Source organism: Mirounga angustirostris, unplaced genomic scaffold (genome assembly GCF_029215605.1).
Source record: "Mirounga angustirostris isolate CCGP_5_RB_7025 unplaced genomic scaffold, mMirAng1.0.hap1 SCAF_4, whole genome shotgun sequence".
NCBI lineage: Eukaryota > Metazoa > Chordata > Mammalia > Carnivora > Phocidae > Mirounga > Mirounga angustirostris.
The window spans coordinates 176,531,624-176,637,265 of record NW_026991712.1 but is presented as its reverse complement, the minus strand read 5'-3'; the positions used below and the strand labels follow the sequence as shown (position 1 = coordinate 176,637,265).

Here is a 105,642-nt window from a genome sequence, read left to right as displayed (position 1 = left end):
TGATCAGATTAAAATAGCCCACCAACAAAGTCCATAAAACCCCTAGATCGAAATGCCAGATCGGCAACCCTCTCAGGTCCCCTCCCTCTTTGAAAGCTTTGTATTCTATCATTCAATAAACTTTACTGTGGCTCAATAAACCTTGCTTTGCTGCCCACCACTCTGTCTGGTCTACGTCTTCATTCTTCCAAGCAGCCTGACCTAGAACCAGGGGCACCGAAGGAAAAGAAATCCTGTAACACTCAGAATCGGTTGTCTGGCGCTCCACCTCACCCACTCCCCATCCTGTTAAAATTTTGGTTTTCTGTTGGAGAAGTTGTTTGCTTGAACACTTTAAAATTCAGATTCTGGGGCACCTGGGTGGCTCAGTCGTTAAGCGTCTGCCTTCGGCTCAGGTCATGATCCCAGGGTCCTGGGATCGAGCCCCACATCGGGCTCCCTGCTCTGCAGGAAGCCTGCTTCTCCCTCTCCCACTCCCCCTGCTTGTGTTCCCTCTCTCAATGTGTATCTCTCTGTCAAATAAATAAATAAAATCTTTAAAAAATAAAATAAAATAAAATTCAGATTCTGGGGGTGGCCTGGGTGACTCAGTGGGTTAAGCGACCTACTCGTGATCTCAGCTCAGGTCATGATCTCAGGGTTGTGAAATGGAGCACCCAGATCAGGCTCCACACTCAGCCGGGAGTCTGCTTGAGACTCTTTCCCTCCGCCCCTCCCCACCCAACCACACCCCACCCCCCTGCTGGTGCTCGCTCTCAGTCTCACAAATAAATAAATCTTTTATTTTTTTTAAAGATTTTATTTATTTAATTGACAGAGAGACACAGCGAGAGAGGGAACACAAGCAGGGGGAGTGGGAGAGGGAGAAGCAGGCTTCCTGCGGAGCAGGGAGCCCAATGGGGGGCTCGATCCCAGGACCCCGGGATCATGACCTGAGCCAAAGGCAGACACTTAACGACTGAGCCACCCAGGCGCCCCATAAATAAATCTTTTAAAGTATCGGATTCTGAAGCCTTCCTGATGGCGGGCTCTTCAGGATTCATTCCATTCCTAAACTAGTTGAAGCTTTTAGAACACTCTTCAGATTTACCTGTTAATACTTTCTCCAAGGGCAACGGAGAACCTGTTGAGGAGTGAGAGTGCGGACGCTGATCGTGGTTCCTCCTTAGGACGTTGGCAAAATACCTCGTTTCCCTGGGCCTCAGTTTCCATTTCTATAGAAGGGGGGTATCGCCCGCATTATTTCATGCTACTCCTCTTTCTCCAAGTCACACCCTTTAAGACACTTTGGGGAATTTAAAGAGTGGGGAGAAAAGGAAGTTCCATCAAGTACAGGTCTTAAAGATGGTAAAAAATAGACTGGAATTGGCGGCTCTCTGAATCCTTACAGAAGACCCTAGTGGGGAGCAGGGCTGCTCACAGGAGGCAGTTCTCCCCGAATTTGGCCATTAACGAGAAGAAACTAGAACACTGGACAGTGTCAAATCCAGAGTCCCAGAAGGTGGCCCCTCGAGGGCACCATAAAAGGAGGTTAAACAAATGGGGGCCTTTATGATTAGTAGGACCTCAACTGCAAACCAGTTACTCAGCCTGTGATCTCTCTGGCTCGCTCTTCCCCTTCCATAAAGTGAATATGATAATATGATAATAAATCCCGCTCTGTCGCCTTCCAAAGATTTCATCGTCAGGTGCCCATATAACAGGGGATGTGAAATTTCCCTATTTTATCACCAACTGGCTAATGACTTTGTTTTGGGGTTTATGCGGCCCTCAGTCCTCCTGCCCCTCCCCCATCACCACTTTATCCTCAATTAAAAAAAAAAGCAGCACCCTCAATTCTAAGACATTTCACTTTATTTAAAAGAAGCCAATATACAGGATATAAAGGGCATGATATTTACAACAGTACAGTAAACAGGTTGGTTTCCGGTAGGATCAGTAGTCTTTCAGTGAGTATAAACCCCCCTTCCCCCTTGACAATAGACCCAACTGGCAGACAAACAGCAACAGTGGGGTGGGATGGAACTGCAGGATATAAAGTCTCCCTGGATGGGGCTAAAAATCAGGTAGATGCTAAAATGTCCACGAAGGGGTCTTGCCGGGGGTGGGGATGGTGCCTTACCTCGTTTCTTTGAGGGCCCGGCAGTGGGAATGGTGAGGGATTTGCCCAAGACCAACACACAGTCCACCCTGAACCTGGAAATCCTCCAGCCAAGGAAAATTCCCTTTCAGAGAGAATTTGCCTTTACCCATACCCACCCAGCTGCCTCCGGACTCCCCACGTCAGGAGAATGCCCTTCTAGAACAAGAGCTCGGTGTCTCAAGATGGTGAACCCAGGTCTGAGGAAGTCCCAGCACCCCGGTTCCTGCCCCAGGCCCTGGAGGAGCACATCAAGGACTGTAGCCCAGGCCGAGGCCTGGAGTAGGCACAGCTGGGGCTGGGTGACGGGCATCTTCTGGCCCTTCCATTCCTGCTCCAACTGCCTGACCACCTGGGACCCACCAGGGCCCAGGCCCCAAGGAAGCTAAGTGCTCCCTGAACCAACAGTCCCATGGCCACCCACGGTCTGCTGCTTCTCAACTTCTCCCAAACACAGCTGACTTGGAAATGGACCTTGGCAGACCAGAGCGTGAGTCACCGATCAGAGCCCACCCTCAGAAGCCGAGCTTGTCCCCTACCTGGTGCCCCCTTTCCCCTCCTCCCCACCCACCTCAATTCTGAATTCTCCACTGCCCACCCACTTCCACAAGTGCCCCCCGCCAGAGACTTTCAAGGACCAAGGAGCTGGGGGGTCAAGGAACAGGGAAATGGGGTGAAGTGGGACCTAGGCTCTGCTGAAGCCGCTCACGGGTACAGGTGAGTGGGTGGTGAGACCAGGGAGGTGGAGGGGCACTGATTATATTCAGTCCAGCAGCAACATGCATTTCTTGTTCACAGGACAACGCTGGGCTACCATAACTGCCTACCCTAAATTTAAAAACCCTTTCCTCTCATAAAAATAGATGAGAATCTCTTACTTTATAAATACATTACATTTAGCTTAAGTTACACCTTATATTACCCCCTACCCCACACCCTCTCCCCCATTCCAAGCCAAAATGGTTTGCTTCTCTGTAGGTCAGAGCTAAGTCCGCCCTTCAAAGCCCTCAAGATATATTGCTACAAGAAAACAAAGTGTATTCACTTGCCAATGATGTTTTTCCCCGTTTGGAGTCTCAGAGGAGTGTGTGTGTGTGTATGTGCGTGCGTGCGCGCGCATGTGTCTTCCACAACCAGGGAGCCAAAAGGAAGCTACTCTCCCTGCCCCTCCCCAATCCTCTCTTTTTATAAAACCCCCAAAAATAGGAGAGTGAGAGAGGGCAGCACAGGAGAGCCCATCTGAGAACAACCTTAAAATACCAATGTCAATATGACACTGGGCTTAGAAATAGAAATTTTAGTATTTACAGCTTTACAAAGGACGGACCAGTTCATCCCAACTGGATCCGGTGCTGCCCCAGCAAGCGTTGGGGTCTTTCTTGGCAAGCTGTGGGCTCATGGCGGGGGCACGAGCAAGGGCCCACTGGCAACAAACTCAAAAAAGAACTTGGTGGGGAGAGCGAGAGGCAGCCGGGCTCAGACCCAGGAGACCGGTCTGCCACACCCTTGCCGTCCCCCAGCCCCATCCACCTGCCCCAATCCTTGCTCCCCAGGGGAGAGCAGCTATGGAAAACCAGCAGGAAGGAGCCGCTCGGCCAGCGTCTATCTCGGGCTCCTGCCATTTCCATACTCCCTGGACAAACTTCGAGCACCCCAGTCCCAGAGGCAAACGTCCTATGTACATGAGGGGGAAAGCATACATAATACCATCGAACGCTGACTGCCGAGGCCCCCTTAATCTCAAATACTTACACTGCTGCCTTATGTCTTAACACTAAAGATAGGTCTGCCACCCTCCCCACCACCTTGAGAAACAACCGGGACTGACCTCTGCTCTGCCTCCCAAACCACGCCATTCCCTTACCCCCCTCAGCCCTGGACAGAGGAGGCCGGGGTTGGGAGGCGGGGGGTGTCCTCCCGGAAACGGAAAATCTTTCCAGCAGCTGAGGTCCAAGCCTGACTGGCTCTGACAAACTTTGGTTACAATAAGACTAAAACTAAGACAACAATAACACTAATGACAATAATAATCAGGTATGTTTGAACCCTGTAACCTTTAGAACAAGGGTCAGTGAGGAGGAGGGGAAGGGGCTGACTCTCCTCTGAACCCATGGTCCCTCCGCGTACCTACCCAGGGACTGTTTGGGAATGGAAGCCTCTCGGCCAGACTGCCACGGGGAACCAGCAGGTTCCTGCGACAACCACAACACAAAAAAAAAAAGGGGGGGGGGGGGGAGACTCACAATAAAGGCCACCAAGTTCTGATAAATAAAAATTACATACAGTCACTAACATACACTCTCTCTCTCCATATATATATATATGTGTGTGTGTGTATATATATATATATCCTATGAGTATTATGTACAATGGTTTTAAGACTGCAAAACAGGCGGGGAAACGGAAGACAGAGAAGGCCCTTACAGGTCGCTGGTACCCTGAGGAAGAAAGACAGGGGGCTGCAATCCCATTTAAAGCCAGAGTCCCTCCTCCGCCTCCACAGGAGAGCAGGAGGTGGGAAGTTCTGGGCCCCGGGCACATTTTGCCCCTTGGACCTCCCGGGAGAGCTCCTGGGCCAATAAAAAACCAAAAATCGGCAATCGCACCCACAAGAGTGGGTACGAAAAGACATTCTTTTAAAAAAGCAAAACCTGCTTGGCTGGCTCCAAGCTGCGATCTGGCAGCTGGCCTCAACACAGTGCCTTCCGACACAGGCCCACCCAGGCCTTGGGGAGATACTGGCTCACATTAGCTCCCCACTGGTCGGTCAATCGAGTGAAGTACGGAACAGGCCTGCGTATGTCCATGAGCAGAACAGAGGATGGTTCTCACTCCAGCTCCGCTCCTGCCTCCTCTGATTAGCCAGCAGCCCTCACTACCTCCCTCCCCCTCCCTTTCCAGTGCCTGCCGGTGGCCAAACAGCGGCAACTGGGGCAGTGGAGAACCAACCAAGATGGTTGCAGGCCGTACGAACCCAGCTCCACTGTGGAGGGGGTGGATACCAGGCCTGGCCCCCTTCAGGCTTTCTCACAGAGAAATTACAGATCTGTAGTCCCTTATCATTGGCTGGGAAGGGAGAGAAAAACATCAAGTCATCAGGGCAATAAAAGACCCCTCCCACCCCACAAAGGTCCCAAGAAAGCAAGCAGTCAGGTGGGCCCATGGCCTTGCAGGCCCCCGGCCTCACTACCGACCTTGACAGAACCGCCCCCTCCCAAGTCAGTGCTCACCCTCAGAGGCTGCAAGAGAGATCGCCCTAGCATTGGCCTCCCTCCCAGCTCCAGGGGAAAACGGGGAGTCTGGGCGAGGGCCTACCTTCCACAATGATATAAGGCAAGCTGCTTTTTTTTTTGTTTTCTTTTGTTTTGTTTGCATAGTAGTTTAAACACAGTGAGACTCCACTTTCCCCCACAGTGCCTTGTCCCTCCGCTTCGCCACTCGATTCAGAAAGAAAGTAAAATTTTGTCTTCCCTCCCTCCTTCCATCTTTTCTCTCTTGTCAGTAAGTAAAAACACTTGGGAGGCCCCCACCCAGGCCTGGAAAGGTTGCAAAGGCAAACAGCTCCTTCCTGGCGGGTGGGAAGGTGGACCGCCCCAAGGCCAACTGGCACTGGCCAGGCAGAGGAGGGGAGGGCAGAGCTCATGGCCAATCAGAGGAGCAGGTGGGAGGATAGAAATCCACATTATACCACGCCAGGGGCCCCGCCCTCACCTTAGAGTTTTGTATAAAAACACCTGCTAGGAAGAATTCTTTGGAGCTCAAAGTGGCTCAGCTTAAGGGAAAAGGCACAGTTAACACTGCATCGTCCGGACAGAAGTCTGCATTTGTAATGTGGAGAACAATAGAAATTGACAGCACCATTCCTTGGGTGGGTGGATGGAGAAGGGGCACTGGTTGGTGGTGGGGTGGAAGGAAGGAAGCAGCGGTCCCTCGGGGCCTCCAGAGAAGGGAGGGCAGAGGGAGTCTGTGTGGTGAGGACTGGAGCCCCACTCCGAGGAGCCTTCCTGGACCCACGGGGAGTGGGGGCAGAGGCCCCATCACCAAGACCAGCAGGCACAGGGGGCCTCCGTCATCAGCTGACCATGGGTTCCACATCTGCCTCCCGCTCAAACTCATCCTGGATCTCATCTGTACTTCCTGAGTCACTGCTGGCCACGGAGCTGGGGGACGGTGAATTCCTGGAAGGCGTGAGAAAACGGGGGTCATGCAGAGGGCAGCCTGGGGACTCCTGAAGGGATGCGAGGGCCGGGAAAGACTGAGCGGCCCCTTGTATAAAATCTACTCATCCATGATCCTGCCCTGAGACCCCGCCCTCGCTCTGCTTTCCTTAGAACCTTCTAAGCTCATGAGTTGAATGTGGCCCTCAAGACCTCTCGGGACCCCCTGCGCCGCCTCTGATTGCTCGGGTGCCGAGAGCTCCCCAGGGGCAGGAGCCATGGATCAGGCTCCAGTCCTACTCTCCAACCACCTAACGCAGGTCTGCGCACATGGTAGGTGCTCAGTAAACCCCAATTAACTCAGAGCTCAACGAGAGGCCATACAGGAGAGTGGCTAGTAGTGCTGGGTTCGGATTCTGGCCCTCTCCCTGATGAGCCGGGGGGCCGTGGGCAAGCTGTTTAACCTGCTCCTCCATCTGAACGTGGACGTGATGACAATGGGTTCCGGGGGCAACAGTGAGCTAAAGGGACGACATGCTAAGCCCAGGGCCCCCCACGCAGCTTCCCACTGAGCTGCCCCTCCCTCTTTTATAGCCTGAACCACAGTCATAAAAGAGGAACGATTACAATGAACATATTTGTGCTTTATGCCCAGCATTTTTCATGTATCATCTCATTTTATTATTGGCATATCTTTCTCCCTGCAAAAGGCTGCGCGTTCCTAGAAGGCAGGGGCTCTGTCTTTGTTTTGGCGTTCCCCGGCAAATACAAGGGGCCTGAGGCATGTCAGTCTCCTGGGGACAGACCCAGTGGCCCTTGGTCGGAGGATGGGAAAGGAAGGGAAATTGCTTCCCACGGACCCTAGGAGCCCCACCAGCAGCTGCATTCCTCCTCCGCCCGACAACTGGGCAGAAAGTGGGGCACGAGCCCCAACAGGGCAGGGACTTGACTGTTCTGTGCATCACTGTCCCCGCGGCCTGGCACAGAGCAGGCCTTGGACATGACAAGTAGCTGCCAAGAGATCTACGTGAGATCAGACACGTAAGTCATCCAGCACACAGCAGGTGGCTAATACTAGATGTACATGAGGGAGGGGTGGACAGGTGCACAGGTGGGCTGGGCAGATGCAATGGTCCAGGCTGTAAGTTGCAGCCCCACAAATACCCCCCAAGGACGCAATCGCTGAACCCGCAGGGAGGACGGGACTAGGTACCTGTCTGCAGAGCCTTTGATGAGCCGGCGGCAGGTCTCCATCTGCACGTCCAGCCCGCGCTTCATGCTGCACATCTCCATGTACTCATGCAAGTGTCGGTTCATGTCGCTCTTGGCCGTGGCCAGCTCCAGCTGAAAGGCCCCAGGTGGGAGAGAGGTGAGGCCAAGTCACTCTCATTCCAGAACCCTCGGCCACTTCCTCCACACGTCCTCGGTGGTGACTATGCCAAGCCCCCCCCACCCCGAGGATGCCATGCCCTCCGCTCCCTGCATGCCAGCCCCCAACCCCCAGAACTGCTTCCAGTGAAAGGGGAATGGCTGCTTAGCGACCCTAGGGGCTGCCTTCGCCAGGTCTACCAACTCCACCCCGCTCAGCATCCCGCACTGCTTTCTATGGACTTGCGTAGGAATGTTCTCAGGTCTCCGTTATGTTTCTGACCCTTGTCCTCTACCAATGACACAGCCCCCAGGGAAGGAGCCGGCCTTCTCTTTCTCCAGCAGTCACTCTCCCTGAAACATGGCCACATGTGCAGACAGCAGGCTTGAAGGCTGCTTCCCAGCTGGAGGCCTTGGGGCAGCCACTTGGGTCTCTGTCAATCTCATCTCCTCCTCTGCATAATGGGGTGCATGGTACCCACTGCACAGTCTGGAGGCACCTATGTACCTCTAGGCATGTACAGAGGGCATGTGGGTACCAGGGAGGCTTACTGAGTGCCTAGCGTCACTCGATGTCACTCAAATGTCTTCTCTCATTGTTTGGGATCACTATCTCCATGGAGTAACTTAAAAAACTCTCTGGGACAGACAGGGATCACCACCCCCATGTGATCTATTTTACACCCGAGAAAACCAAGGCCCTAGGAGGGGCAGGACCCGCCTGGTGCCAGGCAGGGAACTGCAGGCCTCCAACTCACGACCTTGTGCCCGCTGCACCCCTCCAGCACCCCATTCCCCTTGACTAACAATCGAGACCCCAGAGCCTCACCAGAGGGCTTTAGAGCCCAAGCCCTCACCTCGATCTGGCCAATCGTTTCCTGGTACTCCTTGTCTCTCGTCTTGAAGAAGGATTCTGTCTCGTGGATCAAGTTGCCCAAGTTTTCTTCTTGCTGGGGACACAGAGCACAGGGGACAATGAGCCGGGTGGCACGGGTTGCCGGAATGAGCAGGGACAGGGGAGGGCAGCCGGGCCAGGGGCTCACCTCGCCCTGCAGGTCAATGGTTGGGTTGCAGTTGGTGAAGTCCTCCCAGAGCAGCAGTGTGTCTTCGTTCTCTTCCCACGTCAGGCTGTCACAGTCATCGTCAAAATCAAAGGTCTCCCGCCTGTGGGATGACAGCGGAGGATAGGGCTGACCCAAAGCCTGGCTCCAGAGGCTGGGCTGGTGGGGGGTGGGGTGGGGGGAGAAAGGGGCACCGCCCCGATGGGTACTCTCCTGCCAGGCAGCTGTCCCACACAGACGGAGTGCCGGCCAAAGAGGGCATATGCCTTATCCGGGGGAGGGGGCGGTCAGCTCTTTTAAAATGCAGAAAGTGGGGCACCTGGGTGGCTCAGTTGTTAAGCATCTGCCTTGGGCTCGGGCAATGATCCCAGGGTCCTGGGATCGAGCCCCCCATCGGGCTCCCTGCTCAGCAGGAAGCCTGCTTCTCCCTCTCCCACTCCCCCTGCTTGTGTTCCCTCTCTCGCTGCATCTCTCTCTGTCAAATAAATAAAATCTAAAAAAAAAAAAAAAATGCAGAAAGTATTGATATATTACTTATACCGTTTAAAATGTCTCTTTGTAAAGATGCCAGTCTTTAATCAGTGGAGACTAAAGATATTTTCCTCCCAACTCCAATCTGGTGACTGTTTTCATTCACGTAATAGCTCATTTCTGGAGCCCCTACTTTGCAAGAGGCGATTTCTATAGTCTTCTCCACAACTCGGAAAGGTTGCTATCATGCCCATTTTACAGATGAGGTAACTGCAGCTCAGAAAGAATAACCCACTTGTCCAAAGTCACACTGCTAGCCTGTCAAAGAAACTGGGGCAGAAAACCAGATGTCTCCTACGGCATTTTCCTCCCCCAGTAAAATACACCAAGCACCCATTACGTGCTGGGTGCGGGACTGGCCGCTAAGCATACAGATGAGAAAACTGAAGGGCGCAGGGATTAGGTAGACTTCTGAACCAATACATGCTTGAAATCGGGCTTGGATTCAAAGCCTGAGCAAATTCAGGGCTTCCCTATTCATTGGAACTGGAAGTAGGGTAACGGACCATAGGGACTTGCCTGGGACTGAGGGGTTTCTGGAGATGCCTTGGCTCCCTCAGCTGAAGGGGAACTTGATCAGATGGGATGGCTGATATCGACAGGGCTTAAATCAATTGATGGATCAAATGAGCCACAGAGGAGAATGTAGGTCCCAGGGCTCTCTGTCAACACCCCCGATCCTCCAGGGCACTGCTCCCTACCGTCCCATGACGGATCAGGCTGGGGGGCCACCGGGCAGGGCCCAAGAAGAATTTCTGGTTAAAAGCTGCCTAGAGCACCCCCTGGAGCCAGGTCCCCCACCAAAAAGCAGTCTCTGCCAGAGCCTGTAGGTGGCTCCATGAGCCCAAGGACCAGAGTGGGGCGGCGGGGAGGGGCGCGCAGAGCAGCATAGGAAGGCACTGCTGCCCTGGACTAGCTCCAGATTAGCCCCTGGGGTCCACCGTCACCGCAACACATACTCGACCGCTGACTTCACTTCCTTTCTAGCGTCTGGGATCTGAAGGAAACCCAGCTGAAGAATGGGGAGCCAGAAAGGACAGGAAGATGGGCAAGAGAAAAGGGTCGGGAGATTGGGAGGGCAGGGCTGAGGAGCTGGCCATGGTGCAGGGAAAGTAGCAAATTCCTCCCCTTCTCCTTGGTCTGAAGCCCAAGCAACAGATTTTGATCAAAACAAATAGCCCTGACATGGGGCACAATATTCAAACACTTCAGTGGAACTGGCGGGGGGCAGCCTCTGGCTTGGGTCTCGGCCCAGCCCATAGCCGGTGGAGATATGGGGGGGGGGCGGTCAGGGCCCTGCCCAGGGTGGGGTCAGCATGGCCTTGGCTAGAACTGCAAGGGTGGAGGGGATGATCAAAGAATATATATATATACATATATATATATATATATAAAAAACAACAAAAAAAAATACATATATATTGTTTTGTTTTGTTTTGTTTTTTTTAACCAGACAACTTTACAACCCAATAAATCTACTTGGATACTGAGCCTAGTTCAGACCTGTCGACCCCAGGCACCTGATTTAGCATCAGACCTCTTTTGTACCATAGTAGTGCTGCCAGGGAGTCCCCAGACCCAGCTCTTGGAACTGTTCCTTTCAGCCCACCCCATCCCCAGGCAGCCTAACTATCCCTTGGGGGCTTTCTGCAAACGGGGACAATTTCTTCAGAGAAGCCCTTTAATTCACCCAAATGAACCCAGCCTGGGTGTGTGGGGTGGACAATCCCACCTCAGGCTCAGGAATGCCCAGCGCCACATTCAGAAAACCTGGATCCAGTCAAGGGTCCCTTCCACAGCCCCTGTCATCACCAAAAGATGAGAATACGACATTTGGAGGGGATGTCGGAAGATGGAATCAGGAGTCCAGGAGTCTCCTTGTCCCGCTCCAACAGCAAGCCCCCAAAACACAGCACCACCTCAGTTCTCTTCCCAGGGAATGACAAGTACAAGGAAGTGTCACACAAACCCATCCCCGCCTGGGTCTGACTCCTGCCTCCCTAAGAGTCACCTGGCTCAGCGGCAAAGGGACCAGGCCAGAAATGGTGTTGCAGAGAAGGCAGAGGGGGACTCTCTTCTGAGTGCAAAGACAGCTAGCTGGGGACAAAGGACTCAACCGCGTGCCAGGGGCCCAGCTCTGTTCCACCTCCTGGCACACTCCTCTGAACCTCAGTTTCCCCATCTGAATGTGAAAGGGCTGGGCTGAGTGGCCTCTGGACTCTGTAATGCTAAGCCAGACCCAGGGCTCTGCAGGAAGCAGGCTGGGGAGACCTGTGCCCCGGCTTCTGAACCGAGTACGATGTCAGAGGCCACTGCCTAAAAGACACGAGCCCCTGGGGAGGGGTTCTATGGGGTTTTGTGACGGCTCCTTAGAGCCAAGAGCTCAAACGTTGAAAACCCAGAGTCCTGGGGGAAAGCGGAGTTCTCAGGGCTCGGGCGCCCAACTGCAAGGGGCTCCAGAGACAGAACAGGCAAGAGCCACCAGAGGGGCAGGAGGAAATAAATGTGGGCCCCAGAGACCCTGTCGCAGCCCAACCCTCCGACTCCAGGCCCTCAGGCAAGTCACCTAATGCCCGCAGGGGCACCCTCCTCCCCCCTCCCCCACCCCACCGCAGGGCTCTGTGTGGACTAGAGTCAAAGACGGATTCGGATGGAGAATATGGCCCTGGACAGACCAAGGCCACAGTGTCTCCCTGCCCCAGGTGACTCCACCCAATGAGGTTCGAGTAAACCAGCTTTTGGCAGCAGAGGGGAGGGTAGTCCCGAGGGTAAGTATCTGCCAGTGTCCCACTGGGGCAAATGTTCAGCTACTTCTGTGCCATGGCTGAAGCCGGAGCGGGTGGCCGCGTGCACGATTGGCTTTTGTGAGCCGCTGCAGGCCGGCTCCAGCCCACCACGGACCAGAGCTAGCCCCGGACTCCGCCCCTAGCCCCCAGCATCTCCGGGACAGAACTCAGGCGGCAGACGGGCCTGGCTCTGAACCCCAGCTCCTCCCCACACAAGTGGAGCAGTCGTGGCCAAGGGCCTCCGGTCTGTGCGTCTCCGTGTCCTCGTGTACCAAGGGGTGTGGCAATCCAACCTCCTCGGCTCACTGTCTGGAGTCACCGAAGCCTCATTTGTAAAGCCGCCCGCCCACGGAGGATGCTCAGTGGCTGTCAGGAGCCCGCCCTCGGCCAGCATGGTGGGCCCCAGTGCGGCGAGCGGCCCAGCGATCCCACCCCGGGGGAAAACCGGTGGGAGTGTAAGGCTCGAGCCCACAGGACCCACCGCTTACCATTTAGCCTCTTCTGAACATGTGGAACTCCCCAAATTATGAACGCTGAGACTAAATCCAGATTCTTTCGGAACCCCATGCTGGCTGGACAAGGCACTGTCAGAGCAGGCCACCGGTTTGCAGCCCTGCCCCCGGCAGCCTGGACAAGTGGAGCGGAGCCCCGGGGGCCAGGGCAGCGGAGATACTCACAGCTGGTTGAACATGCGTTTCATCTCGTCTGTGATGTTCATGGAGCCGACCTCGTCGTCCGAGAACCGGTTCACCTCCCCGTCCTGCTCGGAGATGTCGTCATCCGAAGCCACCTTACGCTCTTTCTTTTTGGGGACCACCTGGCCCGGGAGGGAAGAGATGGAGGTTAAGTGGGAGGCTCTGCCAGGAGGGAGGGTGGGCCGGGAAGGGAGTCGGCACCCCATGGGATGGATGGAGCGTGGCTGGGGCGGCCACTGCCGGGAAAGATGTGGAGCTCCTCTGAGAAGCAGGCGGCATTAGCAGGAAGCGTGAGGTGGGACGCATGCAGGAGGGAGGACAGACGGCCCGGACCCTTCCCTCCCGTAGTGGGTGGGCCGGCTCAGCTGGGCCCTTCACCAGAGCAGCACCTGCAGGATCTGGGGAGAGCAGCGGGCCAGACCGGGGTGCAGAGTCCCCTGGGATGTCTCAGAGCCAGCCAGAGAAAGAGAGAGAACCCCTCACAGAGGCCCAGAGGGCTCCATGCCTCAGAGCCCTCCTGCTCACATGCAAAGGCAATGGGCAGGCAGCCCGAGGGTCACCAAGTTTCCTCCACTCCAAGCAGACAAGACAAGAGCAAACCGAACAAAGCCTGGAATGGTCACCCGTGCTTCCCAGCAGAGGGGCAGCAAAAAGGCACGGAGGCAGACGTGCCCAGATCTCTCCTGCTACACCCAAAGTCACACACTTAAAGCGACAAGACGCTGTATTGCCCTGGGCTCAAGCAAAAGCCAAACCATGACCCAGAATTCAAGAAGCAGCCTTTGGAGAATGACATGTGCCCTCCCCAGAGGACAGCCCACCAGTGCAAACTGCCCCATCGCCTTCTCTTGGGACACACACTTGTTCCTTGAGGGCTGGGGGTGGGCCCTGAGAGACTCTTCAGTGGGAACAAAAAACAGAGGCCACCAGCTCCTCTCGGGAATTCTGAGGCTCATCTACCAGGGCTGAGCCAGTTCACCCGGCGCTCCCACAGCCTGGCCAGGGCTCTCAACCTTGGCGACGGCGCCCAGCAGGCCTGTGGACCAAGCCCCCGAGGGTCAGGAGACCTGAGTGCCAGTCCCAGCTGGGCCTGTCCCTCCCTGAGCCCGTCACGTCCCCCCGCTGGGCGAGTGGCCTCCTCAGCCACAGGATGAAGCATTCAGCCCAAAGAGCCTACGAGTCACCAAGTCCCTGACTCTATGTCGTCCTGGGGAGGCCAGAGTGGGGGCCGAAGCTAGCTCTGGGGGAAGGGGAGTGGGCGGGACTGGAGGGGAAGAGGGCCTGGCCATGCAGGGTAGAGGCCGGGCACTCTGGGACGGGGCAGTGGCGGGGGGGCAGTGGCGGGGGGGGAGTGGCGGCTGGTGAGCAGGGTGACCCTATTCACCTGGAAGATCTTGGACACGTCTTCCGAGTTCCGTTGCTGTGCAACATCGCACAGCTTGGCCGTGATATCGATCCGGCGACAGATGTCCATGTCCACCTTCATGGCCTTTTCTTGGATCTTTGTGTCCAGGTCTGTCATGGGCTGCAGGGAGGACAGCAGGGGGGTTACGTGAGCGAGCATGGGGGGGCAGGGCGGGGCCGTCGCTCCCAGGCTCCTGCTGGGCAGAGGGGTGTGCAACCCTGAGTCCGAGTCCAAGGGGGGCGCCTGGAGCTTCTGGGGAGGAGGGTGGGGCCAGCGCTGCTCAGGTTGGGGGAGGGAGTGGAGAGGTCGTGGGAGCTAAAGGCTTTGGCGCCAAGTGGACAATGTGAGGCCATGTTTGCCGGCCTCCCTAAGGGCTGAAAGGCGTCCTCTCAACAGACACAGTGCCAGTGTTTATTTTGTCAGAGCAAAGAAGAAAGACACCTCCCACTCTTGAAAGACTTCCCTTCTCTCCCATCCCTTGTGCCCCACCTGTCCCCCCCGCCCCAACAGAGGGGCCTGCCAAGGTGGCGCACTCTCCCCAGGCTTCTTCCCATGGCCGCGGGGTCTCACCAAAGATGAGGGGGGTCTCCCAGGACCCCAGTGAGGGGAAGCCATGTGGGCTCCCCCAGCAGCCCCGTGGGCTCCCTCAGCAGCCCCCTCCCCCGGAGGCTTCTGCCAGCCACACCCAGGTCCACAACCCTCAGGACCAGAAGCCACACCAGGCTGAGTCACCCGCCATCGGGCTCCTTCTCCTTTCTGGCGGCCCTCCCTACATGCTGCCCGCTGCCTGAAGGGGGCAGGAAACCTGGGTCCCCAGCAGGAAGGAGGCTTTGGGTGCCAACAGCTCCCGGCACCCACAGTCACTCAGAGAGGTTCCAGTCTTCAAAAGGATGCAGACGCTGGCCTTCCCCCACTTTACAAAGCAACCCTGCTGCAGGCTGCTGGCCTAGGGAGCCTCCTCGGCTGACACAGACAGGACCCAGGGGCCTTCCTGCAACCTGCCACTGGGCCCTCCACTGTGCCCAGACATCGAGGCCCACGGCCGCCACTCGCCCTCAATGTGGCGAGCTGGGACGAGTCGGAGCAAACACAAACAGACCGTCAGAGGAGCCCAGGGGAGGGCGGGATGGGTTAAGCAGCAGATTAATGCATCTCTACTCAGACCAAGGGAAGCGGAAGTGGGGTGAGGGGGGCTGGTCTCGATGCATCCGTCATCCTCACGGGGCAAACGCAGCCAGCCAGGACTCTAACTAGAAGCCGAGCTCTGGAGCCTCGGAGTGAATGAAGCATTTTGCATGATGGGTGTTCGGGGGTGGGGGGTGTCATGACGCTTGGGGCGGCAGCCAGTGGTACTTACATCGCTCATGAGCCCCTTAAACACCACCAGCTCGGCCTTGAGCCGCTCAATCTTCTCGTTCATCTCCTCCTGGATAGCTTCAGCCTCCTGCGCCGCCTACACAGGACAGAGTTGGGGGCGGGTTTAGGGGACCAGCCACCCAGAGGGGTGCGAGGGGCTGGACACCGGAGTCCACAGCCCTGGACACCTGATGTCCAAGCAGGCCAGGCACCTGCATGCCAAGAAAGGGGTGCCGAGCACCTCCCCCCTGCCCGGCTTCCCACCAAGCCCAGTTCACTGCAGGGCACCACTCAGCTTAAAACACCTCTCCAAGGAATATCTATCACGTGGAAAAATCCCCAGCAGACATTAAGAAGAAAAAGAGCCAGGTTAGTGGAACAAGTGATTCCAATAGGTCAAAATGTGAGCTCGGTCCATGTGAAATTGCCAATAGTTGACCATCTCCCACCTCAAAAATGGCAACACCACGTGTGTCCATGTAACCAAACAAACACATGTACACATGTAGAGTACATGTGTGTTTGCACAGAAAAGACAGAAGGTCTCCCGGTAATTTATCAAGTGTGCAGGGAGGAGGGCAGGTAGAACTGGAGGAGAGTTTTATTTTCTTCTTTCTCTGTTTCTGAATTTTCCAAATATTTGACCGTGAACATGTCATGTTTGTAAATAAGACTTCTGTTATAAAACAAAGGGGAGGAACAGGCATTCATCCTTTTCCTTCTACGTATTGACATTACTTTATTCTATCTCTTAGATCAGTGCTTTAAATATCGGAAAGCAATTTCTAAAAATGTTTGAAATAACTTGTCCTTGCCTTCTCATGGGGTCGTTATTCAGAGGCCGAGAAAGTGAAGTTTGCCATCCAGGGTACACGGCAGGTGGGTGAGAAGCAGAGCCCAGACCCAGAGCTACTGAGCCAGAACCGCAACAGAATATTCTCACTGGGAGCCCACCCACTGACATGCCACCCACCCTCTCTAAGGCATTCAGCCCCAAGTCAGTTCCTGCAAGTTGGGGTAGGACAGCTCAAGAGACCATCCAGTCCTGAACTCAGGTGGGGAGCAGAGGGTCGGAAAGAGTCACTGGACCAACATCACCCAGCAAGCTGGGGTCAGCACTGGGACTTGGACCCAGGCTTCCCTACTCCCGTCCCCAAGCTTTTCTGCAACACTGTGCCGGTCCCTTCCTAGGTCCAAAGCAGAGGACAAGGAAGAGGCCTTGTGGCTCCCTCAAGGAGTGACTGAGGCAGCAGGAGTGCCGGGGCTGAGCTGGGAACGGCCTCTGACTTTGTCCCATGGTGACTGCATCCCTAGGCCACACAGCTCCCGCAAGCCTCTCGTGGTCGGGACCTCCGGGGATGCTCACCTCCTGCAGCGTGTCCACCATGGTCTGCAGATTCATGCGCTTGGCCAGTTCCTCCTCCCACCTGCAAGAGCCAAGAAGGACAGGTGGTCAGACGGTGGTCTCCCCGTGCCAGTCCAGCCCTCAGACACCAAGCCAGCACCCACCCTGGGCCTGTCCCCAGGCTGGGCAAGCAAGGTGCAGCCGTGAATCCCTCCCTGCCTGCCCTCCAGGAGCTCTCGCTGTAGGGAAGGGGGACAGCCAGGTCGACACATACCCATAACATCAGGCGGGGGTGACAAGTGCCAGGTTCCCAGCATGAGCACTGCACCCCGGGGAGACAAAGGCAGGAGGGACCACCATGTCCCCTTCACGCAAACTGTAAAGTGCCGTGCAAATACCACTGCTCCTGCCATTGGTGTATCACACCGTATAGAGGCTGGCACTCAGGAGCCTGGCTGAAGCCAGCACCACAAGAAAGAAACTTTTATTGTGCTGATCATCATGCTCCGCGGGAGTCTTTCTGTCCAGGGGCAACCCTCATCAGTAAAAAAATCTCCTACACAGCTGTTATCCCTGTCTCATGGACAAGGAAACTGAGGCTCAGAGAGGTTACGTGTCTTCCCCAAAGACACTCAGCTAGCTAGTGGATGGGGCTGGAATCCAAACTCAGGCCTGTTTTATTACATTAAAACAAAAACAGTAAATACAGCTCTCACTTAGTCAGCGCTTAAGATGTGCCAGGCCCCGTTCCAGGGCTTTCTCTGTATTGTCTCATTCGAGTACATGTTGGTTAAAGCCCCACAGGAAAGAATAAAGGGCAGGAGGCACACAGGGGCTCACGGTGTAACCCCAACATTAATTGGAGATGGAATGGGATGTTAATAATCATAATCACTGGGGGCGGCTGGGTGGCTCAGTCAGTTAAGTGTCCGAGTGTTGATTTTGGCTCAGGTCATGCTCTCAGGGTCATGAGATCGAGCCCCACATAGGGCTCTGTGCACAGCAGGGAGTCTGCTTGAGATTCTCTCTCCCTCTGCCCCTTCCCCCTCCCCCATGGCCTTGCTGTCTCTCTCAAATAAATAAGTCTTAAAAAAATAATAATCCTAATCACCATTCCAATACCAGCTCACCTTAACTGAGTGCTTACTTTACACCAGGCACCGTTCCACGTGACATAATTCAATCCTCCTAACAACCCCCCAGCACAGCTGTACTGTTAGCCCGTGTTACAGTGAAGAAAGGAAAGCCAGGCAGACAGTCAGGGGCCCAAGGTCAGGGTGAGGACGGGTGGAGGCAGGACTCAAAACCCAGCTTGAGGCTCCAACTGAGCACTGGTAACCAGGATCCATCAGAGCCCTCACCGGGCTCCCCCCCCAGCTCCCTTCCTTCCCCAGACGAAGCCTGGGGCAGGTTCTTTCCCTCCCTGCATCCTGGGACAGACAGATGAGCTCCTCTCTCTCCTCACCCTAGGGCCGTCTCCCTGCATGGCCTCAGAGCAGGCAAGTCTGGAAGCCTTTTAGGATGCTTGTCGGGGCCAGCTAAAAATAGGCCAGAAGGGAGGAATGGATGAAGGGTGCGTTACGTCACTGGCTTTTGGAAACAAGAGAAGACGGACACTGCTTGCACACACAGAGGAAAATTCCTCCTCTCCCCCGCACGCTCCCCTTCTCCCTCATTCCCTCTGGTCTTTACCAGCCCCCTGGCGTTGCAGCCAGGCCTAGATCTGCCACAGGCTCCAGGGTCCAGCACCTGGGGGGCAGGGGGGCTGGGGCTCCTACCAGGGATGAAGGACACAGAGGAAGCTGAGGAGGGGCAGTGAGAGAACCTAAGGGTCAAACCCAGGTGAGACCATCTCACGGAGTACCCCCACTGTACAAATAAGGAAGCTGAGATCCAGAGTGTACAGGCAATTTGCCCGAGGTCACCCGGTACGTCAGGGGCAAGGCCAGGAGTCCAGTGGGAGACAGGGATCCCTGAGGTGTGGGGGGAGACACCGCACCTTGGGAGACAGGGATCCCAGGTGGGGAGAAGTTCACAGTCCGCCCTCCACCTGCCCGGCAGCACGGGGCTTCTGGGGCCTCTGTTGAGGGAGGCCAAGGCCCAGAACACGGGTCCGAGTTGAATCATCTCTCCTGGCCCTGCTGCTCGGGGGGGGGGGGGGGGGGGGCAGGGGACTCAGCTCCAAGCCGCTGAGCTGAGCAGGTGCAGGGAAGGGTTGTGGCCTGCCTTCAGCAACAGCAGGAGCCGCAGAGAAGGGGGCAGCGAGGGGCGGAGGTGAGGGCACCCAGGGGGCCTCTCACGCCCACATACCCGCTTCCCAGACATGAGACCCGGCCCCTCTCACTTTTCCTTCGAGCAACCTTTTGATGAGGTGCCGCAGGGCTCCACAGACCCATGGTACAGACAGGGAAAAGGAGGCCCAGAGAAGGAAAGCGACTTGCCCCGAGTCCAGGCCGGAGCGAAAACACGAGCCAGGCCTTTGGATCTCCAGACAGTAGCAAGAGCAAGAACCCCTGACGGGCCAGCTCAGTCTGCATCCCATGCTCCGAGCTCAGGGCCTCACACGCATCTCACTGGCTTTCATGTGAAGTATTATTAACCTGCTCGGGTGGAGAATTCTTCCCCAAATCCATCCTGCGGGTGCAAGAGCTGAAGTTCAGAGAGGTGAGGTAACTTGTCTAAGGTCGCACAGCTAGTAAGCCGGGACGGGACTCAAGCGCTGCCCGCGCCCTAACGCAGCAGCAAGGCCCAAGCTGTGATGGGCACAGCAATCCCCTGGGGATCTTGTCCGGGTTGGGGAGGTCTGGGGTGGGGCGGACACACTGCATTCCTAATGAGCACCCCCCGCCCACCCGCCACCACACACCGCACTTGGAGAGGCCCCACATCTCACTGGTGTTTCTAAGCCGCATCCCGACAGATGAGCTTCGCACCAATGACTGCACGGGCCTTTGTGACTTCCAAAGCCGGGATGGGTAGGCAGCCAGCAGGCCTGCTCCTGGACGACCTAGGACAGAGCCCCGCGTGCCCGCGGCAGCCGGCCTGACAGACCCAATCCGCGGCCCACACCGCGGTGAGAAGGGCTGGCTCTGCTCGCGCCAGCGTTGACGGTGCAGAAAAGCTGTGCCCTTCAGCTGCTCTGGCTGACTGGGGTGGAAGGACAGCAGCGATGGGCTTCTTAAGGGGCCACAGACGTCCCCGCATTCGCTGCAGCCCAGCCCCGGAGGGAGCAGGCAGCTTAACCGCAAACTGGTCAACCAAGTTGCAGCCGCTTCAGTTGCAACACCTGTGTCCCAGGGACAGTCCCCTCCCCTGCCCTGGATCTGCCTGCAGGAATAAGGTTTCAGTAAGGATGGGTGTTTCGGGCAGAGGCACCCACAGAAGCAAAGATGGGCAGCAGGGAGGCCAGGGAGGAGCCATTCAGAAGGAGACACACCTGCTAGGGGCCAGGGCTTGGTCGACAGCGTGTCCCATAAGCCGGCTCTCCCACCTGGCCCCCGCTGAGCAAAGGCACGCACACTGTAGGCTGTGACGCTACAGAGAACCCCACCCCCCCCCGCCCCATTTTACAGGTGGGGAGATGAAGGCCCCAGAGCACAGAGGTAACTCCAGCCAGGGCTGAGGCGGCCTGAATCCCTTGGGAGCCACCCCTGCCCGCCCTGACCCACTGGCTCATGAAACTTCCAACTTTTCTTCCTTAAAGTGCTGGATACGAGAACGGAGAAGAGGCACACTGCTTGGTCACCTTCTGGGTGGCGTTCACCATGTCGGGCGTTCATATACACGTAAAATAGAAAGCACCACTTAACCTTCCCCCAAGGATTGTCCCCATCGTGCAGATGAGGACGCAGAGGCTCGGACCGAAGCCAGTCGCCCTCCCCCGCTCCTCCTCAGCCTCCTGAATCCTATTCATTCCCTCGCTGTCTCCAATGCCATCTCTTCCCCAGACGTCACTTGCGTTCCCTCCTTGAGCTCTGGTTCCAGGCAGCCGGGCCTCGGGATCCCCGCCTCCTGGGCCGCTTGGCCATGGGACCTCATCCCGCAAGGCTCTCACCCAAAGAGCCAGCTGCGATGTGGGGGACAGGGATGGACTGCCCTCCATCTTTCATTTTCTCCACCTCCAGAAAGTGCTCAGGGCCCCGCCCCAGCACCAGCTGTGCCCCCACCACACCACGGGGACCTGCTCTCGCCCCCCGCAGCCTCTCCCTCCCCACCCTGCAGACGCCCTCGGATGGCAGTGTCCGAGGGCTCTCTGTCCACGGCCACGCAGCAGCAGGGCAGACAATGATGGAGGAGGAGGAGGGTAAGAACACTAAGAGAGCAGTTAATATGGACCGAGCGTGCACCATGTGCCAGGCACCCTTCCTAGGAGCATCACGTGCACAACCTCACTTAAACAAGCCTCACGGTCACCTCCAGGTACAATTATTATCTCCATGTTACTGATGAAGAAGCTGAAGGCCAAGACCATTACCCAAGATCACACAGCTAGGAAGGTGGGGTCATGTCTATGTCACACCTTTACTCAGAGACTCTATCTCCAAAACTGAAGGCTGGAAGGGGCCAGAGTTCACCCAGTCCACACCTCTGAGGGTACAGATAGGGAAACTGTGGCCCGGGGTCCCACAGGGAGTGAATGGCAGAGTGCCCTCCACTCCCTTAGCCCAGGCCACAGCTCACGAGGAGGGAGGCGGAGGAATGTGAGTCTGAACCCAGGCTCGGCCTCCCTGAGCACCTGCCTCCATCTTTCAGAGCCTGGGTCTCTCCACCTACCCAGCCCCAGCACACACCAGGGACACTTAAGAAGAACCCATCCTGTTCCCACACTCTCTGAAGGTCATGCGACCAGCCCTCAGCTCTGGCTGGACTGGACCTCAGGGTGCATCTCCTGGCCCCAGCCCAGCCTCCTGCCCTCTGCGACTCATCGCCCCAATCCCTCCAGTGGCCTGTGCTCAAACCTTCCCACTGCCTGGAGCCTTAAACTGAACAGGAAATCAAGATCCCAGTGAGGAAGGGGCTGACGCATGGCACCCCCAGAGCTCCCGGAGTGCAGCCCAGCATGACCCACAGCTTGGCGGCCAGATGGAGTAGCGGGCAAGGGCAAGGGCCATCCTGGAGAGCCTCTGCACCAGTTTAGAGGGTGAGCAGGGGCTCAGACTTGGGAGTCCACAAATCGGGAACTTGGGACTTGTGTGCGGGCAGCATGGAGAAGCCCTCCAACACCCATCTCATAAGTCTTAGGCCCCCTGTGACCTGGCCTGACGGGGCATGAAGGAAACATGAGAGAGAGGCCTGTTCTAGTGGGAGAAGAGGCACAGAGGAGGGCTCCTCATACAACTCCTCAGAGGAGTCGCATCTAAGGCCGGAGGTCCGGCCCTTCCAGCAGGGCTGAGAAGTGGTTATAATTACCATTCCTGCACTCACTGCCGTACTCCTGCACCTAAAACCCACCTGCACTTGGTGAGGAGTCTAACAGTTGTATGGATTTGTTGAATGAATGAATGAATGAATGAATGAATGAATGAATGAATGAATGAATCCGAACCACAATCACTCCTCAGCCCTCCTGCTCACCTCTTCTGCCTGGAACATTCTCCGCCTACACCACCCCGGGCCAGGGGCTCCCAGGAGCCAAGTTCCGAGCACTAGCCTTCTGCTCAGCTCTGTCCACTCCAGGGCAGGAAGGGGGCAGGGAGAAGGAGAAAGCTTCCCTCCCCCACTTCCCACTGCCCTAGGGGCTGAAGAGGGGGGGCAGAGACGTCAGGACAAAGAGGGCCGGGAGAGGAAATGACCCTACAAAGTGACTCGGCAGCTGAGGTCTGGGGCTGAACCACTACCTTAGCAGAAGGAGAACACATGTAGGCCAGGGGCTGGGACAGGGGGGTGGCAGCACAGCCCCAGCCAGATGTGGTCTCCCCGCATGCCAGAAGAACCACTGCCACAACCACAGGATGGACGAGAAGTCTGGCAGGCCACTGGGGGGGAGGGGGGAGGGGAGAGGCAGCTTCACCGCCAGCCTCCCCTCCACCCCCAACCCCCACCCCCCAGCCAGGGTCTCCTCCCCCTGACCCCTATCAGCTCCCGATGACACACACAGCCTCAGGAAAGGGACTGACAAAGCCTGGCCTGCAGGGGGGCAGAAAGCCAGGCTGAAGTCACTGGCAGAGGGGCTGACTCACAGAGTTTTCACTTCCTGTGCCGTCAGAGAAAGGAGGTCTGGGGCTCCAGCTCCAGAGGGAAGTGGGTACAGCCCCAGAAAAACAATTAAGGCTTCAGGGACAGCCATGGGGCTGCTAGGGAGAAACTCCTGAAGATGCCTAGGCAGCAAAGGACTAGGTTTGAATCCTGCCCCCGGCCACTTCCCAGCTGTGTGATCTTGGGCAAAACAATCACCCTCCCTGGGCCTCAGTTTCCTTATCTCTGAGATGAGAAGCACTCCACCCCTTTGGAGGGTGGTTGTGAGGATGACATAAGGTGGGCAGTATGGACGAAGACACCCAGTCCCGCCCCCGGCGCAGAGCAGACAATAGATGCTTGGCAGCTCCGTGTGAGCCATGGAACGCCACAGCTGGCTCCAGAGCCCAGACCTCAGAGAGCTGGGAGCGTGGCCCAGGAATGGTCCACACCTTTTCAGAGAAGGTAAGTCGCTGGCACACCCTGGCTGACTCACTCAGATGATGGGAAGTGAGCTCAGGTGAGGGTAGGCCGGAGCCGCAGTGGAAAACTTCATTCTGGGGCAAGCATGGGCCTGGCCTCCAGTGGAGGGCAGGTGGCAGACAATAATTTCCACCCAGAAGGACGAGGAGCTCACCCCCTTGCAGCAACAGCTGGGTGCAGGCTGCCGCCAAGGCCAGGAGCGTGCCAGGGCCAACCTGCCCACCCCCCTGGGCTCCCCCTGGGCTTCTGTGTATGCCCCGCCCACAGATGCACAAGGCACTGCTCCCCTTCCCACGCGGATGGACCGTGTCCTGCCCCTGGCCTCACTGCAGAGCCAGGGTCCAGACTAACATCCGAGCTGGGGGACAAGGCGGCCCGGCCCATATGCAGACCAGGGGGCCTTTTCTTCAAATGCAGTCTCACCGAAGCCCATGGGCAGGAGATCAGAGCGGGCGCGTCAAAGGAGCCCCAGTTACAGATGAAGATCCAGAGCCGCCCACCCTCTTAGTTTCCGCTGAGCCCCGCTAGAGAGCTTCAGTGTCACAACTGAGTCAACTTCCCATGCCCCAGCACCCCCTTGGCCCATATCACAAACAATTCCCACTTGTGGCAGAAAAGAAACACAGATGAGCGGAAAAGGCAGTGGGGGTGGTGGGGCTGGGAAGACAGCCCTCCTCCCAGGCAGCTAACTGCTCAAACTCCCCTCTCCATCCTGACTTCCTCCTCACACGTGGTTTACCGTGAGCACCTTCTCCCTCTAGCAGAAGGAGGGCTGGGTGGCCCTGCCTGCGAGCAGAGAGGCCCTCCGCGCCCCCGAGCCCGGCTCTCACAGGGGCCTCCTGACACTGCCCTGCTGAGGCTCACCGCCCTCCTCCCGTCTGCGCTCAGCCCCTGATCCCAGGGAAGTGACCCCGCGCGGACGTGCCCATCAGCAGCCTGGCTGCCCAGCTGTAGTCCGCTGCTCAGAAGGAAACACAAATTAAATGCCAACTGATTGTCTCCACGGAGGAGATATTAAATTAATGTGCACACTTAACCAGGGCAGCCGATTCCATTACAGGCGGGCAGTAATGGCCCGCAGAAGGCCGCCTCATGGGCTGTGAGCAGCCACCGCTCCGCGTGTGCACCCCTACCCGCCATGCTGCCCCCCCACACACACACACGCACGCACGCACACACAGGTGCATGCGAGCACAGGCCTGCTTTCAACCTGAAAGGGCAGCCTGGTCCAGGGAGCAGAGCAGACAAGGCTTGCCATGAGCGACCCGGGCCTTCCGGAATCAAAGATAAGAGGAGTCTCCACGGACTCCACTAAGAAGGGCAGGCAAACTGCGAAAGCCAACTGCTACTCTGTGATTCCTGGGGGCCCACTTACCACTACCTAGGAGCCTCAGTTTCCTCCTCTGTGAAATGGGGGTGGCAGTCCCACCTTGTGCGGTACATGGGCAGACTCGGTAAGCTCAAAAGAAGGGACACAGGCACACCTGACGGACGATGGCCATTCTTACAACTGTTGTCACCCTGCCTGTGCTTGCCTGGGGGAGGGAGACCCAGGGTGGCACAGCCCAGACCGCTGGAGCAGGGCTACTTCTCCATCCCGCCCCGACTCTGGGGACCTGGAAGCCCTGCAATTCAGCTGCCCATAGTTTTCCCAGCACGGAGGTGAAAGTTTGCCCTGCCCATGGACTGTCACAGCCCCCGATCCCAGGGAACGGACCCCGCGCAGACGTGCCCATCAGTGGCGAGGTGGGAGGCAAGCTGCATGGAGTTGCCCATGCTCTCCCTCCCTGTTCCCAGTGGCCACGGGCACCCTGTGGAGGCAGCTGGCTGGCCTCTGGGGCTTTCCACGGGAGCCACCAGGCCTTGAGACAGCTGGGAGGGGCTGGCAAGCCCTTGACTGGACCTCATGCCCCAGGCCCACACGTCCTCAGGTGAGCATTGTGCAGGAAGCCCTGAATCTGGTCCTGTCTCTGTCCCTAACTTGCTGTGTGACCTTGGGCAAGTTCCTTCCCTCCTCAAGCATCACTTTCCCATTCTTAACACAATGATGTCCAGCTGAATAAATTCTAAGAGCCCAAGCAGCCAGGCCAGAAACAATTTCCGTGGTCCCTGGGCAAAAACGCCACGCTGACCACAAAGCGATCTGATAAACCACAAAGTCTCAAGCCAGCTGGGATATCAGTCTTTGAGTTCAAACCAATGTGTGTAGTAAAGAGAAGGACAGGGGCTTTGGAGTGTCCTGGGATCAAACCCCAGCCATACATCCTAGAGCAAGCTACCAACCCTCCCCGAGCCTTGGTAAGACTGCCCACCTCGTGGGGCTTTCCCAACTCTTCAGTGGACTCATGTATGACAGGTACCTAGAACAGTGCCTGGCACCCCATGAGCATGCACTCAGTGTCCTCGTCCTCATCCTCCTGGCCTCCCAATGACAGACGGTCAGAGAGGTCCAGAGACTGACAGATTGGTCCTGGACCGCAGTGCAGGCGCCACACCTGAACCCAGGACTGGCTGACTCCAGAGCCACTATGCTGCCATATTAATCATGATAATGATGATGGCGGTGGTGATGATGAGCTAGATGCCACCATCAGCTGGCTGGGTGACGGGGGCACCTGGGGGTAGGGGTGGCAGAAGAAAAGGAGCCAGATGCTGGTACTACCAAGTCCACTGCCGGCAAGCAAGACCCAGCCGGTGTCCCGCCTCTGCCTTCCATGCCCCCAGACGCTCCCCAAGAATGAACGGGCATGTGCCAGCCCTTTGTCTGTCCCGACAAGGGTCCCCTGACGGCAAGAGAGACCAAGGCAGGAGAGGTCCCGCCCGCCAGAGCCAGCTAGTCTCACAACACCACCCCAGCAGGCACAAGGCATTCTCGTGGGCTCAGAGAAGCCCCCGTCACCTGTCCCAGGGCCAATCTGAGGTTTCAGCCATTTCTATGGGTCCCCTGTTCTAGTCACCCAGTGTCCATCTTCGCCCAGATTCCTAGCACCACTCCCACTTTGGTGCCATGTATGGAAACACCTACAGAGAGACCTGACAGCTCTGCATGCCCGTAATCCAGAGCTGTGCGCTGGGCAGCACCCTCCTTCCAGTGCCGCTGTCTAGAAACCACACTTGAGGGGGCTCTACCCCACACACACAAGCCAGACCGCTTCTAAGAAGGAAAGTAACTCAAAGGGTATCTCATGGTGAGGAGGAATCTGCACCCCAAATTGTAGGCCACCGTGAGGTTTCTGGGGCACCATTTCCAACCTCTTCCAGGCTTGCTACGCCTTCATCACCTCCTCCAGGGAGCCCTTCATGACTTCCCCAGGGTGAGTCACTATGTCCATCAGGGGTTTCCAGTCCTGGCACATGCCTTCCTCATGGCATCCAGGGAGCTGTAAACAGTCACTTCTCTGCCTCTCCCATCCCACTCGCTCTCCTAGGAGAAGGGGAAGCACTTACATTGACTGGAAAATGCTTATTACGTGCTGGTCTAGTCACTGTTTTCCCACCTTAGCTCTGTGAGCCTGGTGTTCACATGCCCACTTCACCGATGAGCAAATAGAGGTCCAGATGTAGTGCCTGGCTCCAGGTCAAGCCCAGTCCGTCTGACTTTCCAGGCTGAACAGCCTCTCAGGGGTAAAACTGTCTTACCAGCTCCATAAACCCCTCTCCCCATCATGCCCACAGCACACCCCAGATTACCACCCCAGGGTCAGATGCACAGCTGTGGACTCATGGGGTCTCGATCACTGACTTGGAAAGAGCTGCTTAGCCAGGGTATCTGCTTTGCCCGTTTACTCACTTCTGAGACCCTAGAACCCAGGTGGAGAAAGGCCTTAGCATTCCGCCTCCAGTGGCCAAGTCTGATCTGCGGGCAGCCCCACCAACCCCCCCACCCCCACCCCGACCACCAGCACGTGACCAGCAGAAGAGGCACCGGCTTTGGAGTCAGATGGAAATGGGCTCAAATCCCAACACGACCGGCCACACAGGCTTCTGGGCAAATGATTTCCTGCCCTGAGCCTCCCTATTTGGACACTGTGACATGGAGATCATGAAGGACCCTCCTCAGGGCTGCTCCAGTCTGTGAAAGAGGTGATATATGCAGGCTCTGAATAAATGGAGGCTCTGCTTCCCTGCCCTGTCCTGCTGCCACAAGCTAGCTCTGAGCTCTCCCTGGGTCTCAGTCTCTTCATCTGTAAAATGGTCTGTTTCCTCTCGCTCTGCTGCTCTATGGAAACCATAGTCGGGGGGAGGCTGCAGTGTGTCATCAGACCCGCAGGCACTTTCCTTCACGAGCCTGGGATGCTGGGAAGGGCAGATGCGCGCCTCTGGGCAAAGCACCTAACCTGCGCTCCAGGTTCCCCACCTCTAAGGTGGGTGCTAATGGAAGCCCCTACCTCGCAGGGCTGGTGTATCGAGTCTATATGCATTAAGCGCTTAGTACAGAGCCCAGCTCCTAAGTAAACGCTCAATTGATGGAAGCTATGATTAGTCATGGGATGGGGTCTTCCCGCCACTGAGAAGGGGTGGCTCACCTTGGGGTGGCAGTCCACTATGTGAACTGGCCAGGGCCCCAGGGCACCAGACAGGATACCTGGATGCCCAACCGAACCCCTGCTATCAATGCCTGGTAATACACGGATGTTATCAATGCCAAAGACACAGGAGGACTTTGTCATCACTCTGGCATCCAACCCAGCGCCACCCGCAGCCCAGCACCGACAGAAGACCCAGCACCGACAGAAGACCCAGCACAAGGACGCCCCAGGGAATGAATGTTGGGGGTCACAGAGCCATACAGCCTCACAGCATCCACTGCAGCCCAGCTCTGCCTGGCTGTTGGCTTGGATACCATCTTCTTCCCCACCATGACAGTTTCAACAAACATTTCCCAAGTACCTGCTCAGGGAGCCAAGGGCTGGGGGGTGGGGGCAAAGAAGTGGATTCAGAGTATCCCCCTCCCACCGGGACAGGGAGGCCAATTCCAGAGCTCTCTCCAGCTGGCACCTCTGGCTCCCTTAGCCTCAGGTCCTCAATCCCTCAGCCCACAGGCAGGACAGTCTGGGCACCAGCTGCCTCATGCCCTGGAAGCGGGGACAGAAGGGCCTGCTGCTCCTGCTGTCGGGGCCAGGCGGCATCTTTGCTCTGCCCACGAGCAGAGGGGAGTCGCCCCTGCCCCGTCGAACCCAGGGGCAGGAGGGAGGAAAGCAGGAATCTACCACCACACTGGAAACAGAGGGAACCACGTGGCTGGGGGACAGGGCTGGGAGGGAGACTGGTCACGCTGTTCCCTGCTGTATCCTTTTTCTAAGTCATGGTAAAATGCAAATATAAAATTTCCCACCATAACCATTTTTAAGTGTCCAACCCACTGGCATTCAGTACACCCACCGTCTTCACCTTGCGAAACGGAAACTCTGCACCCATTAAACAATAACTCCCCACGCCCTCTGGTGCCCAGCTTTCTACTTTCTGTCTCTGTGAAATGGACTACTCCTAGGGACCTCGCAGAAGTGGAACCATATGGTATTTGTCCTTTTGTGACTTAGCGTAAGGTCCTCGGGGTTTACCCATGTTGTAGCGTATATGAGAATTTCCTCTCCTGGATCTTTTCCATTTTGAATGATATAATGTGTCCGTTGGTCAAAAAATCAAAACCGTTTAAACCTTAAAAAGACAAAAACACCTGCTCCCTCTCCCTCTGGTTTAGGTTGCATGTGTATTTCACAATGATTACACCAGAAATAGAACAGGTAAGTGAAACAAAACAAGAGACCCCACCCAGTCCCCCCTCCCTGAGAGAATCGCCTTCACACTGGCTGCACGTCCTTCCCAGTGCCTTCTTAGGAAAGCTTATCTTTTACAAGTGAATCCAGGATCAGACAGGACGTGGCGTTTAAGCGTGCTTTCTACACTTAATATACAGCAAGCATCCTTCTGGGCTTCTGGGCGGGTCACGCGGCAGGTGGCTGTGGCCCCGCTGATCTAACAGGTCATGTGCTGTCATTCCCAAGTCCTAACAGTCTAAACAACGCCTCGAAGAGCTTCCTGGTATACACACATCTGTGTATCTGTCCAGTTACCTGGGTGGAGTGAGTGCTGGGTCAAGGGGGTGGATGTGTGCCCCTCTAAAGCACCGTGCGTGACAAGGCTGAATTCTTGCGGGGCTTGGCCACTGCTGGAGCCTGCTCCGGGAACCAAGGAAGAGCAGGGTCCTGGGTCCCCCATCCTAGTGCCTGCAGCAACGCTGGTTTGTGCCTCAGTTTCCCCATTAATCAAAAGACTGGTGGGAGAAGACCCTGCTATAAATACTGCCCTTCCTCACCCTCACTGGGGCGGCATTCTGCCCCCTGCCCCCAAGGAGCAACGTGTTGGGAGATCAGGTCCATCTGGGAAATGGGCCCGACACCTCTCTTCCCAAAGGGTAGAGGTTTTCCCACCTAGTGTGTGATGAGCCCTGGAGCAAGCAGCCTCATGCTAGCCCGGGGCAAGATAAAACAGCATCCCCCATGGCACCTCCAGCTCCCGGTGTGCCAAGCCGCCTCACACCTGCAATGCTTTTGCATGTGTTATACACTCTGCCCAGAAGGCTCTGTTCTACATGCCTCCTTTGTCATCTCTCTCTCTCTCCTCTTCATCCTATACCAACGTCAGGACCTAGTTTATATGCCCCCTCCTCCCGGAAGTCTTCCCTGACTCTTTGGTCAAGGTCAAGTGCCCTCCTTCTGTACTCCAAAAGTCCCAGTCACTTGCTACTCAGGTGGTCTCCCTATTTAACTCTCGTAAGATCAGGCCAGTCTCTGGCTCCCAACTGCAACTCCAGAGCCCAGCAAGGGCCCTGGAACAGTAGGCACCAAAAAATGTTTCCTGGATAAAGGGTGCATTGAGTGTCACCTCCAGGGCCTTTCTTGGGACACCCAATCTGGAGTCAGTGCAGCACTGATTCACTGTGTGGCCTTGGGCATGACCTCCCTGCCTGCCCCTTACCAGCCTCAGTTTCCCAACCTCCACAGTCCCTGCCACCTCTCCTCCCCCAATGCTCTTCTCTCACCTGGTCACCTGGGCCTACCTCCCGCAGGACAAACGACAGGACGGTGAGCTCACAGCTCTCTACCCCCAGGACTTTGCCCTTCTGCTCAGGCCCAGCCAAGCCCCCAAAGATGCTCCACCCCACTCCCCTCCCCAGCATCAGGCACTCTTAGCAGCTCTCAGATGCTGGGGTTCCAGCTGTTGCTCAAGCCCAGAAGCCAGCAGGGGTTCTGAGCACCCAGGCCAAAAAGCAGGAGGCTGGGGGGGGGGGCAGTTCTGAGCCCAGGAGGCTGGGGAGGCCCCACTCAGAGTTATGTTTACAGCTTGGAGGAAAAAACAGCAACTCCCAAGGCTATTTTAGAAACCTAATGTGCACTTTGGGTCTCCAGTTGTTTATTTCAAGTGACTGTGCCGCCCCCCAGGTAAGTGCAAAGCACTGTGGGTCTGCAGCTCCGTGTAACCCCCCCCAAAGCCACATCACTCACTGGGAGCGCTGTGCACCCCGAGCAGCCCTGGGCCCGCGGCCTCAGAGTCCAAGTTACCCTTAACATCTGCAGCCTGCACAAGTAAGGGGCTGAAGCCAAGGAGAGCCCACCGGACAGGAGTTGGCATTTATACCAAGGCTCTGCAGCCTTGAGCAAGTCCCCTCTCCAGGCCTTGGTCTCCTCATCCATGAAATGGGGGACAATGACCCCCACCAGGGTTATATGAGGACGAGCAAGCACAGCAGATTCCATGTGTGCAAAAAAGAAAGAAATCTCCAAACGTGGGATCCCAGGATGTCAGAAAGGGATGCTCTGAAGTCCAGGTCATTCATCAATGGGAAGTCTGAAGCTCAGATGGTTAAATGACATGTCCAAGGTCACACAGCCAGACAGCAGCAGAGCAGGGACCGGAACCCAGAACCTGGATGCTTCCTTGCCACGCTGCGGTAAGGGGAGGAAGACATTCCTAAGCAATCGCCAGGGAGGAAGGAGGGAAGAGTGACACGGACCTAGGAAGCCAATTACACGTGGGGCTTGTGCCACTGAGGCTGGGTTGGGGCAGACACTGCCTGTGTGTACAGCATCCTAATTGTTCCAACTGGCCGGACAGGTGATTAGTCTGCCACCGTCTGCACCACAAGGGATTAGTGACTAAACGCAGCTCGAGGGGACAGACTCATTGCTTAATACCAGCCCCCTGTCGTCATGCGGGCCCAGCCAGTGAGGAGGGCACTGGGACAAGCGTACGCGCACACGCACACACACACACACACACACACAATGTCCCTCTTGCCCATCCGTGGGGCTGGGCAACCCCTCTCAGAGGACAGAGAGGTCAGCTCCCCCAAGGACAGAGGGGAAAGAAATGGAGCAGACACCCGGAGAAGCTGCTATGACAGTAAAGCCTCTGGGGAGCTCCTTACTGGAGCCTCTAGTTTCTGCTGATAGGGAAACTGAGGCTCACAGAGAGGAGGTGACTTGTCCAAGGTCACATAATCAAAATAGCTCACATCATGAAGTGGTAGTTTGTGATGGGCACTATTAACTCATTCAGTCCTCACGACAGGCTTAGGAGGTGGGTGCTTATTACTCTGCCCATTTTACAGATGACGAAACTGAGGCCCAGAGAGGGGAAGTGACTTGTGCAAGATCAGAGTTCGAAAGTGGTAGAGAGCCAGGACTCGAATCCAGGCAGTCTGGCTCCAGCGCCCAAGCGCACGATGCCAGACTCCCCTACTGACCCTTATGGAGTGGCAAATGCTGGATTAGAACATAGTCTCTCCCATCCCAAAACCTGGGCTCCTGTCTCTGTGCCAGCTGGCTTCATTAATAGGAGGGAGAAGGTCAGAAAGAATGTATCTCAGTCTCCCAGGGGTCGGAATGGAGCCTGAGTTGCATCACCTCCAAACCGCAAGGGCAAAGTGCTGAGGCTTCCATGCCGACCTGCAGGGCTGGGCCCAGCTTGGCCCTGACCATGTGGCCCCCGAAGTAAGGCTCCCACAGCCCTGGCTTAGCCTCCAGAGCCAACCGATGGGCAGGGAATCCTTTAGAGACCAGAGATCCTCCAAAGGGGGTCCCCCAAGCATTGCTCAGATCCTGCCAGGTGCCCAGCCAAGGAGGAAGCAGACGGTCACCATCCCCAGCCCTGCCAAGGAACCAGCAGGCTTCTCTTCGCAGCTCAAAGCCTCTCTGCTCCCTGAGACTTGCCCCCGCCCCCCCAGCCACACAACTCCTGGCCCAAACCGAGCAAGAAGCCGAAAAAAGAGACGGTCCAAGACAGAGGGACAAGAAGGAGCAGGATGGGAAGGGATGAGGCCCTTCACACAGCTCCCTTGCCCCTCACCTCAAAACACTTGGACATCAGACAGACAGACTCGGCCACCTCCAAGCTGATGACCTAGTAGAAGTGGCTTTACCTCTCTGAGCCCTGGTTTCCTCGTCTGGGAAATGCGGGCAGCCACAGTTCCTACCTCCCAGGTTGCGGGAATGGCACAAGATGGTGAACACCAAGTGTCATCTTAGTGAGGGGGCCCCCCTTCCGGCTGCTGGGGGTTGGTTCGAGGTCCAGCGTCCGAGGCTTGGCTGGGACGTGCCATTCTTCCCTGCAGACAGTACATCCTCTGGGCTCCCCACCCCCGCCCTGGGAGGGGGGCGCTGTCCGGTATCCAGACTCTCTAAGTGCCTGGCAGATAGTAGGTCCTCAACTGGTATTTACTAGATGAATCACCTTGGGAGCTGGAGCCATGGGGTAGAGCAGCGAGAGGGCCTGGGTGCGAGTCCTGCCCCTCCACCTGCACTGACTCACTGTGTGACCCTGGGCCCGTCCCAGCACCTCTCTGGACCTCACTGCCCGAGGAAGCTCTGACCGCCCCCCCAGGAGCTCCGGCTCTCCCTCCTCTTGCCTCTGGGAAACCCGTAGGCCAGTCACCCCCGGGGCAGCCTGCCCAGAGGTGAGCCCTTTCCCAGCAGGCCTGGCTTCCTAGGGACAGACAGCTGAGTGCACGTCCCCTGTAAGCCAACAAAGGCAGCAGGCAGGCTTCCTCCTGGTGACTTTGCCTGGGGACAGATGGAGCACGGTGTGGCGTCTGTCAAGCCAGATGGCCTGGTCGGCCTGAGGGGCCCGGACACCAGCTGGGTGTCCAGCCCCAGCAGGCAGAGCTGCTTAACCCCTTCTTGTCCCAGGCACAGGACTTAGCATCCCCTTGGTAACTCAGTCACTGCGGTACACTCGGGCTTCATGCCCTCCACCCCTGGAGGTGAGTGGCCTCCCTGAGGCCAAAAGGGAGTCAGGGAGGCAGTGGGGTGAGAGGGAGCCATGGGACAGGGGGGAGTGGAGGAGGTGCCGCCACTGGGCCCAGAGGGCAGTCCCAGACCGCCAGGAATGTGCCAACCCAAAGGGCAAGCAGGGGAGGGCACTGATTCCTGGCCGGGGAGCTGAGAGGAGCTGAGGGGAGCTGCGCAGAGCCAGCCGCTTTGCTTCCAGGACACCCATATGGGGCAGGGACTGCCAGGCCAGAAGGCCACCAGCCACTTTATCGGGCCGGAAAACCCACTCCCCGGCCCAAGCCCCAGAATCAGCACTGCCCTGGGAAAGAGGAGACCCAACTCCACCAGGCTGGCTCAGTGGCCCTCGACATGTTGCTCAACCTCTCTGGGCCTCAGTTTCCCCATCAGGAAAGGTGGAGCCAGAGTGATCCCTGGGCTCCAGGGCCACGTCCAGCTCCAAGGGTTCCATGACTCCGGGAGAAGGCATGTGCCACCCTCCCAGCAATTGGTGGGATCCCAAAGGAACCAGCCAGATCCTTCCTAAACCAAGAGAATGCCCTAACAAGTGTGCATTGAGTCAGGAGGGCCTTTAGGAGGGAAGAGGGTAAGCTTAGGGGCTCAGAGGGGAGTGGTGCTGTCTTCCCCAGGAGGTTGATGCCCACCCCATTCCCCTACTCCATGGAAGGCTACACAGGGGAATGCAGCAAATGGGATTATGGCTAGAGACCAGGAAGCATTTTCCAATGGAAAAAGCTACAAGGCACTTCCAGGGGAAGACCCTGGAATGCCCTCCCTAAGCAGTAAGATCTCTAGTAGGATCTGCAAAGGTCCCAACCTCAAGGCGAGGGAGGACCAGATGACTTCTGGAGACCCCTGGGGGAGAGCAAGCTGGTGTCCACAAGAAGTAAAGCAGGGCCTCAGAGTCTCTGCACTCAGGTGCCCGGCCAATCTGGTGTTCCAGACGGGCTGTCATCTTGGGGCAGAGCATGGCCAAGCTCAGCTCCAGCCCGAGACTGGCACACTGATCCAACAGGCATCTTTGGGTGTCTTTCAGGACAGAGGCTGCAGAAAAATCCAGAAAATCCCCAAGACCACATCAAAATAGGCGAGGAGGCAGGGCTGGGCAAGAGGACTGCCAGCCAGGAGTGGAGCCTCAGCATGGCAGAGGCGAGAACACAGGGCCGGGGGGCCACAGACCTGGCCCTGAGACCTAGCTCTGCCAGCAAGTTGCTGTGCAACCTGGGGCAAGTCACTGCCCGTCTCTGAAGTGTGTGTTGGGGGAGAAACAAAACATCTGTCAGGACTCTTGCAGCGCTGATTTAACAGTCATTTGGCAAGCTGGCTAGGAACAGGAGTCTGCCTTTCTGGCCCATGCAGCATCATTGTCGGGGCCCAAGCACAGGGCCTGCAAACGGATGGATGGGTAGATGGATGGATGATCAAGTGGGGTAATTCCTAAAAAAGAAGAGCAGAAGGTCCTAGGCGTCCCCTGGGATGATTCCTTACACTTGCCCACAAGACCTCCTTGGATCGCTTTCCCACAACTACAGACCCTCCAGCAACCAATCCCCTTCTCTATTTTAAACATACATGTGCACATATCTACCTGTGCATACTTGAATTCGCAACACATGCTCCAAGCACAGTGGCCCAGCTCTGAGCCCTGAGGACAGAAGCTCTGGACCCCCAAAGCCATGAGACTCAACTGCTCCAGCCATCCCCCAGGCCATCGTGGCTTTCTGAAGTGCACGCCCGAAGCTGGGTTTGAAATGACATGCAACAGCAGTGGACCCCAGTGGTGATCTTTAAAGCCAGAGAGACCCACGTTCCCACACCAGCTCTGCCCACTTTCTAGCTGTTACAAACAGCAGGTCACTCCACCTGCCAAGACTCTGTGTCCTCATCTGTGCGATGGGCATGACTACAGTCACCCTTCAAGAGAACACGTCCATGAAGTTTTGAACCGCACTGGGCATAAGAGATGCTCTTGGGAAACCAAGCGCTGAGCGTTCTGGGATAATGAGATCCCGGCTTCCTTCTTGGAGGAGCTGAGGGTGAGCCACGCCTCCCAGGGCTTCTCTGCCTGAGCCCTGCAATCCCTTCCATCTCCTTTCCCACCTTGGGGGGGTGATGTGCCTGGGCTCAAAGGCAGAAGCTACAAAGCAGCCTTTGTCTCGAATGAAACTCTAAACCAGCTGCCCTGACGTCACCCCTGGAAAAACAATGCTAACATGGCCTTCAACGTCACCTCTCTGCCAAGGTCTGGGAGCGCGCGCTTCCCCCCAAGGCCCCACAGAGGCAATCTGTGGGCCGGACCAGAATCCAGAAACCATCCTCCCGTGGCATTACAGAGTTCCAGAAGGAAGAGTAGCTGCCCCCCTCCCCCACTACTGAGAGGCCGGGGGGCGGGGGGTGACAGACTCGAATCCCTGTCTACCAGCTCCTCCATCTCAGCCCAGGGACTGGGGCTGGGAATGTGCGGCCCATTGCCCAGCCTGGAAGACTGAGCCTGTGAGTGTGGCAGGAAGTAGTCTGGAAGAATCTGCCAGACTCCGATTAAAATCCCAGCTCTGGGGCGCCTGGGTGGCTCAGTTGGTTAAGCTACTGCCTTCGGCTCAGGTCATGATCCTGGAGTCCTGGGATCGAGTCCCGCATCGGGCTCCCGGCTCGGCGGGGAGCCTGCTTCTCCCTCTGACCCTATCCCCTCTCATGCTGTTTCTCTCTCTCTCTCTCAAATAAATAAATAAATAAAACCTTTAAAAAAAAAAAAAAAAATCCCAGCTCTGCCCTTGCTTCACGGTGAGAACTCAGGCCAGGGATGTGACCTCCTGAGGCTGCCTCCACATCCATACAAGGAGTCTGGGACTGAGACGACCCTTCCTCCAGGCAGCAGGAACAGGGACACACTCCCCCGTCCAACAAGGCCACTGAGAGCCAAAGGCTCTAGGCAACACACTGTGCTGGATGGCCTTGAATGCTAGGTCCTGCCCTACCAATGACCCTGCGTTGACAATCTGCTGGGGAGGAGACGGGATGTGACCTCCTCCTTGCTGGTCAGGCAGGCGGCTTTGCTGGGGAAAGAAGTGCCCTGAACACAAAAGGCCAGTCTGTAGCCAGAAGGGGGAGGGGGTAGGCAGTTCTTACTTATGGGGCCTGGGACAGAAGGGACAGAACCATAACAGCTAGGGGGTCAGCACCCCACTCAGGACCTGGCATGCCCTATTTTGCTGAACCTTCATTACAACCTTGTGAGTTCAGGGTGTCATCCCCATTTTACAGATGAGAGACCTGAGGCTCAGGGTGGTCTCAATTCAGAGTCAGAGCTCCCACCCAAGTGAAAGCCGATGGGCTTATTATGCCTTAAGGCACAGAAAGGAACAGCCTATGAATTGGGGGTCCCCTGAACTTACCAGTAGCCTGCTGAGCTAGGGCCTCAATTTTCCCAGCTTGGAAAAGTCCTGATGTTTTAAACGTCAGTATTTTCTTTGAAGACAAGTGTAGAGCCAAGCACAAACTATTAAGACTCTCCCAATAAACCGGTACAAACGCAAAAAGGACTATTTGTCAGCCACATCCCCAGAGCGGGGATCTCCATGGGGCTGGGGGACCCGGCTTTCCAGTTCACACAACTCCAGCTCTGAAGGCAAAATTCTCCGACCTTCCCACTCCAGGGCTCACCCCAGAGAAAAGAGGGATGGGAACGGCCCTGCCTGGGCAAGGCTTTTCGATAGCACTGGGGGAATCTTGTCATCCTGTTTACACAAGGGGAAACTGAGGCACAGAGAAATGACACAGTGGAGCACACGGTGGCAGACAGGGACTGTTAGGCAGTCAGTCAACACCCTAAGACCGCCAGGCTGAGGCCAGAGAAGTGCCTTTTGTTGTAAGCAGACAAGCCTAAGGCACCCTCCGATGTGTCCTCCGCAGGCCGACAGAGGCTCATCTGCACCGGGACCTGGAAACTGGCTCAGGGGCAGGGCTCAGTCTCTGTGGATGCCACCTCACAGGCTCTGAGGCTTCTTCATCCCAAGAGCCCCAGCCTTCGGGAGTTTTCAAAACCCCTCCTTAAATGACTGTCAGACCTGGGAAGGATCCCTTAGAGCTCAGGGTTTCAAAGGAAACCCAACTCTACTCTGTGACCTCAAGGGAGCTGCTCTCCTTCTCTGGGCCTCAGTTTTCTCATCTGAAAATGGTCATAGGTATGTGCATGGGGGTGGAGAGAAAAATATAAAACACTGAGGGATGAACTCTCAGAAGGTCTTTTTCAAAGACAAAGGCACATCTCATCTGCCGCGACAGGGGAATGATGCTGCCTGGAAGCAGGGGGATGGACCGGCTAACCTCGGAGAGCCCCTCACTGGGGGGTAAGATGAAGTCACAGGTCTGAGGGAGCAGGGACAGGCAGGGCGGGCAGGCCCGGGAGGTAAGGCAAGCAGCCTAGCCTCCCGGGCCCCAAGCCCCTCTCCGTGTCTAATCCTAGGCTCATCTTTGATGGGGGCTGGGAGCTGGGGGCTGAGGTCTCCCTTGACCAGTGTTGACCTCCAAGACCCAACAGCTATCCCTTTCAGCAGGGAGCCTCTCCTGCCCCCCACAATGATATACAAGGGGTAGTACAAAGGGGTCTGGGGTGGCCGAAGGCAGGGTCCTGACCCCAAGGGCTCCAAGTCTGCACGGTGCAGACCAAGGCTCCCAGACACACGTGTGCACATACAGACTCACAAAGCCCCAGCAGCAGACAAAAGAGCCCCCCACAGAGGCCTGGCATCAGGAGGGCAGAGGGACAGGAACAGGAACCCCCTCACAGCCCTCCCCTGCCTCACACAGGGGACAGGGAGGTGAGAACCAGCCATAGCAAGTGAAGACCAAAACAAGAAAGAAGGGAAGGGGGGAGAGAAGAGAGGATGAGAGGCAGCAAAACAGAACAAAGAGCGCCAAGAAGGGCAGGAGGAGGGAGGGAGGACGAGAAAGGGAAGAAGAATGGGCAGGCAGGCTAGGTCCTGCCTGAGCAGCAGGCTCTGGACTGCGCGCTGGCACGGCAACCTCACCTCCAGGCCTTTGCACAAGCTGTTCTCTCTACCTGGAGCACCCTTCCCTTCTCTTCCACTCTTACTAGACCTCCGAAACACAATGCAGGTGACACCTCCTCCAGGAAGCCTTCCTTGACTGGCCCTAAGCTGGCTCAGGCATCTTTCACAACTCCTGGGTTTCGAGCACTGCAGGGTCCCACCCAGAGCTCCAAGGCTCTCTGGTCCTGTGGTCTGACTTTGCAACGAGCTTTCCCCAAAGCTATTCCAGTCAGTCTCCCCCCACCGCCCAGCATGGCCTTCTGCCCATTATCATAGCAGGCCAGGGGCAAAGAGGAGGAGCGGACAGGGGGCCTGGGAAGATATACCAACCCTGCCCTGAGAGGAGTCTGTCTGCCGGGGAATTTCACAAGGTCCACTTAGACCAGTGGCTCTTCCCCTCCCCCAAGACGGCAAACAGGCGGCAGCGAGCCAAGTACCGTCTTAAATAACCCAAGTAATAAAAATGGCCAGTTAAGAGGGCGGAAGGCAGTGTCTCCACTGTGGGGGCGTCTCTCCATCGAGCAGCAGATGAGCGGGGGGCTGTGTGAATGGGAACATCCCGAAGTCAGAGCACGCAGGCCGGAGTGCGCTGAGCCAGCGTCTCAGAGAGAGCTCCGAGACAGCCCCCACCCAGTGCAGCCTTGGGGGGGGGGGGGGGGACTCCTGTCCAAGCCAGGTTCCAAAGGCCATTCGACCCAAATCCCACCCCTGCTCTCTCCCCAGAGCCCCCAGCCTCACTTAATAACTGCGATGGCAGCTGCTAACCTCTGAGCCCTGCCATCCCGTTCACCCTCCCTGCCACCCACGCACAGGACCGTCCCCCTTTCTCAGAGAAGTAAACGACGCTCTCAAGTTCACGCAGCCGAGAAGCGGCAGACACACTCTTCAACTTCCTCCCTTCCCAGCTTCCAACTTGCACACAAACGCTCCACTCCAAGCTGTCGAGTTTTGCAGGTTTCTGTCCAACATCCCAGCAGAGCTTGTCCCGGGACCCAGGGGCCGCATGAATGTAAAAGCAAGGGAGGACGGGATATCTCCTGGGGCTTCGAGGAGCCCCAGGCTGCAAGGGAAGCCGGGGGCGGGGGGGGGGGGGAGGAGGAAACAGCCTCCTGCGTAGGCAGGACCCAGGCTTCTAATCATTTCGACCCCAAGGGCAAACACTTGACAGTTTATAAAGTGCTTCCACAGACATCGATCGCTTCATTTCATCTCGCAAACAGCTCAGTGAGGTCAGAAGTACTATCCCCATTTCACAGAAGCGAAAACTGAGGCTCAGAGCACAGAAGCTACGTGCAGTGGGCATGCCCCTTCCTGGGTACAGCAATAAAAGGCTCAATCTGGAGCCTGACTTCCTGGATGAAACCTTCGCTTCCCACCTGCTAGCGGCATCTGGGCTCAGTTCTGTCAATGTCTCTGTGGCTCCGTTTCATTCTCTAAAACGGGGTTAATGACAGTATCCAACACACAGGGTTATTATGAGGTCACATGAATCAAACGTCCCTAAACTGCTTTGAATGCAGCCTGACAAAGAGTAAATGCTACATAAATATTTGTTTCATTAATTAGTTAATATTTATTGTGCCCTTACTGTGCACAGGTACTGAGCAGGTACCTGCCACACGGCTTTGTCACATGTGCCTGTGTCCCCAGACTCTGCGCTCCTGAGGGCAGGGGCTATGTCTGCTCTACCCCAGTGCCCAGCACAGGACCTGGCTCACGGCCCAGGCCCAGCCACTGTCGGGAGAAGAGAACCTCAGCTTCTCAGACATCCACACCCAGCAGGCTCAGCTTCCCCAACAAGAGGCACGGAACGACTGTAACAAGTTCCCTGCACCCAGGCAAGGTTCACGGACCCAAACAAAAGCACCAGTTCAGGAGACCCAACCCCAGGGTGGAGGGCAGTTTCCCTCCAGGCACCAGATGCCTGTTGCTCTCTCCTGCTTGTTATCAGCTCCTGAGAAATCCCTGGCTGCTGCCCTGGGCACGCGTTAGGTGCCAGGCATGATCAAAAGAGCCTTAACTGAGAATCTGAGACCCACATCCAGCCCCGGCTTTGCTGTGTGACTGGGAGCAAGTTACTTTTCTGCTCTGAGCCTGGGTTTCCATCTACAGAGTTGGCACAAGATTTGAAGCTGATCATGTGGAAAGTGCCAGCCAGGTGATAACCCATGCTCCCTGCCCCGCCCCCATTCCTCCCCCTGCCAGGCCCACCAGCCTCGGTGTGCCACCCTCTGTGGCTGACCAGGAACTCCCCCCAACCCAGGGTCCGGTCCCCCACTAGGATCACCTCCAGACAGCAGGGGGGCTGGACTGCCCTCTATGGTGGCCCGGGAGGCTCATCTGCCTGCCATTGCCAGTGACTCACTGGTTTCTCAAGAAATCATTACTGTCAAGTGACAGCAGGAGGTCTTCCCGGCATAGCAGCTGCCTCCTGTTCTGCCACCTGTGGTCGTCATATTGTGACAGGCGCTGGGGAGACCCCATGCCTCAGCCTGCCTCCTCACCCTGGACCCGCCTTCGGCAGCCCTCCGGTGGCATGGAACCTGGCCAGCCTGTCCCCGCTAGGAAGAACACTGAACCTGGGGTCTAGAGACCCAGACCACGCTTGCCGCAAGATCTGGGGCAGAGGTCTTCCACCTCTCAGAACCTGTCACCTTGGCTCAGTGGGTTGAGCTTCCAGTTTTTGGTTTCAGCTCAGGTCATGATCTCAGCGTCCTGAGATCGAGCACCACATCAGGCTCTATACTGAGCATGGAGTCTGCTTGTCCCTCTCCCTCTGTTCCTTCCCCCTCTCTCTCTCTCTCTCTTTCTCTCTCTCTCAAATAAATAAAAAATCTTTTAAAGAGAAAACAAATAACCTCTCACCTGTAAGATGGGCATAATTGATTCCCACCTCTTGGGGTTGTCTGATAATTAAATCTCACCACTTACTTAAAGAAGTCATCACAGAGCCCAGCACATAGTAGTTGCTCAGTCAATGGTGGCTATTAAGTCACTATGATTTATTTTTAAACCTTTTTCAAAATGCTTTCTCCATTACTTCAGGTGATTTTTACAGCAACCCTGGGAAGCAGAACTCATGAGGAAACGTATCCCCATTTTATAGAGTGACAAACTGAGGTACAAAAGATTATATGGTGTGCAGATTCCAGACCACTCCGACAAAGTTACAGAGAGAACAGGATTCACAGGGCACTGGGCAGGCCCATCTTCCCACCACCCCCATTCCCAGGTGGGCAACCAGAAGCTAAGGTCACACCGCAGGCAAGCCAGGACCATGGCCTCACAGGGCTCTAGCTGCCCCGTGCCACCAGCCAGGGGCTCAGTCAGGCCATAGACCCTCAAGGGGACCAGAGGCATTCACCAGGTTTACTGCTGGGTGACAACTACCGTCTCTTGTACCAGGAACTAGGGTAAGTAACCACATCCTGCCCAGGAAGCCAAATGCCCCGTGCCCACTGGAGGTAGGAAATCCTCACCAGCATCCCCCCCACCCCCGCCAATCTGGCCCAGAATCCTCTAAGCACCACACAACCAGCAATGCCCAGAGGCTACATGACACCCTGATGCTGCTGGCAAAGGCATGGGCCACCCTCCCTCTAGCTTCCAGCCTGGTTCTTGACTTCTGCCCACTTCACGAAGCCAGCCCCACTCACCCCTGAGGACACCCGCACATCTGCCCTGTGAAATCTTGTCATGTAACTCTTGTAGAACTTCCCCATTTATAAAGTGCCATAGCTGCGTGAGCCCATTTACCCTGTCCACAACTTTGGGACACAGATGAGGAAACGGAGACCCAGAGAGGCAAAGTGACTAACCCAACATGGCTCAGCTTTTAACTCCTATGCCAGCAGCCCAGCATCTGGCACCAGGTGATGGGTATTGTTCAAATTTGTTAAAACTGATGTGTGGGGGGACCGGAGGGTGGGTCTCCTGACTCCAAATCCAGACCCTTCCCTCCAGGAGCTGTGAGCGCCTGGATGTACAGCCTGTGTCGACCATCTGTGTCGTGTGGGCCTTACATTCCCCCAGCTACACTGGGGGCCTACCAGCACGCAGCAGCCCGGCACAGCGCCCTCCCTCACTGCAAGATGCTTGCTCAGCATGGACTCGGGCCAGGCCCGGGCTGGGCTCTGCCAGTACACAGACCGGGAGCCGGCCCCCACAAGCTTACAGTCGGTGGGGGAGCCGACCTCCCAGGCCACGGGGGATCAGGGTGTGGCCTGCTGTGATGGCGAAGGCAGTGGGCGCTCAGAACACCTGATGGAAGAAGGTCAAGGAAGACCAACGCATCCTGATGCTGAGCAGAGGGGACAGCAGCACCTCCTTCCCTGCACCAGGCCTCCAGGCATCCATGACACGGGAAATCAAGAGAACACCAGCCCGGCGTCGCCTCCCCGATGTGATCAAAAGCCAGGACTCCCAAGGCAAAGTCCACAGCCTGCGGTGTCCCTGACACACGGTACAGTTTAAATCGATTCCCCTAGAAGTCAACGCATCTCCTTGCGGCAAAGAGCGTGTTCACATTCTGGGTCTCCCCTTCTATGTCCTTCAAATACTGACACGTGTGCGGAGGCGGGCCACGGGCCGAGAGAGGCTGAGAGCGTGTGAGCCCGGGTGTGCGTGTGCACGTATGTGTGTGTGTGTGTGTGTCTGTGTGCTGTGCTGGGGGGGCCCAGGGGCCTCGCATCCGGTGGCCAAGGCAAAAGCCCCGCCTCACATTCCTCAGGGAAGGAATCTTCAGCGTCAGCTGTCTCCCGGCTTCCTGCTTCCCTTTCTTTTCTGGGACCTCATTCCCCTGCCTTTGGCTTGAGGCTCTGAAAATCCCTCCCAAATATGTCCCCAAAGAGAATGCCAGCACAGCCAAGAGACTCTGGGGCACTGAGGAGCTGGATGGAGGGGGTTTGTGTGTTTCTTTCAACGGAGGTTGGAAGAAAGGGCGGGGGGTGGGGGGTTGGCCAGAGATTTCCGGAGGCACAAATCAACTGCTAAGAGTAGGAAGAACACCCTCCTTAGATGCTGGACAAAGAAGTAGCCCTTTTTCTCTCCACCCTCAACACTATGTCTGGCGCCTTCCACGGGACAGAGAGAGCTGCGACGTGTCCTGAAATGGATGTGCTGGGCAGTCCAGCACGGTGCCGGGAAATCCCTATAAAATGAAGGGAACAGACATTGCGGGGAGCCAGGAGAGGGGACCTACCCGGAGCCTACCAAGCCCCAGGTGCCTTATCACAGGACCTCATTCGTTCTTCCCTGATTCCTAGGGGAGCAAAGTTCTTCCCCTTCTTTTACAGAAAGTGATGGCTCCAGCGGCTCAGAGAGGTTAAGCAATTGCCCGAAGTCACACGGAGAGCGGCAGAGCCAAGATTTGAACCCTTCTCCCACCATCCCACGCTGCCTCCCAGGAAAATCAGAAATAAAGAATCCGTATCGGTGACAGCTTCAGGAATAACAGAAGTGGCAGGAAACGATGCCTTGCAACCAGCTTTCCGGGGCAGTCTTCTGGCTTTGGGGCACTCAGGGGCCAGCACGCACCTGCTGAAGGGCCTCCCAGGGCGTGATGGGGAAAGGCAGGGGACACTCCAGCTGGCTCACCCACCAGCCCTTTTTGGAGCTCTTCATTCAGGCCGCCAGCCCAGCCCCTTCCGGCTCGTGATCAGAAATAGCTGTGACAAAAGTCCCTCCCATCCCTGAAAGTAGCTTTTTAAAAAATGCTTAAAGGCAGACACACAAAAAGGTGGAGCAAACTCTACCAAACCCCAGCCGAGGGCAGATGATGGGAGCATCACCTCAGAGTAGTGGGAAAGCTTTCAACGGCAGGCAAGGTCTTCCCAACTTGGCTTTGTGGGTCAGCTCCCTCTGGGCCTCAGTTTCCCCACCTCAAAAATGAAAGTAACTCAACTAAATCAGCAATTTCTCTCTCTCTCTCTCTCTTTCTTTTTCTAAGCTGTAGAACCCTGTTTTCCAATGGAACCTTCCTCAGAAAACCAGTCTGGCAGTCGGGGAAATAGAGCTGCTATGGTTGATGGGGGCCAAATCCCAAGTGCTCAGCACCACCACTCACTGTCTCTAGAATTGCCCCGAGGCACCCAGCTCTGGATCCCCGGATTCCAAAGGGCCCCTCTGGGAACCATCAGGCTAAATGATCACTGTGGTCCCTCCTGGCTCTCAAGCAAAGTTCCGGATCACCCAACCACCAAGGAAAAACAAACCAAGCCCTTCATGCTGACTTGAGTCAGGGGTGCAGACACTTGGCAACCTGCACGGGGGGGAGGGAAACCCAGACAGTTCCAAACCATACTGGGCCTGGGGCAGGAGTGGGGGGAAGACTGCCAGTCCGTGAGGCAGGAAGAACAGCCCTGCCCCAGACCCCTTTGAGTCACAGACCAAAGTATAGGGCGAGTTGGGAGGGATCACCAAAAGGAACCCCCTCCTGTAAAGGTGGAGGACCTAAGGCTCAGAGAGGGCAGCAATTGGCCTGAGGTCACACAGCACCTAGTACCAGAGCCTGACCTGGAGTCTGGGTCTCTGAGAAACGATGCAGAGAAATCCCCACTTGTTTAAAGTTCAGACAGACTCAGCAGGAATCTCCAGGGAAAAGCCCCCGGCTTGCAAACTCAGAATAGGACATTTTGGTGGCACTGGGTGGTGACAGGACAGAGATGTTTGTTTTGGTTTCCAAATCAACGCTTGACAACCTTGTCGACGGTACAGTTTGGGCAACCACATTTCCCTCATGGTAAAGAGCTCAGAGCTGGTCGGCCCAAGGGAAAACCAGAGCCGTAGTGAACAGGGCCCAGGGCCCAGGGCCCAGGCCAGCGGCTCTGGTTTGGGTTGGTGGTGTTTCCAAAGCACTGTTCTCATACCACTAATGGCACCCGAGATGATGTGAGGGGGTATAGGAGTGACTCCTCACATTTAAATTCTCCTGACGGCATAGGTGGACCAATAAACAAACTGTCCTGTCTGCAGAGCGGAAAATTATTCACCAGTCTAAAGGAATGTAGTAGTGAAACATGCTACAACGTGGATGAACCTCCAAAACATTATCTAAGTGAAAGAAGCCAGACACAAAAGTGTAATTGCATTGATATGAAGTGTCCAGAAAAGGCAAATCTAGAGAAACTTCTCTCATGGACAGGGGACCAGAAGTGGGCTGGGAGCTCAAACTCAAGACTGTATTTTGTCAAAGCTGGGAAGACCTTTTGAGATCATCTAGCCCAGCGGTTTTTAAATTTTTTTCTTTTCAGTTGTTGAGATGCCTGCCCTCCTCCTGAAAGCAAATTCTCACAAGAAACCCAAATACAGAAACAAGTAAAAACAGAATGTCACTGGTATACATTTATACTGTAAGTTCACATACAGAACAGTGACCTATTCTGAACTCCATCAGTAAAGTTGATGAGGCTATTTTGATTCATTAACATTTAAAACTGGACCCACGGATGACAGCACCATATTGCGTTTAATTCTATCTCCAGTTTTGGCTGCAGCGTTTCACGAAAATCCTGACTCACACAGATAAGTGGCTACAAATGGGAATGGTTTTTAGCGGTTTGCTCTGCAATCTCAGAGTACTCTTCAGACAAATAGAGAAGGCAGGCGGGGTGGCTTTAACTTGAGGCCAACTACTAACAAGTTAGCAATTAACAATGAGTTGACATTAAGAACTTAAAAGTGAGCACGTTTTTATAACCCTATTAACACTGTAACATAATTTAAAATATTAAGTCTTACAGAATAGTCAAGGAACCCCAAGACCATCTCCAAGGAAGCCTGGGGTTTCAAGGAGCACAGTGCTAGCCCACTCACCCCTCACTTTACAGACAGGGAAACGGAGTCCCAAAGAAGGGAGTACACTTGCTTTGGAAAAACCAACTTGAGCCCTGAACTGACTTCGGAAAAGATGCACCTCCCCAGTTCACCAAAAAATGGAGGAAGAGAAGGAGTTCACACAGCCCAGGGGACGGGAGGAGGGGCACCCACACTCCACCTGCCCCAGCAGTGCCCGTCTCATTCCAGGCCAGCGCCAGAAGCTGACATCACACCCCACACCCTGGGTGCAACTTGAACAGAGCGTTGCTCAACACCAACCTATCTCCCTCTGAGATTGGGCACGGTTTTTCCATCTCCTGAGTAGCCAGGTCCAAAAAGAACACACAATAAAATAAACACAGCAGAAGCCTGAGGCCTGACGACACAATCAACAGTGGGAGACAGAAGGGCCCATCCCTCTGTGTTTCACCATTGAGAGCAAGTGCCTGCTCCCCTACCCCACCCCAGCGAAGCTTCCCTCAGAGACAGGTAGCCTCCCCCTGGCCACGGCGGGGCACCAGGCCATTCTCAAGTCCTCACGAGAAGACGGGCCCAGGAGAGTGGCTCGTCCCCAGCGGGGTGTAAGACCTCCCCACAGAGAGCCAGGCCCTGTGTGAGAGAGACCCAAGACTCTCCTCTCGGGACCTCAGCTCCATGCTGGCCTGACAGAGCCTATCATCTTTAATAACATCAACTGATTACTCTATCCCTTCCAAAAAGCACCACCGACCTACTCTCCCCTTCTGCAACTGGGGATAGATTTTATTATTCTTATCTGTCTAATGAGCAAATAGGTTTCCAAATGGTCCAACAATCTCCCTGGCAGGTGATGGAGGAGACCCATGCCCCGCTCCCTGAGCAGACCTCTGTGCTCATGTGAGCACCAGGACTCAAGGGCCTTCTCACAACACCCTCCAAGCCCTAGAGTTTGGAGCCGAGGCTCCCAATGCAGAGTTGCCCATGCCTGGGACAGCAGAGGGTCCTGCCCCCACCCAGGCCTGCAAGGCTACAGACAGACCCCTCTCCTCTTATTGGAAGCTAGCCATCAGTCCTGTCAGCCAGGATGCGGGCAGGAAGCAGCGTCAGTTTCCCAGCTGGGGAATAGGGACCTGGCAAGAATGTTCAGGCCAGTCCTGCAGGCAGTCTGCCCTGCACACTAGCCAGAGATGGTGGTCTGGGTCCAATCAACATCCAGTCTTCAGCCCAAGGTTCTCTCCTCCTGTGCGCCTTTAGGGCTGCGTCTGTTGGCACTCAATAAGCCATGACGGTAGGGGGTGGGGGGAAGAGGGGTGAAGAGAGGGGTTTTTGAAAGCCTGTGGCCAGTCTGATGGTAGTCTGGTTATCCAGACCTACCAACGGGACCTTGCAGAGCTGGAGCAAGATGGCAGACTCTGGCCCTAGTGGGTAGGGACAGATTTACCCATTTTCAAACACATGATCTCATTTCATTCAAGGGACCAAAAAAAAAGAAAAAAAAAAAGCCAGTGGGTCGGTTAAGAGTTTCTTCTTTTCACCCATGGAGGGAGGGGAGCCCACCTCCTACATCCTTGGGGAAATACCTATGGGAGACAAACTAGCCAAAAGTCGTTCAATTCACTAGTTTGAATCCTGGTTTCGCCACTATCGGCCAAGCCCCCTTTGGCAAGCCCCTTCCATCGCTGTGCCTCAGTTTTCTCATCTACAAAATGGGGATAAGAATGCCTTACACTCTGCGTTGGTGTGAGGATAAATGACATCCCATAAAACACCAGCGGTCATTATGTCACCTAGAAAACAACCGGCCCCGACCAATGACAGCACCGACGTGTCCCCTATGGTAGTAAGCACCCGCCCCCATTCTTGGAACTAGTAAGTGAGTTTTCCAAGCGTGTGTAGGGCGCTATGCAAACACAGCTTCCAGCACACCTGCTAGGACCAGCTGGCCGCCCCCAGCCCCTCCCGAACGCACGCATTCCGCGGCCTCCCGGACCTGGACGCCCCCTCCCCAGGAGCCGCTGGGTGGGGGGAAGGGCAGGTCCCCACTCACCTCCGCTTGTACTCGTCGCGCTCGCGCTTCACCTTGGCCAGCACGTTGTAGAGCGCGCGTATCTCAGGCGTGATGGTGTCGATCTGCACGCCCACGCCGTCGGGGTGCACCCACGACACGCCCGGGCCCTGCACAGTCTCCACGCCGCCGCCGCCCGTGCGCCGCACCTGCGTGTAGCTCCAGATGGTCCCGGGCAGGCGGCCGTAGTGCTGCGGGTGCGAGCCGCCGCCGGGGGGCAGGCCGCCCAGGGCCACGGTGTTGGCGTTGGCGCCCGCCGTCGCGCCGCTGCCGCTGCCGTGCCCCGCGCCGGGCGCTGGCGGCCGCAGCAGCTCGGGCCCGGTCTGCACGGCCTGCTCTCGGGAGAAGGTCTTGTAGCGCAGCCGCCGCTCGCGCTCGCTCTGCTGCTGCTCCAGCTGCTTCTCCAGCAGCCGGTTGCGCCGCTCCAGCTCGTGCACCTTGGCCAGGAAGCAGCGGAAGCGCACGTTGAGCCCCTTCAGGAGGTGGATGTTGGAGCCCAGGTCGTCCCGCAGTGCCGCCGTCACCGGCGACGGCCCCGGCCCGGCCCCGCCGCCGCCACCGCCACCGCCGGGGCAGCTCCCGCCGCCGCCGCCCGGCGGGCAGCCGAAGGCCAAGGCCATCTCCCCGAACAGCAGCGAGTTCACCATGCGCCGGCTGCGCGGCTCAGGGCCCCGGGCCCGCGGCTCCAGGTGCGGCTCCAGCTCCGGGCAGGGCTCCCGGCGCGGCCGGGCCAGGGCGGGCGCGGGCTCCAGCGCGGCCGGCCGGGCGGTTCCAGATGCGCGCCAGATGCGGCCTCCGCAGAGACGGCGGACCGGACCGCCCCCTGGATGTGGGCGCCGAGGCGAGGGACGGGACTCGGGCCGCGGTGGAGGCCGCGAAGGCTGCGTGAGGTGGTGCGGGCCGTGGGTCCCAGCGCCGCGGCTGTCAGAGACGCTGTGGAGGCGCCGCGGGAGCGGCGCGCAGAGGACTCTCGGCCGGCACTGCCCCTCTGCGGCGGGCCCCGCCCACTGCAGACACAGGCCCCGCCCTCGCCCTCGCCCCGCCCATCCCGCCTCCCTCTGCGGCGCTCCCGGAGCCCCAGGCCCCGCCCCCGAGGCCCGCAGCGCCGGGGCCCGCCCACCAGCCCGTGGCTCCGCCCACTCCCGCTCTCCGCCGCTTTCTGGGCTGGGTAGACCCGCTGTCTGCAGCTCTGGCTCCGCCCAGCTCCCGGCTGGACCACGCCCTCTCCCGCGCCGGGTCCTGCCGCCTGGCGCGGCTCGGATGCTTTGCGTAGGGACGCGGACCGCAGAGCTGCACCAGGCCCACGGTTAGCTGGAACCGCCGCAGAGTCAGCCCGGCCCCTTAAAGGGGCCGGCAGCCTGAGCAGCGCACGTTTCCCCGTTAGGGCGCCCCTTCCCCCCACGTCCTCTAACAAGGAGGCTCCGCTTCTCTCCTATCCCCACCCCGATCCCCCGGCCCTAAATTCCCAAGGCGTGTCCTGGAAGGGCTGGGGGGCCATGGCGTCCGAAGATGCATCCGCACCCCACCCCCACTCCAACCTGGGGCGGCCTAGATCGACCTTCCCGGGATAAGGCAGCGTTTCCGCCGGCACGTTCCCCACGTGGTGGACCCGGGCAGGCTCCTCCACCGCTTGCCCCCACCTATAGGCGCGAGCTTGTAGTCCCGAGATCGGCTTGGGCACTGCCGAGCCCGCCGGTCATCGGGCCCACCGAGGCGCCGCGCCGAGTGGCGGGTGGGGGAGGGGGGGAGACTGAATGAAGACCCTCCCAGAATATGACACCCAAAAGCTCAGCCTGGGCTGCTGCCCCTCCCAGCCCTGAAAGACCACCTCCCCACCACTGCACACTCACACGCTGAGATGCAGGGGACCCCACAGCTGGGGTACATTTCATCCAACCACTTAGGGGGCAGCATGCGGGCGGAACCAGTCGGGGGCTGAGCCAACCCGAGGATTCAATCATTCATTCGTTCGTTCATTCAATCTTTTCAGATCTACCACCCTAAAGACCCAAGTTCTCCAGCCTCCTGGAGTCTCTTGAACCAAATCGCAAATATCTATCATTATTTTCTTAATGATAATAATAGTTCTCATTATTGAGCGCTTCCTGTATGTCAGGTGCCATACATAGTTATTATCCCCATTTTACAGAGCAGGTCACTGAGACCAGAAGAGCAACAAGCCATCCCAAAGCACATGCTCTAACCCGCAATCCTACACTGCTGGCCTCTTGCGCATTTTCCCGTTTGATCCTCTCCATAAACCTCAGAGGGGAGGTGACCCACACCTTTGAATGCCTGTGGCTTTCGCTGTGTATACTTCATCAGACATGTGGCATGTTCCAGATTCTTCCAGCTGCATTTTTTGAATTGCAATTTAATTTTGTCTTACTAACTTTTGTGTTTTATCTCCTGTGTAAGCTTGAGGGCAGGTACAATCTTACAGGGACAATGGTTTGGTGTTCTCAGTGACAGAAGAGACACAAAGGAGACCTGGGTTTGCTCCGGGATGAGGCTGTGGTTGTTGTGTTCATCTGATGCTTTTGATTTGGTCACAAGAGCAAACCCTCCCCGTGTTTCCTTCCCTCAACCACAGCTCCTTGCTCCCTGCCAAAATGGGTTACTTTACAACACTCAGCACCGAAACTCACCTGTTTTAAAAACCTTCCTCGGCTTTGCCCCACCCAGTGTGGTCACTGTTCTTCACTCTTTGTTCTCTCAGCTCTTGGGGATTTTGTTCCTCTAACCTAAAGAATCAAACCCCCTTGGCCTTAAAGCAGGAGTTCCGGACCCCCCCACCCAAGAATTCATGACACTGAGATGGACAAAAGTTATATCTTTATTTTCACTAATCTCTAAACGGTATTTAGCATCTTCTTTGATCATGAGTGCAGGCAACCAGTAGAAGTCCCTGAAATTTTGTCACTAATAGAAATCAAAGATATTTTCCTATCAATAACTACGGTTACTGTAGATATCTCAAAATTCCATTTAAGCTATCACAACTCTGAAATTAAGATCGTATTAGACTCACCGCTAAATCTTATTATTTAACATGTTAGTAAAGCAGCACATATGTTACTATATCACAAAATTTTTTTAAAATATTTTGGTAACTGTATTTTACTAAAAAAAATTTTTTATTGTAATCCTAACACTATTTTTTTTAATTATTCTGAAAAGAGGCCCACAGGCTTCACCAGTCACCCAAGGGGCCTGTGGGACAGAAAGGGTTAAGAAGCCACACCTGGGGAGTGGCTGCCCTACAGTCCTGTTCCAGGTAGGATATGTCCTACCTAGTAGCATTGCCCTAGAGTTGGGGTGTCGGAGGGGGGGAGCACCCAGCCCTGTCCTGGACATTGGAGAGATTCAGACATTCCATGATCATCCACTGAGCACTTGCTTCAGCACAGACCCTGTGCTAATAGGAGGCAAGAGTCTAAGGAGTCCCGGGAGAGCTAACGAAAACAACCAAAAAGATCCTCCTGTGGCGAGGGGTTGGTGAGGAGGGGTGCAAGAGGGGATACCTGGCCTGGAGGAGGTGGCTGAGCAGAGACCAGAAGATCTAAAGGAAATGGGGGAAATGGTAACCAGGCTGAAAGGAACTTCCAACAGAGTGGTGGAAATATGATATGTACCAACGAAATGGCTAGAAAATAGTGCTGTGGCCACATAGGAGCAAAAATGAGAAGCCATATGTCTTGCTCTTTGTGGGTAAGATGAGAGGGGAGGCTAACCTAATGTCCTTCTAATCAGGTGACCAACTGTCTTCATTTGCTCAGGACCAAGGCTTCCCCCTGATGCAGGGTTTTCAATGCTAAAACCAGAAAGTTCCAGGCACACCAAGACAAGCCCATGGAGCTCTGGAGACTTCTGAGGCCAGAAGTCCTGGTCATCCATGTCAGCCAGATGGAGCTCGGAGAGCAGCAAGCCTGGAGCTCCCAGTTTACAGACAAGAGAATCAACGTCCAGAGAAGGGTAGGAACGAGCCCCAGGTCACCCAGAAAATTAGTGGTAAAACTTGGGCTAGCATTTTGGTCCTACTCCCTGGCCGGTGTTCAGTCGTACCCCAAGCTGCTCAGTGAGGTTAGTGTTTCCATCCCCTCAGCCCTGGACACCCTCACCTCCCCCACCCATCATCCAAAGGGAATGCAGGTGGGTCCTCACTGGGTGGGGGGATCACTCACATAGACAAAGGAATATCCCCAAGAGGGATGCCAGCCTCCTTCCACCTGCTTAACAAGGATGGGTTTTCTCATCAGTGAAAAGGGCATAACTTTACCCATGAGTCCCTTTTTATAACCTCTGCCTCTCGTCACGGCAATCCTGCCTGCTCTGGCAAAGTGCTGGGGGCACACGGTTGCTGAATGAATGGCTAAAAGAATTAATAAATGAAAGGACAAACAACTTCATTTTCCCCACCCCACTCCCCTGCCATTTCACCTGGTAACTACCCCTCAACCTGCAGGTGCCAAACTCATGCATAAAACCTCTGCCCTCCCAGAACCCTCCAGGTCTGGGGTGGAGTGCTTCCTTTAGGCTCCATTAGCACCCCGCCTATCCCGTAACAGGTCCAGGTACACTCTCTTGTCATTGCTGGCTTTTTCATCTGCATCTCTACCCCATCCTGCCCCAACCTTCCAACATTTGCCAGACCAACTTACATAATTCACTCATTTCAATGGATTTCAGTAAATTTACCAAGTTGTGCAACCATCACTATAAATCCGTTTTAGAATATTTCATCTCTCCCAGTAACATCCCTAGTGCCCATTTACTATTATTCCCTCTTTCCACCTCCTACCCCAGGCAACCACTAATCTACTTTCTGTCTCTATGGATTGGTCTTTTCTGGTCATTTCATATAAATGGAGTCATACAATACGTGGTCTTTGTGTCTCGCTTCTTCCACTGAGCATCATGTTTTTGCCATGTTGTAGCCTTCCGGGATGATCATTCCTTGTTATTGACAACCTCTTTTTAGATTTTGATAGTTTGGATCCTTCATTACCTTACTCTTCTGCACTTCAGTTCCTCAACTGGAAATAGGACCAAGTATGAATATTTCCCTCCCAGGGTGAGTGTCAGGGTTAAATGAGTTCATACATGTAAAATGGGCATGTAGTCAATGCTCAATAAATATTAGCTATTAGCACCATTAATTTTTTTTCCATTTTGCTTATGCGCCTACAAAAAGCCCACAAATATATAAAGAGGTAGGGGGAAAAAGCGTCTCTCACCATCCCACACCCAGGGACCCTCTCTGGCATCTCAGATCAGTGCTGCTGTGAGGGAGAATAAACTGCTCCCTCTCCCTGCATCCCCCACCCGACCCCCTCAGGCTGCAGCTTCTAGAACATTCCCATCAGGTTTCTTCCTGATAAAACAAAACAGTGCAGTAAAACATGATGGCACAGAAGAAAGGGAGTGGCTGAAAGCCCCGTATTAATTCTTTCAGCAGCACAGGCAAATTCTTGAGATGTCCTGTCTCTCCTCCCAGAAAACAATAATGACAACAACAGCCAAAAAAAAAAAAGAAGAAGAAGAAGAAGGCTTGGCAGAAGGGCGACTCTGGCTGGGCCCATAGTAGCAGCACGTTGCGAGGCCTCACCCCTCCTGGGCACCTCCGGGCTTATAAGCGGCTTAAGCTGCATGTTGTCTCGACAATTATTCTGGGTGGGTTTGCCTTCCTCGAAAAGGGCGTGGGTTTCACCACCGTCAGGCGCCAGAATGTCCCACTGGCTGTCCAGACAGCGCTGATCTTGGTCAGCAGCCTTGGGGGGGCCCCGGTTGCTTCCAGCGCCTTCTCCAGGCCTGTCTCATGAAGGCCAGCCTGGGCTGTATGACAGTGGGGTGATGAGGAGGGGATCCAGAGCCAGGCTCCATCGATTAACCCTGTGACCGTGGGCAAGTCACTCAACTGCTCTGTGCCTCGGTTTCCCCCTCTGTAAAATGGGAGGGTAGTAGTTCTCAAGGTTACTATGGGGATTAAGCGAGTCCACATGTGTGAAGAATTTAAAGCAGTGCCTGGCACGTATAAGCGCTAGCTATCGCGAGCCAACATTCCCTGAACCCCCGCCAGGCGCCATTCTAGGTGGTGATCCGAGCTCCTTGTGACAAGAAATCAAGGCAAGGGTTGCAGAGGCCTAATCGGCACCACAATGGATCACCCTAGGGGGAGCCATGACTTTGGGTGGCCCTCACGTCCAGGCTTTACTGACTGACTCCCATGTGACAGACATCTGTCGAGCATCTCCTTTATCCTATTACCAAAACTCCATGTGTTAAAGACCCTTCTTACAGATGGGGAAACTGAGGCTTTGGGGGGGGTGGAGGGGCTACCCAAGAACACACAATTCATGGCAGAGTTACACTTTGAACCCAGCTTTGAACTCCAAGTCCTGTCCATGCCTCTCTGGCTATACCTCCCTCCTCAACAACTCAAAGGAGGAACGTGCCAACGTAGACCAGAATGGTGAGCTGCTGAAGGGATTTCTGCCAACCTATTCCACACTGGAAACCTTCCAATGGTGGAAAAAGGCATAGAGAATAGAGGTCCAGGGGCATCATCAAATGAGCCCAGAGCAAGGCGGAAAGCAACACCATGCACTCCTGCCTCTGGGCCTTTGCATATGCCGGTTGTTCCTCCGGGAGCACGGTTCCCCTTTCCTACTGGCCAGTTCTTACTTACCCTTCCAATTTTAGTTTGATGGCACCTCTCCTTCTTCGTTTGCTGTCTCGTTTTGACTTTGCATGGAGGTTTACCTTACGTTCAATAACGTGCACAAATATGACATGTCCAGCCCAATGCATTTCTTCACGTGCACGCCCCAATGAACTCGCCCCCCAGATCATTGCCCACACACCCGAAGGTTCCCAGGGGGATATCAGATTCTCACTTTTCTCACCATGGATTCCCTGCCAGCCTTATGTAAGTGGAATCACACAGCACGTTTTGGGCTTCTTTTGCTCAGTCTCATCTGCATGAGATCCATCCGCGTAGCTCTGTGTAGCAGCATGTTGTTCCGACCCTTTGTTGTGTAGCATAGTGTGGGGTATGAGCACATCCCTAGTTATTTATCCTTTCTACTGCGGATGGACATTTGGGTGGTTTGCACCTGGAGGCATTTCAGGGTAAAGCTGTATGAACGCTCTCATGTATGTCTTTTGGTGAACGTGGGGGATGAGGCAGGGGACGGGACCGCTGTACCACAGGGCATGTGCGTGTTTAGAATTCGTCCATACTGCCAAACAGCCTTCCAAGCTGGCTACGCAATTTATACCCCCGTCGGCAGTGCTTGAGAGTTCTGACTGCTCCACATCCTAGTTCGTATTTACTATGGTTGGTCCTTTTCATTTTAAACTTCCTGGTGAATGTGAAAGGTAGCACTGCCCCTGCAAGCCATTCTGCACCCCCCCAAACCAGATTAGGGGGCTCCTGTTCTTCCCCTGTGCGGGTTCATTTGTCTATGGGCTTTCCACCAGTTCACTGTCACCCTCATCACCTGGAGGGAGGGCTCCTTGCGGGAGGAGAGGACACCATGTATGTATGGGACCCCTTGCTCCTTCAGGAAGGAGAAGCCAGACCCCGTCACCCCAGTCCCCAGCCATTCACCGTGTTTGAGGGCAGCCAGAAGCCCAGGCCCGGAGGACGCAGGGCCCCTCTCTTTCAGGGGCCCTAATTAATTTCAAGCCCAATGCGCCAGGAGATGGCTCCTTACTGGGTGTGTGAGACCAGACCTCTCTGAGCCTCAGTTTCTCCAGCTATCAAATGGGAAGGCTACCTCTGCACCTTAAGGCTGTGGCAAGAGCGAACTGAAATGCCACCTATTGGTCTTTTGGTGAATGTGAGCTGGGGTCCCCGGCTGGGGGGTGGCTCTCCGAAGTCATTCTAAAGCCTGCAGCCTCTCAGAGGAGACGCCTCTCCTGGCTGTCTTCTCATTACCAGAAAGCTTCATCAAGTGCCCAAGTGCACAAAGCGACTCATCCATCTCTGCTCAAAGAGATGGGTCCCTGATGTCAAGGACCAACAGCTACCGAGAGCCTTCTCCCTGTTCCCCGTGCGGCCTCTCACTCATTCCTCATGCTCCCCTGCTCGGCTCAGTCCCAGCAGCCAAGTCTGCATGCAAGGCCTGGTACGACGGCTTCATGTGCATCGTCATATTCTACCCCAGCCTCATCAATTTGGGGGAAGGACCACCATTCCCCTTTTACAGATGGGGAACCGAGACTTGGAGAGGAGCAGCTAGATTCGTGTCCCCTTTCCAGGGCCCGGAGATCATAGGTCTGAAACCTTAGGTGGGGTCCTTTGTGGATACTGCATTGCCCACACCCACATTAGGGAGTGGGGCCCTGCAGCCGCGTGGGGGACCAGGATGAGTGGATTGTTGCAGGGAGGCCCCTGGCAATTCCAGAAACCACAAGGCAGGGCAAGGAAGTCCCTAGCCCCCTGGGGTCTATCCTATGTTCTCCTCCTCCACCAGCTGCTTTGCCCCCATAAGCAGGGGAGCGGGGTAAATCTGCACTCACCTCACCTCTGACTTCTGGTCTGCAATCAGCTATGTCACGTGTCAGGGAAAGCCCTCACAGTCAGGCAGGGCAGGTCCTCGGTGGCCTCGTGGACCTATTTCTGCTGAAACAGATGTCCCAGCAATGGGGACACCTCCTGGGAAGGGACTGCAAGAATGGGGTGAGTCAAACAAAGGTCTTCTTCCCGGAGGACTGCCCCTTCCAGTACCACAAAAGAAGGAATGCGTCTGAGCTCATCCCGGGCCAATGACAGGACCAGCTCCCTAATTGTCCTCAGCGCAACTTCCAAATGACTCTCTGGAAAAGTCACCATGTCAGCCTTGGTAACTTCCCGGATGGCTGTTTCGTAACTATAGGGCCTCAGCCAGCCTTCCCCGGTCTGCAACTGCCCTGCACCTTCCAGCCCAACTCCAGGGCGACATGGGACTGACGAAGGAAGCCACGGCGCATCCATAGAAGAAATACGCAAACAATCCAGAGGCCAATACACACTGGTATTTATCGGCATAGGAAGGGGCCCCCCATTTAGCACTGAAGTGAAGAAGCACATGATAAAACACTATAAAACAGACTTTAAAAAGTGTTTATTTTCTGTCTGTGGGGCTGTCTCTGTATATACACAGGGAAAAAAAAAAGTCTGTAAGGACATCCCAAAGGTCAACCGATGGTTCTTACCTCTTAAAAAAATACCATTGTGTATTTTCTGAATAATGGAACGGTCGTCACAAAGCTCTGTGCCACAGGGACAATGGTAAGCACTTCATCAGTATTCTCTCATCTAATCCTCACATTGAGACGACAAGGTCGGTAAAATTCTTTCCCCATTTTGCAATGAGCCCATATTGCTCTTATAAGGAGAAAATGGAAAACCATTTTCACTCTGAGAAAGGAACTGATTGCATACAGCGAAATAAAAGGCACAGGGCCAAGTAGGAGATCTAGAGACGCGTGGGTGTGGCCCTTGGCTTCAGGAAGATTCCAGCCCCAGGTATCTAAATAACTAGAATCCTAGTTCGCATCTGGTAAGTGGGACAAGAGAGGCAGGGGGCAAAGTGTTAAGAGACCATGGAACCAAAGACATAGCTTTGGGGGCAATGGAACAATTTATTGAGCACCTGCTATGTGCCTTCTGTTGTGAGCCTCTTATTTCATTTCAGGCTCACAGCGGCCCTCGAGATGGGCATAACTCCTTTCATTGCCCTCACAGGAGATCCAGGCTCAGCGAGGCTCCAGAATCTTCCCAGAGCCACGAAGCTAGCAGCAGAGACTGGATCTGGACCCCTGCCCCCAAAGCCAACACCTTATCTCCTACTCATACACCCCCACCAGCCAGCCCCGGGGGGGGGCGTTCAGGACAAAGCAGCTTTTGGGTCCAGACTTGCTTCATAAGTAATATTTCCACAGCAGCAGAGGCAACAGAAGGCAATTTTCTCTGCAGCCTCTGTTTTCTCATCTTGAAATTGGGGGCAGTAATACCTACTTCACAGGGTTGGTGCAAGGAAAGGGAAATCCAGTGTATTACAAGGCAGAGGCAGCCGAGATAATTATGTGTGTAAAGCATCTTGAAAACATGTCTGGTGTCAGGGGTTCTAGACTCAGGCTGCCTGGGCTTCGTCGCCTCCCTGCCACTTACTGTGCCACATGGGGCAAGTTACTCAACCCTTCTGTGCCTGACTTCCTTCATCTATAAAGTGAGGGTGATAATGTAAGTCCCGCCCTCATGCTTGTGTCGGGATAATTAAATAAGGGAACACACATAATAGGGATTTGAAGCAATGCGGGCCACATAGTAGGCACTTTAGATAAATAGCTATTATTATTGTTGCTGTTTTGTACTCCAAAGACTTCTGAAGTCATCAGACTCCGATCCTTGCTGTTGGGGCTTTTAAAGGACCCTTTTAAATGAGAGCACCCCTGGGAAGGTTAGCAACCACCACTTTCCATCCCAACCTCTTGGAGAGGGGCAGGAGATGGTGTCACAGGGAACAATGGGAGACAGAGGCTGGGGGGGCCAGAGGGGCCTTGGAGGACAGAACCTCTCCGAGGAGAGCCTCATTTAGGAGGAAAGACCGCCATTTAGCACCTCACCCAGCCCAATCCCGCAGCTTGACCTTGGGCAGAAAATAGTAATGATGATAGCTGACCTTGCTGAACAGTTGTTATGGGTCAGGCACATCACTCTGCTTTACTCGTGCAGGAAACCATTTAATCCTCATACCGATGCCATGAGCACGTGCTCAGCTCCCCATTTTACAGACGAGGACACTGAGGCCCAGGAAGCTCATACAACTTGTAAATGCCACACAGCTGATTTATGGTCCGGCTAGGACTGCACCTTGGGCTCTACAAAGTCAACGTTCTCTCTCGAACCCCACACTCTGTCCCTTTGACTTTTCCCCCTGACGCAGTGGATGGACATACACCTCCCTTTATCCCCTGGCTCCCCAAAGTCAGACAGGTCCCCACCTCCCCTGCAGCTGAGACAAACCTCTGCCTTTGGACAGGAATCCATCCACGGGACCTTCTGACCTCCTACCAGTGATGCCCACAGCAGGTCAAAGTGATGAGTGACATGGTCCAGGGTGCTCTGGGAAGTCAAAGGTGTTCAGAGATAGGAGTGAGTATACCAGGCTAGGAGGGGCAGGAGGTGCAGGATGGGATGTTGTTCTGTAAACCAAAGTCTCGGGGAATTTGAAAGGAAGCACAAGTAGAGTGGGGCTGCTGGGAATCTCGAGAGGCTTCCTGGAGGAGGTGGCCTCGAACTGGGTCTTGAAGGAGGCACACATGGGATGCTTCATGGGGATCCCAGCTTTCTAGCAACCCCTCTGCTTAGGCCAGATGCAGAGAAGAGTTATTTATGGAACGTCTGCCCAATACCTAGCTCATTCATTCCTAATAGTAGTGACCCTATTGTTACTGTGCCCATGCTATAGACAGATAGGGAGGCTTCTTCTCCAAAGACTGAGCCACTCGTCCAGGGTGGTGGTGTGAAGGTTGAGCCCAGGCCTATCTGACCCCCTAACCTGTGCCTCCCCAATACAAAACTGCTCGCGAAGGGTTAGAGCAGGTCCCACTCCTCATCCCACCTCCAGGTCTGGGCTCCATCAGCTTTCTGCTTTGTTTGCTATGTCACCTTGGGAAATGTACTCAAATTCTCTGATCCTTGCTTTCCTTATCTGAAAATACAGAGCATAACAGTCCTTACTTGGAAGGATTTCTGTGAAGAGTAAATGGAATACTGTATCTTATATCTTCAATATAGTCCCTGGCATGTTATAAATACCCAACAGTTGATCTCTACTTTATTATTATTATTACTATTATTAATGATGATGGCAACTGCTTCTAGTACTATTAAGACAAAGAGCAAGTCTAAAGCAGGGATCACCCCTTCAAGTGCCTGCTGAGCCTGATCAGGTAACACTAATCTATGAACTGGGCCCGTGCAGATCAACCGGGGGGGTGGGGGGAATCTGTCACAAAGTGGAGCGTGCATGCCCCTGCCTAAAGATGGTCTGTGGTCTAATAAAAAAATAAATATTTGGTCTTTAGCTCTGGTTCCTGGTTCCTATTACAGAGCTCCTAAAACCCTTGGAATTTACTGTCCCTTGCACACTAATGAGATGAGTCATGGGGATGGGGAGGCAACATAGCTTCACGTCAGGGGCTGGTGGCCAGAAAGCCCCAGGCATGATTTAGAGGGTTGGGACTCTCAGCCTCCCCTCTCCAAGCTCCTGGGAAGGGAGAGGGGCTGGAGATGGGCTGCAATCACCAATGGCCAGTGGTTTTACTCAGTCATATACCTGGATGACAAAACCTGCATAAATGCCCTTAAGCAACGTGTTTCAGAGAGCTTCCGAGTTCATGAGCACGTGAGAGGTCCCCCACACATCTCTTCCATTTGGCTACTCCTGAGTTACGTCCTTTAGAACAACCCGGTACACATAAGGGAAGTATCTTCCTAGTTCTGTGAGTTGTTCTAGTGAGTTATCACACCTAAGGAAGGGGTCATGGGAACCCTCAATTTATAGCCAGTTGGTCAGAAGTACAAGTGCCCCCCAGGACTTGCGATTGGTGTCCGAAGCGGGGGACAGTCTTACAGAACTAAACCCAGAACTCCAAGTACTTTCAAGTCAGAACTGAACTGAATTGTTGCAAGCTTAGCTTGTATCAGAGAATTGCAGAATTCCTGTGGAAAAACCCCACACCGCTTAGTGTCAGAAATGGTGCAGAAAAAAGACACCACATCATGAAAAATTTAAAAAGTGATGGGAAGAGGCACAAGGGGCTTCTGGGGGCCCTCCGTGCCGTGCGCTCTCTCTTGGCCCGGCTGGTGGTTACCCAGCTGCTCGCCATGTGACGGATCACTGAGCTAGCGGATCGCATGTTTCTGTCTATATGTCAGTACCTCATAACACATGGTAAGTCCCAAAAGCTGTTTTTTAACTTTTTTTTTTTAAGATTTTTTTTATTTATTTGACAGAGAGAGCACAAGCAGGGGGAGCAGCAGAGGGAGAGGGAGAGGCAGGCTTCCCGCTGAGCAGGGAGCCCAATGCGGGGCTCGATCCCAGGACCCGGGGATCACGACCTGAGCTGAAGGCAGATGCTTAATCGACCGAGCCACCCAGGCGCCCCTGTTTTTTGACGTTTAACTATCCCAGTCAAATAAAACACAGCTAAGGGCCAGATCCGGGCCCCAGGCTGCAAGTTGGCAGCCCCTGAGTTAAGTATGTTCTCCCAGATGGAGAGCTCCCGACTACCAAGATGACAGGGCACACCAGGGAAGAGCTAGCAGGACTGGGATGGGACCTCAAGAGCTTGTCTGCTCTAACCCTTTTCTCCTGCACACAAAGTATTATTATCCCCGTTTTCCAGATGAGGCCACAGAGGCCCAGAAACCTCCAACAAAAGACCACATGTTAGAAGCCACCAGCTTACCTGGGGCCTTAAAATTCCCAACCACCTGACTGCTGTCTCATCTCCTGAGCCTCCAGAAGCCCTAAGTAGTCTCTGCCTGGAAGGGGCCGCTGGGGTCCCGAGGCTGTCCCACTTGGCTTTTTCACCAGGCCTAAGTTGCTCTTCTGAACTTGACTTACCCTTGTTGCAATTTTAATTCTTATTTTAGAGATGCTTTTAAAAAGATGCTCTGAGGTCTTTGGACACTGACATCTCATCACCCACCATTGCTGTGATTCCTATTTTATTAATAATAATAATCCCCTGCTCTGGACATCATCTTGTCTTCTTGGATGATTCAAAACAGTTAGTAGGTGTTGACAGGCACCCGATGGGCTGGTCCGAGGCAGCATTGTTCTGCTCAGAAGGTCAATGATTCCTGATAAGTACTCAGGACCGTGCTGCCCAGCAGTGCGCAGCACCACCACCAGGCACTTAGGAGACCACATCAGGGCTGGGCCATACGAGACACCGAGGTAAGTAACATTGGCTTCTATAATGAAGTACCCTCCTGTTCATTCCTTTTCCACTTTTGTCCTGAATTTGACCAGAGAAAGTCTGTCTTGTCCTCTTTTGTCCTTGACACCTCTCCCTAGCTCTAACGAAGACAGAACAGGCCCCCCAGAGCTGGATCCAGTGAGAATTTAATGATGCCCGTTCGCTTTTTAAGGCTATTTTTACAGTCGCCTCCTATTTATGTTAAGGGGTGTTGGTGTGAGGGAAAGCTTCCTTTTCAGATAAATTTAAGCAAGGAAAGGGTGAATCTAAAGAAAATATTAAAGAAAGCATAGTCTGGGTCAGGGTTGGCAAACTGGGCCCGCGGGCCAAATCTGGCCCACTGCTTGGTTTTGTATGGATCACAAACTGAGAATGACTTTTACATTTTTAAGTGGCTGGGGGAAATCAAAAGAAGAATACATGATAAACACCTGGGATTCAAACTGCAGTGTCCATACGGTTTCATTGGCACACAATCGTCCTCATTCATTCTCATTTTGTTTGGCTGCCTTCACGCTACGATGGCAGAGCTGAGTAGTTACAACAGAGACCAAAGAGCTCGCAAAGTCCAAAATATTTGTTATGAGACCCTCTACAGAAAAATTTTGCCAGCCCCTGGTGGAGGTGATTGGCCGACACAGCAAAGATCCTCGTGATGGTACCAGACTGAGAGAACCCCTCATCTGAACTCTGGGAGGTTACGATCATTTCTTTCCACCCATTTTACAGATGAGAAGGAAACAGGCGCAGAGAGGTTTAGTGACTTGCCTGAGGTGTCCCAGCTGGGAAGCAGCAAGCTGGGATTTGAACCCAGGGCAGACGGCAAAGGGCTTTAGGTAGGCAGGGCTGAACATAACATATGCTTTGCTGATCTTTCTTTCCATACCTTCTGCCCCGCCATCCTATCCACAACCCCAGAACACACCTGGTACTTTTGTGCCTTTGCCCATATGCCTCTTCCTCCATTACGAACGCCCCGCAAGACGGCGCCCCCTCTAGGAAGTCTTCCCCATGGCCCATCCCTCCCAGACCCAGGGCAAGCTCCCTCCTCTGTCCTCCCCCCACTTGCACCTACAAGGCCATGGATTATTCATCATTTCCTGACGATATGGCTCACCTCCCCGAGCTCAGGTAAGGGCCCTGGAGGGTGGGGACTGCGACTTATACAAAGAGCAAATGGTTTAGCAGGACAGGGCAGGCCCTCCGTGCCTAGAGCCTGGTCTATAGCCTCACCTCACCTCTCCCCTGCTTATGCTTTATGCTCCAGCAATACAGAACAGCTTGCAACTCCCCAAACCCATCATGCCAGCTCAGGCCTATCTACCTATGCACAGGCTGTTCCTTCTGATGGGACACGCTCTCTACCCATTCTGCATCCAACTCCTATTCATCCTTCAAAGCCCCAATCAGGCATCAGTATGAAGACCGCTGTGTTTCCCACTCCTACCCCCAACAGTGCAGGCTCCCCTAGGCTGCCTCCATGCCCCCACTTCTGGGGAGGCTATAGAGGGGGAGGCTTGGAGCCAGACAGTCTGGGTTCAAATCTGGCTCTTCTCAGTCCAAGCTCTACCGTTGGACAAGTGACTGAGCCTTGCTGTGCAGCAACAACAGGAGTGGGTCAGTGTGAGGACTGGATGACAGAATGCCTGTGAAGCTCCTACATACAGTAAGTGCTCAATAAATGCTACCACGACTGCACTGTCATTATAATTGGCAGTTTCTTGGTCCCCCACCCTCCAAGTGTCGGGGGTCTGTGGGTGTGGGAACTGGCTCTCAGTGCTTAATGCGGCAGCAGGTCTGGGCTAAGTACACAGTAAAAGCGGGCTCCCCCGCACCTGTCCCTCCTCTCCTCCACCCCAACCCCTGCTCTCAGCTGAACAAAGTAAACTGGCCTGGGGATGGGGTCGGGGAGGGAAGTACAGCTCTGCTTTCTCATGGGGACGGGGGGTCTCTGACCTGAAACCTGGGGCCCCAGGCTCCAGGACCAGGCCAAAGGCTGCCCTCACAGTGGCCCTTCCAAATCCGAGGATGGTACCCAGTAAACACGATTTATGGGCCAGGAAACAGATTGAGAGGCTTGCCCTGTTCACAAGTTGTGGGACCTCAAAGGAGGCCCAGGTCCTCTACTGAGAGGGGGTTCCCCCAAACCATAAATCTGTAGGAAAACAACCCAACCAAAGACACACCTGGATGGTGTCCTTACAGCTGGGCTCGGGCCCCACGCAGCAGCATGCAGAGCGAAGCAAAACCTCCCAAGTAAAGCCAGACTCCCCATAAGTCTAAACGGAAAAAAGCTGGGTCCCTGCCAAACAAGGCTCTGGGAAAGGCAGAGTAGTGCAGTGACAAAGAAGGCAGGCCCTGGTTTCAAGTTCGGACGTCACAGCTAATGGCTGTGTGACCTTGGGCAAGTCACTTTACCTCTCTGAGCCTCCGTTTCCATCTCAGTCAAGGGAGGCACAGAGCCGCTGTGAGGATAACACCTGGGAGGTACTTTGCAAAAGTGCCAGGCACCAAGTAAATCTTCAATTCATCCAGTTCTGTCTTCATCTGGAGAATCCCTCCCTGGGCCTCAGCTCCTTCCCCGACAGGACCTCCCTCCTCAGAGCAGAGCAGAGCCGGGGGAATGGACAGCACCCTGGGAGCAGGATGGGGACAGGCCAGCTGGGGTCACGAGGGTCAGCTCCATTAGGACCGTGGTCACAGCTAGTGCTTGGGAGCGCTGCCTTAGACCCCATGTAAGGATTCACTACCTGAGCCCGTAGTTTCCTGGAAAGGTCATCCCAGGAGATGCCGATAGGGGAGTGGGGAAGGCAACCAGCTAAGCCCTGGGCAGCTAGAGCTCAGCACGAATGGGGCAATTCTGGAAGCCAGTGTTGACCCCGCACTGAGCAAGGCAGGATCTTCATACACCAACCCATGGCTGTCATTAAGTGTGTTGGGAAGAGGGGTTCATTCCCCAGCACATCATGCCTGCTGTGGATGCGGCAGAAGAAAGCCCCAGGGGCCGGGAACTGAAGGGGCCGGCAGCCTGCGGTGGGGCCAGCGTGCTCTGGCATGGTGAGGGTGAGGGCCTCTGGGGGTAGCCACTGCCCCAGCTGCGAGCGCCTACTCCCTTCCAGGCACTCGGTGCCCTCTGCAAGATTTCTCACTCAGTCCCCCCGCAGCCTTGCAAGGTGGACATCATTATCTCCCTCCCCTTTTCTCTCTCTCTTTTTAAATTTTTTCTGACTTTCCACTGATCTCAGCAAGGATCCCTCCCCTTTTAAATAGCCTTATCGAGGAATAATTTACACTCCACAAAATTTGCCCATTTTAAGTGTACACCTCAATGTATTTTATTATATTTACAGAGTGGGACGCCATCACCACAACCTAATGTTGGAATGTTGTCCATTTACAGTCGCTCCCCATCCCCCCAACCAACACCCCCCACCAGCCCTAGGCAGTCACAAATCCATGTTCTGTCTCCATAAATTTTTCTCTTTGGACATTTCACATAAATGGAATCATTTACTGCGCGATCATTTGGATCTGGTTTCTTTCACCTAGCGTGATGTTCTTGAGGTTCATCCATGTTGTGGATGCTTCAGTATTTCTCTTTTTTATTGTCAAATAATATTCTGCTGAATGGATATACCAAATTTTGCTTTTCCATTCACCAGCTGACAGACATTTGCATCATTTGCATTTTTTGCCTATTATGAATAATGTTGCTGTGAACATTCACGTATAAGTTTTTGGGTAGATATAGGCTTTCATTTTCTTTTTCTTTTGTTTAAAGATTTTATTTATTTGAGAGAGAGCACAAGCAGGGGGAGGGGGAGGGGCAGAGGGAGAGGGAGAGGCAGACTCCCTGCTGAACAGGGAGCCCAACGTGGGGCTCGATCCCTGGACCCTGAGCTCATGACCTGAGCCAAAGGCAGACGCTTAACCGACTGAGCCACCCAGGTGCCTTACTTTCATTTTTCTTAAGTAGATACCTAGGAGCGGGATTGTTGGGTCCTGTGCTAACTTCATGTTTACCATTTTGAGAAAATTTTTTCCGAAGAGACTGACCACATGGGACATACCCACCAGCAATGCAGGAAGGTTTCAATGCTGGACTCTTGCCCAGTGGATGTGAAATGGTATCCCATTGTGGGTTTGATTTGCATTTCCCTAACAGATTGGTTGAGCAGCTTTCCCGTGCTTATTGGCCAGGTGTATGATCTTCTTTGGATGTATATCTATTCAAATCATTTGCCCATTTATATTAATCGAAGTAGAGCTGACATACAAGATGATACTAGTTTCAGACATACAACATTGTGATTCAACATTTATATACATTCCAAAATGCTCCCCACGGTAAGTGCAGTTACCATCTGTCACCCTGCAAAGTCGCTACAGTATTACTGACTATATTCCCTGTGCTGTACTTTCGTCCCCATGATTTATTTATTTTATAACTGGAAGTTTGTACCTCTTAATCCCCTTTGCCCATTTCACCCATCCCCCACGCTTACCCCTCTGGCAACCACCAGTTTGTTGTCTGTATTTATGGGACTGTTCCTGGCTTTTTCTGTTTGTCCATCTCTTTTGTTTTTTTTTTTTGATCCCACATATAAGTGAAATCATATGGTATTTGCCTGTCTGACTTCTTCCACTCAGCATAATGCCCTCTAGGTTCATCCATGTTGTTGCAAACTCCTTTGCCTATTTTTAGTTAGCGATGTGTCTTCTTCATCATCCCCCTTTTATAAATGGAAACCGTGGCTTTGAGAAGCAGAGCTGTCGCCCACAGTGCTACAGCTTGGGGGTGACAGGCCGCCTGACCCCTAAGCTCTGCCCTTGGCAAATACTCCAGGCTGTGTCCAGGCGCCCATTTGACCTCATTCCCCAAAGGCATGTTTGGAGCTGCTGGGAATTGAGCATTTGGTTCTTTGGAAATGAGGGGCTGGGGGGGGGCCACATATTTCTTACCTTTAGAAAGCTAAAATTCCCAGAGAGAAAGGTGCTTCGCTGCAGCCCATGCCCCTCCCCAGCATAAGGACCAGGTGCCAGCACAGAACCACCCTGCCAGGTGCTCGGAGTTTGAAGATGTGTGTCATGGACCATGAGGCTCCACCCTGCCTGCTCCCCGCTCACTCCCTCAGTCTCCCCTTCTGCTTCCCTCTCAGCCCTTCACTCAGGAGTCTGGCCTGCTTTCTCCTGACCTCAGGCTTTGGCTCTGCTTCCTGGCTAATGTTCTTGTCTCTTCCCTACAGTCCAGTGATCCCACTAATGGCCCTCTGGGTAACACCCCTGCTGGCCTGACCCAGCTCTCCTCTAGAAGCCATCAGTCTGTCCTCTCAGTGGATACTGTCTTAGCACCTGCTCAGTGCAGGATGCCAGGGACACAGAAAGGACAGGATGCAGTCTGTGCCCTCAATGAGGTGGACAAGGTAGAACCATAAATGATTGCTAGCCAGTGAAGTTTTGTGGGCACTGTAACGGAGGAGAAAATTCTGTCCAGGGAACCGTGGGGCGAGGATCAAGAGGCGTAAGTGAAGCCCACTCCCTGGGCAGACTCATCGTTGGAGGGGAGCTCATTGTGGGTGGGTGAGGCAGGGAAGGGCGTTCCAGGCAGCGGGAACAGTAAGAGCCAAGGCAGAGAAGTGTGAGATCTGTTTGGCGAATTTCAAGTAGCTCTGAGTTGCTGGGGTGTGAAAGGAAGGCCTGGGATTAAGTGGAGCTGAGGTCATGGATGACCTTGAATGCCACACAAAGGAGTGTGGAGCAGCGGAGTGAATGAGTGTTTTAAGCAAGGGAAGGACATGGTCAAATCTGTGCTTTAGAAAAATACAACCACGCTGATCAGTCTCTAATTAAATTCAGCCTACCAACATCCAGGGTGTTTTGTGCTGCTGGACGATCCATTCCATTCGAATTCCCACTCTCATAGATGATCATGTTACACCTTCTCTCTCTCATAGCTTGGACACCTCCTCCCCATCCTCCTTCTCAGCTGATGACCTTCCTTCCTATTTACTGAGGAAGCAAAGCAACCGGAAGAGATGGCCCACACCTATCCATCACCTCATGCCAACCTATTTGCCTCTGTACTCTGCATTCCTCGGTTGCTATAAGTGAGCTCTCCAGCTATACCTGAGCCCCATCTCCCCTCATGCCCTGGACCCCTTCTGCTCTCCCCCACACAGGACATTGCCCCATGAACTGACCCCTGTCTGCTAGGTCATTCTCATCCCCATATAAATTTCTACCCCTCCTCAACACCATCACCATCACCATCATCATCATCATCATCATGATTATTACTTTGACCCTACACTCCTCTCCAGCTACTGGCCTATTTCTCTGATCATTTCCACAGGAAAATTTCATAAAAGAGTGGTGAATTTTTCTGCAGCCACATTCAATGTAAAGAATTGAATCAATTAAAAGGAGAATCAAACTGGGGTGCCGGGGTGGCTCAGTTGGGTCTACTCTTGGTTTTGGCTCAGGTCATGATCTCACGGGTCACGGGATCAAGCCCTGTGTCAGGCTCCATGCTTAGTGGGGAGTCTGCTTGAAGATTCTCTCCCTCTGCCCCTCCCCCAACTCATGCTCTCTCACTCTCTCAAATAAATAAATCTTTAAAAACAAATTTTTTTTAAAGACAATCAAACTGAGCAAGGAAAAAGAGATTATAAAAGTGACCATGGAAATTTGAAAAAGAGCCAAATAGAACCTCTAGGAAAGAAAAATATATTGAGTGAAATTGTAAACATTAATGTCTGGATTAAATAGTGGATTACACAGGGCTGAAAAGATCATCCAGGGAAATGGAATCTGGGGAAACTGCCTAGAACTTAGCACAGAGGGACAATGTGATAAACTATGAAATAAAGGCTAAAGACATGGGGGCCAGAGGGAGGGTGTAACACACATGTCATTGGTAGACTGAAAATAGTGCCCCCCCGCAAAAAAAGATTTCCATGACCTGATGCCTGGAACCTGTGAATGTAACCATTTTTGGCAAAAAAAAAAAAAAAAAAAAGGTATTTGCAGATGTAACTAAGTTAAGGGTCCTAGGATGCAGAGATTATCCTGGATTATCCAGGGTCCCTAAATGCAATCACATGTGTTCTTCTAAGAGGGAGGCAGGGGAGATTTGACAACACACAGAAGAGAAGTCAGTATGAAGGTAAGCAGAGACAGGTTTGAAGATGCTGCCCTTGAAGCCTGGAGTACAATGGCTGCCAGCCCAGGGCCACTGGTGGCCACCAGGAGCTGGAAGAGACAAGGAGTAGATGGCCACTTGAGGCTCCAAAGGAAAATGGCCCTTCTAACACCTTGAATTCAGCCCAAACATACTTATTAAGGGGTTTTGGCCCCTAGACCTGTGAAAAAATGAATTTTTGTTGTTTTTAGCCACCAAGTTTGTGGCTGCAGGAAATGAATACAATGGGAGAAAAAGCAATAATCAAAAAGATAATGGCTAAGAATTTTTCCAAATTGATGAAAGATGTGAATCCTCATGAATTCAAAAAGCACAATGAATCTCACTCCAGATAAAAGTTCAAATCCACATCCATATAGAACATAATGAACCTACAGGAGAGCATGGTCAAAGAGAAAATACAGTCCAAGAAAAAGAGATTTACCAACCAAAAAAACACAAGAGTTTGTGGACAGCTGACTTTTCAACTGTAACAACTATAGCCAGAGACCAAGGGAAAATAACTATCAACTAGAATTATATACCCAGCAAAACTATCTTTCAAGAACAAGGACAAAATTTTCAAACAAGCCAATATTGGGTGTGTTGACCACCAATAAAGCTTCAACAAAGGCACTTTTATTTTTTACTTTTTAAAATTAATTTATTTTTTTTTTAGAGAGAGTGAGCAAGCAGCAGGGGTGGGGCAGAGGGAGAGGGAGGGAGAATCCCAAGCAGGCTCCACACCCAGCATGGAGCCCAATGCAGGGCTCAATCCCATACCCCTGAGATCATGACCAGAGCTGAAATTAAGAGTTGGATGCTTAGCCGATTGAGCCACACAGGCGCCGCACAAAGACACTTTTAAATATGTAGCTCAGGACACCTGGGTGGCTCAGTTGGTTAAGTGACTACCGTCGGCTCAGGTCATGATCCTGGAGTCCCAGGACTGAGTCCTGCACTGGGCTCTCTGCTCAGCCGGGACTCTGCTTCTCCCTCTGACCCTCCCCCTTCTCATGCTCTCTCTCTCTCTCTCTCAAATAAATAAATAAAATCTTTTTAAAAAATGAAGATGTATCTCAGGAAGAAGGAAAATGATCCCAGATGAAAGGTCCAAAATGCAAGACAGAACAATGAGAAGAAAAGAGAGAACCATGCAGGTAAATATGAATAAATATTAACTATATAAAATATATTTTTGCACAAATCCATTTTCACTCAGTGTAGTTTCAAATAAAATCCCAACAAGGTGCTCATGGCATGTGACAGTCTCTTTCTATACTTTATAAGGAAAAGCAAAAGGCCAAAAAGAGCCAAGACATTCCTGAAGAATTACAAGGTGTACAGTTTGGCTTACCAGGTATCAATACGCACAATACAAAGTGATCATTTAGACTCGTTTCAAAGCATTAGTAATTGGAGTGGTGTGGGTTTGGCTCAGGATAGACCAGTGGATCCAACTAGAGATTCTACAAGCAGACTCAAGCATAAATAGAAATGTGATCTAGAGAAGAGGTGGTTTTGCAAACTAAGGAAGAAAAGGAAGCATTCCCTAAATAAAGCCAGAATGGTTGCTTATCCACCTGGAAAATAACTGAAATTGGATCCTTATTTATATAAAATCAATTTTGGGTGGACAAAAAGACCTAAATGTGCAAGGCAAACTCTTGAAAGAAAATATAGGACCTCAGGGGAGGGAGAAGTTTCTTTAAAAAGACACAAAAAGCACACACCATAAGGGAAAACCTGGATACATTCTCCTATGTTAAGAATAGGAACTTCTGTTCACAAAAAGCCACCACTTAGAAAGTGAAAGGACAAGCCACAGATTTGGAAATGATGCTTGGAATGCAAGTAACTTACAAAAAATTAGGGCCCTAATATATAAAGAGCTCCTAAAAAATCAATAAGAAAAAGACAACATGCTAGAAAAAGGACTAAAGGACATAACCAAGCATTGCACAGGCAAGGAAACAATATTGCCAATAAGCATGAAAAGACTCCCAACCTCAATGCAAGCTGGTGCAGCCACTCTGGAAAACAGTATGGAGGTTCCTCAAAAAGTTGAAAATAGAGCTACCCTACGACCCAGCAATTACACTACTGGGTATTTACCCCAAAGATACAAATGTAGAGATCCAAAGGGGTACGTGCACCCAATGTTTATAGCAGCAATGTCCACAATAGCCAAACTGCGGAAAGAGCCAAGATGTCCATCGACAGATGAATGGATAAAGAAGATGTGGTATATATACACAATGGAATATTATGCAGCCATCAAAAGGAATGAGATCTTGCCATTTGCAACGATGTGGATGGAACTGGAGGATGTTATGCTGAGCGAAATAAGTCAATCAGAGAAAGACATGTATTATATGACCTCACTGATATGAGGAATTCTTAATCTCAGGAAACAAACTGAGGGTTGCTGGAGTGGTGGGGGGTGGGAGGGATGGGGTGACTGGGTGATAGACATTGGGGAGGGTATGTGCTATGGTGAGTACTGTGAATTGTGCAAGACTGTTGAATCACAGATCTGTACCTCTGAAACAAATAATACAATATATGTTAAAAAAAAAAAAAGAAGAAGAAGAAGATAGCAGGAGGGGAAGAATGAAGGGTGGGAATTGGAGGGGGAGACGAACCATGAGAAACGATGGACTCTGAAAAACAAACTGAGGGTTCTAGAGGGGAGGGGGGTGGGAGGATGGGTTAGCCTGGTGATGGGCATTAAGGAGGGCACGTTCTGCATGGAGCACTGGGTGTTATACACAAAAATGAATCATGGAACACTATATCAAAAACTAATGATGGGATGTATGGTGATTAACATAACAATAAAAAATTTTTAGAAAAAAGACTCCTAACCTCATCAGGAATGAGAGAAATGCAAGCCTAAAACCTCCATAATATGCCAACTTACACCCACCAAATTGGCACCAATGTTAAAGTCTGACAACACCAAGTGTTGTCAGGACCGTGGAAGGATGCAAGCTCTTATGCACTGCTCGTGGGAGCATAGATTCATACAGCCATTTTGGAAAGCCACTTCGCATCGTCAGGTCAAGTTCAGATGCACACACCTTACTACCCAGCATTTCTCTTCCTTTGTGCCTCACCTGGAAACCCCTCCATGTGTGCGTCAGGAGATGTAATCAATGCGGACGGCAGCAACACTGTGTCCATATAGAGGAGAATGGATTGATGATTTGTGGTTTATTCATACAAGACAGTGCGTTACGGCAGCAAAAACGAACGCATCACAGCTGCACTCAACAGTGTGGGTGAATGTCACAAACAAACGTGCAACAAACACACACAAGCCCTGTAAGAAGATGCCATCCAACGCCATTTCTCTGAATTTCAAAGGCACGCAAAGCTACACAATATATTGTTCAAGACTGCATCCCACTGTGAGAAAACTATAAAGAAAAGGGTAAAGGAACAATAAATGCAAAATCCAGGGTAGTTATTGCCTCCAGATGGGAGGGAGAGGAAGAGCTAGGGAGACATACACAGGGGAAGCTTCAGGAACTTGTAATGTCAGCTCTCCCAAGATGGATGTGGGTGTATGAATTTATTAATATTATCATTGTCAACATCATCATTATTAATATTTCACATATAAGGCATGGTTTATGTGGATGAAACATTCTTAATTTCCTTCTTTTGTTTTTAAGATTTTATTTTTGAGTCATCTCTACACCCGATATGGGTCTCGAACCCACAACCCCGAGATCAAGAGTCGCGTGCTCCACTGTCTGAGCCAGCCAGGAGCCCCTGAAATGTTCTTAATTTCAAAAAGGAAATGCAACTACCACACCCAGACACCCATACTCTGGCAAACGTGAGGATGGTGTGGACTGCAAACCCAAAATGACGGGGGAGACCTGCCGTGAGGCTGTTACCTCTCCGGGGTCTTGTGAGTATTACGTGAAATCACGAATGCTACAGTGCTCAACAGAATGCCCTGCCCATGTGAGTCTTTGTTCTTATGGCGATGATGAGTGCGTGGCTGGGGTGACGTAGCAGGTACAGAGGGAAAAAGGAATATATCTGAGCGATCTTTGCAGTTCAGGGTGACTGCAAAGTGGGGGTCAACAGTGATACTATGATTTCATGGCACTAATGAATACTCTTAGTATTTGCAGAAAACCGAGCAGGGACCAGCAGAGGAGAAGCAGTTGGGGGCTGCAGGGGTGATGGCTGTTCTGGATGCATCTTTGAATCATGCGGATGGTTTGGGGTTGCTTTTTTTATTTTGAGAAAGAGAGAGAGACAGCGTGAGTGGGGGAGGGGCCGAGGGAGAGTGAATCCCAAGCAGGCTCCATGCCCAGTGCAGAGTCAGACACGGGGCTCAATCTCACGACCCTGAGATCATGACCTGAGCCAAAATCAAGAGGATTCAGACGCTTAACCGACTGAGCCACCCAGATGCCCCTCAGGTTGTTTTTATTATTATTATTACTACTACTACTACTATTATTACTGAGGTGTAATTGATACATACCATTATATCAGTTTCAGGTGTACAACATAATGATTCGATATTTGTATATACAGCAAAAGGACCATGTGAATGATTACTTTTATCAATATGTTGCGTGCACTGGACCAAAGATGGGTAGATGGGGATGAAGGATGGAGGGTCGAGGATTTTTTGGAGAAGCTGTCCCCAAGCCCGTCCTGGCAGCCAAGTGCACAGTCCACAGCCACTCCAGTCCTCAGGCAAACTCTGGAGAGTTTACTGGTCACCCCCTGGGCTCAGCACAGAACGCTTCTCTCACATGGCCTGGTCTTTACCTCTTAACAATGCCTAGAATCCTGTCTGGGGAGGCATACACACTGCGTGTAGTGGCTACACTTGGAGAGACTCTGTCTTTGTGGGCCTCAAGGGAACCTGACTCCTGGCCTCCCTCTGCGGGCAGAGTCTTTGGAGATCCACCCAGGGGCCTTGGCCCCCATGGTTAACCCTGACACCGTTTCCATGGTATTCTTGTCACTGAAACCTCCTATCAGTTCTGGGAGGGACTTCAGGGGTCTCCTGCCAGCTCTGCCTCTGAAGACCAATCTGGACAGACTTACATGTCCTCCCTCTCTGAAGGTTTCCTGTGAGGAAGACTCCACTGATTCTCCTGGGAACCTTTTCTCGCTTTGAACAAGAAGCTCCTCTTGAAAAACCTTGAGGCAAAGAGGACTGTCAGGAACATACTGTCCTGTTCAGTCTGCAGTGCTTTCCCTTTCAAGGAAGGCAACTGGGCATTGCACACTAAGAGGTTGCCAGGGCACCTGGCTGGCTTAGCTGGTAGAGCATGTGACTCTTGATCTCAGGGTCGTGAGTTCAAGCCCCATGCTGGGTGTGGAGCCTACTTAAAAAAAATAAAAGAAAAGAGCTTCCAAATCACCTTAACCCATATAGTTTCCTAATAAAATTCCCCTAAATAAACAACTGGACAATTGTATAAAGAGGTGCTTAGGGGCGCCTGGGTGGCTCAGTCATTAAGTGCCTGCCTTTGGCTCAGGTCATGATCCCAGGGTCCTGGGACGAAGTCCCGCATCAGGCTCCCTGTTCGGTGGGGAGTCTGCTTCTCCCTCTCCCTCTCCCTCTGCTTGTGTGCTCTCTCTCTCCTTCTCTGTCAAATAAATAAATAAAATCTTTTAAAAAAAATAATAAAGAGGTGCTTAAAAGTTTGTATATAATAAAGAAAAATTAGAAATGTGTTATGTGTCAACCATAGAGGATTTAAATATGAAATGGTAAAACCCAGCAGCATAAGACAATGCATTTTAAAAAAAAAAAAAACTTGGCTTGGGAGAATTTTAATGGCATGGAAAGATATGAAGTGTAAAAAAAAAGCAGGTCATAAAATAGTGTGTTTAATAATAGAGTCATATTTTTAAAGCATGGGAAAATACAGGAAAGATTTGGAAACAAAGACCTTAATAATAGTTACCTTTGGGATGTATTATTATAGGTATTTTTCTCCCCTTCATTTTACATAACTGCATTTTCAGAGGGTTTGTAATGAATATGTGATTTTGTTTGAACTTTTTAATTACACCAGTAATGCACAAAAAGAGACTCATGGGGAAGCAGTCAAGGAAAATGCCTAAGGCCAGCATCATCTTTAACCCCCACCCCAGTGCCCATCCCCTCCCATCAGTGACCGCTGTGAGCAGCTTAATGTCATTCCTTTGAGTCCTTTTTCTGTTCATTTTGCATGGATATGTATGTACATTTAGAAAGAGGCAGCATTCTTTAGGGGTTTTTTTCTTTTTTTACATAATTGGCCTCCTAAGTAGGAACTATACTGATAGTAACTTACTTTTTCACTTACCCGGTGTGGCCTGGGAGAGCTTTTGGTAAAGATAGCTCCCTCAGTCATTCTAACTGCTATGTGGTGTCTACTGTATGGAAGGACCACAGTTTGCCTACCTATCCACAACTGGTGACTATTTAGGGTGTTGGTTTACAGTTTCTGACTAATGGAAACACCACAGTGTCGTGAAGATCCCAGGCCATGCTTACAAGCATGCAGGTACATACATACTCATTTCTTAGAGGAGATTCTAAGAAGCCCAGTCTATGGTCACATGTATTTTAAATGTAAATATATAACCCCAAAGTACTTTCCAAAAATAAGATTTGCCTGGTGGTTTTCCCACTAATGGTATTCAAGCTACCTCTTTCTCCAAGTCCTTGCCAACAACACGGACATCATCCATTTTTTTACTTTGTTGTGCATTCCTTCAATGATAAGGAAGAAAAGAGGGTTATCAAAGGTCACCCCATTTAACCTCTCCACATGGTGCTTGACTGGGTCTATAACACAGTCCAACCTTTCATGCCCACCTCAAATACCCAGGAACACAGTTTTGTCCCCTGGGCCCTGGGTGGTTGTTGTCATGCATCATTGCTACATCTGAAGGCAAGGGAAGGAGGGCCCATGGGGCTGTAGAGAGGGCAGAAGTTCCAGAAATGTGGAAATCATCTTCCATCACCACACACAATTCCAGCATGATCCAGTTCTACCTCCATAAGAAATGTCCAATCTATCCACCTCTTCTGCCTCCATCATCATCGTTCCCCACCCAGCCATCCTCATCCAGCACGTGAACCCTGAAGTTGTCAGCCATTGTCCCCCACGTCCACTCGTCCTTTCAACTCTCCAGCTTGTTCTCCATCCAATGGCTAGAGAAGTCTTTCTTGACATGTAATTCAGACATGACTCCCACGCTCAAAAGCCTCCTGGAGCTTTCTGCTGGACTGGGGATCACACCCCAGCCCCTTTCCTGGCCATGGAGCCCTGCACCAATGGACCCCACCTGCTCCCTGACCCCATCTCCTCTGCTGTCCCCCTTGCTCACTGCAGCCCGAGCACCCTGGCTCCCTTCTACTCTGCATAGACCACCCCCTAGCTCCTCCATGCCTCAGGGACCTTGCCCATGTGTGCCCTCTGTTAAGGACATCCTTCTGTCACTTTCTTCCCATGCTGGCCCCTGCTCATCTTTCAGGTCTTGACTTAAATGTCACACAATCTAAGATGGGTCTTCCCCATCTTGTTCTACTTTTCCATCCTTCGCCTTCACAGCATCTGTCACAACCAAAACTCAGAAGCGAAGCTGTGTGTCTGTGTCAGGCATTTCAGGTCCATCTTCCCACCAACCTGGGAGCCCATGAAGGCAGAGACTTCTTCCCTGTATCTCCAGCACCAAACACAGTGCCTGACACATACTACATGCTCAGTGAGGAATGAATAAGTGAGTGAATGAATGAATGAACAGGACATCCCTGGAAAGATGGGGTAGAGACAGCCTGGGTAGCAGGGAGGAACAGGAGAGAAGTAAGGAGGTACAGAACATGGGAGGTTCCAGCGAAGCCTTGGTCAGGAAGCAGCCCGGGGAGGCAGTGGGGGCCCGGAGATGACTAAGAGGAGAAGCATCTAATGTTACTTTCCCATTGTTTGCTGTTCTGTGATGCAATTCTCCCGTGAGCCCAAATCTCAGTAAAAGCCTATGCTGCTCAGGTGAGTGACACCTTGAGAAGGAGTTAAAGGAAAATGGGCTGCTCTTGAGTCCACGTGGGGTGGAGAGAAGAAGACAAGTGCAGGAGGTGACTCAGATCCGCCCCCGGAGAATCCTTGGTGATTTAGGCCGGGTGTGGGGACACCACAGGTCCTCATGGTGGGGACTCACTGACAGGAAGAGTGACCAACCCCACATGGCTAGAGGAACCTTGTGATTCCATTTTTCTATCAGATTCACCATCTAAAATGTCAGAGGAAAAGAACATTAGAAAAAAATCAGAAAGGACACCAAGAAAGGAGGCTTACTCTTCTCCGCAGGAGAGGTGGGCAGGCAGAGGAACAAGTCTGAGCTTCGGACTCAGCAAAGTTTGGGGTTCAGGTGCCAGGTCGTCCTCAGCATCTCCATGTCCTCATATGTAAAGTGGGCATGATAGTCATCGTTGACATCCGGATGTGGGCAGATTGCAAGAGATAACAAATCTCTACAGCACTTGGCACCACTTGCTGCACTTTTCCAAGGGCAGGCACGAGTCCAGCACCACCAGCAGGGACCTTGTGTGTTGCGTGTGTGGAGGGTTGGCTTCCCAGACTCGGGAATTGGGACTCAGGACCTGGGCAGTCGCATAGGACCCCCCGCTTAGGGTCCTGCACTTGTTAACACTCTGCTTTTGTGCCACCATCTTGCAATTCTTAATTTTGGATCAAGGGATCCTGCATTTTTGTAGTTCATGGGACTCCACAAATTAAATTAGGTAGCAATCATATGTGTGTGTATGTGTGTGTGTGTGAGAGAGAGAGAGAGCATACAATGGTGAGTGGAGAGGAGGATGCTGTGGGTGCTCAATGAAGAGATGTTCTCATCAACAAAGCGATGTTAACTGATGGCCGACACCCCAGCCAGTATCCACCCCATGGTCCCGAGCCAATCCCACACATCAACGAGCTGAGACTTCACCTAACAATAGCCCCTCTCAGTTCCAAACATCAACAACCAAAACAACTCCTCCTAGCCTTTCGGCTGTTACCCAAACACCCCCACACCCACAGGCCAAGGCCCAACACCCAGCAGCACCAGGTGTGGGCTCCCTGTGGATTTTCCCAAGGACTCAACCAGGCCCAGAGGCTGTTTGCTGGTGGTTTCCATCCATGAGGCACTCGATCTGCTCATTCCCACAAGCATTTGCCCCACACCATCCTGTGCACCCTAAATGATGCATTTACCACCCTGTCGCCCCTCGGCCAGATGGTGAGCCCCTTACATGCAGGAGCTGGGCCAGCCTCATCTCCATGTCCCAAGGCTGGGTGCAGTGCTTAGAACACGGAGGTGTTCAATAAATGCATACTGTTTGCTGATGCATTTATGCACTCATTCCAAACACATTTATCATCCAGTGGCAGGGATGGTTACAGACAAGAATAACATAAAATAAAGGAACACTTTTTACAGCCTGAGCAAGAATTTGAGCCTCGATAAGATTTGGACTCCCACTTCCTTAGTACTGCTTCCTAGGTCGCTGCTCACTGACCTGCTCAGGACAGGGCGGGTGTGAGGTGGAGTGGAAAGCCCCTGACAGAGTCAGAAGACCTGGGGTCTGCGCCTGCTCAGCTCAGTGCCGTTGAAGGGCCAATCTCTTCCCTGGATGTCACTTTCCTCTGTCTGACAAACACATCGTATCAGGGTGTGCTGTTCAATATGGTAACCCCTTGCTTAAAATATGGCTAGTAGGACTTGAGGAATTGAATTTGAAATTGTATTTACTTTTAATTAATATGAATTTTAAAACAGATACACAAGTCTTAAGTCATTGGAGAATTCTCAAGTACATTTGGAACAACTTGGGTATTGGAACCTACTTTTTTCCATTGTAAATTTGATAAACTCTAAACACAGATCAAGTATTTCTGGGGAAAATTTAGATTTTGGACTAAGATGTTCTATAAGTACAAAATACAGACTTTGAAGACTTAATAGGAAAAAGGAATATAAAATATCTCTTTAATGTTTCTCATATTGATTACCTTCCAATGATATTTTAGGATTTGTAGGTTAGATAAAATGTATTATTAAAATTAATTTCACCTGTTTCTCTTTTCTTTTCTTTTTGTTTTTAATGTGGGTCCTACAAGATTTAAAGTTACATTTGTGGTTCACGTTCCACTTTTGTTGGAAAGCACTGAATTAGGGAATCTCTGTAGGAATTCCCTAAAGAATCTCTCCCTACCCCTCACTTCCCTGTTTCTTAATATCCTAATATTCTACAAATCTATGTCCTTCTAGTGCTCGGTAATCATTAAATTCTGTGGGTTAACTCGTTCGGCATTACCCTCCACCACACACCCTGCTCTTGTGTGAGCACTTTGATTTTCCAACGGGAAATTACCTCTGGTAGACCCATTTTCACACCAGCTCCAGGGCTCCTCATATGACCCAGGCCTGGCCAATCAGAGAAGAGCACCCTCCCTTTGCCGACAGTGATTGGGTCAGGGATGACACATGACCACCAGGCAGAACCAATGAGACTTCATTTGATGGTGGGAGTGGAAATGAACCGGCTTTCCCCCTGAGGTGAATGGAGCAGGATGGAAGCCTCGATTTTGTGCATCTGAGAGAATGGCCTGCCTGACAGGAAGCCAACATAGAGAGAAGGAGAACTAAGAATGAAGACAGTCCAAGTCTTGCACCTAAAGCCAGGATCTATCCCTGGACTTTTCGGTTGCATGAGGAAAGACATCAACTAGATTTGGAATTCTGTCTCCTGAATCTTGAATAACATGTGGACACTTACCCCCTTAACTCCAGACCAAGTGATCACGTTCAAAACCACTGGGCTGCCCTCAGCCTCTCAGCCTGTCTTACCATGGGCCCCAGCCTCATCTCCCCTGGCCACTCTCTTACCCTCCCCTCAGCTGCAACAACTTGCAGTGACAGGAACCAGCCCCACTTGCCCCCTGGCATTGTCCCATGCTCTTCCACTGCTCGGAACATCATTTCACTCCCCACCCTCACCCTGCCCCCTACCTCACAGGATCTGGCAAACTCCACCTCTTTCAAGCCTCAACTATTCTTGTCAAGGTCACTGGTGAAGTCTGTGTTGCCAAATCCAATGGTCCGTTCTCTGTCCAACTCTTACGCAACTTCTTGACAACATTTAATGCAATTGACCATTCTTGCCTTCTTGAAACCTTTCTCTTTCTCTTGGCTTCTATGGTACCTGTTCTCCTTCTATCTCATTGGCCACTCCTTCTCAATCTCTTGATTCGTTCATTTATTCCATCATGTGTTCCTTCAACAAATATTTGCTAAGAGACTACTACTTGTTAAGTCCTATGCTAGACATTAGACAGTCAACAGAACAAAACCCTGCTCCAGGGAGTTTACATTCTAGGGCATTCTTTATCGATTCTCCACCTTTGTTCAACCTCTAAATGTTGTCATGTGCTGAGGCTCACCTGGGAACCTCTTGTCTTTTCCATCTTAGCCAGTCTCATGGCTTTAAATTCCATCCATGTGTTGATGATTCCTAAATGTCTATCCTGAGCCCTGGCTGTTTCCCCTGAACTCACGGATCCAACTGCCTTTTTGATTTTACCTCTTGGATGCTCACAGGCTGTCTCAAGCTTCACATGTTGAAAACAGAAGAGTTTATTCCCCCCTCTCTCAGCCTAAACCTGTTTCTCCACCTGCTGTTCTACATTTCAGTCAATGGCACCACCATCCACCCAGCTGCTCAGGCCAAAAACCTAAGAGTCATCCTGATTCCTATCTTTTCTTCTTGCCCCACATCGAATCTATCAGCAGGTTCTATCAACTCTACTTCCAAAATGTACTCTGGAACTGTCCACCTTTCTCTATTTCCCCTTCTACCACCCTAGTCAAGGCCACCATCATTCATCCTGGGACCACGGCAATGAACCTCTAACTGGTTTATCCACTTGCATTCATGCCCATCATCCCCATCTATTCTTCACACGGTAGCTAGAGTGATCTCTAAAAATGTAAATCACAGCATGTCACTCCTCTTCTTAAAACCCTCCAGTAAACAGCGTGGGAGAAGAGCTTTGCAACATTTATCAAAGACAATGGATTAGTGGGCGCCTGGGTGGCTCAGTCGGTTAAGCGACTGCCTTCGGCTCAGGTATTGATCCTGAAGTCCCTGGATCAAGTCCCGCATCGGGCTCCCTGCTCGGCAGGGAGTCTGCTTCTCCCTCTGACCCTCCCCCCTCTCATGTGCTCTCTCTCATTCTCTCTCTCTCAAATAAATAAATAAAATCTTTAAAAAAAAAAAGACAATGGATTAGTAACTCGAATATATAAACAACTTCTATCGATCAGTTAGAAAGAGACATCTTTGTGGGAAAATGACAAGGGATATGAACAGACAGTTCTCAAGAGAAGAAACTCCCAAGAGCCAATAAATACGAAATTACATGTTTCACCTCACTAGTAATCCTGGAAATGCAAATTAAAGCGAGTTACCATTTTATACCCAAAACATTGTCAAAACCTTAAAAGGCTGACAATATCAACTGTTGGCAAAGATATAAAGAAATGGGAACTTTCGGACGCTGCTAGTGGGAATCTAAATTAGTACATGAACTTTAGAGAACCATCTGGCAACTTCCTGTAAGGTTGAAAATGTGCACACCCTTCAACCCACTGATCTTCCATTTCGGATTCAGCTGCAATCACAAAACAGGATACAGCCTAAACGCCCATCAGTATGAGAATGGATAAGTACATGTGCCATATAATCCTCAGTAGCAGATGAAGATAAATTAATTCAACAGTTATCAAGCATTGTCGGATGAAAAAAAAAGGCAGCTGTGAAAAGAAATGTGCACATTGCTTTCATTTATACAAATTTAAAATTCTGAACTTTAAGAGAAACAGGGCTCCCCAGCAAAATCCTAATCCCTACCCTGGACCCCAAAGCCTGTGTGATACGGCCCTTGCTTGGCAACCTCGCCCATCCCCCACCACTCGCTAAGCTCCAGCCACACTGGCTTTCTTTCACGCATTCTTCCAGCCCTATATTTTCACAGCCACCCCAGGACCTTTCTATTAACTGTTCCCTCTGCCTGGCACTTCCCCTAAAGTGGGCTCCTCCTCACCCCCAGACATCCCTGTGTTCATTGATTTGTTTGCTTCCCTGCGTTCATTGATTTGTCTTTCCCCACTAGACCATAAATTCCAGGAGAGGAGGGACTTTGCCTTTTTCTTTGATGGCATATCACCAATGGATGGCATTTCACAGGCGCTCAGGAAGTGCTTGCTAAATGAGTAAGTAGGACTTCTCCAGGCAGTCTTTCCTGAATTCCTAGACTAAGGAGCATTCCTTAACTCTGCATTTCTACAGCCTCCTGGCTTGGCTCTCTCAGCAATTTTCCCACTATGATTGAGGAATTCTTGATCTGAGGTTCTTGAGTGGATGTCTGGGGAATCCGCAAACATCCTAAAATTGTAGGCAAAATTTCATGTGCGTGTGCTTATTACATTTCCTGGGGGGAGCGGGAAGTTTCTTTATTTTCGTCATGTTCTTAAAGAGGTTATGCCCAAACACACTAAAGAGTTGTCATGGGGCGCCTAGCTGGCCCAGTAAGAAGAGCATGTGACTCTTGATCGATTGCAGGGTCGTGGGTTCGAGTCCTACATCGGGTGTAGAGATTACTTAAAATAAATAAAACTTTTTAAAAAAGAGTTGTCATAACACTGCTGTTTCAGTTGGGTTATAATTTGACCAGGTCTTCTGGACTGCGGGCTGCTCGAAGGCAAGTCCACTACTGTTCCCCCAAATGCCAGTGCAAGAATCTTGGTGAGATCTGGAATGAATACGTGAATGAATGCATGCTTTTGGAGCCTGGGTACCAGGCTCATATTCACTCTTGACCCTTTGGCAGCCCCATCATCGGGAACTGGAACAGACTGGAAAAGACGGGGAACAGAATGCTGGCGTCAGAGCCAGGAAGGCTAAGCGCCCAGATGGGCAGGACCTGGATGCAGCAGTCCTCTTGCTCATCTGGAGCCCAGCAGTGCGGATCCGTTACAGGTTTTTAGTCAAGGCTCAGCACTGGCTGCGCCCTCCCTCAGCCCCCTCCCACACTGGAAGGTGAGCTGGGTTTGGTCTCAGGGGTGTTGCAGCTGAGATCAATGCAATCTTCAAGCTCCGTCTCCCCATGGAAACCCCGCAACAAGGCACCAAAACAGAGACCAAACCCTTCCTGGAAACTCAAGGGGTGAGGAAGGGTGCCTCCTTCACCGGTAACTTAGGAATCTAGAAATTCCAGTGGGGCCCACTGGGAGACAGGTGTGGGACACTCGTTCCATATAAAGAAATCCCAAGCTCCAAGACAAATCCCTGTTTGCCATGTGGACAGAGTCTTTCTCCAAAGCCATCCAGGGGCACATGCTTCCCTGAGAAATTCTTGAATGAAGTCCTCAGGTATCATGAGGAATATTTAATAATGCTACTGGCTACAAATGATTGAGGTCTTCCTCGTGCCGGGCCTTGTGCTACATGATCTACCTTTTACAAAATTTTAACTGCACAATATCCTTATGAGTCCCATTTGACAGAAGAGAAAACGGAAGCAGGAGAGGCCAAGTGGCTTGCCCAAGGCCCCTCGACCCGCCAGTGGCAGAGCTGAAATTCAAACTGGTCACCTGATTCCTATGACCTTAACCTCCACCCCATTTATGGAGCCCATCTTTGGTCCCTCAGGACTACACCTGATTACATTCAGGCCTCACAGCAACCCTGGCAGGGGGATCGCCGATACTTTCCCCCATTTCACAGCTGAGCTGCCAGAGACTCTGAGAAGCTAAGTAATATGCCCAAGGCCACTCAGCGAGGAGAGTAATGGCAGAGACCCATAGGGGTCTGACTCCAACATGCTCGCTCCTAACCCCTGCCTGGAATGCTTCCCCCCAGGGGGGCTGGGCTAGTGTGGCCACTCCCACCTCCCCACCCTGCGCCCCTCCAAGTCCAGAGTGTAATGACATCATTCTCGAGGTAGAATTGCCAAGACAAAAACCAGCGGCAAAAACAGTGACTGGCAATGTATGAATGAACAAATGAACTAATGGATGTTGCATGAATGAATGAATAAATGAATGAATTTCTCCTGATGACATTCTCCCCTCTCAGAAGGAACAAGTCTCTAATTCCTGCCAGGAGAGGCAGACCCAGGTGCCCACGAGACATTCCCCCTGGGGCAGGGGACCCCCCTCTGTGGTGTGGTATAGGAGACAGGCTCACATGTGTTCCTGGAGAACCCACCCTGTTGTCTGCATAGTAATCCCCAACCCTTCATGCCCAGAGCACGCTTGCACACAGGTTCTCATGAATTTCTCCCCATAGCCACCGGGAGGGAAATCCCACACTCCCATTTTGTAGGTTGACAATCCCACAGCTCAGAGAGGGGATGTGAGTTGTCCCACATGAACAGGTGACGGAGTGGGGGGCTTCTCCTCCAACCTGTCCCTGTGGATCAGGATCTGACTGCAAACAGCGTCAGGGACAGGCTTATGGGATTGCCAGAAGTTTGTCCCAGATCCACAGGCCAAAGATCAGGGAGAAACATCTGAGTCCTCACTTACAGGAAAATGAAATAGAAACAAGCCATTCCAGGGGGTGTGTCCAGAGGACCCAGACAGCACAACCAGGCCCAGAGGACTCTCTGGTGGGGTCAGGCCAGAAACCAAGCAAACCAGGGCCACCACCCAGGGCTGGCAAAACAGGCACCAGCCCAGCCGGAGGTGGCCCCAGGAACTGGGGGCAGAATCAGCAATGGGCCCTGGCTCATCCCTCTTCAGAGTGCACAGCGTCACCCTGGATGATGGGCAGGGAGGGCAGAACGTCCCTCTAGGATGGGCACAGTGCAGTGTTGCCCTGCGCTCTCACGCCAGCTCAGCCAGGCTTGGCCCAGCCAGGCCCTCACTAGATGGCGGAGCACAACGGCTCTCTCAGGCAGGCAAACAATTAAGCCCTTTCAGGCTGAAGGCGACGAGGCTGGCACTTGCTGTACCTCTGTTTCTCACTGGCTCCTGCAAGTGAATCACTCGGATTAATTGACCCTGGGAGCAACGAATGAGGAGCAGGTTTGAGCTCTCGAGCAGATAGGAAGCTGGGTCCCAGGCACCCCAGCACCACTGCTGCTGATGGAGAAGAATGAGGTGTATGCTTCAGGGCCACAGAGACACCCAACAGTGTCATAGATTTGTCACTGACTGTGGCCATCAGAACTATAGAAGGTTAGGTTCATAACATCATGGAGCATTCAAGAGCTACCGATTATTCTAATCACAGAGCCACAAAAAGCCAGTGTCCCAGTACCATCAATTATAAGCTCAGACTCAGCAGCTGGGGAATCACAGACTTCCAGGACCATCAAGCCATCAGTTGCAAGAACCAGCTCTTTAGAGCAAGAAAAAGCATTAGAGACCAACCTGTCTGAGGCTTCATTTGGAGGTGGGGAAACTGAGTCAGCTGATTAAGCTAGGGCAAGGGCCCAGACCTCATCACTCCCCATCCTTGCTCCATTTCCAGGGAAAGTGGGCAAGAGCAGCAACAGTCTGAGTTCCTGGACACTCCAGGACCTGCCCCTTGGGGAATGGTTTGGCCTCACTCTGGGGGATCATGCGACACTGTCAGGGCACCTGTGGTCAAGCCCTTCCATTATGCCAAGATCTGAGGCTTTGTGAGCTCTAATGTCATGATGATGTATTTGGCAAGTCTGGACAGGCTTGGATTGTTGTAACCAATCACTTGGTCTCCTGCCTAATAAGGGAGAATTGTGCACCCTCATGATTTCACCTGGGAGTATGCCTACTGTTGATCACACAAGGGAGAGAGCTGGTCCTCCTGAGTTTCAGCTTGGGATACCCATTACCTCATCAGGGTCACTTCAGTTCATTGCCACACAAGGAAACTCAGCCTCACTTCCCAAGGGCCTATCATGTACTAGATTCAGAGAAGCTACTGAGAGACTCTGTGCTCACCTACATGGCCCATATAGTCCATTGAGTCACATATGTATGTGATTATAAGTAAAGGCAAAGTATGATGGCATAAACACAAAAGAGACAGAAATTAAAAACTTAATGAGAGAGGGGTAGCATTTAAAGAGCCACTAGAGAGCTTTTCTTTATATCAATTCCTGACTTCTGCTTCTGGATGTGATATAGTAACAAGGATTAAACTTACCTACCCACCCAAACAACTAGAAAACTGATCAAGATATAGGAAACAACTGTTTCCCAACAATTAAAAACAAGCATGGAAGGATGTGATCCCTAAGAGAAGAGAAACAAAAGAGGGGAACCCTTGATTGTCCTGGTTTTCTGCATGGAGTCATATTCCAGACCAGGGTTCCAGGAGAGGGATCCCAAGCAGACTACAGTAATCTTGCTGATTTGAGGATTTGGAGATTGGAGTTCAGGCACCCAGCTAGAAGCTGTGCACCAAAGTTCTAGAAAGGAGAAAGCTGTGTCCAAAAAGAGCTCCAGGAAGCTGCATCTGGCCTTCTGGAGTTGTTGCTAAGCAGTAGGGTGAAACTCCATGATACTGGGCAAAGAAAAACTAGGAAGTTGCAAGCTAAACAATTCCCAGAGCTCACACAGGACAGGAGGCATTTGAGTTGCAACCAGCCAGAGTGATGAGAAGTCACTGAAAACCTAGAACATTGGGTGAAGACTTTGTAAATGTCATGCCTTAGCTGTAAGCTGAGCTATCCCTAGAGTGAGGGCTAGTCCAGACCAGTTATAGCAAAGCTTAAAAACAGGCTTCAAAGAGAGCAAGCTGATTTGTAAGTAACCTAGTTGCCTGTTACAACAAAACCCAGCACTCTTTAAAAGAAGACAACAAAACTGAAATCCTCAACTACATAACATCCATAATGCCCAGCATCCAGTCAGAAATTACTAGATATGCCAAGAATCAGGAAAATGGGACCCATAGCCAGAAGAAAAATCAGTCAATAGAAATGGACCCAGAAGTGACAGAGATGATGAGATTAACACACAGAGATGTTAAAATAGTTATTATAATTGTGTTGAAGTATTTAAAGAAAAATATAAGCATAATGAGGAGAGAAATGGAGACATAAAAAAAATCAAATGGAATTTCTAAAGATGAAAAATATAATATCTAAAACAAAAATACGGGCAACCCTCTCAGGTCCCCTCCCTCTTTGGGAGCTTTGTACTCTTACTCAATAAACTCTACTATTGCTCAATAAACTTTGCTTTGCTGCCCACCAAAAAAAATAAATAAATAAAAATAAAATAAAATATTCATTAGATGAAGCTAACAGCAGATTAGGCACTGCAGAAGAAAAGATCATTGACCCAGGAGATACAGCAATATTATCTATCTAAACTAAAGCACAACAGGGGAAGAGACTGAGAAAAAATGAACAGAGCTTAGTAATCTGTGATATGACATCAAGTAGTCTATCATGAGTAACTGAAAAGGGAGAGGAGGGGGGTTGGAGAGAAACAGAAAATATGTTGGGAAAAAAGATTTTCTAAATTTTCTGAAAACTATAAACCCACAGATCCAAGAACTTCAAAGGGAAATCCCAAATAGAATAAACATAAAAACCCTAAACCAAGGTAGATCATAATCAAATTACTGAAATCCAGTAATAAGAAAATCTTAAAATCAAAGAGAGAAACAACCATGTTAGTTACAGAGGAACACGGTAAGAATTAAAAGACTTCTGGGGCAACTAGGTGACTCAGTCAGTTAAGCGTCCGACTCTTGATTTCGGCTCAAGTCATGATCTCAGGGTCGTGAGATCATGCCCCACGTTGGGCTCCATGCTGAGCGTGAAGTCTGCTTGAGATTCTCTCTCTCCCTCTCCCTCTGCTCCTCTCCACACTTGTGCTCTAGATAGAGAGATGATAGATAGATAGATAGATAGATAGATAGATAGATAGATAGATAGATAGATAGATGATAGATAGATAGATAGATAGATAGATGATAGATAGATAATAGATAAACTCTTTAAAAAGAAGGCTTCTATCAGAAACTATGCAAGCCAAAAGACAATGGAACCTCTCTAAAGCACTGACAGAAAAAGTTCTCAATCTAAAATTCTAGGTTTCCAGCCACAATATTCTTTAAACAATGAAGGAGAAATAAAATCTTTTTCAGAAAAACATAACCTGAGAGAATGTGTCACCAGCAGACCTTCACTATAAGAAATAGTAAAGGAAATTCTTCAGGTGAAAGGAAAATTATACTGGATGGAAACTTGAATCTACACAAAGTAGATTTGTCAATTTCTTTAAAAGATAAAAAAATATTAACAGTGTATGCTGGGGTTTATGATGTATGAAATAGCAAAATGTATGCCAACAATAGCAAAAAAGGACAGAATAAGGAACGGAAATGCACTGTGGCTACAAGTTTCTTACGTGAGCTATTGTAGTGGATTTGTCTTGCGTCAACTCAGCTAAGCTGTTCTGGGAACTCTGTTTCCCAGAATTCCTCTCCCTATATAGTTCCAAGTTAGTGTGGGTCACAGAAGACATTTTGTGCAACATCTGGAAGGTGGAATAAAGCAATTGCCACTTGTTTTTTTCTTCCCCCACTCAAAATGTTGGTACAGGAAGAGTAAGCGCAGTTCACACACTATCACTTAACTGCTGGGTCACCTTGTCGTCATGAAGCAGGAGTTGGAAAGACAACTCCTCTACCTCCTGCCGGATTGTCCTTCAAGTTTCTCTGATCCCTAGACTAGCTCTGTTTAGCTAAATGATGAAAAGCCCCAGTTTCTCCTATAGGTCATTGACATCATTGAAGTTGGCATCATAGAGGAGATGAGAGATGATATGTGGCTGCTGGTTTGTTCCTGCTCTCACCCACTCTTTCCCCACATTAAATCCATCTCCCCTTCCCAAATTCCCTCCCTTCAGTCTGTAGTATACCAGCACCAGACACAAAGAAAATGGCCTTTTATAGATTGTTTAGCCAGCTCCATATAATTATATAAGGTCAAATTCCTAAAATAAATCCCACATTCTAGATCATTCCCAATGGTTCTGTTTTCTGGATCAGACCCTTAACAAATATGGGAAGTGCCATAATATTATGTAAATATGATGTGATAAAGTAAGGTGCATTTAATTAACCCTAAGCATCCACTAAAAAAAATAGAACAAAGAGACAGTGGGCCTGGATGGCTCAGTTGATTAAGCGTCTGCCTTCAGCTCAGGTCATGATCTTGGGGTCCTGGGATCGAGCCCCGAGTAAGGCTCCTGCTCAGCAGGGAGTTTGCTTCTCCCTCTCCCTTGCCCTTCCACGCCCCCCCCCATGCTCTCTTTCTCTCTCTCTCAAATAAATAAATAAAAATCTTTTTAAAAAATAGAACAAAGAGTGAAAACAAAATGGAATAAAAAAATAATTAATCCAAAAGAAGCCAGGCAAAGGGAAATTAAGGAATCAAAGAAGGGATGGGACAAATAGCAAGCAGCAAGATAGTAGATTTTTTAATAATTTATTTAATTTTATTTAGATAAGCATCCTTTTCTATCATATGTGTTATCAGGTTTTTTATTTTAATTCTAGTATAGTTAATATACAGTGTTATATTAGTCTCAGGTGAACAATATAGTGATTCAACAATTCTGTGCATTCCTCAGTGCTTGTCAGGACAAGTGCACTCCTTAATCCCCATCTCTCCCATCCCCCCCCACCCACCTCCCCTCTGGCAACCATCAGTTTGTTCTCTATAGTTAAGAGTCTGTTTCTTGGTTTGCTTCTCTCTCTCTTTCTTTTTTTTTTTCCCCCTTTGCTTGTTTGTTTTGTTTCTTAAATTCCACATATGTGTGAAATCATTTGGTATTTGTCTTCCTCTGACTGAATTATTTTGCTTAGCATTCTAAGAAAGTAGATTTAAACCCCACCTTATTGATAATTACATTAAATGTAAACTGTCTAAACAGTCCAATTTAAAGACAGAGATGGTAAGATTGTATTTTAAAAGCAAGGCTCAATTACATGCTGCCTAAGATAAATCCACTTTCTATAGAAAGATAAGTTAAAAGTAAGAAGATGAGAAAATATATAGTCAGGAAACACTAATCGTAAGAAAACTGGCTATATTAATATCAGACAAAGTAGACTTCAGAACAAGGGATATGACCAGAGATTAAGAAGTATTAATGAGAAGTGGATCAACCAGTCAAGAGGATATACCTCCCAGGTATGTATGTCCCTAGTAACACATCTTCTAAATACATGAGGCAAACCTGGCAGCCCAAAATGGAGAAATAGACAAACCCACAACTAGAACTGGGAGTTTTAACACTCCCATAATTGAGAGGACACGTAGGCAGAGAGTCAGCAAGGATAAAGAAAACCTGAACAACGCTTTCGACTGACTTCCCTAATTGACATTTAGAGACCACGCCACCCAACTACAGAGTAGACATTATCAAGGGCACACCAAGACACACCAGACACTGGCCCATAAAACAAGTCTCAATACATTTCAAAGGATTGGAATCACCACACTGATTCTGGAGGGGAAAAAAATGATAAGCAGGGGGGGTGCCCGAGCTTTTTTTTTTTTTTTTTTTTTCCCAAAGAGAAGAGAAACTTTCTATATAATGCAAATGAGTCATCTGCTGCTTACAAGTGATAGCAATGGATTACTGCTGTGTGTCTTTAAACTGAACTCCTTTCAAACTAGGCCATGAGTCAGAAGGGAAGCCCAGCTAGTAGAACATGTTGTTGAACGTCTGGATAACTTTTCAAAGGGACAGTGCTGGTCATGGTGGCTTGAGCCGAGCAACAGGGCTGTAGATAGCTGGTGGCCTAAGCTCTAGTGCTCAATCCGTCTCCTCCATTTCCTCCTGGGTGTCCCACAGGCCCGTGCGTCCCAAACCAAGTGGACCGCAGGTTCCCGGCCCCTCCTCTTTAGCCCTCCTTCTCAAAACCGCCGCCTCTCCCGAATTACCCATCTCAGTTAACAGCATCACTGGGAAACTTGTGGATACCCCCGGTTTTGCTTTCTGAGGCTTCAGCTATCGGCGGTCAGTTGCGGTCCAGAAGCAGGTGACCCTCCTTCTGATGTTTTATCAGAAGGTCGGCAGTCGCCTAAAGCTATGTCACATGCCCGCAGCGCTCACCTCGCTTCATCTCATCACGCAGACATTTTCTCATCTCGCGTCATTCCAGGAAGGGTGAGTACAGCACGATCAGATATTTTCCAGGAGACAGACCACATTCCCGTAACTTTCATTACAGTATCTTGTGAGGGTTGTTCTATTTTATTATTGGTATTGCTAATCTCTTACTCTGCCTAATTCATAAACTAAACTTTATTACTAGTATGAATGTCTAGGAAAAACCATAGTTTTAATTAAATACTGGTTCTATCCCAGTATCCACTGGAGGTCTTGGGACACCCTGAGTCCTTCTCTCGCACTGATCTCTCAAACGTGTTGTTTCTCCCCCTCCCCGCTCCAGTGCCAAATCCAGGGCCCCTTCCCATCCCTCACCTTGTTCTCCCACACCTTCTGACTTGCGCTAGGACTTCTGCTTTATTCTGCCTCCCATCTATGCTATGCCCTGCACATGAAGGGAGGCTCAACTTCTTTGTTTTCCATGTTTTAAAAGTCACACAATGATACATCTTTCTCCCGAGAAAATATTTAATACAGGCAAGCAAACCCAAAATAAATCATTTAATAAACAGAAGTAAAATACCATCACCCAATGATAACCACTGTTAATGTTTTGGATGAACACCCTCCCAGTGCTTTTCTAAACACTCTTTTGTATTCTTTACAAAATGGGATTGTTCTAGACTACTAGGGTGACCAGGCGTACCCAGAACACTGCCTGTTTTTGCACTGAAGGTCCTGCATCACGGGAAAGCACTCAGTCATGAGCAAATCGAGATAGTTGTCACCCTGCAATTTTTTTTTTTTTTTTTTTTGCTTCCAAGGTTAATAATATACAACTATTCTTCATTTCGATGACTGCAGGGATACCAGCATGTACACATGTCATGATGTCTTTTAAAGGTAGAAATCCACTCTCTTCCACTTATCCTCCTTTGATACACCCCAAGCTCCCAAGTGGAGGAAGGATGCATTCCAGGAAATACACGACAAGAGCCACTGGTTCGAGGGAGAAAAGGTACCAGAATTTCTATTTATATGCGTTCTCTTTATCTCGTGTTTTATATTTTCCTGTTAGGAAAACTGGACAGCCCTGCAGCACACACAAAAATGAACTCAAAGTGGATTGATTGAAGACTTGAACATAAGACCTGAAACCATGAAACTCCTAGAAGAAAAAACAGGCAGTGAGCTCCTTCACATCGGTCTGGGTGATGATTTGGGGGGATTTGACACCAAAAGCAAAGGCAACAAAAGCAAAAATAAACAAGTAGGACCACATCAAACTAAAAAGCCTTTGCACAGCAAAGGAAACCATCAACAAAATGAAAAGGCAACTTACTGAATGGGAGAAAATAGTTGCAAACCCTACGTCTGATAAGGGATTAATATCCAAAATATCATACAATTCAAGAGAGAATAAAAGCAAAACAATCCAATTAAATGTTTCTCTGTGTGTGTGTCTTACGTGATGTATTTGCATGGTAGCACACGTGCATAATTTTTTTAATAAATAAATGTCCATTTCATGGAGATTTTTTTCCTTTATTTCAAGCATGATCCTAGAAGTTGGGGATACTGGCCTAACTGATAAAATATTAGCTCTTTAGCAGTCCTGGAATACTCAGCAGAGTGAAGGCTTTGCTTCCCCTCCAGATCCATCTGCCACCTACCCCACCCCAACCCCGCGAGCCAGACCAAACCCCGTGTGTTCCCTGGACATCCACGTTCCCCCTCCTCCCTTGGAGGGAGGAGTACCCCCCTCCAAGTCGATTCACAAGCTGTTCCCCCCGCCAGAGTTTCTAGGCACCCCACCCCCTTCACCTCCTGGCAGATACACATGTCCTTGTGCCTCCACACCCAGATCAAGTGACACCTCTGCCAGGAATCCTTCCTGGACGCACACCCCCACCCAGGCTGGGTGCCCCTCCTCTTTGTTCCCATGGCACCCTGAGCTTACCTGCACAACACTGACCACATGACTATAATTGCCTATTTATGCATGTGTGACCTCCTCAAGTTTGGGGATTGCACTTCAGATCCCAATCCCGGGTCGCTGCCCAGCCCAGGGCCTGCCACATTCTTATCTCTTAGTAAATGATGACAGAGAAAACGAACGATAGCAGCAAACATGAATATTGCACCTTGTAACTGCCAGGCACTGGTTTGAGAACTTCATACACGTTAACACACTGGACATGAAACCCACCCCCAAGGCAGGTATGTGGTCTCCATTCCACAGATGGAGAAAGAGGGGCACAGAGAAGTCAAGCAACTTGCTGCGGACAAATAACTTGTCATTGGCAGAGCCAGGGTTTGAACTCAAGCAAATCAGCTTCAGAATCCATGCTAGCGATCATGAGGCGAACTGCTCAGTAAAAGAATGAACAAGCAGAGGGAGGAAGGAAGGAACGCAGGAATGAACAGGTACACAGAGGAACGAGTAAACAAAGGGCATCAGGAGACCCTGCCCAGCCTGCTTTGCAGACATCAACCAGCTGCTCTTTCTGTAAGACGCCGTTGTGATTTTTCCAAATGTTGGTTGGTGCTTAAGAAGGTGCAGAATAGCTGGGCTCCTCCCTCCTCACTCTTTTCCTGGCACCAACCAATCTTTCCTGTCCTCAATATTTCCTCTGTAACAGCATGCAGGGTGATGAGCATTTGAACTGTAGGATCATCGAGTGTTAGAGCTAGAAGTTGCAGTCCAGCTCTCCATTTTGTAGATGGAAAAACTGAGACCCAGAGAGGCAAAGCGACTTGCCCGAGGTCACACAGCAAGCTAGGGACAGAGTAGAGAGTGGGCCTAGCCTCCTGTTTTCTATTCTGTGTCTCTTTACTAACCCACCTCTGCTCATTGCTTTAGACTTGTCAGGCAAAAGGCAGGGGCCGCTGTGAAGTCAGGTGGGCCGGGGTCCCAGGTCCCGGCAGCCAAGCCTACTGGGTGTCATGCCAGGGGAAGACCTCTCTTCATCCCAGGAGGAGTCTGTTTACTATGGTAACAGCCTTCTTAGCTCAGCCAGGTCTCTGGTTTCTTGTCGGATAGTGCAGGGGGTTAAGGTCTGAGGCTCTGACAAAACTAGCCTCCCTGGGACCCTGGCATGCCCTCCCCTCACCCGGAAGACTGCCTGGGGGAGAGGGGGAGGCGTGTGGAGCGCCGTGGGGCAGAGGCTCCCCTGCCGGGTGGGGAAGACCACTGGGACACCAGGACCCTGACGCCTGACGCTGGCTGTCTGTGATGCCAGGACCGGGACTCCACGGTGGCCGGCCAGCTGCTGGGAGCCGGGTGCCACACCTGCTCTTCATACCTTCCCGCTGCCCAAAGCGCTCAGGATAGGACGCGTTGCCTCCAGCTTACAGAAGAGGAAGCTGAGGCCCAGAGAGGGGCTGTCCCTCACTGAGGTCACACAGCTCGTCCATGGCTCTCCCTGCCCCCCAAGCCAGGGTGCTCCCCTCCGTGGGAGGCTGTAAAATGATGACAGTGAAGGCAGACTGTCTTTAGGGCATGTCTGTGTGACTCGGTCCCCACAGCATGCCTGCCCGGACACTTGTCTTTGCTGATTCCTCCCCATCCTGGACACCAGCTCGAGGGCCCTCGCCTGCAGGCGGTGGCATGACCCCTAGGCTGGCCCAGGGCCCTGTCCTGGAAGCCACGGCAGCCTGGGCTCCCAGGGGACAGAAACTGATCCCCCAATCCCCAGCACTGATATGTTTGTCGAGTGAACAAATAATTAAGTAGATTACTTAATTGCCAGGTAATCTTTAGCTCTGTCTCACTCAGGGGGCATGCTGAAGGCAACAGCCCACTGTTAAGCAGGCGCCCCTGTTCCACCCATTCCCCCCCACACCCCCTCTGACCTTCATCCATAGCCTCACTACTCAGATCAGAAGCATCAGTATCACCAAGAGCTTGTTAAAAATGCAGACTCCTGGGGGCACGTGGGTGGCTCAGTCGGTTAAGCGTCTGCCTTCGGCTCAGGTCACGATCCCAGGGTCCTGGGATCGAGCCCCGTGTCAGGCTCACCACTCAGGGAGGAGTCTGCTTCTCCCTCTGCTCTTCCTCCCTGCTTGTGCTCGCTCTCGCTCTCTCAAATAAATAAATAAATAATCTTAAAAAAAAAAAATGCAGACTCCTGGCACTCAGCCAAGAGGCTGATGAACATTAGGTATCATCAAGCCTTATCGTATTTGAATCTTCCACCAACCCTCCTCAGGTGCTGTGTCATCATCCCTCTTACTACAGACAAAGCGGGGGTTCTGGGAGGGGAATAACTTTCCCCAGGTTGAACATCCAGGAAAGGAGACGGGTGGGCTTCAGACCTGGGGTTTGTCTCTCTCTGGAGCTCATGAATACTGATGCTCCAGGCGGCAGGAGGAGGTAGAAAGCCTACATTTATGGAGCATCTGCTACCTGCAAAACCCCTAACTGGGTTCATCTCTCATTATCTGCCTGACCTCCTTATAAAGTAGGGGGTTTTACATTCTCATTTTATAGGTGAGAATATAAGGCTCAGGGATAGGAGCAGACTTTCCCAAGGTCCATAGCTAGGAGACAGCAGACATGGGATGGCATTCAGCTCTGTCTGCCTGATGTCAAAGCCACAGGCTGCTCCCGGCCCAGTGGACATGGCCTGTCAGGGTTTGCTGACTCACTGCTTGGGCTCCCGCCTGTCCAATCTCCCACCCGAGAGAGTCTGTGGCCCTGGGTCATAATCCGCACTTCCTTCCCTTTCCTAACCCTCAGCCTTTGGCTTAATCATTATCCAATACCAACCGAACAGAACAAGCAGGAACACATGCCGATCAATGGGTCACCAATGTGTGACATCACCCCCTCAGTGATTTTTATCAGCTGGCAGGTGCCAAGAATTCCGGAAACGGCCTTGGTGCATTCCTAACTTTCTTGCTGCAGGTTCTGCTCCACCTGATCCCAGATGTGAACCTCTGCAGCAGGCTGGGGTCCGAGGGAATGCCTTATGCCCCGTCAATGGACACAGGAGAGTGGGACCATTCCCGGGCCACCTCTGTCCCTCCAGCTGTGAGATCTTGGCAGATTTCTACCTCTCTGAGCCTCAGCTTCTCCACCTCTGAAATGGGTGGCTGATAATCCAACCTCCCAGGCTGTGAGGGGTGCATGGAAATGGCTAGGGGTCTCCACAGTTCTCTCTGCCTGGATGAGAACACAGCCGGTGACTGTCTGATAGGTTGGCCAGGTTCACAGGCATGGATTTGCTTGAGCGGCTCTCAGGGGCAAGAGGTTGTTTGCAAAAAGAGGAGGGAAGATCGGGTCGGTGTGGGTGCCCTGGGAGGAGGTGGCCCGGCAGGGGCAGACAGTGCTGTTCGCAGGGACCAAGGCGTGAACGGAGCAGTAAGAGAACCCTTACCCTCCTTCTGCCAAGAACACAGCTCCATGGGCGCAGGGATGGGGGAGCTTTGGGAAACAGCTCTTGGCATGAATTTCCACATTCCTGCAGACAGCACCGGCCAGGCCCCTTAAGTGACTTCAAGGACAAAAGACACAGAGGGGTAGAGGAGTGACCAAAAGAAAGGACAGACAGATAGACGGGCTAGTGGTGAATGGAGCAGGGTTGAGCACCCAGGACTCCTGGGCCCCCCGGCAGGGTTCTGCAGGGTCCAGACGCCCCAAGGAGCAGCCAGCAGCCAGGCCCGCTGCGATCTGAGTGGGTGCTATGACCTCCAGCCCGTTTATACACCAGGCAGGAGAGACAGGTTCCAGACAGAGGAGGGAGGGCCGGGCCCCTGGATACACAGGTAGCCAAGCCGGGCCTGTGGGCTCTGAGCCGTGCAACCTGCTCTCACCCCACCTACCCTCTCCCAGACCTGGATGCAGGGCAGAAGGCACGCCCAGGGGACCCCAAGAAAGTCCTTATAGAGTGAAAACCTCTTGTGAGTCAACCAGAGCCCAGCAGTCCAGCTCATTCATGGCAAAGGTATTTTGGGTTCCATTCTGCAATGTCTCTCACTGGCCTGAGGTGAAGTCATCGCTGGTAAACACTCTGCCTTGCGGTAAATTTCCTCTGAACTTTTTATTTCTGTTTAACCCGCCAGACCTCGAGGGAAGCTGGCAGCCTATAACAGGGCATAGGGCGCCAGACTGAGTCAGAGGCCAGGCTTCAAACCCCAGCCCCGCCCCCATCCAGCTGCAGGACGATGGCCAACGCGAGTCCCATCTCTGGGCCTCAGTTTCTCCGTTTGTAAAATGAAGTCACTCTGACCAGGATTGTAGAAATACCCAGCACTACACAATCCTTCAACCAACAGATATTTATCGAGTGCTTTCTATGCATCAAGCACTGTGGTGGGCACAATGGAGATTGTGGTAAGGAATCACACACACATGCACACAGACACACATTCTCTCTCTCTCTCTCTCTCTCACACACACACACACACACGAGTCAAAAGATGCCATAAACGAATATTAAAATGCGGCCGTGATTATCGCCGAGCTCTATGGTGCTCTAAGAGCCCGTGATGGGGGCTGCACCCAGCCTGGGGTGAGCAGCAGTGGGAGAGGGAAGACCTCCCAAAGGGGCTATGACTGAGTGGGAGATAGGAGATATGCCAGGCAGGGAGAAGCTGTGAGCGAGCCTCTTAAGAGAAGCTGAACCTCGGTCTGTCCCATGGGAGAAGGGCAGCATACCTTCAGCACAGGGGTGAGGGGTGGGGGGAGCACAGATGTCATGGGGCTGTGGGCACAAGAAGGCCAGAATCAGGACGGAGCCTGCAGCCCCTGAGGGCAGTTTCCAGCTCTGATACTGCAGGCCAGCACCTCCCCAGTGTTTTCAAGTGGCCTTGCAGAGAACAGTATGAAATATCAACGGATCAAACTTAATTTGGGGCTAAATCAGACGCCATTATATACCCAATGATGGTGTGGACGAAAGGCAGTAGGTAGGAAAAGCCTTGTAACTGAAAATACTCTCTCCCTTACTTTAATTTTTCTGTGATTTGAAAGAACCCTATCATGATTTGATTTCATGATAGAAAACCTCAGCCCAGTGTATAGAACAGTGGGAGTCCAGTAGGAGCCCAGCTAAACTCAGCCCCTGCCTTCCTAGGACACAGCCTGCAAGGGGCCATCAGGTGGTGCCTAAGAAGGGGCAAAGGAATCCTTGGGTGGCTGCCCAAAGTAGGCCTGATTTCATTCTGAGAGCACAGGAAAATTCACGTCCAGGAGCCTGGCAATACTTGTCTTATAAAGAATACACTGCTTAGAAGAAAACATAAGGGGGTAAGCCCCTTGACATTGGTCTTGGCAATGATTTTTTTTTTGGATTTGACACCAAAACGCCAAGGCAACAGAAACAAGAATAAACAGGTGGGACGACCTCAAACTAAAATGTTTCTACAGCAAAAAGGAAACCACCAGCAAAATGAAAGGCAAACCCACGGAGCACGAGGAACTCTCAGTAAGTCATACACCTGACAAAGGGTTAATATCTAAAACGTACAAAGGACTCACACAACTGAATAGCCCCAAATCCCCAGACAATCCAATGAAAAAATGGGCAGAGGAACTGGTTTGACATTTTCCCAAAGAAGACATGCAGAGAGCCAACAGGTCCGTGAAAAGGTGCTCGACATCACTCATCATCAGGGTAATGCAAATCAAAACCACAATGAGCTACCACCTTGCACCTGTCAGGATGGCTACTCTCAAAAAGACAAGAGGCTGGGGCGCCTGGGTGGCTCAGTCGTTAAGCGTCTGCCTTTGGCTCAGGTCATGATCCCAGGGCCCTGGGATCGAGCCCCGCATCGGGCTCCCTGCTCCACGGGAAGCCTGCTTCTCCCTCTCCTATTCCCCCTGCTTGTATTCCCTCTCTCGCTGTGTTTCTCTCTGTCAAATAAATAAATAAAATCTTTAAAAAAAAAAAAAAAGACAAGAGGTAACAAGTACAGGATGCAGAGAAAGGGAGCCCCTCATGCTGTGTTGGCAGGAGTATACGCTGGTGTGGCCATTATGGAAAACAGAGGGAGGTTTTTCAAAACGCTAGAGATAGAACTACCCTACAATCCAGCAATTCCACTTCTGGGTATTTACCCAAAGGAAATGAAAACAAGATCTCAAAGAAAGCTCTCCCATGTTCATCGCAGCCTTATTCACAGGAGCCAAGATGTGGAGACAGCCCAAGGCTCCGTCAACAGATGAGTGGATAAGAAGATATAATGTATGTACGTATACACAATGAGAAGGAAGGAAAGCCCGCCATTTACAACATGGATGGACCTTGAGGGCATCATGCTAAGTGAAACAAGCCAAACAAGGAAAGACATATCTTGCATGGTATCCCTTGTATGTGAAGGCTAAAAACAAAATGTCAAGCTCAGAGAACAGAGGAGAAAAGTAGTTGCCAGGTGCTCAGGGGTGAGGGAAATAGAAAGAGATTGGTAAAATGGTACATATTCTGAGCTCTAAGATGAATGAGGTCTGAGAATCTAGTGTCCAACATGGTGAATGTAGTTGATAACACCGGATCGTATAATGGAGATTCGCTAAGAGAGTAGAACTTAAATGTTCTCACAATACACACACACACACACACACACACACACACACACACTTAGTGATCAAGTGTTAATTAACTGGATGGGAGGAATCCTATATATATCAAATCATCACGTTATACACTTTAAATATCTTATCATTTTATTTACTAATAAGGCTGAAAAACAATGTGCCAAATAGTGACCTCGCATTGGACAGGTTTTGATGCTTAGTGCTTGTCATCTTGACCCAGGGAGAAGCACCAGGAAAGCCAAGGCCATCTGCTTCCCCCTGGCATTTCCAGCCTGGCATTTAGCACAGGGAGGCCAGGGCTGAAATTGCATGATCCACTTTGTGAATATTAAATATTGAACTATCTAGAATTTTTATTGCTGTCTTTAAAAGATTGTAGTGGTTTTACGGGAAAGGTGATGTAGATAACTCAGGTCTCTCTCTAAAAAGAGTTGAACTATGGGGTAGAGATGAAGACATTTCTCCCTCTTCAATATATTTTCTTTAAACAAGCATGGTCAGCCAATATCATTCCTTCTAGAGGCAGAGAGATGGAGGAAGGAATGAAGAGCAAAGCAAATGCACTCAAGCATCTCTGAGCATCCTCACTGTGCCCAGCCCCATGCTTAGTCTGGGTTACCCAGAGAATAGCAAGTCAGGCATCCGAGTTCTGAGATAATAGTAAGACAGGACAGGTGCAATCAGCAGTGAAAAAAGACTCTGGGCAGGGCACATGGTCCACAGATGACCCTCTGGACACAGGTGACCTGGCTTCCAACGCTTGTTCTTCCTGTTTTGTTGTTTGGGCAAGTTCCCACTCTGCTCTGAGTCTTAGTTTTCTTGGCTGTGAAATGGGCCACCAATAGGTGTGAGTATTGAGTGAGATGAGGTATGCAAAGAACTCTGTCCCCAGTGCAGCCCTCAGGGGTGGAGAGACAAATGTGGGCTGTGGGCTGTGGGCATCTGGGGAGGTTTCTCCTGTGGGGTTGGCACAAGGGCTTAGAAGCAAGGGCAGGACTGAACAGGTGGTACTTAGTGCCCACTTCTATATACACAGGTAAGGCCAGTTCGTTAGACCTTGGTGATGGTGGTGGAGGTGGCTACTCCCTTTGAAGAGTGATTTATTTTGAATGAAAGCTGATCATAAACTTAGCCACTTCCTGCCTCAGTTTATTCAAACTTCAGCCAAGCCCTGGTTTAAATTAAGGTCACCAGAAAATGATTTCACTCCCATTAGCTTCATATTTCACTGAAACCCATAAAGCAGTTCATGCACCATGGTAAAGGACTAGTAAAGGAAGCTAACTAAGGCCTGGTAAAGGAAGCTAACTAAGGCCCTTCTAGCACAGCAGACACTGGCCCGGGACTGCCATTTAACCAAGGAAGAAAATGGTGGGCAGATGCCAGGGGAAATCCAGCCACCACGCGCACTCGGTCGCAGCAAGAAGCAATGAAAGCCAAAACTGAAACCGCTGCGGGGACCCCCATCATCTTTGCCTGGTGCTTAGAATCATGGACATCAGCTGAAAGGGGCACAGATGTTGCCACCTGGAAGCTCTTACCAGCAACCCTCCTGTTCCAAGATGGACAGAAATTTGACAATAGCTATCGGAAGACTCCTAAAAGTTCATGCCTTTGGACCCAATCACTTCCCCCATTTTAGGCCTTTTCCCTAAGGAAGTCATCCGTGGTCCTAACATAGTTTAGATACAAAGATCTTGACAGGAGAGTTCTTTATATTAGTAACAACTGGAAGAAATTAAACGTCCAACAATAGAATGGTTAAACAGAATTCGGTAGAGACACAGTCTAATGTTTCTGGTTCAGAAAGTTTTCTTTTCTTTTTTTTCTTTTTTAAAGATTTTATTTATTTATTCATGACAGACAGAGAGAGAGAGGCAGAGGGAGAAGCAGGCTCCCAAGGAGCAGAGAGCCCGATGCAGGACTCGATCCCAGGACTCTGGGATCATGACCTGAGCCAAAGGCAGACGCTTAACCATCTGAGCCACCCAGGCGCCCCAGAAGGTTTTCTAATCATGACATGGGGGAAAAGAGTTGGTGGGGGGAAAATACACAAAATTACATATTTATATGACTCCGAATTTGTGCAACATTTGTGCAAGGAGCTCGTTTCCTCCTGCCTCGTGTTGCAATTAACTGGTTGTCTATCTGCCCCCAGACCGTAAGCTCCCTGAGGACCACAAGAGTGAACTTGTCAGTGGATTGGAAGAAAAAACAGATGGGTGCATGGAATTACTAGAAAATCTGAGTGGTTCATTTAAAAATAATAGTTAATAGTTTACATTTATTGTGTACTTACTATAGGCCAAATCCTGAACCAACCTCCTCACACATTTCTCACTTATTCCTTACAACTATATTATGTGAAGGTGATGTGGGTTAGTTAGGTCGGTGTTCCCAAATTGTGGTCCCTTGGAACCCACAGCATCAGCATCACCTAGGAATTTGCTAGAAATCCAACCTCTAGAGTTCCCACCCTGACCTCCTGAAGCAGAAACTCTGAGAGGTGGGGGCCACCAATGTGTGCTCTACCAAGCTCTCTGGGGTGATTCGGATGCATGCTCAAGTTTGAGAAAGCTTGGTCCAGGGGTGACATGCAGCCTGCGTTGCTCAAGGACAGCCTTGGCGTTGAGGCTTAAAAATTGCATCCCAGCCCAATCAAGCTAAGACTGAAAGCAAGCCTTAGTCTGGCAAAGTCAGATTTATCAATCCCAATGAGGAAGAACACACACTGAAGGAACCGAACAAAAGAAAAGACGGAGTTACTATAGGACTTTGGAGAAGGGTGGAATTTAAACGATGTGGTGTTTTACCTCAAAGCAAAGCAGGACCATGTTGAGAGGGATCGACATCAAGTCTGGACTGCAAGTGGACCCAGAGTCCCGTCTCCTTGGAAATGACATGATGAAGACAGATGTGGGGTGATGTGTTCAGAAACCCCTTATCTGAAGCCCTACGCTTGGGTTGGAAATGAGGCTGCTTTTCTGTGTCAAAGTGACTTCGATCTTCAGGGCAACAGTGGGGCGTTTCATTCTTACCTTCCATCCTTCCCCCAAATTCCTGCTGATAAAATTTCAAGCAGCAAAGTTCCAGGGAGTGTGTGATCTTAGAGAGCAGTTTCTCAGCGAGTCACTGAAAGACATGAGTTGTTATGACATTTTACAGCTGCAGAGCGTCCTGCTGCAGGAGAATGTCCTTTCCTGGTTCTTGCAGCTTGCCTTCTCCCTGTCTGCCATCTCAGACGGACAAATGGCCAGGGGTCTGTCTTTTCTCGGTCCCAGCTAATTTCACTTTCTCAGCTACAAGGTGTTAAATGCATTAACACTTGTAAAGTGCTTAAACAGTGCCTGGCAGATAATTAACATAAACTATCATTTAATATCACATAAAATATAAGCTAATACAAATAAAATATAACATATAAAATATGACTTGTAACCAATATAAAGAGTAATTGATTAAAGTAGTCAAGAGTTTGGGTTACATAGAAAAAGGAGAAAGGGCTTTTCCCTTCCCTTCAAGCGAGACTGTGGACCCAGAAATCATCTCAGGCCTCTGATCGCAGAAACAAGAAGACTAGGTTAAGAAAGACCCTGGGTTCTAGTTCCCGGCATGCCAAGGAGAGAGAGAAGTATTTACGGAATGTCTGTTTTGTGCTGGGTTCAGAGCTGCCCCGTTTGCCCTACAAACAGAGTTCTGTTACTGCCATTTTCCCCATGAAGGGAGGTTAAGGTAGTTGTTTAAATGCATCTGGCTCATCAGTGGTAGAGCTAGGATTCAAACCCAGCCATAGCTAGGTGCGGGACCATTCACAAATCGCTTGCACTGTGGGACCTTTTGGTTTTCCATTTGTAAAATGGAGGAGATACACAAAACAGTTTTTCAAGCTCCTTCTCATGCCAATGTTCTCTGTATAATTAAAACTCAGCACTGGTGGCTCAGTCGGTTAAGTGTCTGCTTTCACCTCAGGTCATGATCTCAGGGTCCTGGGATGGAGCCCTGCGTCTGGCTCTCTGCTCAGCGGGGAGCCTGTTTCTCCCTCTCCCTTTGTGTGCGCTCTCTCTCTCTCAAATAAATAAATAAAATCTATAAAAAATTTCAAAAAAATAAAACTCAGTGATGACCCCCCACCCCCAGAAAAGGGCCATATGTGAACAGATAATGTACAAGGATAGTCATCAGGCATTTTTTTATAATATCAACAATGGGAAATAACCAAAATGCTGAGCAATAGGGTATGATTAAATAAATTATAATATATCCACACAGTGGAGTATTATGCAGCCATTACAAGTCAAATCATTGAAGTATATTATGAATAAAAAAGATTTCATGATATACTGTTCACATATTCATAATATTTTGTGAAAAAAAGATAGTTTAAAAGCAGTGTATATCATCTACAGGTTCAATGGAATCCTTATCAAAATCCCACTAACATTTTTGCAGAAGGGCGCCTGGGTGGCTCAGTTGGTTAAGCATCTGCCTTCAGTTCGGGTCATGGTCCCGGGGTCCTGGGATCGAGTCCCAGGTTGGGCTCTCTGCTCGGCAGGGAGCCTGCTTCTCCCTCTCCCTCTGCCTGCTGCCCCACCCTGCTTGTGCGCTCTCTCTCTGTCAAATAAATAATAAAAGTCTAAAAAAAAAAATGCATCTAAAGTTGCTGAGAGTAGATCTTAAAAGCCCTCATCACAAGAAAAATATGTTTATGTATGGTGACAGATGTTAACTAGACTTACTGTGGTGATCATTTTGCAATATGTACAAATATTGAATCATGTTGTGTGCCTGAAACAAACATAATGTTTTATGTCAATTATTCTTCAATTTAAAAGAAAGAAAAAGAAAAATCCACTTATGCAAAATTTCAAGGGACCTGGATAGCTAAACAACCTTGAAAAAAGAAATACAAAGTTGGAAGTCTCACATTTCCTTATTTCAAAACGTACTGCAAAGGGATGGTAATCAAAATAATATGATACTGGCATAAAGACTGACATATAGACCAAGGGAATAGAAAGGAGAAATAAACCCTCACTTATCCAGTCAAATAATTTTCAACAAAAGTGCCAAGACAATTCAATA

The 105,642-nt window shown here is 51.7% G+C and overlaps 1 protein-coding gene across 2 annotated transcripts; it reads right to left on the bottom strand.

Moving 5' to 3' along the window:
• Positions 1-1,836: 1,836 nt before the first annotated feature.
• On the bottom strand, positions 1,837-49,657 carry IFFO2 (intermediate filament family orphan 2). Of its 2 annotated transcripts, XM_045898577.3 has the most exons (9): positions 48,680-49,652; positions 16,866-16,926; positions 15,501-15,596; positions 14,123-14,263; positions 12,721-12,860; positions 8,709-8,829; positions 8,523-8,615; positions 7,511-7,641; positions 1,837-6,318 (listed from the first exon to the last, which is right to left on the bottom strand). In XM_045898577.3, the coding sequence occupies exons 1-9, from the start codon at positions 49,342-49,344 to the stop codon at positions 6,213-6,215; spliced, it is 1,554 nt and encodes a 517-aa protein (XP_045754533.1). In that variant the 5' UTR covers positions 49,345-49,652; the 3' UTR covers positions 1,837-6,212. The 2 variants fall into 2 exon arrangements, with proteins under 2 accessions (XP_045754533.1, XP_064445919.1); XM_064589849.1 differs by lacking the exon at positions 14,123-14,263 and having other exon boundaries at positions 48,680-49,657.
• Positions 49,658-105,642: the final 55,985 nt, after the last annotated feature.

Coding starts and splice junctions, on each gene's coding strand:
- IFFO2 (XM_045898577.3), bottom strand. CDS start 49,344: ATGGTGAACTCGCTGCTGTTCGGGGAGATGGCCTTGGCCTTCGGCTGC. Junction 15,597..16,865: donor TGGTGGACACGCTGCAGGAG/GTGAGCATCCCC, acceptor TGTCCTGTGTAG/GCGGCGCAGGAGGCTGAAGC. Junction 8,616..8,708: donor CCATTGACCTGCAGGGCGAG/GTGAGCCCCTGG, acceptor CTGTGTCCCCAG/CAAGAAGAAAACTTGGGCAA.